This window comes from Dermacentor andersoni, chromosome 4, assembly GCF_023375885.2.
Source record: "Dermacentor andersoni chromosome 4, qqDerAnde1_hic_scaffold, whole genome shotgun sequence".
Lineage (NCBI taxonomy): Eukaryota > Metazoa > Arthropoda > Arachnida > Ixodida > Ixodidae > Dermacentor > Dermacentor andersoni.
The window spans coordinates 25,291,409-25,435,587 of NC_092817.1; the positions used below are offsets into that span (position 1 = coordinate 25,291,409).

A 144,179-nucleotide genomic window follows, 5' to 3' on the forward strand; every position below is an offset into this window, starting at 1 on the left:
TGTTCTACTAAACTTGGGCATAGGAACTGCTAGCCTACTGTTCTTGAGGGGGGAAACATAGATTAACCAGTAAAAAATAAAACGTTTATTCGTATGGATGAATGGAAACAACTTTATGGAAAATCCGGCGAAGTTTAACGACCCGGGCTCAGCTCTCCCACGCCAAAGTGGTAGGCAAGAAACTTTCTGGAATGAAAGTTTTCCCATGGCGCCTGGCTCTAAGTCTCTACCCCCTCTGTCTAGGTTGGAAGTTGATCCCAGTGGCGTCAGCTTGCCTGATATACCGGAACCAGCGCTGCCTGCGCGGATGTGATAACTGATACTCCAAGCGAGGCAGTGAGAGTGGTGGGGCAATATCACCCACAGCAGCAGCACCAAAAGAAAAAAAAAAGAAAAGAAAAAGAAAGATAAGAATGGCCAGCTCGTGCTACTTCGCGGATTCGCAACCTAATTTTCAGCGAAGCTGTCTTTTTTTCTTTGTGCGGTTGCAATCATAATTTAAGTTGGCTGGAATTAAATCACATAGGCTACTTTAAAACATTGTCAGTATATGACTGTCCCGATTGAAACCTTGCCCACATTAAACGTTTTCAAGCACTCGTTAAGAATTCAATCACCCTTAAAAGAGTCGATATGCGCACACCTCTGGAAATGTTTCCCAAGGCAGTAATGTATCCACACATTTTACTTTGGCAGAATATTGGCCATATTGTCCTTCAATACCTCCCCCCTCCCATCGCCGCCCCGTTTAGGAGAAAGGTGAACGTGGCTCAATAAGACTTGATGTTGGGCGAGTTGATTCATACTACTCGCAGTGTGAGCTTGGTTGCATTCATATGTTCTCACAGGGCAAGTGTATAAATTCAACATTGTTGGTAAAAAAACCCTGAATTGCTTGCATACATAATTTACTGCAAAGACCTTAACCAGTGCACAGACTTAGAACTTCTGCTTTTTACCCATACTCTCCTTAACTTTAAACAAGTGTAAACAAGGTACCCCTTTAGGTCACAGTGGACGCAGGAAAATCAACTACAACTGCGTATAAAGACTAAAAAGGAAAGATGCGAGTGTTTAATCAATTATTCGCAATGCTTTTAATTAGGCTAAGAACATTCAAGGTTCGCCAGACATTGCACTTGGCATGACCCCCATTTTCGCCGAATTCGCATTTGCTGTGTTGTCCAGTTGTTTTAGGACTGTGGGCAACATTGCGGATAAGTGAAATATGACGCTTTGCAATGTTTGCAAAAGTTACAAAGACTGTAAATGTAATACACTGATTTAACATTTATCGTTTGTCATTCACAACACGATTCGCACTTCAACTAAATATAAAGAGCGTGCCTTGCATAGTTCACCGAGGAAACGGGGGAAACCAACTACACGCGTCGTGTACTCCTCCAAAATTGCGAGAAGAGTATTCAGTAATTATATTCAAAGCACATAATTAAATACACACTTGAAGTTTTAAAACTGGGACCATAGGTTGGTCCCTGTTTTACCTAACTAGGAAATTTCTCCAGTTTTTCGCCCTCCCAGAGAAACAAAAAACGTTTTTTAGCTTTCATATAACGGGCCTCTAAACGGGTCGAAAACGACGGCTTAGAAATTGTCATTTAACCAATAAATAACACACACACTTCAAAGCTTCCCTGTTTGTTGTCCCTTGCATTGGCCATATTTTCGCAAAATATAAACTTGCTGAGTGATCTACTTCTTTCGAAAACTTGTGAAAACAGGCATTTAACGTTTTTGAGCGCTTCTAGTCCCATTAACAGCTTCGCTGTAAAAAAAAAAAAAAAGAACGCAGTGGCAGCAGCAGCATACCAACACCACCGGCACCAGCACGGTGACGGCGGCAGCAGCAGCAGAAATCGCGTCATGAATCGCTGGCTTACTTGCTGGCCCGTATTGCGAACTGGTACGACAGAGCGATAGCAACTGGCGATACTCGTACCCGGTCTGGTCTTAAGCAAGAAAATAAAGCAATGGAAGGCGGAAAATTTTTTATTCTTAATGTTCTATCTCGGTCATTTTTTGTTCACGCCGTCAACAAATCAACGTGCAACGCAGGAACTTTAGAATCAGCGTGTTTTGCTCCGAGGAGGCATGAGTTTTCACCCAGCAATAACAAGCAGAGAAAGTTGAAATTGATGAAATCTGTATTTTGTTGTTTGAGTTGGGGTAGAAACTTGTGACTCCCTCTCATTCTCATTCTAAACCTATGTGTTTGATTTTACCTTCCACAGCGAGCAAAGGAGAAAACAGATGTGGCAGGTGTAGGAGCAATGTTGCTTTAGCGCAGAATACGTTTTCAGGCGCCTTTTCGTGATGTCGAATTGTCGAATGATGGATGATGACAGAAAATATATTTAATGCCTGATTGCGCTTCATTATACCAGGGTCACGGAACTACTGCAGTTTTAGCTATCCATTTAGAACGCGTTCCTAGCTCTTACTTTTCTTCCTACCAATTCCTCTCACCCTCTCAACCTCCAATTAGCCTAGTGACGTCTGTATTTACAGGAGCTCCACTTTGAAAACTTCAATTCAAATTTCTCCACTGAAAAAAAAAAAGAATTATTCGATTTCTGAACCAAAGTAGAGAGAGAGACAGTAGAAACAGGAAACACAGGGAAGTTAACCAGAAGGGAAAATCGGGTTTGCTACTCTACACTGGGAAGAGTGGGGAAGGAGAGATAAAGAGATAGGAAAGTGCAGATCACACAATCACAGCCGGGCACTATCAGCGCATACTTAGGCTACACAGCGCAGTAGTGCTTCTAGCACTATGAACATCAGTTCAGGCTACAGCTACTTGTACAGGCCTATTGACCTTAACAACTACAACACTGCACCCATCGACCTTCTGTCATGTAGGCCTTCTAAAATGATTACTCCGGTTGAAGGTCTTAGATAATTAGTGCTGTCGCGATGGCGAGCGAAGTAGGTAACCACAGAAGCTGCGAGCTCCCCATTGAACTCTTCGTCGTCTATGGAGCTCTCGCTCCTGACGGAGGCATGCAGGGTTCTCACGCAGGTCACTTAAGCATAAAGTGAGGTTCAGCCACGATATGCTTGCGCTTGCAGGACTCACTAAGAAGGTATGAAATATTTATAAATCCAATTGACACCTCTGACCTTTGATGCACGAGCGAAGAGAGTAGAAATGCAGGCGTATGCGATCTGTAGCAATGCCAAATCCGAGGCAATGGCAAGAGCGTGTCAGCAAAATAGGGCACTTATTCTGCCACAGAATGATGGCACCATTAGTTACCGCACTGAGTATTCTGTCGTAACTTGCGGTAGCGGTGACAGATAGCACCGCAGTTCCTTTCCACTGACATCGCAGCCTCCTTGTCTCTGTATTCGCAAAACGTTTGTTTTAAAATCTCACATTCCAATGCCTTCATCCCTCGCTATCAAGAATCAATCCCAAGAACACCACGGAGATAACGACCGAACTTTTCTGTCGAGGTGAGATAAAGCGTAGCAAAAATGTGCAACAGAATTTCCTTGCCGTGAAGGGACCAACGAGTTAGAGGTCGATTCCCATTTCTCCTGAAGCGGACAGGCCTTGGCAGGCTAGGTGCCGCCATGTCATGCGCTGATGTAAGTTTTGTTGCATACGTAAGTCTATTGGGAACTTCGCGAGAAACCACTCCTGCGGTAAACGACAAAAGACTGCGTGGCATGTTTAGGCTCACAGTAAGCCGACATTGAACGGTTCTTGACTTGAGTGAGCCCCTCTTTGCCCACGGAAGGGCGACGGTAAAGTTCACATAACTTTTTTGTTGCAATGATCGCCTAGCATAAAGCAATGCTGACAAATAAGGGCGCAAATGTGTGGGATGTTTCTTTAGCCGTATTCGTGTTTCGTGTACGAGTAGGAGGGCTCGCTACATCAGTTTGATGAGAGAGCGACAGCTTACTGTGGACCACAAGCTACTGAAAGCATAAAGCAAATGAGACGGGAAAACGGCAATATAGATTTGAGGGCAGACGTGGTAGGTGATGCTCTATGACATTCAAAGGAACTGGAGTTGGGATAGTCATTTAAGATGTAGAGTAGACAACCGGGGGTCTTTTATAGCAACAAAATGAGCTCAAGGAGGCGCACTCGAGAGTGATAGAGAACATAGGTGAGATAAAGAGATTATGAAATTTTCAGGCGGGAAGATGCCAACGGCTTGTGCAAGACAAGTGGAACCATAAATGATGATGATTGTAATTATGATCATAATAATGATTAGAGGAATGTTCATGACAGATTGAACCACGTTAACTTACTGAAAAAGAACAAAAGAACATAGCAACAGGGCCCCAGTTTGGACTATTGTAGTGTAATGCTTTAATGTTCCCGGCACTCGAAAGTAATGTGTAACAGTTCTCCGACGTGCCCGAAAGGTATGCTGGGAATACAGCGTACAATAATTCAATGAAGCGCCATAATATGGAGCCTTATGAAACAGCTTGAAGTATTACTTAGGGCTGTACTACAAGAAACTGGGAGTAATAAGGTTGAAAGCAGATTGATTACAGAATAAACAGGCGAATATTGAAGGATTTCTGAGGCCTCCGGCCTGACAAATTGCATAAGTGTCTTCCTCATTTGCCGAAAGCTTGCTTGCAGTAAAAAATTCTATATTCTCTGCTGATGCTGGCTATTCGTTTCTTGTAACTTCATTATATCGTGCATCAGCGCACTTGCACTGTGATCCTCTAAATAGTGGTTACATGCCGTGGCCGACATTACTTCCATTTTCGTGAAGACGAGATTTGCTACGGTGGAACTGCGAAACTCTCAAGAACGTGCGACGTCTGCGTCATGCTGAGGATCACTCATGTCAATAGTGAAAGCCCTGGCCGGCGTTCGACTTCAGGGAGTCAAGCTTGCAGTTTTAATAGTTCGATATGATCAGTGCTTTACCCATACAGGACCGCTCTTCACCGTAGACGCGCTGTGCGACGTTTACCGGCTTATCACGGGAAACTGTAATGTCGGTGCACATTATCCATGGAAGACCGGAGTGGCTCAGGCCAGTAGCACAAGGTTTCATATGCGACTGTGCCAAATTTGTAACAGAACCGAACAGAAGTGGGAACAGGTGGCCGAACAATGCACGACACTTCCTTGTGCACTTTCATCGGTCTTTCCGGAAAACTACTTTTTTTAGACGTTAGTGAAAAAAACAACACTTTTTTATGCTGTCCAGAAGCCTCCTCATTTTCGGATAGATGTGCTTCTAGTACCAGATCAAGTGCTTTATTTCGCTCACTTATTTAGATTAAACTACACTTAGTGAAATCCCGAAGTGTGAACGGGGAACTAAGGAGAGAGATAAAGAAAAGATAAAGAACGCAGGGAGTCTAACCGAGAAGGTGTTCGATTGGCTACTCTAAACACGAAGAGGGAAGACGGAAAAAAGTTCTGCCCTGCAGTTAGCGTCGAGGCCTGAGCTTTTTTTTTTTTTTCTTTTTATTATATGTCACTGAGAATTGACTTTACAAGAGGCTGTAGCAATCGAATACATATAAAATCTGAATTTACGTAGTACTAGATGCATTGCGTGCTAAAATACACGATTATTCCAAACAACTTCGTGCTGTTGTGCCGTCAAAAAAGGAAGCCTTGGGGCCTTTATGATATCGTCTTTGAATATGACTTGGGCAGTTTGCTGATAAAAGAAAAGATAAAGGTTGCGCAGTTTTACTCAGGAAAATATTGCACTGACTTCATGAGTGCACTGTAATTTACTTCGTATTAGGCCCGGTGGTCTAATTTTTACTTTTTTTTTTGTTCGATAAGTTGTACGAGAAAGAAAAATGTGGCCAACATAGAGGAGCCAAGCTCGACCGCCTAGCGTTCTCAACTCTCGCAAGGTTCTATACAGTTAAGAAATAATTTGCATGCGTTCGTAGATAAATTTAACCTAGTCGTATTCAGAGACCTCTCCATGCGTGAAGCTGTACAAAGAAAAGAAATGAAAACCTGCTCCACGGGAGCGCGGAAGAAAAACATTAATGTGCCGCCCTTTATCTACGCATCAGTGCGATCTTACTGCCACACCAGTGAACTATGACCTGCGCTCGCTAATTCTCAATTATTCAAATGAGGCTTCTTGGAGCCTTGCGCTATACATCTTGGCAGCACGTATATTTCACCCGTAGGGGTCCTTTCTCTCCTGAAAAGAAGGCTCTTAGTGAACAAGGTTATTATTACAGCGAAGATTTCTTCGACAACGCTCCCAAGTTGGGAATGCCTGCCGGTAGCTGGGTCAGTCAGTATCTTGGCTGATATATTTGTGGATATACAGGTATATACGAAGGTTATATGTGCGCGGATGGAACGTACTCGCGAAGAGGCCTCTGTAATAACTGTATTCTGACCGACAAAGCAATGCTAGTAAGTGCAACTGTGTTCTGCATAAAAAATTCCTGCATAAAATGCGAACAAATACTGTCGCCTCACGTGTATCTATAAAGCACACCAACCTGTTAATGGAATAATAGATTATATTTATCGAATTATCTTGTTTATTTTCTTTAATTTAGCCATTCGGTAGGCCGCCACTGGATGTCTGCCTGTCCTTGACGAATGCTCTAGAGTGGTTGTGCGCCATTGTAAAACCAAGAGTAGCGGATTCTTTCTTTTCTGTGCGTACACCTGTCATCACCATTCTCCCTACCACAAGCATCATACATCGTCTTCGTGTTTGTGAGATCGGTGCTTAGGCGTCTCGCTCTTTGCATCCGCCTGATTTGGAGTCTTCATTTCGGCATTGCTTGTGTGTGGTGTAGCGCATAAACATAAAGATTGCATGAGAATGAAGTTCTGACCTTTCTGGTGGATTTCATGAGACTAGACGTTGCACAGCTTGAAAAGTCAAAAACATTCTACGCATCACCATCAGTTGTGGATCATTGTAATGATCGCTTCACTAAAGCCTCGCTTTAGATAGATTCCAACGTGTGCATGGGATCTGCATACTCTTATTTGCAACATTCTGTAGTAGCGTGACACTCAGTGACCGGCCCTAGCGTGTGTGATCAGTACTGTGCCCTAACGCTTTTTCCTTCGAACATGTGAGGTGGCGTGTTCAAACACCTTGTAGTGCATATTGTGATCCGACTACCGGTGAAACGGTGATTGCGTGCAGCTGTACTTGGCGTCTCATCGTGGAGAGCACAAGTAGCTGCATAGCGAACTAGCCATGGATGTGGTTGATAATTGTGGAGGCTGTTCGACGCCGCGTCACTTTAATTCCGGCTGCAGAGTCGAAACTTGGCAGAACAACGTGCGTAGTGTACTGTGTTCTACTTTAGCCGTTAGATTTGTCTTGTTGCTCTTTCTTTCCTCTTTCCTCCCCTCCTTCCTATCTTCCATTTCTGTGTTGCTGTCACCTGACTTCAGAAGAGTAGGCAGGCGTTGTGCCCCTTCTGATGGCAGTTGCCAGCCTGCTCCTCGCTTTCCCTTTCCTGTTAACTGTGTATATGTGTCCAAAACAAATAATAATAATAATAATAATAATAATAATAATAATAATAATAATAATAATAATAATAATAACAATAATAATAATAATAATAATAATTTATTTCGTTTGAAAACATATACAGGGCGGCTGCTAAGTATGTGGACAAGTTTAAGGCTGCTTTATTCAAAAGGAAAAGTCTTTCTTTTGAAATGGTTACTTCATTAAAAAAAACGTGATCAATGTAACTACTAGGCAAGGAATTGCTCGGAATGTACTGATTTAGCCTTCACGCATGCTTGAATACGATTCTTTACAGAGTCGACGGAGGCGTGCAGGTAGCCCTTGCCAAGTTCATTCAAGACCTCGGTCAAGGGAGACTTCAAGGAATTCAAACTTTGTCGAACCATAGCTGATACCTACCGCTTTGATACGTTCCAAACTGAAAAATTTAATGTTCTGAGGTCAGGCGAGTTCAAGGGCCAGAAGCCTTTGGGCCGGTGGTCCGCGAACAGCCGTTCACACAGCCTCATCGCTGTTTTCGCTTCACGGGCACAGGCCCAGTGCTGTTAAAAGATCAGTCCGCCGTTGGGAATGCTCTGGAAACTCCAGAGGCGCACTACACCTTTTCGAATATCTTGTGGGTGGTAGAACACGTTTATATTCTCACCTCTGTTGATTAATGCGAGCAGCATATTGTCCCCAGTCGAGACACCATTCCAAACCATGATTAACTTGTGAAAAGAGTCTGAGTACGACTGTCGCTTTCCTATGATGAACTACAGCTACACGGCTAATTTGAAAGCTTCGACCTTAATCTCCGCATGAGATAAACTGTACGCAATGTACGTCACTTTTCTAAGCTTTACTATACGTGTACTTTACATACTTTACATCCATAAAGTAAGTACTTATTTTACCACGAGTGTATGTCAGCCCGCAAGAATTAGTAACACAACACCGAGACATTTTAATCTTCTTTCTTCAATGACTAGGGCGCCGAAGACCTCAGAGAACTCATCCTCTACCATTTTTCTAGCAGAAAGCGCACGCACGTTTCAAAACTGCGCCGCCAGCTTGAGCAGAGACGATTCAAAAATGGCTGAAATCATGCACACCGGATGGAAGGAATCAAGAGCAGTAATAGAACGGAGCACGAAGCATTCTGATACCTTTCGAAATACTGAAATGAAGTCGGATACCGTGCTATCGGATAGCATAGTTGAGTTATGGGAGCAGCATGAATAGAAAATTCCTGGAAACTTCCCTGGAATGGAGCAAGGCAGTCATTTCAGTTTGCTCTCGCATCTGTGTGCGTCACGCAGCAGGCTCAAGCGGATTTTCCGTTTTCTGTGCTTGAGTAGCGATGATCTTGAGATAGACGGAACGAGGCTCCGGAATTTTGCCTCCATCTCTTGGTTATACGAGATTGAAGAGAGAGATCCAGACACAACACAGATTTAGAACAGGAAGATTTTTTTGCTTCCGTTCTCTCTACTTAAGAACAGACATTTCAGGCTCGGTTCAGTTCCATGATGAGGAATACGGGGTGAGCACGGCTCCGCATTTGCGCATTCAGGTGAAATAACTGGTTGTTATGATAATACGTAAGCTTACTTTTGGAACAAATGATTAAACAGGAGAGCTGGATGCTAACTTGAGCTGAATAAAGAAACTACAGTGAAATATGCTATATTTATAGAAGTGGCAGAAGAAATAATCGCAATCTATCAGCCTTTCCGAGAAGTGGTACGCCGCCCCGCGAGAATATATGTTCAAGTATACGCTACCGTTCCATTGTAAAGAAGGGTGCAGCTGTACGTCAACGTCTGCGACCTGCGCACCACGATAAATTTGCACGGCGCGCATTTCATCAGCCCTCATTTCTCCCGATTGTAGGGCAACGTTACTGCTCCCGAAATAATTCGCCCAGGCGTGCTGGGCACAGCGATATGGCTGGCCGCTTATTATGCTGGGCGCCGATTTTCAACAGTGCTGTCACCGTCGTTGTGTTTCTAGCGGTCACACTTCAGAGCTCCCGCCTGGTAGCAGATAAATTGGCATTTTTAATTTTATGCTTGTGGAATAGCGGGCGAGAAAATAGTTGCGAGAATTTTCAATCACCTCCAAATCAATCAATCAGTCAATCAATGACATCTCCAGATTTCGCAAAATGTCAAGTCGTGAAGCAGAGCCACTGTGGGTGTTCTTTCGTGACGGGAGCAGATGTTCCACTGATGCGAACCCACCGCTTTCTCCTTTGATCCTTAACACCCCTTAAAAAAAAGAAAGAAAAGAAAACGCGCAGAATAAAAAAAATTAACCTTTGGTGATTCGGGCAAAAGCTCGAACATGCAATCTCGAATAATAGTAAAAAAGGTTCACCTCTCATTTGTGAGCACGAACGCGTTCTTATAGAACAGCTATTGACAAAATGTCATTTGAAGTTAAAGTCAGGACAAGTTGACGTCATTCCGGTTTATATTAGACATTGGCCTGAAAGAAGAAAAAAACTTGCGTCTTTTGTTTTTTCCGGGAACAGATGGTGTCGAATGTGCTCAGAGGAGACTGCGGCTTCTTCAGAACTTGTTTCCTGTCTCGGCTAATGAAAAAAAAATTACCTGAATTACTCCTGCGGAAGTGCTAAAGGTTAAGGACCATCCACATGATCCATACGGGGAAGAAAAGTCAGTATGTGCTTACAACTATAACAGCTTTTGCATTGTGGGTATATTATCCTTCGCCGTTAATAATCCTAAAAGCAGCGTTGTGTTATTGGTAGTAAAATATATAAAGAAGCAGCTCACAAGAAGACTCCGTCGACAAAACTTTGTTCATATCTATAACGCAGTGGCGCATAATAGCGTTCGTGCCCTTTTTTTATTTGCCATAACTACTCGCGCAGAAATGTCGTTACTGAATATATAGTAAAAATGAACGTATATTCAGGGGCTAAAGAATTCATCATGAACGCAGAACTGTTTTATTCCCAAACATTATGGCCGCAGGAGCGCGCTAGGTGGAGCCACAATTCGAAGCACATTGTTAGCATGGACTCTGGCACCCAAAACGCATCGGAGCACTTTCTAATTTTCTTATATCTTTTTTAACAAGCCTGGACACGAAGTTCGTTTGGAACATTCTTCTGTAAATTGCATTTCGCAGAGGCGCATCTTTTGGAACAAGAGCTTCGTGCGTTGATTGTCACTGAGTCGCAGAATTTTGTGTATCTATAGTGCTCCTGTTCTTTGCCTTTTCCGAAGAAACGAATCATGCCGCAAGTGCCGCCTACGGTAAGCAGTAATCGGCGTGGAACATTATTATTCCTCTGGTCTCTGGACAGGTGCTTGGTTTCTGTAGACCAGGAAGATAGGAGCACCACAGCAAAAGATCTGTCTCGTTCTCGCACGCCCTTACTCCTTGCTGGCGGCGTTGTCCGAGAATTGGGTATGGCGACAGCTTGTTCAAAACAGTGTCGGCGACATCGTATTTAGAGCTTGCAGACTTTTCTGCGCCTGCATTATTATGTGCTTCGGAGAACTCCCATATAGCGCGGAACAACCAAAGGCACGAAAGCGGAAATACTGCAAGGAGTATAGGAGGTAAAGAAACTTTTTCTGTCTTGCCACACACAATGTAATTACGCATTTATTTACGTATTATTTACGTATTACGTATTCTGAGCGAATGGTATGGTCTCATCCTGTGTTTTGAAATTAGGAACCGTTAGGGCGCTTTCTGCAACATGACATCTTGTTTTCTCAGAGACGTAGCTTTTCAGTTAATATACACGTATACGTCACCATATAATAAAAATTTCCCCATTAAAAGTGGCTCGTAAATGTTGTTGTCGTCCTTATTGTTGTTCCTTGACTTCATTTATAACCACCGTGGTTCCTTATTAGCTATGGTGTTGGGCTGCTAAGCATGAGGTCGCGGGATAGGATCCCGGCCACGGCGGCCGCATTTCGATGGGGAAGAAATGCGAAAACACCCGTGTACTCGATTTCGCCGCACGCGAAAACACCCGATTTAGGTGTACGTTAAAGAACCCCAGGTGGTCCAAATTTCTGGAACACCCCGCTTCCGCGTGCCTCATAGTCAGATCGTAGTTTTGGCATGTCAAACCCCATACGTTTTTTTTTTTACTTCCTTTGACGGTTAACAAACGGTAGAGGAACTATGTGTGATGGATGAACATGTCCCAGGTACTGGACTATGCTGCAGGTGCTAACAACAGTATATAGTTACAATATTTGAGTACTTGTGTCTTGTGATTGCTATCTTCTGCAATTCATTCACTCATTTATGAGTGATCGTAAAATTCAAGTGCGGTTAGGAAGCACCGCAAGCACCGAAAGGGCGGTATCGCGAGGTGTACCTCAGGGAAGTGTTCTTTCCCCAACGCTCCTTAATGCTGTAATGGCCGGTCTTCCCGCTGAAGTGCAAAAACATTGCAGGCATGTCCATATGTCGATATATGCGGACGACATTTATCTTTGGTTCACCGGATATCAACACAAGCGTTTAGCTCTGATAGCTCGACAGGCATTACTTTCAGTTCAAAATTACCTTCAAGGTGTTGGGTTGACTCTCTCGGTGGAAAAATCTGGCTTCATCATGTCTCCAGGTAGAGGAGGACGGTATGCGCGGCTGAAGATAGACCTTAATCAATCTTGCCTTCGTCAATTGACACACAAGCGCTTTTTGGGCGTCATTATTGACTACCGTCTACAGTGGCGACGAGCTGTGGACTCGGTTGTGACATCGCTATCTTCGCGTCTCAATGTGATCCGTAGAGTTGCAAGTGAGCAATGGGGAAATCACCCTTCTTCAATGATCAGGTTGCACGATGCACTAGTGAATAATGTACCAGTCGAATAATGTACCAACTCCCTAATGTAATGTACTAGTCAAATAATGTACCAGCTCCCTTTAATTTCCCCATCGATATCACAGCTGGAAGGACTTGAGGTATTGCACAGAAAGGGCCTAAGGAGGGCTCTTGGCGTTCCGCAGACTGCTCCTAACAATGCAGTACTTTATGAGTCTACCTCTTAGCCTAGTCGCTTCACAAGTGTTCTTGATGCAAATTGGCCGCCTCAAACGGACGGTAGCCGGGTGAGCCCTTCTACAGCGCCTTCGAAAGAGATCTGAGTCCCGAGCGTACTTGGCACTAAATACTCTTGGTTATCTGGGTCTTGACGCTAGAGGTCGAACTAAGAGGTTGAAACCACCTTTGTCTTTCGCGAGCCTCGATTGTCCGTTGACAATTCCTCACGTTAGCGCTAAGCGGAGTTCTCCTTTGGTGGCAACGCGTTCGCTCGTATTGGAACATCTTGAGACTGAATGCGCACGTCATCTTCAAATTTTTACTGATGGCTCTGTGGACAAGGTCAGAGGATCTAGCGCAGCTGCTTTTCACGTTCCCTCTTTGAAGTATGATTGGTCTGTTCGCTTCACTGCAGTCGTGTCCTCCACAACGGCCGAAAGCGTTGCCATTGAGGCCGCTCTAAAGAAACTACGGTTTTGTACGCCTCAACCTGTTGCCATTCTTACAGATTCAAATCTGCCCTTCAAAGGTTACAGCACGGGTTCCCTACTGATGCCTTATGCCTTAGCTCCCTACGGTCGGTGCACAATCTCCATATCAAAGGCTTCTCCATACGTTTCCAATGAGTGCCCTCGCACATAGGTATCATAGACATCGAGATGGCGGACAGCCTCGCCCATAGAGCGCTGTCTGGGAATCCATTGAGAAAAGTGCCTCAAGAGGACAAGAGATTCTTCAGAGAAGCGGTTTTGTGCCACTTCAGTTCTTTGTGGAGCTCACTTCACAAGCCATGTGTGATCAAGGGTCACAAAAGAAACCAAGACACTTTACTGCTCCGCATTCGCACGGGCTCTGCTCGTACCCCTGCGTGGATGTATAAGACTGGCCTGGCGTTGTCTCCATTATGTTCAACGTGTGGTGTGTGCGGTGACATAGAACATTACCTTATGTGCTGTACTCTGCATAACGCGGAAAGGAGTGTGTTATTCGGGTCCCTCAAGAAGACAGGAGTTCCTCACAGTTCTCGTCAGGACATTGTTTTCCTGCGCGAGAAGCAGTTGTGTAGTAAGGAGGTCTCTCGCCTTCTTTTAAGTTACCTACAGGACACGGATTTGGCATCCACATGGTGAAATTGGGAGTGACCATTTGTAATGATGAGGTCTGTGTCGGATTTATGTGATTTATTTATTTTAAGTGTCGCTACGGTGGAGCAATTGCCGGCAGCCACTGCAAGGCTAATCCCACCAGTAGCCTACAACCACTCAACTCAACTCAACTCAACTCTTGTGATTGTGTACCTAGTGCGTGCTGAGATTTTTTTTCTTTGGTATACCAGCTTTAGTAGTGTACTTGAGCTTTCGGGATGGCCTGCTTTAAAGAAGCCTACCTTTCCTGTTTCTATGACATCGAACGAAAGTAGCTATACAGTTGTGCAAGTAAGGGGAACAGCCAAAGCATAGATACCTGGGCAAGTCTTTAGCAAAATTGCGGTGCGTAACACCGAGGAGAACGGTAGTTAAAGCTGATGGCCATGCCTTGCAATACTAATATACAGGGCCAGGTAATGTAATGAATACGACAACGAAGAAGACGTTCTCCTTTCTCCATATACATTGCGAGTTACTCTGGCCGTATTCCCAACAAATTTGTATACGCGAGAGTGGTTTGTTAAACAAGTGTCGTGAAAACTGAAATCAATATAATCAGATATGGCGACACGATTATCTTATATTTCTTTACATACACTAGTACAATAGCAGTAGACACACGGTCAGACAGGTTCCTCACAGAAATATTATATGAGCCTCCCCGTAGTTCACCATCTAAGTTACTCGAAAGTTCAACAATAAATAGATAGGAAAGACAATTATTTAAAATTAAGCATAAATGGCTTGAGAACAAAATGGCAGTGTGGCGACGCAATAGATTGCAGTCATACTTATTTGTGGAGATCATACGAGGAAGAAAAGCAAGTAAAATCTGCGAACCTTTACGAGGTAGCCAACAGGCAAAGGTACCACATCCGTTATGATGAAGCCTGGATTGCTGCGCATCAATCTGCCCAGAAGCACCTACATTGTGCTGTCAGCATCATCAGCTATGTCTTCAAGAATGTGTGCTGCATTAGGCTAAACGTACCTCACGCATACGAAGTTACGCCATTTGAGTAGCATTTATTAGGACACGTTTCTGCAGAAAATTGACCGGCTCTTTTAACTGTAATGTCGGGTTCCGGGAAGTGCGTGTGTTTGTATGCTTATTCCTCGTCTACAATAAAATTCAAACTTGAACTTAAGTGAATATGCGCACGGAAATGTTGATGAAACCACCGGCGGCATGTCCGTCTACTTTCTGTTTAAATTCCAAGTTATTTCCGCTCCACGCATCGTGTAGAATCTAATATGACAGGAGAAATAAATTTAATGAGTCTGCCTTACTCGCTGTTGAAGAGAAAACTCTTTTTGCATTTGGCATGTCACGCAGAGCAACCCATTCAGAAAAACCCGCAAACGGAGAATCAGCATCCCGTTCGAACAGTAGGAACGCCAGACCGCTGCGTCCCCATTCCTCTCTCACGGACCGACGCCGCGAGACAACTTCGCATTCTAGCACGCACGATCTCCTTAGCAGATTGGAATACCGCATTCACAAGGCGCACAAAATTGCACAGACGAAACCCGTCAGTGCAACTCAGACCTCCAGCCGGTCTGCACCGACGCGATGCGTCTTTTCTGTGTCGGTTGTGACTTGGAGTTGCCTTCACGAATGGCTATACTCTGCACTAATTGGAATGCCTGGCAGTCCTGCAGCTTCGAGCCGCTCGTAATGGGAAAGTTGGAGCGCGATAAGGTGACTGCTTCTGAAATCTAACAATTTCTAATTAACAGCTTGTTGGAGGGAATACTCGTTGAGCTGCAGATCACTAGCGCCGTTTAGGTGCGATACAAGCTTTTGTACTTCAACAGTAACGCATGCTATTCTTAGGTCGTAAGAAGTAAATAAATGTGCTACAATCTCAGCACCAGTGTTTGTCCTGTAAACTCCGTTGTCTGCAGCCTGGACTTGCTTTCACCTCTACTATACAGGGTGTCCCACATAGCTTGAGCCAAATTTAAAAAAATGAAAGGCGAGTTGGAAGTGAATTGAGCAGAACACATACTATTCGCAATAGCCTATAGTAACAGAGACAATTTTTTGTTTTCCCCATAACTCACTAATTCATTTAGTTTAATTATCCAACTTCTTAAATATTGGCTCAGGACCCAAGTATGATGTGCAGATTAGTAGAGCGCCTTCAGAAACCACCGATCGAGTTGTTTCCTTTACGATACGTCCCACGTAGTCCTTTTTTTTTCGGGTTGCAAAGAAAGCCCGCGAAATGTGAAAAAAAGCCAGGTGACGGAGCGTTTGCGCACTGGTATCGTGCTGCTCTTAAGCGTGCGTTCGGCGGACAAGGTCGGCTCCCGTCAGATGCCGGCGAAAATGCATGCTGCTGGCAGAGCGCTGCCGATGAGATAAAGAACGCCCTGCCGCTTCCTCGTCGCCAGTCACGATGCAGCCGACCTTGTTCACCGAACGCTCGCTTGAGAGCAGCACAATACCACTGTGCAAACGCTCGGTCACGTGGCTTTTTTCATATTTCGCAGGCTTTCTTCGCAACCCGTAAAAAATTACTCTGTGAGACGTATCGTAAAGGAAACAACTCGATAGGTGATTTCTGGAGGTCCTCTACAAATCTGCGTATCATACTTGGGGTCCTCAGCGAATAATTAAAAATTCGGCAATGAAACTTAATTAATTAGTGAACTTCGAGGAAAAAATGTCTGAGCTACTATATGCTATTGCGAATAGTATACGTTCGGTGCAATTTGCTTCTGACGCGCCTTTCATTTTTAAATTCTTGGCCCAAGTTATGTCAAATTATTGGCTCAAGCGTGACAGCAATGGGTCCTGAATGGAGTTGTGTGATGCTGCTGATTATCGCCGCTGCGAGAATGGAAATTCTTTTAATAAGCCGACAAACCGATCACAATTAATTCTGCGGGATATCTTAGTAAAGTGTGTTAATTTTTCTCGTCTATTATAAACTGCATTATTGTACATAAATTAAGTATTTCCCAATAGCCATATGTAATGCTCGTAGATGATCCAAATGTATGCGAAATCATCTCCGATATGAGTAAACTGCAGGAAAGATTACCATATTACCAGGCAAGTATACCATATTTCGATAAACAAGCTCCATCTTTTCCCTCAATATGAAGCAGTGAGTGCCGGTGAGTTAGCGAAGAAGGGGGGGCTGTACAGATTATGCATCCGAGGCCCCATGTATATTACCGAGCACTCGCCCGGATAAGCTCCGCGCTGTTCTCTTAGCTGTAGTAATAAAACAATGCATGAGTATTCCAAAGGTGCTCAGGCAATCATCGGCGACGGCTTCCATCAGGAAATTACCTGCTTTCTGGTATAAGAGTGCGAAGCAGAAAGGAAGTAGCTTAACGGCCTGTTCCGGCCGCGGTGGTCGGTACCTTGGAGGAGGCTAATGGTCTTTTGTTGTTGTTGTTGTTGTCGTCGTCGTTACTCGGGCTTCAATCTCCTTGAGGCCCATTTGCTGAAGGAGCGGGCGCTAGCAGCACTGCTTTTACTGCCACCTAGTGCGCTGTTCACTTCGTTCCGCCACCGCGGCAGCCAGGTGTCGATGTGATCATTAAACCTGCTTTACCCAAAGATGAGAAAAGCGCAGCACTGCGCGCGCTCGCGCCAGTGCCTGTCGATATCTTGGAAACTTGTGCTTCGTGCACTCGTTGACCTTTAACGGTGCTCACGGGAGGTTTGTTCGGTGGTGTCTTCAGGCAAAATACTTTTCGCGAATAGAAAACGACATTGTCGAAACCATGTTGGCTCTCAACGCGAATAAATTTCTAAAGACATTCTTTGTGCTGGGAAATCACTTTTGCGGCGTCGGTTAACGGCGGGGAGGTCGCAATCCGCCTGGCATTTTCCCACTGTCAAAAATGAAAGAGGAAAAAGTGCGGTACATTCATCACTGTCGTGGAAGAGTTCGTGATTAAATTCCATTTCCTGCAAAGGCTACCTTTCCCACTTGTGCGCCCATCGCAGCAGTAAGATGCAGATACGAGTTGCTGTTATTGAGCTCATGGAGCCGGCGGCGTTCAGTCGGCGGGATTTCCACAAATTATGTATCGTGTTTATTCACAGTACTGTGTTATCGACTGCGCGCTCCCGGTCGAATATGTTGATCGATAGAATTAAAATAAATAAATAAACGAGACACTTGTTCACTGCCGTGATTGTCAATGAATAACCTTCCAAAACGTTATTCATAAACACACATCGATTTTCACTCCCATCTGATAAGTATAAGATGGAGTAAAATACAAAAATACAAATAGAAGCATCAGATTTCGGGCCAAGCCAAGAGGTGCCACTTTCTGGCCACTCAGAAGGGCTTATAAAGAATGACTGCTATAAGGGAAATATTCCCTGTCCTGCTCTGTTTGATCGTTCCCAAGTACTAACGAAGAAACGCCGTCATGCCAGCTGGTGAGTGGCATTATATGAAGGATTGCTACTAAAGTCTCGCAAGGTACTTTCCTTTTCAGTCGGCCCTCATCTCTGTTACTTTTGTCCTATATAATACACCAGCTGCCGCCTACGCCTGTTTATTTTTCCGTCGTTGAAAAAAAAAAAAACAGTTAAAGTAGACCAGCAAACTCTGCACCTCAGCAGGTATAAATTGATCAGCAATCTGTATAATATATATATATATATATATATATATATATATATATATATGTATATATATATATATTGTAAATAAAACAAACAAAACAGATATAAGCACACCACTGTGACGTATACTAATAATTTGGGGAAGGTTACTTTCGCGAAACTGACTTAAGCGATTAATCGTTTTCACATAAGCTCTATAAAGTGCATTATACTTTACCACTTAATATGATGTAATATATGCAGCTTACAGAATTGCTACGTCTGTTTTTTGGTCTAAGGTTACGGAGCTGCAAACATTGTCCTCGAATATTTTTAGGAATTTAACGATATAACGAAAATTTCTATCAGGGATCTGAGGCCCTGAATTAACGAAAATGCGGTAGCGCTTTGCCTAAAGGCAAGATATTTCACTCGTATCGGTTTAGCGGTTGTTTAATTGAAAAATTTCTGCTTTTCACGGGCATTTGACCGGAAAGAGAAGGCAGGAATGTTAACCAGGAATGCATCAGATCGGCTAAACTATGCTTAGGGAAAAAAGGGAACACGGAGATTAAAAGGAGGGGATGGAAAGACGCGGTCAACGCGTGTACGGACGCCCACATTACGCAGACAAAGGCACTGGCACAGACCACATTCTTAAGCAGCACACAAGTGCCTTCCCTGCCTGTATTTGCAAAGAGGAAGGAAGTTAGCCATAAACGTCCTCCTAATTCAATGCTGTGATTTCTTTAAGTAGAGATGTTGCTTGTCATGCTACTTAGTTGTGGGAGATTGGTTTCACTTTCCACGTACAAGAAGGTTACGTGCTTCCTGAACGACTGCGAAAAATACCTGGCAGCTGTGTGCTCAAGTTATTCTTTGCACAACCCTTTTATAGCTTTATTGCAGATAGTTCGAGCTAGTGTTTGATAAAAATGGCATTTTAAGGCCAAGCATCACTTTATTTGCTATTTCTTTTCTCTTGCGCCAACTGCGTCAACGAAGGTGTCGATTTACTGCATTGCTCATTTTTATTGTAATTGTGCTGATTTGCATGCGTCTTTTGATCTGGCAACAAAACGAAACATTGCCACAATGAATCTTGTATTATATTCTAATTATGCATCGCAAGAATGCTTTTGCTTCGTAGTATGGTACAAGAACCAAGCATTAAGAATCTGCTACATAATTTGGGGCAGCTCCACTGCCGGTGATTTTCAGCAGGGCGAAAGTAAAGATCGACGCAAAGTTCTGTTAAAGGTAACTTTCTGGTGCCCGTAAAGAGTGTTTGCTCCGTGTAATTTGCAGCACGTGAAAGGAGGGGCGCGCAGTGCTTGTTTGTTGTTTTCCACGTGCAGCGAAGCGAAAGGAAGCAGATGGCCGCTATGTTCGCATCGCGCTTTGTGGTCACCCAGATTCTCGAGCTCTCCCGTATGCCGTAGTTTGGCGGTGGTAGGTTCGGATAGTCGAAGCGATCGCAACAAATTGCCGCGGGCATTATTGGGCTATCGGGAAAGTCGTAGCACGCGTATAGGTTTGACGGTGCCCCTTGAACAGATGGTGCATATTGATTTGTTCCCTAGCCAGCTGTCCACCCATTCGGACAACGAGAATATAAATATGCAAGCATCTGTAGCCTCGAGGGAATCTGGCAAACGTGAAATGCTTATGTTCCACATTCTTCTGCGTGAAATTGGCCACGCCGTACGGGGCTGTGTTAGGCCTAATCACATTCTCGGAATGGTTTTAACACCACATAGCGCTGCTCGCAAGCAAGAGTGGCCCTTAATTAGGCAGTGTGGCTTTTTTCGCATGTGGTCATTTTCTACGTGAGCGACTGGAGCTGCAAAGCTTTAACAGGATTCAGATTGAAAAATGTATATGGAAGATTGGTGCAAAAGATTCGTTAACTGAAAAACCGGTGGGGACTTAACTTTCACGTTCAACGTGTGCAGATGACGTCATTTCTTAGTTGCTTAAATGTATTCATTGCAAATTCTGAGAGTCAATGTATTGGACATGACGAGTTCATGACAGATTAGAGACTTTTAGCGCGTCTGATATTCCGGCAAACAGGGGCCGATCGCCGGATTAGCGGGGACGTAAACGTGAGCGGCCGGAGCGGTGCAGCCGCCTGGTGGCGTAAAGTTCGACCAGACAAACACAGAGCTAAAATTGCAGTAACCCACTCTATCCTTCTTGCCTGCTGGTGCAAATTTTCGGCAGTGGCGTAATGGTGAACACGATTTCGCCGCTGTCGAAAATATACACCAACAGCTAAGAAGAATATAGTTATTGGCTCTGTGGTTTATGTGGTTGAGCTTTGCACCACCAGTTGGCGCCACCTATCTGGCGGCTCACGTTTACGCCCCCGCTCAACTGGCAAACCGCCAGGGCTTGCCGGAATACCGGACGCACTAAAATTCTCTATTGTGCTACATTACCCGCAATGTAGAAAAGGTTGTGGATGTTCTGCCTAACTCATAGTCGGCGTCATGTCTCAGCCTTTAAGTGCGATTACATTTACCGAACTATTTGCCTCGGGAGATTAGTGGCTTTGGCGCTGCGCTGCTAAGCTTCAGGTCACGCGTACTATAGAGAGGTTTAGCTCGTCTGGTATTTTCGTAAACGCCGGTTGACGGAGCGTTGGAGTGGAGGTGTAAACGAGAGCGTCCTGCATGGTACAGCCACCTGGTGGCACAGAGCTCAAACATACAAAAACGGCTAATATTGCCTTAACCAAGTGTATTGTACTTCGCTGCTGGTGTAAATTTTCGGCACTGGCGTAATCGTGTTGCTACCAAAAATTTACACCTGCAGCAAAATAAAATACACTTGGTTACTGCTAAGTGCCTGCGTTTACCCGAATACCGGACAAGCTAAACCTCTCTAATACCGGCCCCAGTGGCTGTACTTTAGATGGGGGTGCACTGCGGAACAGCTCGTGTATTTAGGTTTAGGTGCACGTTATATAACCGCAGGTTGTCAAAATTAATCTGGAGGCCACTACTATGGCGTGCCTCATAAGCACATTGTTTTCTGGAACGTAATAATTCCAGAATTTTAAATTAAGTTTAGCGGATTACTGACCATCTATAAACGCCGCTCGTCGCATGGTTGCATCCGGCGTGGCACTGGATATATTGCATGCAATTCAATGCAAATGTGCTCGCAACACTTTGGTATTCTATTTCTGGCTGGAACATCGTATCTGAAGAACAAGAAACGAAGGAAATCTCCTTCGCAGCTGTTTGTGTTGATGCTCGCCATAAATTTTGTAAGAATAAACTGTCTTTCAGCCGCTGTCTCGTGTTTGTCACGTTCCTTCACCACGAAAGGACGTCATTACGTCCGGTAATACATACACGCCGTCACTGAGCAGAGACGGACGATGAAAACGAGGCAGAGGATAAAGAACGCAACGATGAAAAAATAAGTTGCTATTACATTGAAACACTAATTAATCAGACCTTCGCATATGTACACTCGAACAAAGTGCTAATAGCAGTTGAAGTACAATGGGTTATAGCCAAAGAACCTCTGCAGTCTTTTTTTCCATGTCACTGCCGCCAGACACTCATCCATGCCGTGAGTGTCGTCAACACCGCCGTGCTGTCCCGTTATCGACATCGAATACGCGACACGCGCACGGAAAGTCAGAATGCCTTCACATATGCGGACTTCGTTTGGCAGCAAAAAAATTGGAAGACGCTTGAGCTTCGCCTTCAAGAGTAGAACGCGACAGCGTTATCGCACTCCGTTCGCACCGCCTACTCAAACGCGCTACGCCAGCCAAACGTCGCGATCGGCACAGATAGCCGGGCCCCGACGCGCCATGAAGGCGGACGCGATCATGGGGCGAGTGGCGCGCCACGTGTCGGGGCAGCGCCGTACATTGCGAGGCGGAAGTCTTCTGTGTTTGCCGCAAGATGGCTCTGCGTGTGTTAAGAGCGCAGAAGAAATGTAGCGGAAACGTACTTCGCTACTCGTGAAACTGCGACTTCTGTAAGTTACATGGTCATAATTACCGATATACACCGCAGTATAACTTTCTACGGCACGTTTCTAAGGCAACACCGCATTCACTAGACGCCATTTTGTGCCGTTTTGAAGAAACGAACTCGTGGCTGAGTGGTAGCGTCTCCGGCTCACACTCCGGAGACCCTGGTTCGGTTCCCACCAGCCCATCTTGCAATATGTTTTTTTTATTTATGAAGTGCCTTCTGGGATTTATCGCTCACGGCCACCGCCGCTGACGCCGACGCCGACACCGACGCCGACGACACCGGCTTTTCTGCGACACGAGCTTCTTAACGCTGTCGCGTTAAAACGGCGAAGCGAAGGGGTGGCATCGTCACTCTCCGCTCAATCGACCCTGTGGTTCAGTCAAGGAAACGGTCTGCTTCACGCTGCTGGCATGTATGTTGTGCGCATGCGCATTATAGTTACTGTTGAAGTGTGCATGCCTGATTTGAGTGGAACGAAGAGTAAACGGCAAGCCGACGTAATCAAATATTTCACTGGGCGCCGACCAGCGCCTACGATTTCACCTGGTCTCATCTCGTGCGCCATTGAGGTTCAACGCCAGCAACGCCGCTGGCGACGCTCGTTATGACGCCAGCGTTGTGAGACGCTTGGTTTTTTTCCAGGGTGCTGTTCGTTCTACTTAGCAGCGCTTGCTTCGCTTGCTGCGTCTCGCCAACATGTAGCATACGCGTGCAGTTGGAACACCGTTTAAGAAGTCCAGGCGCTCCGTTCGCCGTTATGCGTAGGATGCATTTTTTTGAAGTGAGCAAATAGTGTGCCGAAAACGAGCTATTGCATGTGTCTACATTTTTCAGCGCGGAAATTCGAGGTGAGATGCAAGAAGAAAGCCCGAATGAAGTGGAATTATTCTAACGTGTAAACCATGGTAGGCCATGGTATGTCGGTTGTCGATGTCGATTATAAAAGAAAGGGTGAGATAGAGAGAGGATGGAAGAAATACTTAGGCACCTATCGTTCCTTTCTAAAATTGAAGAAAAGCTCGTCCGGTAAAAATTGTACGACGGCAGCGTGTGCTCTATTCTCTGCATGTGCCTTGTGAAGTCCAACAGGCAGGCAAGTACCGTATTTGCACGATTCTAACGCCCACCTTTTATGGATAAAAAGTGCATTAATATATGCATGAGCGTTACAATCGTAACTATTTCTACTCAAAATCAAAGCCAAAAGCGATACTTATTTAAAAAGAAGCTAATTGCAACATAGCTAGCCACACTGCCATCGAACGGACGTTGTCCTTTAACGGCTTGGTTTGTGGTTGCCATTTTCCAGTTTGATGGAAAATGGCAGTTGGCAGTGCTCCTGCTCAACCGCTTTTTTTTTAAGGTATTCCAGCGGCCGGCTGGAAAGAAAGACGCATTTCATTAGGGGGCATCCTCCAAGCGCAAGGTGATCCTTCCGACTGAAAACAGGGTAACCGGGCATGGTCGCGTGTGTTAGGCGTTCCCGAGACACGCGCCTGCAACTGGCGGCGAGAAAGGAATTTTTACTGCGTTATATATCATAAGAAGCTAACAAGCAAAGACACCAAGGACGACATAGGGGAAGTTACTTGTACTTACTAATTGAGTTAAATAAATGATAAATTACTGGAAATGAAAGTGTATGAAAAATGGGCAGTGGCTTAGCTCGGCTATGCCAGGATATGCGCAGCGAACGCTAAGTCATAGCATGGTTAGCCTTGGTTAATCTTGATTGCAACTCCAGGTTAGTCTGGTTGTCTAGCTATGTTGCGGCGTTTAGCCAGTCGTTCGGCGCGCTATTCGTCTGTTTCCTGGGCGATTCGTTTCCTCTTCATCTCGTTCCGATGTCGATTCCAGGCCTCCTCCTGCTTATCAGAATTGTCGCCGTCCATACTGCCGCCTCAAATGTGGTTGCGTCGTACGCGAGCTTTCCTTTATAATCCTCCGACATGTTATTAGGCATGCGACGCAGCTGGCGAAGCGCGCGGAGGCGAACGCAGCGACGAGGAACACAACGACGAGGAACGCGGTGTGACGTCATGTGCCTCCTCGGAGCACGGCCACGACGAAATCGCAAGTTCGCGGCCAGCAAAGCTTTCACTTTAAAAAACAACTGGCCGCAGGTGGGATACGAGCTCACGTCTTCGCGTTACGCGTGCGACGCTCTTACCAATTGAGCTACCATGGCGCCGTTTTCCCATACACTTTCTGGACCGTTTATGTTTTACTACTAGAACTAATTCTGGAAGTGAGAGCCAGCGCTGGCTCACGCTCCCAGGGTTAGTTCTAGTAGTAAAACATAAATGCGCCAGAAAATGGAAGGGAAAACGGCGCCGTGGTAGCTCATTTGGTAAGAGCATCGCACGCGTAATGCGAAGACGTGAGCTCGTATCCCACCTGTGGCCAGTTGTTTTTTCATAGTAATTTATCATTTATTTAACTCAATTAGTAAGCACGAGTAATTGCGCTATGTTGTCCCGGGTGTTCTTGTTGGTTTTTATGATATGAATAATAAAAATTGGGCCCCGTGGCTCCCTTTCTTGTCGTTTAATGCATAAGGTGTAACTGAAGATGGCCTCTGTGGTCGGTAGACAGCGAAAAGGCGGTGCCGTCGGACTTCGACAGCGACCAGCCCCTAAGATTCAGCTGTGTGGGGGTATGTGTATCTTTGTATGTTTCATGATCATTTCCACACAGTACGCGTTCACTGAGGTTTCGTTAGTTTATGTGCGCGGTAGAATCGGCATCAAACAATTTTTTTTTTCTGCAGTAAAAAACTCCGTGTTAGGATCGGGGGCGTGGTAGCATCACGTAAAAACGGTATTACATAAGAGTCATCAGCGATAATTCACTTCTGTGCGATGGACGTTCGACACGTGGTGGACGTTAATGCTCGTGAAACAAATCATTCATTAAGGAAAACTAAATGGGTGGGGCTTAAGATGAAGGTTGCGGATACATTACAAGTTATTTCGAGCGCAACTTGGTTATTCAGTGTCTAAACGTACCGCAGTGCCTGATCGACATCGTCTTTCGTAAACTTTTGACAAATCCTTTCGGAGGTCAGCGTCAGCGCAGTGCTGCTGATGCTGACGTACGTCTGCAGGAGAAACAGGACAAAAAGCGAATCAAAATATAAGGAGGTAATCGTAGCAGACGCGCACTCGGTTTGCTAACTGCAGATGATGGGGGTTAAGGAATGAAAATTTAAAAAAGGTGCAGAAAGCGCCGCCGGTGATCACCAACGTAAGCGAATAGCCGAACGCTTAAGAAAGCCATTAACTTTCTTAAAGTTATGGTGAGCCTGACGGCTTTATATTAACGCGACCGCTTTAAGGGCCCCGTGTCGCAGAAAATCCGTTGTCGGTGTCGGCGAAGTTGGCTGTGAGCGAGAATTTCCGCATACATTAAGGTATATGTATGCTATATGCCACGCCTTGCTAAATGACATGCGGTATATGCGTATTCTATTGCCGCACCGTCTTATCACTAAAGTTGTTCATGCCTTTTCTTACAATCTTGACAGAGTTATTCCTTGAAATTTTGAGAATGACAGCCCACAAACAAATGTCATGAAGAAAAACCTCGACAGCGCATGCCTTTTATGTTAAATATTCTCAGACTTAAATCTCAAAAGTGGGACACAATAACAAAAACTTGAAAATAACGTCAACTTTTTTGGCTCGGCTACGCACTATCTCCCGGATCTTCCCACGCGAGAGGCCGCGTCTCTACCATGATGCTCGCCTTCGTGCACAGCGGTAGCTCCAGCGTTTCCCGGTAAACATTAGGGTTGAATAAGCTGTAGTTCCCAGGAAGCATGAGAAGCAGTCAGGCATCTCTTAAAGTTATAGTGTTCCACTCCCAAAGGTGAAGTTTTATAAGCATCGTCCAATTTATTCTTGCATTGACAATGCTTAAGTAGCATTTGTTGTTTCAATGAGTACTTACGTTGAAAACAGAGCCGTCCACCAGCGTATCTGTCGTGGTAGTATCGGTTAGCAGCATACGAGTCTCACAAGGCCAATAATGTTAGCGTTCGGAATAGAACGCCGCCCACAACTGGGCTGCGTGAGTGCGCGCACCTTTCGTGCAGGCATAAATCGAGCGAAATGGCGAAAGAAAGTCGACTGGGGCACTGGCATTCCGCTTTCAGAAGGCCTCGTCCGGTCCTCTATAAACGGCAGAGCCTGCTGAATTGAAACACAAATTCCTGTGTTTTCACCCTTGTTAGAATACTCTACGGCGGTCATAGAGGACGAGCTTTGCTTACAGCTGGCTTGATGTCATAATACACAAGTCCTTTCATCCGCCTTTACGTCAGTTGCGTCGACGCGAAGTGCAGAGGACGGTGCATGACGAAGGTCGTTTGCCAGCTCGTTGCCAATCGCTGCTGCGCCGCTTGATGTGCCTATATTCTTGTCTTGGTAGAGACCTCGTTATTTTCTGTCGCGGTGTCCCAAGCGGGGAAGGCATTGACACAACACCAAAGTGCGAAAAGTACGCCTTTGAGCCAATCGACCTCAAACGAACAGCAGAAGCAAGAGATACATCTGCCGGCGACGAACACCCTTAGCAAGGCTCGGCCTGCGTATAAGGGTGCAGTTGAGTTAAAGCCCTTTTATGCTACTATTGTTGTTCAACCTTATTGTCCTCCCCTTTCAAGGTTTTTTGTAGACACAAGAATACCTGTGACTGGAAACAAGATAGAAATGAAGACAGGAAATGTGCTTGCCACTCTGGTTTTTGTGCCTGCAAATTGCATACCTCTTTCTGTTGGCATCCACCTATTCTCAGTAATTTATCGTAATGAGTCTTCTCCAACTGTAAGAAATTGTTGTCGGGTGGCATGAGAGTAAATATCCCGGAACACGTGGTCGTCCGGTTCATTAGTGCGCTTTTCGCCATTTTTTCTCTATTTTAATCTAATCATCGATGAAGAAACTTCCCGACTTTACTGTGTGCAAGTATTCTTTAGTTATACGAGAGTTAACAAAGTCGATGATAAAGAAGGCAAATGCATTCACAGAGTGATTGTTGTAATCGATTCATTACACATGGCTCCATAGCTTTAGCGGAATCCTTTAAAATCTCTCTTTTTTTAGTATACATATGGCCTTACGCAACATCGCCGAAGTATCAGTAATAAAAAAAAGACAACTTATGAACTGTTAAAACGGACGCGAAGCTGGAGTAATTTCAAAACTTACAAAGAGGACTTACATTCGTAGGAAGCACTGGTTCCTTCCCACAGGTATACTCAGAAGCTTCACACACATTTTCACAGGTGTCTGTCTCAACAACTGATACGGAATAAAATATGCAGAAGCTGTAAGCTATGCCAATATTCTGCGCTATTTCTTTTACCTTTCATCTGATTTATTTCTGTAAAAGCGGTCTCAAGGAACATTCTGCCTCTGTTTACAGTCTCTCGTGGCCAAGAATGGTTCTGCCTGAACTTCCATTCAGCCGGAAGTTCCAAATACGAATAACGAAAAGAAGGCGGCGAGGGTAATGTGAGCATAGAGTTATGATTAATAAATGTATACAAACCAACAGAAAACGTTCTCAAACCACCACTTCCTCTCTAGCTTAAGGTTTTATCCGCGATGCGCCGCAAAACCAAATAGCATGTTTCATTAAAGGAGGCAAATAAAAAATACACACGCCTCAAAAAATTTCATACCGACGTACAAAATGTATGCGATGAAAGGAAACAGAATTTTTTTTTCTCTCTACGCTTATTCAACCCGTTTTTTGAAGGCAATTCATGAAAGAAACAGACCTAACGACTGTCGGTGGTTCCGAGTTCTTCTAACGAGTTCCCACAGGCTGCCTTAATTAATGATTTAAGAAACAGAGGTCATTAGGGCATGTACCGAGCACTTTCGGCGTACTCATGTGTGCTCTTACACTGAATTACTTGTAGTAGTTGCACACGTGTCCATCTCGTATCTCTTGAATGCCACGCTTCAAGGTTCTAACTTAGTTGAAAATTGGAGTACCAGCGGGTCACGTCAAAACTACGTTGTATAATTGCAGTGTAAGAAGGCGTATGGTAATGCTGCAGATATAAACGACGTGTATGAGACACACTCTTAGCACGCTGACCTTTAAGTTTACCTATATATGGTTGCAAGTAACCTATAACATAAAGGTTAATCGTTAACTAAAACAACGTATCTTTGTGTTTCTTGTTAATTTCTGTCGCGGCTAGAGGTTACATGTGTCAAAGCCTCCATGTTAAAGGGGACCTGAACCACTCCACGGGGTTGGTGAAATAACATTGTCCGCGGGTATACCATACGCTGCTGTGAGCATCTCAGCCATCTCGGCGCAGTGGCGCCGTGCCTGGTCCGGGCTTGCAGCCTACACCAGTGGACATTAAAGTTTCGTCTCTCTCTCTCTCGACCATGTTGTACTGTCGTACGCTGTGCGTGGAGCTTGCAAGCGTAGCGCGAAGTCAACCTTTCTCTCAAACGCTCTCTTTTCAACCGAAGCCTGCTCTTCAATCTCTTTGGACGATTTATTTCGTAATAAAGCGTAGAGACGTAGCGTAGATACTGCTACGTAGCGCAGGTGCTGCTATGTAGCGTAGATACTGCGGTTGCCGCGGGGTGCCGCCACGAGTCCACTGCCTAAGCGCACTGCTGTTGCCCGACAACAACTGCGTTTGGCTTACGTTGAGAGCGTCGTAGGCACTAAAATCGGAAGTCGTGGCGCCTACGTTAACGTTCAAAATAAAATTTGAACTGTGTGCCACGGTGACATCTAGAAGGCGGAGCGTTGTGGGCACGCCCAACCCTGCCGTAACCTTCGCAGTACGAGGCATTGAAGAAAGAACGGGGGCACAGCGGAGGCCGTGTTGATTGTCACTAAATGCCGCTTCTGCTGAACGCATCGAAGTACATATTGCGGGAAAGTATTTCGGAAGTAGCCTATTTTCATTTCAAATGCCTTTCTTCCCTTCGATAACAAGTGGTTCAGGGCCCGTTTAGAGCCCCGAAGTTAAGACCAACAAAGTATGAAGTGGGATCCTGGATAATTATTAATCCGTAGAAACATCCATTCTCGTTCGTTAGATGCAACAAGGAGGAAACATAAAGAAATTGAAGCTCGTCGGCGAGCGGTCAGACGAAGTGCGGGAAAGGTCCTCAGCACCTATGCTGCATCTGAAGCTTTTTTAGACGGCCAGCTACACGTTTTGTATAACAGTGCTTCGTACTGGTCGAAATGCAGTGTACTTCCCGGAAGAACACGAGCTTTCGTGGCCATATTACCTCGACATGTAGCTCAGAACTTCCACGCTGGTGCTCACATCTTTTGAGTCCGCTTTCAACCAGAGTGAGCAGAACTCTTTTACGTTGTGCGACGAATGTAGGGTGCTTCTTCTTCGTCGTAGATTCTTTAGACATTGGTTATTCCTTATAAAGCTGTTTTGTCTTGTTTCCGAAGAACGAAGAACGAGCACTGATTCTAGTATAGTCGGTCACCAATTGGTTTAAACCAAAACAGAAAACAAGATCAAGAAGCTCATTGCAATTCAAAATTTCCGTATCTCCAGGAGAGTAAGCATTCCAGTTTATTCCAGGTAGGTTGAAATCACCCAAAAGTATAATATTGTCTTCTTGTTGCATATTCACTCCATAAAGTGCCGCAGAGAAGAAAGAACCTGTACTGGTGAATTTGGTGGCCTATATATACCGCCTATGTGGACTGAACGATTCTGTCCACTGCAGGAGAAAATTGATTGCCCCGCTGCCCTTACTTGTCCCTGTCCTCAGCTCTCAGTATCCATTGCTGCGGATTTCCTTAATCTTATCACACCACTAAATCCCCTGCCGTCCTCGACTGTATTTCCATTCCCTTTGCAAGCTTTCGGTTAATATAATATACTACCCTTTGTCTGCTGTGGTGAACTTAATGCTACCGCGTAATCGGCGGCGTCCTTTCTCCTCTGCCCAGATCACACCGTTAATGATTAAGCAGTACAAAAAGAAAAAAAAAAGAAGCTCCGTCCATAGTCGCATATTCCAACTAAGTTTAATAGACATTTTGATACTGCGGAAACCGCTGCAGGAAACAAAAGAACAGAGCATGTGAACGGGTTGGTGGAAGGTTCTCGCGTCTGACCCCGAAAGATGGAAGGACAAGCGGTGCCCTTGGCGGGGAAATTGCGGAGAATGGCGCTGTGAGCTTATCGGTATGACGCTTGTTGATTTGCTGTTTGCACAAGAGCTTTCCCAAAGAGGATAAGAGGGAATTAACGGATTGAGTAAAAGATTACAGCCCAGCAATAGTAATGGCTTGATTTCCGTCCATAAGTTGGGCGCACCATCGGATATAACGAAAAGAAAAGAAATTGAAATGAAAAATAAATGCAATGTAAATAAACTTTGTGCACTGTTATTTGGAGTGTAAATAATAAGCCGACAATGAAGGTGAAGAACTGGAAGCTGTTTTTCAGACCTACGCGTCGACGCGGTGGAAGCGATTCATGGCAGCCATTTTAAGGATTGTTAGCTTTGCTGTTCGTTCTCAACAGATTGTTCTTTCAGGTAAAAAAAGTTTCACACCCTTGTGGTTAATGAACGACATTTCGATAATATAGAACAAGTGGTGACTAAATGACAGAGAGAGAGAAATAAGCTTAGTGATGCGTAACGTCGAACGATTAGTCTGAGGTATACTTTCCTCTACAGTATGAAAATGGGCGGTTTGGTAGGTACATGTGGCACAAAAACGATTAACAGCGCCAGACACGGGACATAAGATGGAGACAGATGAAGCGCTTTGGTGACTTTGAAGTTGTCAGTAATGGCAGCGTCCGACTTCTCGTTGTAAACGGCAGTGGGCGCAAGAGCAAAGTGACCTTCCTTACCCGCCTGGAGCGACTTGAGGTCCACACCACGTCACGAAGTGATGCCAGAGGTCTCGGGAGACACAGTTCTTTCCAGAAAACTGCTTTGTCGAATTGCATATTTTAATAAACGGTGCCAAACTTTCTTGGGCGAGTTTACTGAAGCTCATTCGTGAACAGAAGAGCCGCATTTGCATTCACTTCCGCTAGGAGCCGCACATTGGAAAGGCGGGATGAACGAGATTATGGCGGAATAGGCCTAGCTGGTTAACTTGGTCCGACAAAGACGTGTGGGTTAAAGTATCTCATATGGTCTAAGATCCAGACAATAAAGCCTGAACGCCGACTTGAACGTTTAATATTATATCTCTTTTCAGTAAGCTGCGGCGATGCGAAATCAGGAAGTCTGAAATGCTTTCTAAGAATCCGCTTGGTGCAAAAGTAATTGCACTAGCAAGTGACGAAATCGTTGGGAAAAAGTACCTTTCAGAGCGATCGCCCTCTGATCGATTGGAAAGATGCAAATTGCTCTGCACTATCCTTTCTCTCTCGCAGTCTCCGCAACGTATTCAGTCTGGTAGTGTATGATGGTACACTGTAAACGGAAATAACTCCGAGGTGGGAGTATAATGCTTGTCCTATAGCGACCCCCCGGTTCGGAGTTTATTATGCTCCGTATGATCGGAGTAGAATTTTTACTCCGTGCGTGCGGAATTTTTGCGTGGAATTATGGGAGTTTATTTTTCTGTCTTTTCTTTATTTTTTGCTTTGCAATGGAGGGAGTTTTTTCGAGGTGCAACGGGAGTATAAAAAGAGGCATCGCGTGAGCTTGCGCGAACATCTTTACATGCAGAGGCTGCTGGTCAAATTTCGAAATACGCACACTAGACCGCGTCAAATCGACGAAACAAGTCAATGAAAGCACATATATCATGACATACATAAACATTTCAGAAATACCCAATGCAGAAATTTGAAAGACATCCTACGTACACGCGATACTCAAGAAGCAACGGTGCCAGTATATATAGCCACGATACTGTGTGCCTCGAAACCGCCTAGGGAGCAGCTGTGCTGTTTTCAGAATTACGACTCACATGCTCGTTCATACGAGATCTGCCTCGCTGAAATTAACAGAATACCTTAATCAACACAAAACTGTAAATTCAGAATAGTGAGAGAAAATAAGTTAATGGCGTAATTTTTCTAAATTATCATGCCATTCTGTGAGTGCTGAAGCGACTTCGCACACTGCCGGCGTTCGCGGCCGAAAAGTAGTGCGTTAGTTACAGTAAGCAAGTAAAATGTAAGTGCGTGTGCTTCATAGCAAAATTAAATTTTTGCGATATAGTGGTAGCGTAGCAAGAAATTATTACGTGTGAGCATGACCCGCAGCAGTCGACGTAACACCAAAAATGCGCAGTCATACATTTTATACACCGCACTACTTGCTCTGCGTCCAAGCAATCTCTCTCGGTTGTGAAAAGGAGCAACACTGCTGATCTGTCGAGTGAATCCTTAAACTCGGAGCCAGCAGGCATGCGTCTAAATCAGTGTCTCCGATAGAGCGTAATGTTAATGCAATATCGGGAAGCAACGACGTGACCAAAACCTATATGCGCGTTAACAATTCGATTCACATCGCTCAATAAGAAGCTTTATTTACAGTACGCATACTTATGTCCTACCGTTTTTCTTCGGGCAAGGATATCCATTCACAGATACATAAATACAGTTGCTTGCACTCCGGTCTTTCTCACTGGCAACACAGCACCGCAACGAACTTGGGGTACGCCATTCGTGCGCGACTAGCATGGATGTCGTCGCTCGAACAGTGGCTGCTCTTGCCACTGCTACGCGGTCCTTTCAAACATTACACCGGACGTTGTCAGCATGTATTCACAAGGACATACAAGTCGTATTTCACGTACTGAAGAACACAAGCCAGGGTCACGCAACACGAAAACACAGTCAGAACCTGAGCCAACATCCCGAGCCAGTGAGCTGCTTCGAGGTATGCCTAAGCCTTTTTCCGCACTTGAAAACGTTGCTCTTGCATTCATCGTTGTCAGCAAAGTGATCAGAGCTAACGTTCTTGAAGCTGAGATACAGTGAGCTTAAGGCATGCCTATAACACTTTCTGGAAGGAAATACTGGAAACAAGATGACGAAACGCTGTCACGGAACGACACTTCACAGATGTAAACAAACCGTCAGCCATGAGCACTGCCGGCTCCGCCGAACGCGCCCGGTCGCTGGCAAGGCGCACAGCCTCATGGGAAGCGCCACGTGACCAACCAGTTTCGGCGGAGGGGAGTTTTTTAAAGCTCCCTGCCGGAGTTTCACGGGAGAACAAGATTTTGAAACGGAGTAAAATCGCGTCATGTCGCCGTAATACTCCCGCAGCTAGCCAGCGGAGTGAAACGAGGGAATGGCGCTGTTTTGCTCCCATACAGCAGAGTAAACATTTCAGGAGGGGAGGTTTTAGGGCACATCACCTGTTAAAAACTCCCAGGTGGGTTTATTTTCGTTTACAGTGATAGGTACATGTTCAGTGCAATATTTGCTTTTGATAGGCTGACGAAAGTCTAGAGCATGAAAGGGTAGACGTGCACATGGCTCTCGTCACAGCTAAGCATAAGCCCTTGTCGGAGCACGCCAAACTGGCCAACGGTATGATGGACGATATGATGGAGTCAATGCTGTCCGTTGTGTTCAACTTCCTGTAGTGGATTCCATTCGGGAAACAGTAAACGAGCTCGCTTCTCAAGTCGCCGACTTGCGTCAGGAATTACTCAACACTCGCAGCTTCAATGGCCGACCCTATTCAACTCATCAGCCTGTCCCGCCGCCTTCCTTCTGTGCACCGGCCGTTTCAACATCCTGAGCGCAGTTTATCATCGCAGGGCCTGTGCTACTACCACCGACGTTTCCACGCAGCGGCTCGTCGATGTACGTCCCTTCACTTGATCTGCTCCATAGCTTCTAACTCCTCTTTCTCCCCTTAATCCGTGCCCCACTACTCGGTCGTGTCCAAAACCAGTGATGCGCCAGAAGAAGAAAAGTTTGCAACAGATGCAACGAATTTGTTAAATGTGCGTGATGACCATTCATGCGTTTTGCCCAGTTGCTTGAACTTGGAGGTGTTTTTGCAGATGGTGCTATTTTCGTCACTATACACAGTCGTACGTAATTTTATGCGAATTTATCAAATCAAACGTAAGCATGGCTGGATGCTGTAACTTTTCCTCAGAGGTTCCGGTTTCCGATACACAAAATACGTTTCAGACACTTTAAAGGCTATAGCTATGAAACTAGCCGTAAGAATAATATGGCGCAGAAATAATGCAATGCTGAGGTGCTCTCATAATGTTTTCGTTAAATGGACGCTTGGCAAGTAACCCTCTTAATAAATATCATATGCCTTTCCTTTTTTTGTCTAGTTTTTCAAGGGCAGCAATACCTATATGGTGCATTGAACAAAGCTGCAACAGGTCTCTTCAAGCCATAAAAATTCTCTCCCCCTCCCCCCCCCCCCCCACTGATATCGCGCCAATTTGTTGAGAAAATCACATTTCTGCATTTCTGATATTTCGTATGAATGGCAAACAAGCAAAGTTTGACTTTGAGTTCGATATCCGGAATTCGATCATGCAAAATGACAGAATGGCCTGTGCTGTTCTACCCTTCTGGAAGAAAGATCTGGAAACTATTAGTTCGCGTGATTTCTAAAATGTTGAGTGCTTGTATAAATGGCAATGCCACTGCACTCTTCAAACGTGCACGGAAGAGTCTCACAGAGTTTACGCACTCCGTACGTGGCAGTTAAAAGCATAGGACCATCCGGTAAGCATCCGTATAAAATGCGAAACAAAGAAAAACACCCCGCGGCAGCTCCGTGGCTATGGCTTTGCGCTGCTGAGCTCGAGGTCATGGGTTTGATCTCAGCCATGGCGGTCGCATACCGATGGGTGCCCAATGCAAAAAGAAAAAAAAAAGGAAAGAAAAACTTCTGTATCGTGCATTGGGTGCACTTTAAAGAACCCCGGGTAATAAAAACTAAACCGGCGTACAGAACTACGGCTCGCCTCCTATCAGACTGTGCTTTTGGTGCGTGAAACCGCGGGATACTATTTAATAATGAAGAGAAATGACTCCATAAGACGGAATGTCTGCGCAGGGACAAAGTGACTGATTCAGCGAAGCGTTGTTGGCGCAAATAATAATATGGATCATTGCTTGACCTTATTCCTAATACGTATTTTTTTGTGTTGCCGATTACAGAGAGGGAAAGAACGCTCTAAAACTAAATTGTAATCTAGCACAGTGGACTAATTTAGTGTGAAATATGGCCAAGATATGGCGTTGTTCCTTATACACCTGCGTGGCTATGATACAGGAGCGCCTTGCGAAACAACCTGTAATTTAACTCGTAATCGGTATGTTGCAATGTTTAAAATGTCCGCAGCGGCTGAGGCAAATGGAGAGGGAGTTCTAACGTGCAAGTAACGATCATAATTCGACGTGGTGACATGCACAAACTCGATCGAGACCTTTGGGCAATGGTGCTTCACGGTTTCGCCTGTCAGCGCAAATATTTGTAGGAAGGCTGTTATGCTAAGGCCGCGTTCATGATACCATTCTTGTCAACAAACGGGAAGAAAGGGGGTTAACCGAGGGGCCCGATTTTTAGTAATCATATCACAAGAAGCCAACAGACACTGACACCAAGGACAACATAGGGAAATTACTTGTGCTTAATAAATGAAATAAAGAAACGATAAATTAATGGAAATTAAAGTGGATGATAAAACAACTTGCCGCAGCTGGGAACCGAACCCACAACCTTCGCATTTGGCGTACGATGCTCTACCAATTGAGCTATCGCGGCGCCGTTTTCCCATCCAATTTCTTGGGTATTTATGTGTCCTAGTAGAACCCTGGGAGCGTTAGCCAGCGCCACCACTCACAGACCTTGGCGGCGGACGTGGAACGTCCTTTTTGTGGGCAAGTTGTTTTTTCATCCACTTTAATTTCCATTAATTTATCGTTTTGTTATTTCATTTATTAAGCACAAGTAATTTCCCCTATGTTGTCCTTGGTGTCAGTGTCAGTTGGCTTCTTATGACAATCTTGTCAACATATTATAGACATTATTAACAGTCACTCAAGCGCAAAATTAAAAAAGCGGATAACTCTGTGTTTCTGGAAGGAGTGTTATCGAGCAACTACAGCGACGTCAACTGCAACGTGTCAATTCCCTGCGATCATTATTTTCTCCTTGAAAAAAAGAAAGAACGTTACGCTGCACTTGTTTTGCGTTTGTTAGAGAATGACGAAAAATACAATAATAAATTACACTTGCAGTTGCGTTAACAATAAAATACTTTGCACCCAACGGTTCGGTTGCTGTCTATTCTCTTTTTTTCCCATAATGAAAAAAAGGAGGCGCACAAGCTTGTTATCTGCGCAAGGTCGTTGTGCTGTGCTAACATCTTTCTTTATTGTAGCGGATATATCACATCTTTAATATACATACCTACGACTATAGCAGCGGCAGTTTCCATCAAATCTCAAACGTACTTTAGTAAAGCGCCTATAAGTATGTGTACTAGGTGAGGAATGTCATAGTGCGGGATAAGCAGTCGAGACAGTAAGCTCTTCACAAAATGGAAGAAAACGAAATCCTTAAGTCGCTGTAATGTCTTATAAGACATTACTTTTCAGCGTTACAGCTACGCTTTTTTCGGTATAACTTTCTAAACATGAATTCGTGCATGTTTGGCATGCGTGAAGCACATGCAGGTTTACTTAGCAAAGCATGAGAGTGCAAGAAATAAAGGAATAACCTTACGACGGTTTCTGAGCTTTTCTTGTATGTTTCTCGTAAAGAAGCGATAGAAAATGCGACTGACGTTATAGTCTGTCTTGTGAGTAAATGTTCATTTGTGAGCTTTCAGTAATCGGCACCCAGCAGTTGCTGCTTGAGGGTCAGGCAAACAAGAAAGTTATTGTAATTATTTTGTGCTTCTCACAACATTAGCCACCATTATTCTTTGATGCGAAAACACCAATTGGTTCAGTGGGCAAAATATCCGACGTCTGTAGCAGAGAAAGGGCGTCTAAATTCCCGTTGGCAGCGATGCCACGTCACGTGCGAGCCTCCACGGAGCCGACCGGGTGAAAGGGCACATCTGCTGCTTCGGTGTCGCGGCAGGTGTTGCGAGGGGTGAGAGGGCATTGCCGCGATGCCACCTCACTCTCGCTCTCGCTTTCAGAAGCCTGTGTTATCCGCACGTTCCTAGTCCGCGAAAGCTCTCGCCTGCATTCTAACTTGGCTTGGGTAATCGCTATAAAGAAATTAATGTGTAAAATAACAGATTAAATTCGAAAGAAAAAATGTCAAGGGCACTTAGGTATCCCTGCGTGGATGAATGCGGAAACATTGCGATGTCTTCCCGGCAACGACTGGTCTCGCGAAACGTATTGGTGTTGCTTTCACGTTGCCTTGTATAATTTCTCGCATCACGTGCCTCGGCCTCGTTCGCGTACTTGCGTGGACGTCCAGAAGAGCCGGGCGCAGCTGCAGACTGAGAATTCGAATTTTCGTCTATCGGGGCACAAGACAGAACTCACCGAGATCACTGAACCGACTGGCAGAACCACGACGCGTGGTACTGCGAGTCGGTGCTACGATATGTAGAGCGGTCACCTGCGCGGTCTGTCTCTGTGACCACGTGACTTTTTGTACGATCTCCGTCGAAAGATTTGTCCATCGGAGCGCATGACAGAACTCACCAAAATCACCACACCGACTGGCAGTGGGCCAGTCCTGTCAGCGCCTTCGCAGAGGGAGGGGCGGTATGGGAACGCTGGAATGATGAACCCCATCGGAGCCAGCAGTGGAAGAAGACGACGACGAACGCTCTAACAGTGGCACGAATGCGTTTCTGTGACCACGGGACTTCTGGTACTATCTTCGGCCACGCCGCCTGATTTTCCGCTTGATGAGCCATGTTATCATTTCGCATTAAAGACAATGGCGGTAGTCAGTTTCGAACCTAAGACATCACGCTCACAATCCAAGTGTTTTGCCCAATGGACTAAACTAGCGCCTCCTAGATAGCAGGCCTGTAGTCTCTGCATTATGACATCACGCTACTTGGATCAAAAGTTCCATTGCCAAGCCCGGCGTGACGAAAGCGGTGACGTCAAAATCACCACGGCTTACTCGAGAGCATCCCCATTAGATTCTATGGCAGTCGGGAATGGTAGTATGACATCACAGACGGAAGTTCACCGGCACTGGCGAAGCGTCTCAGCGCGCTCGCTTGCGCGCCAGGAGTTCATAACTCGATGGACCACGAAACGACGTTCAATTGCACATTGATGCTTTCGGATTCACAACTCATAAGAAATGCCTGGATGTCCTCAGATATCTTTTTTCCGTTGTGTAATTCAATTTAGAACTGCACACGCATAGACTAAGCATTCACGTTTTGAAAGTTCCTGGCGGAGCTGGCACGCTTGCGTTAAATGAATGAAGTAAGCCCCACTTTCTTTTTTAACTCGATAGTGTTATACTTGTTCTGTAGTCTCCTGGCCATATCTCTGTCAACCCAGGGTACGGCTAAAAATTAAGGTCCGAGAAGCGGAAGAGTTCGCCGAGCATTCCCGCGCGACGGTTTCTTGTAATTGAATCGTAATACAGAGATGTCATCATTTGCGGCCTTCTTGATACTTCTTCCGTGGATTCGTAATTGAGTTTTGTGCATCTCAAGATAAATACTCATAAGAAAGAGGAAAAAGTTAATTGCTTCGTACCACTCAGGGCACACGCAGGTAATCTAGGTGTTAGCGCGCTCCAGTTACGCGTCGCCGTTGTATCTCCCGGACGCAGTGCGGTTTTGTTCGTTACGTCTGAATATCTGCCAAGCAGCAACTCTGAGAAATTGAAAACGACTTATTCCGTGAAAGCACGTGTGCAAGATATAATTTCTAGAATTACTATGATGATAACTCAAAGTTCAAGTGAGGGGTTGGAGAAACTGCACACGAACATTTTAGCTCGGGCATAAACGTCATACCCGATATCAGCTGGAGGAATCAACTCCACGTAGAAATTTGTGAGCTGGTTACATAGCCTTGCGAAAAGTGACTGTAATAAAGAAAGCTTCCGCTAGTTAGTTGAAAGAAAATTTTGCTAGCTAACTAATTACTCGTGCAGAAAATATTTAGTTCAATAGTGTTGGTGCTAAGTAAATTCGTTACCTATGACAAGTTATTCTAGGAGGATTTCCTCGACAGGGAATAACCAGAAATTATGCTGGGTAATTCTTTCCTTTAGGGCGATTGATCGAGCTCACACAATTTCTAGCTACTTTAAGCTAGCGTAATTTTGTTTTTGAGTAAGCTAGCTAAACCTTTTTTAGTCAGTTCACCGCAACATCGCCCAGTTGCTGCCGCCAAGTGTCGTTCAAAATTCTCGCAGAGACGCTGCACAAGCAATGTCGCTGGTTTAGATCACCCACCCGCTCCCACCTTTAGGTGCACTGTTGTACTACTGTGCTACTGCGCAGCCGTCGCGGCTTTCGTAGAGTACCGTGCCGCAGTACGCCTCTGCATCTACCAAGTCGTTCGACAGGGGGAAAAAAAAGAAAGAAAGAACCCGGTGAACAGCCAACGTTTTTTGTCGACGCACTTTGCAAAGTAGAGAGAGAGAGAGAATGGTGAGGAAATTCAAAGGGGAAGGTCAACCATAATTTGCGTGGTTCGCTACCCTACGCACGCGAAATGGTTGAAGGGCCATGAGAGGAACATAGCGCAGACAATGTCGATCATTTGGGGGCACATATTCATGTTAGTATGTTTGCACCATTTTCAGTCCCCATCGATGAGGACACCCCATAGAAGTTGTCCCTGTCTAGTTCCGGAAATAAAATCCTCGAAGATAGAAAATAAGTAAACTTCGGCCGCATGTCTTCCACCTTCCCCACGGGAGTAATGCGAATGGGAAAGATGTGAAGCGTTGCTTAGTCGTTGTGTCAGGCCGAGGTGTTACTTGTCTAAACCAAGGCGTTTTGTTTTATTTTCGTTTTGCTCTATGTAAGGACAAGAAATATATCGCAGAGCCTGCTTATAGTATGCGGCACGCAATTGGTCAAGAGTATTACCGCTTGGCCTGTGGACCTCTTGCCTCTTATCAAGCGGACGCAAGGAATGAAGAGCCATAGTCTTTTCCTTGCGGGAAAAGAATGTTTCCCGTTTTCGTTTCAGTCTACTTCCTTTAGCAGGTTTTATTCGCTGTTATTGGTGCACTCAACCACAATAAATTATAACAACCATGAGGATAAAACTGTGATATCCGTTTTGGTTAGGACTTAGTTCAATGCTTTTCTCATATCTACTATGACTCTTTTTTGTTTTAACCTTAACGGTGGGGCATTTTATTTAAAGGGGCGGAGATGCTTTCTTTAGGAATGTAGTGGGAAACACAACTTAGAACTATTCGTTTCCTATTTTTTAGTGTACGCAAATTCACGAGCATTCTTCATTTATTACTGCTAAATATTTTACACGTGCAACCTGCGCATTGTTAAAAAGCTATTCTAAAAATCCCGGGAAACTAGTGCAATCTTGGAGACTGATGGCCCAATTTCCAGCGTATAGTTGTTTATTTCGTGCAGTTGTATTAGAAATTTTAATTGTCTGTAATTAAACCATACACCTTCAAATGTCAGCTACATGCATCTCATGACAAATTTAAATATGGTGTCACTTTTCGTTTTCGCGTGACATGGGGTAAACATACGTATGCGTGTAAGGTTTGTGTGACTTGTAATTAACCAACATGTATGCAATCAACGTCGCATGAACTTAACACGTGAGGGGCTATCTCTCTCTTTCGTTCCCCCTTCCTCCATTTATTTTCGCCAAACCTAAAGCCGGCGCCATGCTCAGTTCTCCAACAACCGCCTGAAAACGTTCTACGCACTACGTGTAAGACCTCAAAACAGAAAAAAAATTAGTTTTAGTAATTAGTGTTGAAGCGTATAATTAGGAAATAATCGTTAAACGCTCGTAACACAATACCCGTAAAATGCTCATAATTTCCATCGAGTCAAGTGCACTTCCTTATTGGGCACTGAGAAACATTGCGGATAACGGCAGTATAACACTTTCCAGCACTTGGCTAATCATGTTTTAGGGCAACTTTCGTAGTTGACGGATGCTCTCGAAACTTTCCCTGAACATCAATCATGAGAGTCAGCCTATTCCCTCGAAAGTTCGTTCAACTATGTGACACGTCGACTTTTTTCAGGAAAATCGGTCAACTTCCTACGTGGTGCGCACTATACGCTTCTAATTCTCGGGAACATTTGCATAAGTAGTTTTCTGCGGAGTCTTCAATTAGCCTACACAGTTTAAACTTTGGTCGTTCAACACCCACAGCATGCTCCATATGTCAACCAAATTTAAACAAGGTATCTAGTGTCGTTCAGCGAGGTGACAGGAACAACGTACTAGTAACGTTGTATAACCAAAGAAATAAATAAGAAAAATGGCGTTTAGTAATCATTCCTAAAGCTCATAAATAAACTATACATACTTTAATATTGTGTTCCAAATCATCCATAACATAGCCCCATTCTTTTTAATTATAAGTTTGCAGCACCGTTGGTTATCTTATAGAATCATTTCATAACAACGCCTCTTTAAACAGGTAGAAAAGAAGGGTTTTGCTGTTTTCATTTAGTGTCTAATTAACCCACATAGTTCAATTTGGCAAAATAGATGCCCCTCTTTCCTCTAAATCTAAGCTCGTTGAATGACCTACCCGTCCCAGGCCACCGTGAAAACATGGATATATTGTTTTCGAGCCCTTCTACAGTCGCATTCATTGCTTCGCTATAAAATGAGCCTTCGCTGTAACATAGTTGAACCAGCGAGGCGGCACCGTCTGTGAAAACGCTAGCGGGAGTCCGGGTGCCGCTTCCCCGTCACTGGATAAAGTGAATATTGTTAGTCGCAAGGACGTACTTCTGTCGTTTTGCCCGCCGGTATTGACGAATATTCGTGGACCTTTGACGGCTGTTCAATAACACTAATATTATTTATCGTACGCTGTGAGCTCTCTCGGTTTTGGTTAGGTGCAGAACGACATAGAGTTTTTCCCCCATCAGGAGCCATCCGTCAGCTTATGTATTGAACGTAATTTGTTTGGCAGTCCACATGTACGCAGCACCGCGGTCAGAAGGTGCAGCTCTTCCAAGTTTAGTAAATGATAGACAACAACATCTGCAATGTTAGTTGGCTACTACGCTCACGGTATATTATGTTAACATTTCGTTTCCAAATATCACAATGTCGCAAGGACTTTATTAATAACATCCATCTGTGTTACAGTTAAAGACTATGAGCTTGGTATTTCTTAAAGCTTTGTTCTTTATACGAAGCAGATGAATAACATTGCTGCAACGACGGGGACTGCAGACTAGTGCGATGTTTACATGGTTGTCCGACCAATATTGTAGAAATGAGTATACGCTAGCCTCCAATATTTTAGTTGTAAATCGGCAATATATCAGCAGAAAAGTGTTCTGTGTCACTCCTGATAACCTAATTTTCAAATAAATATATATGTTTGACACGCAGAAGAAAAGAATGCTATAAGTGTCTGCGTTGTTTTTCGGAAATTATAAATGGAAGCACGGAGCACCAGAATAGTTTGTTCTATCAGCCGCGTAATTGAAACGGAAAGCCGTGACAGAATGATGGCGCCTTCTATGAGCTCGCAGTTAGGATGAAAGAAAATGTTGTTGCACGAAGTGATTACGAGATGAGAGCGCCTTTGCGAACTCAACGAGAACTGTTGTAACACTTAAAGGAAAGTATGAGATATAATAACGCAATATGGAACATGAAAACGTTTCACTTGCCGTATTCTCAACGGAAATTGGCTCCCTGTTTGAATAAGTCATTGGCAAAGCCGGCTAAGCAATCTGAAATTTGTCCTTCGATTCCTCAATATCTTATTTTTTACAGAAGGATGGTGATATTGAAGTAGACGCTTCATCAAAAATGACCGGAGTTCAGTTAATTAGAGAGGCGACGAATATTTATTAAATGGCTAAAAAAATTCTTGTCCTTCCAAGAGGCGTTTTCCTCAGAGGAGTGTTCCTCCCAAACGCGGCGCTCGAGCTGCTTATTGCAGATGAGTCGTTTTATCGGGAACGGGTCGTAGTTGATGGATTGCGATACATGTCAGCTGTGTAAATAGTTCATTTACACTAGAAGCTGTTTTCGATAAAAGCACTAAAAGAACAATCAGAAAGTTCGAGAAAGATTTGAAGGTGCGCAAGCAGGCTGAACTTCATCCCGCCAGTGCAATCTTTGAGTTTTTGCACTAACTTATTTATTTTTACCAGTATGGTTTGTCAAAAAAAAAGAAAGAAAGGAACCGGTGCGTCGTTCACCGAACAGGGCTAGAAGAGGAACCAGTAGGCCATAAGGAAACCGAAACAGATTCCTGTTTACAAACTAATGTGTAGTGTCGTGTTCGTATGCTCGGACATATTTACGAAGCAGGACTAACGTTATGTTTACGGTAGTATTGGGGTTGCGATAATAACACGTCTTTAGGCACCATATTTACTCGGGAAGAACTGTGACTTTGTTACATGCCTCTGGTATTCTCTCATTCCCGTTTTCCCAATTTCCCTGCTCTCTATGGGTGACGCAGTATTCAAGGAAACATGTATATCTCGCAAGTCACAAATTCATAAAACCAACAGACAATGACAACAAGGAAAGCATAAGCCAACTTACTTGCTTACTTAACTGAAATGTGGAAACTATAAATAAATGAAAATGAAGGTTGACCAAAAAACAACTTGCCGCAGGTGGGTTACGAACCCACGTCCTCGCATTACACGTAAAATGGCCTTACTAATTCATCTGCTGCGGCGTCATTTTACCATCCCCTTTATTCACTATTCATGTGTGTGTGCTAGAATTGAATCTGGGAGTGTAAGCCATCGCTACCACTCACGGCCTTTGCAGAGGGCGTAGAACATCCTTTTTTTGGAGGATACACATTGTACGGGAACTTCGGAGAAGGCAACATGCCAATAAACGCTCGCGTGACATCTGAAGGCATCAACACTGCCGGAAACGAGACCCTCTTTGTGTAATGAACAATAAGAGAGGGAACCGAAGGGTCTTGTTTTCGTAAGTCGCAAAAATAGTTGGTGAGGTCATCGTACGCGTAATGCGAACACGTAGGTTCGTATCCCACCTGCGGCCACTTGTGTTTTAGCCAGCTTTCCTTTTCATTTATTTATTGCTGCTGCATTTCAGTCGAGCAAAGAAGTCCGTCTAGGTTATTCTTGTTCTCATTGTCTGTTGGCGTCATATGCTTGTGGCTTACGAAAACCGGGCCATTCGGCTCCCTTTCTTTTTGCTCATGTATATGCCGCATCATTTGCGAACGCTACAGAGCCGTGACATAAACGCACGCATGCCTAGTTTCACTTTTATCTTAGAATGAAAAGTACATATAAATAATTTCATCCGGCTTCATGTAAGGCAATGCCAGTGGAAGTTTAGGCACTAGGGCAGGACAGATAACACCACATCGCTCGTAGTACGCTACCACAGAATCATAATAAAGGCGGAAAACAAACAGTATCTACACCAAAAAAGCTAAAATGGATTTCGTATTTACGTCGCCATTATGGGGGCCCTCGTCGTCTTCTTAGGGGTCTTGGAAATTGTTCCTGCAGCGATATCACACGTTGGACGCAAAATAATGCAGGGGTTAGTGTCCACCACTTTAGTGCCTGCGCAGGACCCATGCAAGGAACACACTAAACAAAGTTTAAAGTGCTCGGCGGTGCATCTGTCAGGGTAACTCGCATGCAGAACTTTGCCTAGAAACTTGTGTGCCTATTAAAGACAAACACAGACGAGAATAACCTTCCTCCGTGAGGCTTCCGCACATTCGTGGTTGGGAAAGCGTAAAATGTGCTCGTTTTGCGTCATATCCCCGCGGCGAACTGCTGTTAATTAAGCTGCGGTTTTCTTCCTTTCTCATCGTAGTCGGAGTAATTCCTCTTTGCTTTCGCAATGTTTGGTGAAGAAACATGCTCGTGAAGTTACCAGCGCACACCTTAATTTTAACAAGGAGTACTTGACGCAAAAGTTGGCCGCGTTATTAACGCAGCATGCGTCTTTCTGCCTTTCTTAACTCGAAATGTTGCTGGTTCCGTCGACCGCTTCCAGCTGCCATGTGCACCAGCCCCGTTTCCAGATAATTTTTCTAAACGGTGCCTGCGCGGGCTGTCCAGGTATAGTGTATAAGCTTAAATATTAGTTATTAGTTTTTTTTTTTTTTCATTTTTGTCCGGTGTCGACTTTCGACATTTCGGACACCGGTGTCTCGCAAAGTTCTTACTGCGAGCATGTTTATCGAAAAGCAGAGTATTTTCTGCGTCGAATGACAACGTGAGAGGTCTGCAGCAAACACTACAGATCAGAACTGAAAATTACTGATTAGAAAATCATATGAACAGTTGTGTGATATTCTTTAACGTCGATTTCGTTGTAGAGATGCTTAAAGGTGACTGATTCAAGATGCTGACGACGACCATTAATACTGTGTCCATAAGCCCCGCTTCGAAAGCTTATGCAGTTTGTGGCTTAGTATGATTAGTAAAGTGCGTTATTTGCATTATCTGTAGGACTTTATAATTATGATCGCATTTCATAATTATGCTTAATCGCGACTCCGTATGTTCATGTGTAGGTGGGTGTCCGTGTGTATGTCTGCGTGTGCATGTGTGTGATGTTCAGTAGCACGTAACATGGGACCTAAAAAGCTAAAAGGAAAACATACAGAATACCTTAAATAGTCTGCAATTATAACTGTTGAAACAAACCGTGACTGCTAGGCCGAGCCCTTAGGGTAATGTTTTTACGAATCCATCCATCCATCCATCCATCCATCCGTCCGTCCATCCATCCGTCCGTCCGTCCGTCCGTCCGTCCGTCCGTCCGTCCGTCCGTCCATTCATCCATCCATCCGTCCATCCATCCATCCATCCATCCATCCATCCATCCATCCATCCATCCATCCATCCATCCATCCATCCGTCCGTCCGTCCGTCCGTCCGTCCGTCCGTCATACATTCATCCATCTGGTGTCATAGAAATCGAAGATGAAAGTAACTGTAAATATAAATTGACCTCAGTGTAAATACAGAGCAGATGCGCAGGAAAATCTGCACGCCAGTCTCGCTTTCCGTGACTTTGTTCACGTAGTACAAACGTGCGACTTAAGAACCATTCGGATCAGTGCCGACTCGTATTTTAAAGCCCCCGTGGAGTATCTCTGCATACCCGCAATGGGCTTGCTTATTATTAAATACCAGAATGGACTCCTCCAAAACCATCATCTGTGTCTCCTGTCTGATAGCATACAGTCAAGATGATGAATATAGAATAAGCCGCTCTGCATTGCTCTGCAAAACGCTAATTTCCAAAGTAGTTCATTGGAATGTCGTTCTAGCTACCAAAATATTAAAAAAAATTGTGTGCGCCTTAATTGCAAACCACGATAGGGAAAAATCCAAATACACCTAAGCACTTCTTATGAGTTGTGAATGCGAAAGCATTATTCTCCAGTTGAAGACCGCCGAGCGGTCCTTCGAGTTATAAACTCCTCGCGTGCAAGAGAGCGCGTTGATACTCTTAGCCAGCACCGCAATCTATTTCGTGCCAATAGTTTGATAGTTTTATCTGATAAAAGGTTTATAGTTTGCGCTCTGTGTCCTGTGTTTGTGTACTCGCTCCACACAGATAATTTCGTTATTCTTGCGTAAACTCTCTAGTATGTATACGACATGTTTACTTATAAAAAAGGCTTGTTCCATACCATGCGGACAAGTAGTGTGATGATGATGAAAGCAAGCTTGCACTAATCTCCTTGCATTCATTTCCGGAATTGGATGTTTCCTTGAGCGCCTTGCAACTTTCTTATCATAAGTTTTACCCTAAAGTTAATGCTTGCGAAGTTAATAAAAAATTTTGAATAATTATGCAATTAAGAAGAATACAATGAATCGAGACTTTCTCCATTCAATAGCCAACGTCATCCATTTAGTTATGTCGGGATAGGTTGCCTCGGCATATTTTTAAACATTGGCTAAAGTTTTATTGGGCACCTTGCATGTATAGACAGACGGAAAAGACCCAGAAAAATTGAGGGTAAGACAATCCAGGAAACAAAATTTACATAATAAAGAATTATCGAGTAATGCTATTCGCCCTTTTGTTAAGGGCATTGTCATGTAGTAACAAACCTGACCGAGGATTAGCGATGTGTTCTTCAGACTTTTTAGGGATGTGCCCAACTCACTACCAAAGGACATGCTTCAGCTCTGGTCCTATCAGAGCGTGCTAGTCATCGTTTTAGAGCGCAGCTCTTTGGTGGTAGTACCTGAGTCGGCGTGCCTCGTCCTCCCTCAGCGTAACCGAGCGAACGAGGACAGCGAATGATGAAAGAGTGAACGCGGAGCGCAGCGGCAAAAGAAAGATGGCCAGAGCAAAGAGAGCGCGAGGAGGAAAGCGGAGGAGAGGTGTGCAGCGGAAACGGGAGTAGGAAAGCGGAGGAAGCATTCTTAAAGCAACACCAGATGGCGCTCATATCCGCGCATGCAACCGTTATATGTGGCCTTTTTAGACATTACAGAAGCGTATGACAATGTAGACCCCAACATTTTGTGGAATATTCTGGAAACTGAAGGCTTAGGCGACGATTGTCTACAGCTTTTGAGAGAGATTAACCTAGAAATGGCGTTTGCGTTGAATGGGAAAGGATGAGGAGCGAGGAGAAAGTTGATATCAAGGGACTGAGGCAGGGGTGCCCTTTATACCCACTGCTGTTTATGATGTACATGGTGAGGATGGAAAAGGCGCTAGAAGGAAGTAATATCGGGTTTAATCTCTCATACAAAAAGGCGGGTACAGTAGTTGAGCAGCAGCTTCCAGGTTTATTATATGCGGACTACACTGAGTTGCTAGCTAACAAGCAAAGTGACATGCAACATCTGGCTGATATCTGTGGCCAGGAAGGCAACAATTTAGGTCTGAAATTTCATGATAAAAAATCAGGTGTTATGGTATTCAATGAAAACAGCGAACAGACAGTGACAATACAGGGCCAGGAAATACCTTGCGTAAAAGAATATAAATACCTTGTTGTAAAGATAAACGAAGGCAATAGATATGTGGTAACACAGGAAAAACAATAACTGTAAAGGGGTAAAGAAATGCCGCCATAATAAAACACAGAGCGCTATGGGGATACCATATGTACGAGGTGCTCCAGGGAATGTGGAAAGATGAATGGTTCAAGGACTTACATTTGGAAATGCGGTTGTTTGCTTGAAATCAGGGGTACAATCAGGACTCGATGGCAACCAAAGGTCAGTGGGACGCCTCGCATTGGGCGCTCATGGGAAAACTACAGATGAAGCTGTGCAGGGTAATATGGGCTGGACAAGTTTTAACTTTAGGGAAGCTCACAGTAAAATTATGAAGAACGACTGAGGAATATGGAAGAAAGCAAATGGGCTGGGAGAGTGTTCAGGTACAGGAATAACATTCATTCACAGTGGAGGACAAGAACTATTGTAGCTTACCAGCAAGTATGTGGCCTGTAACGTCAGCAACACAGCAACAAAGATCGCCAAGTGGAAAGTCATAGAGGCTGATATAACCTCATGGGTGGCAGCAACGGAAAAGAAACCTGTTATGAGTAACTACTTCAGAGGAAAAAAACCAAATCGAGAAAGGAACAATTCATAACTCATAGGGAAGCTCATTAATTTTCGAAGCGAGATCAGGATGCCTTAGAACGCGAACTTATAAAGCCAGATATAAAAAGGAAGAAGCATGTGCTTGTTGCAGTAAAGCTAGGGAAACGATGGAGCACGTTGTATTAGAATGTGAATATATCTGCCCAGCGGTCGATTTAGGAATCACTGGTCACCTTGAAGCCATTAGGTTCAGTGAGAGCAAGGGGAAACTAAAGATGTCCCCAATAGAGATTAGTAAGAGGCATTTTGGAAGACTGGTGGAAGAAAAGTAGGGAAACTACAAACAACGGAGGCGTACAAAAAGAAAGTTCACAATAGAGGTTCAGAAACTTTGGTTATGAGAATTCATCGGGGGCTTTTTCTTTCCTTTCTTTTGTTTTTCTTTTTTAACGTAGGACATTGGGCAATAAAATAACGAGAGCTTGGTGGTGCAACCCACCACCCCGTTCCAAAGGGGACGCTCATAACATCCATCCAAGGCACCGGCCATGCGGCAAAAACAAACGAACAGAAAGCCCGCCTTCGCGCATAGCGTACGCCGCAAGCGTTTCCCCGTAAATATTACGGTTGCATAAGCTACAATTGCCGGGAAGCGGTAACTGTGTGGGCGGTTTATATATGGAGCCACGCGTCGGGGCACGGCCAGTCGGCGCGATGCCTCAGTATTTCCCGAAATGAAGACACGTATAAAGCTGCGCTCAAATGCCCCATTAGGGAGTATCGTAATTGTTGGTGAACGTTTTCCTTATCTCTTTTATTTTTGCTTGTGCGTTTGTGTATATGCCTCTTGTGTCCACAAGAGCGGAGTTCCTGTCGAATCGTAGGTGAATGGGAGAAGCGTAAAGCCCCGCTAACATGTCTCCAACTACACATCACCGAAGCAGCGAACAGTAACATAGGCAGGATGCATCATGTTTGAGTTTATCGCGGCTATTGGTATGGCACCAGTTTTTACCATTTAGGAGCTCTGTGTTTTACGTAGCACAAAAATATCTCTAATATATTTAATGCTTTATCGTCGGATGTTCTGCATTCACGGTCAAAACTCGCGGTGAACCGGCCGTTAATGAAATGGTGCAGTAGCCCATCGTCACGCTGCATAATAAACCGCGGGCGAGGCAGCTGCCGTTCAGCGCTGGAGACACCAATAAACGGCATTGTGAGAGCAGGAGGCCCCAGCAAAACATTTCAAACCTTACTGAAGGTAATATTGGAGTCGCTATGCAGCTGCTGCTGCTGCTTAATGTTTAGGCGAACCTGAAAGTTGTTTCATTTGCTATAGCTATGACGGCGCTGAGCTGAAGTTTTAAAGCTTGCTGTAAATGCGACAATATATATTCTGCCCATGCCATTCATCATCTCCGGAAAGAATCTCCAGGCTTTAGTGTGGATGAAATATTTACGGAAACAGAAAAAATAACGTAAATTCAGCCTGCCTGCGCTACCAACGTTCGCAGCTTACCATGAAGATAATTTTACATTCTTTTTCACCGCAAGGGTGGGCTTTCCGCTTGAATTGGGAAACGCCTCTTTCATGAAAGATTAGCTCTGCCGCTGCTCACCTTTACGTTTGAAACCTAGCACGAGCTCCTTTAAAATTCTGAGAAGAGTGGCGTATTAAATATTGCAAAAAATCTTGTCCTGCAGGAGAGTAAGACGCCGAAAGTTAAATCTCAAGAGCCGTTATATGCTTCGTGAGTTTTAAACCAAACTAAACCTTAAGATTCGATGATAACTATAATGAGGGCATTTTTCTTGTCCTAACACGACATATCGAATGCAGAGACTGGGCTTTTCCATATTTAAACAAGTGACGAGCCAGAATTTCTCGAGGTTTTGTATAGAATTGCTGGGCGTTCTCGTTTTTCTATGCAGGTGGAAATACATGTACCGGTAAGTTATATTAAAAAGTATAATTAAATCGTGTTACGTTTGCATTCAGTTTGAAATATCTGCTACATTGTTCACTAAACAATCAGCAAGTGATAACACAATATTAAAAAATGGCAGACTAATGGCAATACTGAGTCGGGTACTGCACCTATGAATTCACAGCTTCGACACGATGCCTGAAGCAGATGTGTTCAATGAATCTTCCATGCTTTACGTAGTACCTACAAAGTCGTATCGTTAAAACTACCTATTTATATCTTACTAGCACGCCACCAACCCCAAACTATCGCTAGACGGTTCGCTTGGGCAAGCTTCCCCAACGCTCTAATCCAGTCCCTCGCCGCAGCCCGATTATCAAACGTATTCTGCGTACATCAGCATCATCAGCATCATTCTCATCATCATCATTATTCTCGTAATGACTTTAATGTGTATATATATATATATATATATATATATATATATATATATGCGTGTGCGTGCGCGTGTGCGTGTGTGTGTGTGTGTGTGTGTGTGTGTGCGTGTGCGTGCGTGCGTGCGTGTGCGTGCGCGCGTGTGTGTGTGTGTGTGTGCGCGCGTGTGTGCGCGTGTGTGTGTGTGTGTGTTTGTGCGCGCGTGTGTGCGCGTGTGTGCGTGTGTGTGTGTGTTTGCGTGTGTGTGCGCGTGCGCGCGTGTGAATGTGTGGTGAAAATCAATAAAAATGAAAAGTAATGCAATGCTGTGTGATGGCAGGTGTTGCAGCAATGAGATAGCGCATTTATTGTTCAATATGCGACGGGTATAGTCCTAATACAATGAACGCGCAATTTAACGCTTTATAACACCACTCCAAAAGCGTGCTTTAGCGTTCACCTCCACCAAAATGGTTGCTCGGAAAACAAGTTGGAGGTGAAGACGACAAGAAAGAAAGAAAGAAAAGGGAACCCGCTGCGATAGCCAAGTGGCTATGGCGTTGCACTTTTGAGCGTGAGGTCGCGGTCTCGATCCCAGCCGAGGTGGCAGCATTCCAATGGGGGCTAATGCGATATTGCTCGTGCACCGTGCATCAATCCGGAGTCCCCACTACAACGTGCCTCATAATAAGATCGTGAATGTGGCTGGTAAACTGCTGAATCTAATAAAATAATATAAAAGAAAAAGTCACCTTATAAGTATTGGGCTGATGGCATAACACCCTGTCAATTGTTATGATGGAAAGGGTAATCGCTAACGCCAAGCCATATTTCTTGCGCTTGCTACTCGTCAAGGTCGCATTCCATCGTAGCGAGGCAAAGGGCTAGTAGAGCAACGACCACTAAACAAAACATACACGTTACCTGGCGTTATTATTCAAACAACATGGTGGATTAGAAAGCTATCCATACGCCAGTACGCTGTCCGTCGGTCATCCGAAAAAAAAAGAACAGACTGTGTGTACCGCAATTAGCTTGAAGCTCTAGCACTGCCCGAGTATGGCACTATGATCATTGGAAAGCCGAAACGTTAGTTCAGTGGCCGACGCTATTCAATTAGATCGCCTACCAGAATTATGAAAAGCTTGTCATTGAGGAAGCCACTGGTTTATCTTTACTGCCTGATATTTTATTGCTCTGCAACTATATAGGGACACTCCAGGCGCACTTCTGCCGTCGCGTCGATTTCACCGTGATGCTCAGTGTAAAACCTAAGGGCGATAACATCGTTGCCGCGCGCCGCATGCTGTATGGGCGAGTGAAAACGTGCGAGGCTGAGCCGGCGATGGCGGCTCAATCCTCATGTTTTCTGATGCTGTTTCCTGATGTCTACAACGTTCGGAGTCGGCTGTAAATGTGGTACTAGAGATGGCTTTTATTCCGCCATCAGAAAATATTTCAACAAAGCCTTCATAGAAACTGCTTCCTTTGACATTTATTTTTTACCGCCGGTACAACACATTCATATAGTTCAGATATGTTCACCATCTGCAAGCATAGGTGTTTAGCCCAGTGGGTGAGACACTAAGCTTCTCAGCATAGAGTAGTAGGTTTGAAATTGACCAGCGTCAACTGTTTTCCTTTCGATTTTATTTTGTTTTATACATTAATTTCTTAATAGCGATTCGTTTTACGTGACAGACGGACGGACGGACGGATGGAATGGTTTCCTCCTTGGCTAGGCATAGAAATGCTTAAGCATTTAGAGATTTGGCCTTACCGAGGCTCAGTTAGTATACAGGCGAAAGCTTGCGCGGTCAAGGAACGCGCGGGAAAAAAAAATCACGAAAGAGACTATTATGTTTTCGCTTTCCCACACGTAAAAAATTTGAAGTCTCTCTACCGAATCTTTTATTTTCTTCTAGAAAGCAATCAAACAAAATGCAGTTTCTTATTTGGGGAAAAGTTGTAATGAACACGATATTGTTTTAGCACACAATTCATCTTGAACAACAGCCATGTGGATTAAACTGCCCATCCAATTCCGCGCGTTCTCCTAAATCAACTTGGGGAAAACCAGAAGAAACGCACTATGAACCACAGAAGACATGTCGCTTCACCCTGAGTTGATGCTAATTGTCTCGTCTTAATCTGCGGGGGCAGACTACGATGTTAGAAAGATCATTCTGTTTATCAAAACGAGGCAAGGAACGGTGACCTTTATAAATTTAGGGAGTTATTGTCGGAGTGGTTATATTACCTCATCCCAGAAAAATATTCATTTACACTTATATAAAAATACATGCTGAGCTGCTTCTGCTTCTAACCGTTTGTGATTTAAGAGCACGATTTCAAGCACCACCACCAACCAAAAAAGTACTTGCACGTTTATTTTAACATGTCAGTAATCGGTACGCAACGTAGATTAATGCAGCTTAGCGCCTTTCCTGTCCCTTTTATACTTCAGCAGTACCCACCACTCCACGCTAATTTATCGGCTGGAGCGCCTAGGAATATCTAGCGCTGGACGGGTCATTCTTCTTTCGAGCGCTGGGCGTTCTACCGGAAGCGTATGCAAATGCGGCCATCGTATGTAGGAACGAGCCTGATTAGATTCGCTTGCGAAAGCTTAACGCTTTATAGTTGTAGATACTGTCCCGCAAAATGTACTTCCGGGATATATGCATATGTATTTTTTGTAATGTCCTCCTCGATGGACACGCCGAAGTATTTTCTTTGGCTCATCAAAGTAAAAGCAAATTAGGACAACGTGTCATGCATGCTTGCACGGACAGCACTGTCCTTTTATTACAGCCTGCGCGAGTTAAGTCGCGATAACTTAGTACCACTGCAAAGTGGGAAGCGCCTAGACACGTTTTTAGCGTAGTTTTTGAAACATGGCTGCAGTTATTTGCCCATAATGGCTGGTGCTACATTATCAGACCTTATCGTGCGCTTCTCATGTCGCAATATTTGCTGAAAGATCACGTACAATTATGTAATCGAGATTAACAATGCAGTGCATTGTGGCGAGTCGCCACAGCTCGATCAAATTAAAAAAAAAGAAATTGACTTTTAGTATACCAGAAGTGCCATCTGATTGTGAGATACATCATAAAGGGAGACACGGGTTTAATTTTCGCCACCTGGGGCTCCTTAACAGGCATCTAAATTTAAATACACGAGTGTTTTCGCATATCGAAATACAACCATCGAGATGCGGCCACCGCTGCCGAGATCACGCCAACGACCTCGAGCTCGGCATGTCAGTGCCATTTAGCTACGGTGGCAAGTCGCGTCTCGACGGTGTTCACTGCGTATGGTGAGCAGTTGCTAAATGTTGCGCGGATATTTTCGATTTCTCTCTCTCTCTCTCTCCCGTCTATCTCTCTCTCTTTTTAGAGGAATACATTCGGCCTTAATCTTGAAGCACTGACAAAGTATTATTCTTCCTTGTGCAACTTTCAATTGCCTTATGCTGGCAAAGCACAAGAAAATATTTGCACAAGCACACAACAAATAGAAAATATTCTTGTATGTGTTCTGACAATGACGCCACGGAATTAATGCGGCAAACAGTAATTATGGGGGATTGATCAGGAATAGACACACAACCAGTTGCACATACTGAATGTGTAAAGAAAGTCAAGCGTATAAAAGGAAAACTTCCCTATAAATACGCAATTTCATTAAGAGGTCGGTATGCTTTTGAGATAGCTATGAACCGATATAGCATGTTAAGGTTTCAAGTAGGAATTATTTACTCTTCATTATGCAGAATAGAAGTGCGTTTACTAGCACTACTTTGTCAGTCAGCATATACTGGTTAGATAGGCCCTGTTCGCTGGTACTTGCATCCTTCGTATACCTCCGTATAGTATAAACCTACCAATAAATCTGCCAACACAAGGATCTGGAATTTGGCGGCCGCTCTCACTTCTCTCTTCTCCGCGTAACTGGGTCCACAAAGAGCTGGTGCGAAGAAAGTAGAGAAAGAGTTTCCGTATCTTTGCCGAACGCTATCCATCTTGCTGAGTACTAATGCGCTGGTTGATTATTCACGATCTATTAAAAGCAGCGCACTTTTTCTTAATGCGAGGGTTCATGCCTCAGGGCATACAGGGGTATGGGGTGCGGGCGAATAAGGATGATTGAATAAATGAAAAGAGATTTGCGGATCTAATGAAGTCCAGGAGGAATTGATGATGTGGTCCCTGCGTCCAAGCAGTGTAATGGCTAGGATTATGCGGCGAAAGTTCCCCTGCTGCGAGGTGCCGGAGCCTCGTCGGTTTCAACGCAGGGAAAACCATTGCAAACAAAAAGCAGGTGAAGGATGTCAGCTGCATCATTGCGTGTCTTGCAGACTGGACACATAGGGTGGGGATACAACTGGCGAAAGTTAGGCTATTTCCGAGTCACGGCAGGAGTGAGGGCAACCCCGACCCGGATCCACCGAAGCGCAACCTCCTCTGCACGTGTAAGACCGCGGGGGAGGGTTACCGCACACGGAGGTATGAGAACACGTGTGCGGCTCCGGAGGTGCTCCTTTCTTGTTAAGAGGAGGGTGTCATCATCTAGGTGAAGGAGCTGAGGCAGTGACGATTGAGAGGTCGCCAGACAAGTTGCAGAATCCGCATGGCTTTGGAAGCTCAGAAGGTCGAGTGGGATCCACTCGATAGATATTTGCTGCGGGATGCATGCCTGCTGCCAGAAGACGGGTCTGCTGACATATTTCAGGGCTGAGCCTGACGCGTCGTAGGACTCGCGCCAACTGGATTGCATCAGTGCGGATTACGATGGGGGCCATGGGGACCATGGGAAAGGCGGCCACAGAGCACAGCGCTTCTGGATCAGCAAGAAACTCAGCACAAAAGGAGGAAGGAGACGCTTGGATTTGAAACCGGGACGTCTTATTCAGGGCAGGTGCGCAAGGGCAATGAAGCGCAGTGGTCGTTTCACAGCCCTGGATGTTTTCATCAACGTAAATCACGATGGAACCAAGCGCCAGGTGGGCGTCTTGAGCTATAATTCTGTCACGAAGCGACGCCGCAGCGTTAGTTGATGTCGGGTGACGTATATCTGTTGGCTTGGTGTCGCTCAGCTGTACAAAACTCCAGGGAGGAAGAACTCGCGATGGCGGTGGTAGAAGGGAGTGCGAGAAAGCGTAAGCCCTCAGAGCACACGTTGCGTGCGAAAGGCTGGCCTTAAGCCTGCGAGCGTCACGTCGCTGCTGCACCAGCTCCTCTAGTGTGTTCAGCTGTGGATTATCTTGGGGAGCCACGATCGGTGTGATGCGGGGAAGACAAGTGATGACCCTCATTGCCTCTCGATTCACAGATTCAAGGCGATACCATTGTGCCCTCGTCAAATGCTGGAATTGGGCTTTATTAACAAGGCATGGTTGCACTAACGCCTTCACCAACTATCGCGCAACATATGAGCGGGGGCCGCCACTTTTAGGAGCAATGCGCCTAATCAGACCCAACGTCTGAATCGCCTGCTTTTTAGCGCTGGAGAGCCAAGCAGTCCCAGTTCCCCACTCGTGCAGTGTCAAACCCATAATTTTTACAGTTGAACATTGTTGAAGTGAGGTTCCAGATATATGAAGACGAATGGGTGTTGCAGAGAGTTTGCGCCGGCCGCAGCGGTTTGCGACTGACAACTAAGCAGATTTGCTGACGGAAAGCTTAAGGCAGTCCGAAGAAGCGTAAGTCGACGTAATATGTAAAGCTGATTGAAGGGCAGTGGATTGAGTCTGCATGTCACGATGAGTGCTCCAAACCGTGATGCCATCAGCGTACAACATGAACTTTATGTTAGGCACATTGTGTAAGCGCGATGCAAGCGGGATGAAAGCAATATTGAATATTGTTGGTGACAATACCGATAGCTGGGGTACTCCGCGAAGAGGGACAAATGAGTCGACGGCGTCACCATTGAGGTGGGCTGCATAGTATCGGTCTGCAAGGGAGGATTTGACAAAATTCCGTACTCTAGGGGGAAAATGCAGCATGTCAGTTGAAGCCAAGATGGCAGCATGACTGATGTTATCGTACGCCTTTCCGACGTCTATAGCGAGGACAGCGCACTTTGTGTACAACATGGCTACACATAAAACAAGGCCACCCAGAAGGCACTTTGTGTGCAATCCTTTTGTGAGTGTGTGATAATAAAATAAATGCTTGGGTTTTACGTGCCAAAGCCACGATATGATTCTTTGTCGAGCCGGAGTGAGGGACTCAAGATTACTTTTGATCTCGTGGGCTTCTGTAACGTGCACTGAAATCTGAATACGCGAGTGTTTTTAAAATTTGCACCCATCAAAGTTCTACCGCCGCCGCGAGATTGAACCAACGATATCGCGTGCGTTCGTGTGCTTATGCGTGTGTGCATGCGTGTGTGTGTGTGTGTGTGCGTGCGTGCGTGCGTGTCCACTTCTATGGGAAAGCTTGCTATACTGTCCAAAGAAGTCGCGATGTGGCGCAGCGTCGTTTAGAAAAGACTTGCATCATCCGAGATAGCCTGAAATGAACGTGTATTCTAGAGAGCCGCCTAACGTTTCTTACTTCAGTGCTGCAGTAAAACTAAGAAGAGTGGTTCATTCAGCTAAATTCTACTAGCCGTACAATTCTCTAAATAAACTACTGAAATCACGCTTAATGCGGAGATTTCAGTCCAATAACTAATCACAGTTACCAAACATATGCTCTGTGTGACTCGCGCTTTAACAAAGGCAGTTATCACGGACAGTCAAAGTTCTGTAATAGCGATGCAATAGTCGATAACTAAATCAGTAAAACATAAGCATTTGTCCTCCTTTAAAGAGTTGTTAACTTCACGGACTGTGCGGGAGGTGGAATTCAGATAACTGCACCACTTTTTTGCATTCCCCTTTAAGACGGCAATAGGAAACGTTAGAAGGATCGCTGGAATAAGCTCCCTAGTTTGGCTCCCCTGGCAGGTTAAGCCATGTGCTGATAAGCCATCTGCACTCGAAACGATGGCTGCTTGGGCGACATGTCATGCTTTATGATTGAATTTTCATGATAAGAAGAAAAACTTAACTAATGCAACTCAGATGTTTTATGATAAGAGCTAGAAAGATTGTATGCAAGACTCGTGATACACTACACAGCAGGATAAAACCCACGCTCTTATTCCCCCTCGACGCCTTGGCCAAGGCTGCTGGGCGTTCGCACTGCAAATAATGCTAAAAAGTAGCTGCAGATGGTGAAAAATATATACTGCACACTTACAAATTATGCAAACATATTTCCCTGCTCTCTATAACTCTGAAATCTACAAAGACATCAAGTTTCCGGCATCACTATCGTGAGATGCACGCTTTCTTATTTTGCAGAAAACTTATGTCGCCTCATCATTATTGGCTTTTGGGCAAGATAATTCTATTATGCTCGATGTGGTATTTGTATTGCTATGTTTATCAGCCTGACTGCTTCTGTCTCAAAGTTCTGAATACACGAATTCCTTTTCGACTGAGAAGAATCTCGGTGCGATGCTTGTCGTCCATTTAACTTGCTTTGTCCCTTGCTTCGGCTCTTTGCCGTTGGCGTTCATTGGAAAGATGCCGAATGTCGCCGCTTAAAAGCTTCCGAGTTCCCGTGCATACTGAAAAATAAAGCGCAGACACACGTTCGCCGCTGGCATTTCTTCGAAGAATGCTCGTGAGCGCAACAAAGCACCAACGGTGGCGCTCCGGCGAAAGGAAATCTGATTCGAAACGCACAGACGGCGTTTTTTTTTTTTCATTTCATTCTTTGAACAATTGTAAAGCGACAGGAATGCATGGCTTCCGGACTGACTACGTAGCTGGAGTTCTGAGTTTGCGAGCAAGAGCACGAATCACGTGACACTCAAGCTTCGCGGCCGCTTCTCACTCATCAAAGAGCTAAACAGTGCATGGGTGCATGCGTGTCCGAAAGTAAAATAACGAAGGTGCATATAAGCAAGACGAAACGCAGGAGCGTAATGCCGCGCTCGCAGCGGCGACAAAGTTTCGTGAAAAATGAGGGAGAGTGCTTTATTCAGGAAAAAAAAATTATTAGAGAGGTTGCCACGCCGAAAAATAATAGAAAGAGATGATGCCATTGGACGGGGAGGGGTGGGGGATAAGGTGAGGGGCATGGGTAAGGCACTGTGAAGGGAGGGTAGGCAATAAATTTTAAGAAATCAAAGGAGGACGAACAGGGCAAGCATTGCACAGTGTAACAAGAATGATAGGAAAATAAACCTTCGTGTAGCCATCGCTTGACTATGCTGAAATGGTGGTGCCGCTCGCGTGGCTTCGATTGTGCGACCTGCTCAACGAGCCTGACGGTGTGTGACACAATTGGAAAGGCGCTATGTAAGCCTTGGCAAACTAAGGGAGAACCATCCCTGCGTATCCGACGCGTAGTCAATTCTGATTCTATCAGACAAAATCTTGTAACAAAGCGCATATTCCTGCACAGTTCCCCGACCCACCAATTCCAGCAGCTGCTAAGGTACTGGTAAAAGTGATATGTGAGCCACGCATCTATTTTACGAGATGCCGTATGTGAGCGCTGGGTCTTTGCTTCAAGTATGTTTTTCATGTTCGCCTACATCTTACTTTAATTTAGCCCCGTGCTGACAAACCATCAGGTTTCACGTGTCGCAAGAGGTGTTCAACAACACTTGTAAGAGAGGTCATGCATTATATGTAATCTATAACTTTAGGTATTTCGCTGAACCTCGTTATTTCATACGTATATTGAGCAGTGTGCTAAGCGTATGACCAGAAAACATCTCGAGCATCAAATAAAGAAGGTTTCTCGTTTCATATCTGCAGAATATGCGCCGAGATGCTGGAGAAATGGCCGCAGTGACTCGCGACATACTCTACAACAAACGTCAGATTCGCTCTCAAAATCTTCAAGAAAAGTAGATGAAAAGAATTCACCACATCACGATGCATCAACAGCACCCCCCTCCCCCCCTCCCCTCCCGTTGCCGTCCAAGACCCACTGCGCTATTGGGTTTGCTATAGGAACGCTGCTGCCGGTCCAGTTTGCTCGCAGAAAACGTCGCCAATTATTGCCACGTGCTTGTAGACAGGAGTAAATCTCATTTAATGTCATATAATCTTCCCGCAATGTTAGTTCTAAATTTTGTACATTAAGAATCCTTCGTGCTGCCATGTATGTCTCACTTACGTTGATTATGTACGGGCAGGGTCAAAAGTTTGCGGGAGGCAGGCTCGGCTAAAATACCAAATGACAGTCCACATTTAGCTTGCAGCCATTAAGACAGCAAAAGACTGTGTTAGTAGCGTGCGCTAAACGGGATGGAGGTTCGGCTGAAATGTTAAATGACACTCCAGATTTAGCCTGCAGCGATTAAAACAGTACAAGACTATGTAAGTCGCCCACACTACATAGTACACGTAGTACATTTCAAGTTTAGGCGGCATGCATAGGCTCAGATATTATTCGGCTTTTTCTGAGATACCTCATCCCATGAACTTTTGAATCGGCCTGTAAATCACTGTTTACTATAGGAAACAGTGCAAAAATGCGACAGTCCATAAAGAACACGAGGCGTAGCCTTGTATACCAACGGACCATTTGTCGCCAACGACTGCAATATCGCGAACAAAAGCCAAGGACATCGACACCACGAATATTTACATCAATGTGCAAGTCAGGCAGCGAGAGAACTAGGAAAAAAAACGTAACCATCCATGAAACGCATACATATTCTGTGAATAAGAATATAAAGTCTTCCCCCCTCCACTTTTTTTCTTTTTTCTTAAAGAACGAGTGACGTTGTGCTTAGAAATCAGAACCTTCTCTGGTTTATTTTTGATGCCTCTATGACTTCGTGTGATTGCTCATCTCAGTAGCTAGCTATATATGCAGGTCAAGTTCAAGAAAGCGATGGCGTGCGTACCTTACAGTGAATTGAAAAGCGGAATTAAACTGATCAATTCTAAGGTTTACGCGATGAAATCATGATTCGATAATGAGACACGCCATATTCGAGAACTCCGGATTGCTTTTGACCATTTTGGATTTCTTTTCACTGTACACAATCCTTTGCATTCCGCCCCCATTGGTATGCGGCGTACTGTAATATTGCTGCCTGTTCTATATGTTTACAAATTCTCATGTTCACATAAGCGATCACTGATGCGACGACCTATTTGTTATACGTCATATCAACCTGGGAGAAGCCATTGTAGCGGAAATAAAACATAAAGAACACAAAACGAAACACACCCGGTAACCTGGTACACTACTCTCGTAACTTATTTATTTCAGCCCCACAGAACAATGGAAAAACAACGGACCAAAATAATGCGCATACGTACAGATTCTTCACGGCTAAGAACGGTGTTCCGTACGTTATTTTCTGGCCTTCCATGGGAGAGAAATAAATCAGTTTAGTGTAGCACCTTTGGTGCTTTGCGTTCTTATCATTGTGCTAGTTTTATTTGCACTATAATGCACTTCCACGTGTCATCCGCTTGCGGAACGACCTTCCGGATATTCTAGTAGCTGAAGCTAACAAAGAAAAATTCCGTCATGACATAAACATTCATTTCCAACTTAAAAAAAAAAAAAAGAAAAGCTTCTTGTCTGCGTTGCTTCATGTATGCCATTTTTTTCTCTTCTTGATCTGAGAATCTTATAGTTTGCGTAAACTTGACTCTTCGTTGTATTATTATTAACAAAGCGCTTTATGTTCTGTATGATTGTACGCTCCTTATACTATGTAAAATTTTTGAAGCTTCGGGCCTGTAAGGTATGTTGAATAAATAAATAAATAAATAAATAAATAAATAAATAAATAAATAAATAAATAAATAAATAAATAAATAATCGCTTCAGCAAGCATCACCCAACTTGAAAATAAAGTTATTTTGTATTACTAACCTCAAGATATATTATAAGAAGCCAACAAACACTGACACCAAGGACAACATAGGGGAAATTACTTGTGCTTAATGAATGAAATAAAGAAACGATAAATAATGGAAGTTGTTAAAGTGCATGAAAAAACAACTTGCCGCAGGTGGGAGAAGAACCCACAACCTTCGCATTTCGCGAGATAAGCACAACCGCAAGATAAGCACATCTGGTGCATCAAGCATATCTTGCGTTCTTGCGTGAAATGAAGTATCGCAAGTACTTCTCGCAGATTTTGCTTGAGGATAGCTTTATTAGAGGGCTTTAAATTGTTAAAGGAAAGTTCGTTTAAATGGCTAGTCTTTTGTTGCATACGTTTACCACGTTGCTTTCGCTGGTGTTACCTGAAACATTCTTACAAGTTTGCAGGAACACGTGGTCAGAACTCCAGTAGTGACTATTGCAAAAAAATAGTTCTTCAAAGAGAAAGACAGGGTCGAGAGTACATAGTGCTGACAGGCCTAAGGCTCACAGTACACTCCTTAATGATCTCTCACCGTTTAAGCACCACAGCGAAACACGCGTTCTCGGAGGTAACGTGCGTTTCGGGCGTTCTTTCTGCGCTGAAGACTTCATTAGAATGAAAATGCATTTTATTACGGAAAGCCGCTGACGAGGCCCAGGCAGCCCCCGCCATCGGTGTAATGCAGTGGAGAAAAAACAGGAACAGCGCCACACAGGACGGGCGAGTAAAGAGCGCAGGACAGAGCGCAGAAAGAGCGCCCGAGATACGGTAAAGAAAGTAAAGAGCACAGGCAGCGCTCTGTTCTGTGCTCTTTACTCGCTCGTCCTCTGTTGTGCTGTTCCTGTTTTTATTCTAAAGAGGAACCAACCAGTCCCATTTAAGACACTGCTAAAGTGGAGAAAGCCCGTTCACGAAAGAAAAAATAGCAATAGAAAACAAGAAAAAGAAATTCACGTTGTCTTGCTGAACTGTGCGGGCATGCACCATACGGTATAAAGTGATGGTGCTCATAGAATATTACCTTATGTGCTGTAGTCTGTATAACGCGGAAAGGAATGTGTTATTCGGGTCTCTCAAGAAGGCAGGAGTTCCTCACACTTATCTTCAGGACGTTGTTTTCCTGAGGGGGAACCAGTTGTGTAGAAGGTTTCTCACTTTCTTTTAATTTACCTGCAGGACACGGATTTGGCCTCCACATGGTCACCTTAGGAGTAACTAGTTATAATTGTCCAAAATTAGGAAAGGGGCTGACAGATGGTATAGCACACTGTGGTATAAAGCTTGTAAACAGGGATAAGGTACTTTAGAAAGGCTGGCCAACGTTTCGATAGGAGGACCTATCTTCGTCAAAGGCGGCCTCGTCATCCTCGGCACGTTAGTTCTAACGGGTTACAGCAGTGACGTCAAGTGCGTTTGTCGTCGGTGGCGGTTGGTTATAAAGGTTAGTTATAAAGTTAGTTATAAAGGTTGGTTATAACCAACCGCCACCGACGACAAACGCACGTGACGTCACTGCACTAAGTTTTTAAAACTAACATTCCGAGGATAACGAGGCCACCTTCGACGAAGATAGGTCGTCCTATCGAAACGTTGGCCAGCCTTCCTGAGGCACCTTATCCCTGTTTAGAAACTTCATACCTATTCGTAATTGTGAGGTCTGTGTCTGAGTTACGCGAGTTACTTATTTTAAGTGTCGCTATGGCGGAGCAATGGCCGGCAGCAACTGCAAGGCTAATCCCACCAGTAGCCTACAACCACTCAATTCAACTCAACTCGACAACGGTGCTCGCATAACAAGGGAAGTAAAGAAATAAAACAACAACAACAACAAGGAAATGGGCTGTAAAAAACCATGAACCTCATAGCTAATATTTCTTTCATTGGTGGTTTCTGTGTACTTTAAATTCTTACTCTTGATTTGACAGTGCTCGTGTTCGTATATCTGTACTTTATTGAGCAGCACAAATCTGGAGTTGGTGATTTTCCTCGCACTTTCCGGCTTTTTTCATTAGGTATTCCATTACGTTGTTATTTCGGGCATAATTTTGTTACATGCCTTAAGGGCACTAATCAACACTTTATTCGTGAACATGTCGTGTGGCACACACGCGGAGGCGAATATTCGTGGGCAGCTGTTGAGAATAATACAGAACCCCTGACATTAAGGGAAGCTGATCGCCTATATGTCTCAGCATGGATGATCAGGTCGAGATGCACGCAAACGCCATGGACGGCAGCATCACCGTAAAGAAGCTGGGGCGCTCTGCCGGCTCGCCTGCTGGCCTTTACAATTTTATAGCGAAGTTGACATGCATACAAGTCGCAGAAATAACACTTACTGCTTTGCGAAAGCTATACACAACATATGTCAGCCCTTTAGATATCGAGCATATGCGTTCGTATTCAATGTGAGACAAGGCTCATTAATATTATTTATTATTTTTACTATTACACTATGTGAGAATGAGTAGCCCTTACCCCTATAGGGTGACTATATCTCTTTCTTTTATTTTCATTTCAATAAAAGAATGGCTGAAATAGGATCAATAGCAAATCTGAAGCAGGAATTAATGTTTCTTGTTGAGCTTATGGCTCCTTTGCTCCCGTTATTACTACCAGTTGACAGGAAGACAACAGTGCACGAAAATAGAAAAACAAGAGGACGAGATATAGAGCACCTTGTCATGTCAGCGGCATTTGTCACTTTTCTGTACTCAAACATCGCTTGCATCTTTTTCTTGAGAGCGAATTTTATTAATTCCTAAAAGGGGGTGCAGAGCAGGCTGATAATGTAACTGCATTGTGCTGTCGGCACGTGTTCATACCTTCACTACGTCCTTCTTCTCTTTCCAATCTTTCCGTTCTATTCTTCCTCTCCCGCAGCGTAGGGTAGCCAACTAGACGCTTTTCTGGTTAACATGTTTCCCATGTCTCTTTTTTTCTCTTTGCTTCTCTCTGAAAACATGGCTGATAGTTGCCGTCATAGTTTCCTTCTTTTCTTTCTTTGGTGCCTTTACGTCAATGGATGTTTTCGTCAATGAATAGCTTGTTTTCTTTTTTCTTCTTTCTGCATGGTGTTCAGCGACACAGCAATTAAGCGCCCAATAAAGATAGGCAGAGGTATCGACGCAAGCCGCGCCGCAGACGAAGAGGAAACCAGTCAGGCGAAAGGCCTTCGATGATAGACGCTTGTCTGAGCTGGCCGCAGCCGCTGCTGTTGCGCGCATCCACGCGTGTTCTTAATGAGTGTGGCTGTGGTTGCCTTTAGGACCACCTCCACATTTAGGGTGACTCAGACGTGATGAAGTCGTTGCACTCGACCGCGTCATGCCCGTGTTGACATTGAACAGTGTGACGTCGGCATACCTACCTTACACTTCAGCATCTCCCAAAATTGCGGCGCTATAGGACCATCCCTTAGAAAGCGCGTTACCTAGTCACCCCTTCAGTGTCCCAGCTGGTAGACATGTGTTTGTACTGCCTTAATGTTTTCGAGTGGAAGCCCCCTAGTGGCGCTCTTGCCTTCCTGCTCCTCCAGCTCCACTTTGACGTGCTTCCGCGCTACAACTGACCCCCTAGCGCCGAGCGCTAGGGGCGAATAAAGCATGGTTTATTCGCGACAAGAATACTTTGCAGAGGCTTCTTGTTGCTGGCCCGATGGGCTACCTATGTGTCTGCTTATCCACGTTCTTTTTATCTGTAGAATCGCACTTCGGTTTCTATAGAAACATTGCACGCATCGCTCCAAGAGGGAACCCACCGATAAAGGTGCATTGCAGCTTAAGGCGTCATTAGTTAAGGCTTTCGAACAAGGGTGCTTCGAACTGATTTGCTGGATATTTGGTTAACAGCCCAGTCACTGTGCAAGATGTACTCGGGCTAATGAATTGCCTGCCTCAATCCCTTGACTAAACTCGCCTGTAGCTATAATACAACAGCACCGCCATAACCGTTGGCAAGCCATTATGTTAACTAAGTCGCATTCGGAGGACCGTTTGGGTTTCGTGCAATATAAACTTTTGATTCAGGTAAAGACTCGGTAAGCATATTGCGAATAACATTATGATCTCTTCGTACTTTGATTTAATCAAAAGAATCGGGCAGACCGGCATTAATGCTGGTTTACAGAACATGCAACCCGGGAAGCAGTCTTTTAGGGAAACTAAATCATAATTTTGGGGGGAAATAGCTTCAAACTTGAAGGCTAAAAATAAACGACGAAATACTTTGCTCCGTATAACGTTGTTCTAGTCACGTCCCCCTTTCGTGTTGTGGAATTGTCTATAAACATCTTTTTTTTTTCGGCTTTCACTTGACTGTTCCTCCAATAATCTTTAAATTGCGCGAGCATTCTGTTTACGTTTCATTTTTCCACTTTTACTTAAACATAGAGGGGGTTCTTTCATTCTCAAACGCAAACACGAGCGTAAATTTCCACTCACTGACAGAGAAAAGAAAGGTGCTGAACTTGGCTTTTACACAGCAGCGCAGCTTGCTCGCAATTGTCTCAGCCAGACTGAATCACTTAAACGAGCGACCGGAAACTTGACCGTTATGAGAACGTACTTTCATCAGCCGATGTACACAGTTGACAGCAGCGGAAAGCAATGCCTGCACAACTCACTCGTGTCTGACAGCGGTACTTTTTTCACAGGTCCCCATCTCGCACGCTGTCATATAATTTAACAAAAGCAGACTAAGAACCAAAAACTGCCATGAGATCCCTCCTTTCGTATGCAGTAAGCGGAAAGATAAGCGGTAGAAATAAGGGCGCAAAGCCCTGACACTGAGTGGAACGTGAAGAGTGGGTGCATTCAGGGGGCAAGAACAGAAAGCGCTAAGAACGATAGTACGCTGTTTAGACTTAAGATTGTCATGACTCAAAGCTCGGCGATGAAGGTATACATACTGTCAGGCACTGAGTGAGGCGGCCGATTTGTAGTGTGAGCACGCGCGTGCCTCTTATTTTATGAACGCTCGGGAATGCAGCAGCCGTGACGATGGCTTTTCTAGTACGATATGATGCTGTGCTGTCTAACATAGCATGAGTTTGTTTTTAACTACGTTCTTCGCGGTCACTCCGTGCGGAAGCTGCGCATTGAGGTGGAAAATATGTGATCAACCATTGCTTGAAAACTATGGGTCGGCTTTCTACGGAAGGTGGTTTCAAGCATTCGAGGACCACTACGCTAGTAAACGCTCTGCAGTAAATGTGTCCGACTACGCTAAAACTCAGTGGCGAACCCAATAATTTAATAATTATGAATAATTAATACTTATTTCGTTCCACGATGGATATGTTCACGTTCAGTATGCTGAGAGGCCCCTTTTTTATCTCTGTGGTCACTTGCAGTTATTTAACACAGCCAGGAATCTCGGCACACGAACTTTATTACATTCGATACCATTTGGACCTGCTGTGGTGGCGCTATGTCTGTGACGTCATGCTGCAAAGCACGAGGTCGCGTGCAAAATTTGGAACCGAAACTTTTTTTGTTTCGGTGTTCATTTCGGTTCAGCGCAACCTGTTAAGTTCCGGTTCATGTTCCGAGGGAATAACGGTTGAAGCCGAAGTTGAAGCGGTTCATGTTCGTCCGCACCGCCAACAAATAATTACAGGAATGCGTGCCAAGCCTATTTTTTATAAACAATAACCCGGCGGTGTTCCAAACCTGCGCAAAAAGGACTAGATAAAATACAGCAGACTTAACATAGCGATTCCTTTTGGTCGTAAGTCATTCGCTGCGACAGCAGCATTGTTTCACGCTGAAGACCGCCAACCTAATTTTGTATCCCTGCTAGTTCTTCAGACAGCGTGCACCCACAATGGGGCACTGGATAAGAACCCAGCGATTATAGGGCGGTTTGTTAGGGGGAATGCTGTGGTCGTATAAAAGCGTAGTTGCCTTAAGTAAAAATCTAAAGAATATATATTTATTACATTATTTAAAAGGCAATTGCAATTGTGTTCACAAAAATTAAATAAATAATTGCTGACCTTTTCTTCTTTGTGATGTACGCAACGTCCTTTTTGTACGACACAGTATTGCATGCTGTGGAATTTAAACTACGTACGCGGACAGACTTTAGCACTTTCAGACTCCCCACGTATAAGTAGGATAGAATTATTTAGTTCTGATGTATGGCCTTTTGGAACCTTTTCTTCGCAGTGGTTCGGCGAGGGCGTATGCTAATCCTTTATTTTTATTTTTTTCGTTCGAAATTGCTAAATGCTTCACTATATGAATATGAAGGGTGTCCCAGCTAACATTATACAAGCTGTTCCCAGAAACTCAGATTTAAAAAAAATATGGCGCAATTATAGATAAGATTTTGAGACCTACGGGGTTCACGCATTAGACCTCTGACGACCAAACACCGTACGTCGTTTTATTGTAGCTCGCACCGCGTTTTTTAAATATATTTTTCTTTGAACAACATCGATAACGTTAGCCGGGACACATGGTATTTAAGATAATCTTGGCGTATCATATCTATTTTCATTCTATTGTGTGTCATCAAGATGAGTTGGCGTTGTGGTCAGTGTAGTTTAGAGAACGTTTATAAAACAGTCACAATTATTGAATTTCAACTGTTCAGTAGGACAACGTCGAAGCACTTATCGGCCCAACGTAACTGCAACGCGACACTTGAAATGACCTTCAAGTTTGAAGGCTCCTTACACAATACGAAAATTAAGTTCCAGTGTAAATCAATATTTAGTCCACATGTGAGGAGGCAGTTGCTGGTTTAAAGGCTTCTTGTTTTTCAGGCTCTATGACTCGTTTCGAAGGTCCTGCCTGTGGATTAACAAACTCGACGCCAAAACTTCTACTGCAACTGATGTTACGAGCAAAGGGACACAGTGCCACCTGCAAGATTTGTGCGCTTTCACTTTTCTTGTACATTTGTAGTTCTGTTATATAGAACGCCTGGGGTGTTGTGCATACTGTGAGCTAATGTGTAAACTACGTCGCCTTTTAGCTGCGACATTGCAGCTGGCACTGACGTTTCTGATGCTTTTGACGTTATTTTCCAATAACCACCTTATTCTCGGCACCTTCTCTATTGTGTGTATAAGCTGTGTTTCAAGATTATCATCATTATCATGTACGTCTGTATTGTGCCGCTGATGCTGTTTTCACGAGCATGACCACGAGAAATAGAACTCAAACAGGCGTCGAGAACAATTGTTACGCGATGCAGATAATGTAATCTTTGCTCACTGCATTATTCCTCGTTATGGCCTTCGAAATACATGCACCGACCCCACCGTTCTCAGAGTCTCTGCCGAGCGGAAAGCCTTGGACCAATCGCCTAGCACTTTGTTGCACGATATATCTGCACAGACTTTGTTGCAGTAGAATGTGCGACAGACATGTTGAACAACCGCCAGGGCTGGATTAAGAAAAATGGGGGCCCTGGGCAAACGCGCATGCAGGCCCCCTTTCTCTATACTGCCCCCCCCCCCCCCTTGTCGCCTGCTACGCTACTGGAAATATTCCATGTTTCATTTTAATTCCACCAAATTAAAAAGAACGAAGTGCGATCAACGGGATTATTATTATTGTTATTATTATAAGGAAAACAACAAAACTTGCTTGAAACGCGTACTGTTGTAAACACCAACACATATGTTCCCTTTGTGATTAATCTGCATTCAGTTTTCAGCAAAAGCTAGGCTTTAAGGAAAGGTTTATTGCACTTAAGACGAACAAGAACGTAGAAAAGACAACTCAGCCAAAGACAGCTCAGATGTCGATCCTTCTGAAGCTGGGCTTTGTTTGCATCACTAAGTTTAATCCCGTGAGGAGACGCATGGTTTTATCCAAAACATTCTTTAATAAAATTCAAGCATCAGACTGCAGTAATCTTTATACACGTTACTCTACAAATATGCAATAGATATACACAATACTTAAGGCACAACGAACACCATAAAAATGCACTAGAATACAGGTGAAAAACCCACTGTAATTACAAAAGATTATTTGAAAATATTTTCGTTAAAGGTAAGATAGGCAAGGACGACACCAAATAAACGTGGCCCTATAAAAAACAAGAATACAGTTCTTTATAAGCACGCTAAATATCACAAGAAGATTTGCATATCTTGAATTACACTGCTCAGCGTTTCATTGGCAAGGCGGAGGCTGGGAGACGACATAACGAACTTATTGGAACTATTCATGTATAACGCAAACAGTCCTCTTTTAAAATGGCATCTTTCGCACCTTCGCTTTGGCGAAATCAGATATAGTCTGTTAGAAGGATAGATCGCGGAGGAGGTCACTTTCAATGGACATGATAGCAAGCGAGTTCACCTTGTCGTCAAGCAGGCTCGAGCGAAGGCGATTTTTTATCAGCGACAAGTTGGAAAACGATCGTTCGGTCTCACAGTTTGCCACGGGTATGCTTAAGTACATTCGCAAAGCAATAGAAAGGTTCAGAAACACATCAATAAGCTGTCTTTCGTGCAGCAACTTCATTATTCCCAAGGGACTTGTGTCCTGGCACACTGAGTTGTGCAGAAAGTTCGCAAACTGGACGATTTCAGCGAAAAATGCTGGCTCCAAATCATTTTTGTAGGTTTTCACCAACTTCTCAGCCTGCTGTGCCAGAGAGGCCTCGCTCCAAGTTTCTGTCAGCAATTTTAAGAATCCGAACCTTTCGCAGAGTTGAGTGTAGGCAGCCTTTCGCACGCGCAAAGCAGAGCCTAGACTGTCAAGTACAACATTTTAGGTCTCTACGATAAACTTTTTTTCTACCTTCTAGCGCATTATCGCTTTTTCCGTCCGGGTGCTTACTCAAAACGATGCGTTTGCCCTCATCCTGATAACACTGATTGGTACTTAGCGTGCGAGCTCTCTCTTCGAAGGTATCAAAGAGAGGTCGCAAAGAATTAAGAAAGCCTTCTAGAGAGCTCCAAGAAATCCAAGAAAGCGTTCGTACACTTTCCCATTTAAATAGTATCGTAAAACAACTGACAGCTGATCAATGTGAGTAAGGTCTGGACTCGAATCAACAATTAAAGAGAAGTATTTTGCGTGTTTCACTTCGTCAACGAGACGTTCCTTGACAGCCTTTGCCATATGCTCGATAAATTCATCACAAATGGTTTTTGACAGATACGATGGGTGACCTTTTCCTTTGTTCCCGAAGCGTTTCATGTGCTCCTCTAGAAAGGGATCAAACTTGGCAATGGCCTCAAGCACTCCCATATAGTTGCCATTTCTCGGTGAACCAAAAATCTCCTCACTGCCCCTAAATGCTAGGTAGCGCTCAGCTAGAAGCTTAACTACAACGACTACGCGCTTCAACACCTCGGTCCAGTAAGCGGTCTCAGTGACAAGATGCTTAACCAGCTCCTTGTCAATTGTGCTGCTCGAGTTAGAGCGGGCGAGCCATGCTGCCGCGTAGTTCCGGTGCTCGACGCTATTTTCATGTGCGGAGGCCCGCCGGGGTGGCAGGGGATTTCTGTTTTTGCAGCTCGACAAGCTCTCCCCAAATGATCAGGCTAAACGCAAGCCGTTACATTAGGCGGGGGGCCCCGTCTGCTCACTCTGGTTTGCTCGCTTCATACATGTCGCTCGAACCTCCGTTGCCCATGGTTCCATATACTAAGCAGGTTAGAATAAATGGGCCCCCTTCTCCTACTGTCCGACGTGAGGCCCTGGGCTGCAGCCCCCTTGGCTCCCCCCCCCCCCCCCCCTTAATCCAGCGCTGACAACCGCGATGCAATAGGTAATTTTTTCCCGGGAATATGCTGCTTACTCTCCCAGTGTGTACGCAGCACAAAAAAAAAAAGAAAACCTCCGCATTAGATGTCCTTATTGGGCTCTTGCATGTGCTTGCCGGCTATTTGAATGTGCAGTCAATCACCTTAAACTTCCAGTGCTATTGCTTTTCTGAAAAGTTTGTTCGAATACAATAAAGAAAAGGAAGAAAAAGTTGCGCGATATTTCAGTGGTTAGCGCGCTCACTCCCAAATGCGCATTGCTTCGCTGACATGGGCTCAAATGCCACTGGGAGCAGCAGTGGATACATTTTCTTTTTCTACACGCTGTGCCACTGGTGACGCTGGTGATGACAAAGTGGCCTGACATCGATAAAAATCCTCGTTGTGTCGTCGATGATGACGATGGTCGTCGTCACGCACGCGCTGATGCACGCACGCGCGCGTGTGTGTGCGTGCGTGCGTGTGTGGACGCGGGTGCTTAACTTTCTTTCTCCCTCCTTTTCCCTCATGCCTAATCATCCCTCCTACAATAGCATGTCAAGCCTGTCGCTAGGCCGACATCTCCAGATAGCATAAACTTGTTCCTTCTGTCTGTAATGCGTATAACTCGCACTAGTGTTGCTTGTATCCTGTATGTCACAGCAAGCAGGATTCAAATGCGCAGGCGTCCACTAGAGTCATGGAAAGACAATATTGTGTGGGCCTACTTCGCAACTGTATGTCACAATCTTCTGATGTTTGTGAGATCTCACACCAGCGCAGACGTTAGTGTCATTTACCACGACCGGGGAGTAGGTTGCATTATATGCAAAGAAGGGAGATATCGTCGGGTGATTAGAGGCAATGACAGGAACTCTTCATAATTTGCGTTACCAAGAAGTTCAGGTCATCCGTGATCAAATGATTGAGATTCAAGTAATTATTTCATCGTCTTCGCAAGCCTATTTATGCCCACAGTGGCACGGAGGCCTCTCCCAGCAATAGTAAATCAACTTTGCTTTGTACCAGCTTGCACAGTCTTATGCCGGCAAATTTTGTAATTTAATCACACGAATATTCGTGAAAAGCCTTATAGCAAGTACTCTTTCATGCGTGCTATTTAGGGTGAATCCGAGCATTAGCATCCATCCCATTCATTTTTATCATGCCATACGAGAACTACTACGGCAATAACTCACAATGCACTTACGAGTGTAATACATATCAATCATGTAGATCATAAGCAGTTAAAAAACGCTATCAATGTCATTTCCAGATTACAGTAATATACTTCCGTTTTTTTTTCTAAAAAGGATGACTACAAAACTTGACGGTTTGTTAATGACTATGTCTAACCTAATGCACTCGTTAGCGGCTGTGCGCAAACGATTACCGATAGTGACAACAAAGAAGAAACCAAGTTATCAAACTTCTCCGTGGCTGGGGCATTTCTTCTCACCCTTGATCGATGAGATGGGACACAGCGCCTTAATTGACCGCACCATAGTCCTGCCTACAAACGATTCGCTTTCGTCATGCTGCGACCGCTCCTCTAATGACATGCCGTAAATAACGACCTCGGACAATGGGCTGTTTTCCACAACCGATTTGTTCCCAGTCGGCCCGTTTACGGCTTGTCGTTAATCACCCGACGTGATGAATTTAGCACGCACGGTGCTTCCATGTCTGCCCATAATCTTGGCCACACGCGTGGAGGTCATGGCTTTATTGAAGGACACTTTGCCTCTTGGAACATATTGCCAGGTTGACAGTTCTGCTTTTTTTTCTTTGGAAGCACTAATTGTCAACTTGTGGCTTCTGCTATTACAGGCGTTAGTTAGAGCGCTAAGCCGTTAACAGCGATTGGCCGCAAAAAGGCCTAACTATGGTCGTTGGCTTGACATGATATGAGGGTGCCCGAATAAATTGACCTTCAATACTTAATTGTATTTAAGAAGCATTTTATTAGCACCTAAATGCTTGATTTCCTTCAAACTACGTACTTACATATTGCAAGCATGCTCAAGGGTCGTTTTAACAACGTTATACGTTGGTAGTGAGAGCTAACGATCATCAATGTCCATACGTTAAACAATACCATCATAACAACTTTAAATCTCCGGGTAGTTTGCTTTTTTTTTATGGTCCGCTACTACCAACTTCTTCTATGCTTAGACAGCATTTTTCAGTCTGCTGATACTTTTTTTGATGCTTATAGGCACTATTTGTCGGCAGCAGGCGCACCAGAGAAAGTGGTGCATATTTATATTTTCACCCCTCATGCCTCGAAAAATTATTTCGAGTTTGCGGACAGCATATGTAGTTTGGCACTCTGACCACACGCAAAACCTAAGCTTTATAACAAACGCTGCTGTGAAAGATCATGTAAGCTTAGCGAGAAGATCAGAACTTCCCCTAACATTTAAAACCATTCTGTTAAAAATGACGGAAGTGGGCGCCGATATACGAAGTCATCAAGGCTTTTATCGTCTCTGTTGGCACTAGAGCTCTGTATATTCCATCCATCATATAAAACTCCCAATGATAGGATGAGATTTGGTCTATTGCTCACGGAAGATTCATGGAGATTCTTACTGATATGTCGATCATTAACTGCAGCGTTGTGCACCTACATATGATCTTCCTCAAGCTGTGGACTACTTCGCGGATTACTATTGCCGGCTGTAAATAAAGCAATGCGTAGAGCAGCAAGCTATGTCGTCGATGATTTCGTCCTATAGGACAGTTTGAATTTGAATTTGATAAGTATAGCAGGTATGCCAAATGAGTCATATACATACTACTCTCAGGCGGTATTTCAGAATGTGCAATTTGTCCTACATAACGGGATTCAGACAAAGTAGGAGAAAGAGATAAGAAAGGAGTTCCCATCGAGCTCCCATATAGTGGCATGATATCATATCCGAATGGCTGCCAGGACACTCAGCATTGCTACTAATAACTTCGCCGCCGAGGCTGCAGGTCTGCCCACAATGGTGCCCGAACTGTTCCGATTTCCCTATCTAGAACCAACGTTCAAAGGTCAAAGGTCAGGTCAAAGTGCATTCTGCTTTAATGCACAAGAAATGATGCTAGTGTGTGAAATGCTTCTATTTCTGCAATATCCAAACCTCTATACCAATGTATCAAAGGGCTCTAAAAACGAATTTAAATCCATTTTTTTAGTTCTCTCTTTCACTAGCACTGCTTTTAAAGCGAAAGCCTTAAGTGACTCGTTGCAATGACTCGTACCCGAAAAAAGCGGCGTCTAGTCGACCGGTTAATAAATATCATTAGCCAGTCGAGTAGTTTAAAAAAGTTGAGTGGTGCAAAAAAATATCATCAGCAGCAATGGCTCATAGCCGAAAAAAACGGCGTCTAGTCGAGGGCTTTTTAAAAATCATCAGCCAGTCGAGTGGTTTAAAAAAAGTTGAGTGGTGCAAAAAATATCATCAGCAGCAATGTCTCACCCGAAAAAAGCGGCGTCTAGTCGACGGGGTAATAATATCATCAGCAAGTCAAGTGGTTTAAAAAAAGTTGAGCGCTAAAAAAGATATCATCATCAGCAACAAAAAAACATAATCTCGAATGGCTCACACCCGCGTCAGCAAGCAAAGATGCAATGACTGAATGTGAATGAAGACATGAAAGAAAAAAGAGCGAAGGAAAGAAAGAAAACATCAACATCAGAAAGGGCTCATACCCGCGTAAGCATGCAAAGATGCAATGGCTGAATATAAAAGAAGAAACGAAAAAAAAGAACGAAAGAAGGAACGAAATAAAGAACGAATGTAAGAAAACAAACGAAAGAACAAAGAAAGAGATTACAAAGAAAGAAAGACAGAAAAAGGTGGAAAGAAAGAAAGAACCTTTAGTTAGTGCATTAGATGCTCCCATGTGTCGTTGAAGAAATCGACCTACAGCGCAACACGTTTACTTCACACTGCAGCTCGTTATGTCTAGCAAGAAGTCTCACCCCTTCGATCGGATAACTTCAGGCACTACAACGTGTGCAGCAGGCTTTCCCGCTCGCGTGTTACAGGAGTGTACCATGCTGCTGATTTCTTTCATTTTCTTCTAAATAATTCTTAGTCACGTCTACATGTAGATGCGCGTGCACGATGGTCCGGGAGCCGTATTTTCTGAACGTGCATATGTGTCTGCTCAGGCTTGGATGTTTCCAAAAACACAGTGTTTAAGCTTGTGTTGGAAATCAGTATATGTATATATATATGTATATTGTATGGATGAAGATGAAGTCCACACAAATGCTTACACTACATATATATATATATATATATATATAGCAAGAGAACGCAAACGCACGCTAGCAAGCGCAAGCAAGCGACCGCGAAATGTTCACGAAGTGTTTCGCAGCAAACACTTGCATCGAGCTTCGCACAGATTAAAAACATGTAACAGCGCAAACTACTCTTACGACTGTGAAAAATGGTCGTTTCCTGGCGGGCGTTTTCAACCGAATGCGCTTCTTCTATGCCCGCGGGAATTCACGTCAGCGGTACTTACACGTGGCAGAAGCACGTGCTCTTAATGCTCGTGGATTCAATAAAAAATTTAAAGAAGCGTACGCGTAAGCAGGGCCCGCCTAAGTCATTTATCCTAGGTCGTGAAAGCTCTGCAATGAATATCTCAAGGTGAAAACTCGCGTCTAGACACGCAACCGTTCCGTCCACGTCGAGGCGGTACGGCAAATGTCTTACACCGGGCCTCTTTATCAACTGCGAAAGCGAGTGGATGCGTTGGGCAGATTATTGCCTAATCTGAGGATGGCCATTTGAGAAACGATGAATTGGAACTTTGAATGGAAGTGTCACAAAAGCAGGCGAAAAAATATGTACTGCCTATGAGGCACCACGTACTGCGCTTAATGGCACGCATATACGAAGGTTGTCGGGGCACGTTTATGGAGCTCGTAAATACTTCATCACGGGCTGACGCTACCCTTAATGACACGAAGTACTGGCAACGACGTATTGTTGTTGCTTCGTAAATTGAGATTTCATATTTTCGGCTTGGTGCGCATTCATCGATTCGTTTATTGTGCGCACATTACAAACAATGTATACGCTTGCAAAGCACCATTTATGCAAGACCATGTGCCAAATATAGCGCTGCATACAGCATTATAAATAGTTCTCACGTGACATCAGGGATTCGGCTTTTCACCGCGCTAGTACCCAAACATGTGGCCACAAGGAGACCAGTGCACCACTTTGTGACACATGCTTTGTTTGGCTTTTTGGCGGTGACTGTTTTTCACCCGTTTATCGCTGTTATCTTGTCGCTTCGCGCAAAAGGCGCTTGTTGCGCGGTCACGTTTCTTTTCGACGTGCTAGTACCCCAACATGGCTGCCACGATAACGTCGATGCAAGATATATATACTCTGACCGGCTTGAACGGTAGGCTAAAAGGCCAAAGGGCAAAACCAGTATTTGCACTCCATGGTGAGCAATGAGCTTATGACATTCTTGTTTCTAGATAAATGGGCTGAAAGTGTGGAGCTCGTGACAGAAAGATTAGAAAGGTTATTACCTGATTCGACACGAGCTATGCTTTCCTGTTCGCTGTCTTTACGAGGTGTGTATCTAATCTGCACGCATACTTAATTTGTTATTTTATGTAGGAGGATGAAAGATAACAGAATAAAAGGCGGGAAGAATAAATTTTGTAGCTAGCGTAACGTAACCACTATGACAGATAGAATGCACGTAAGAGGTCACACAAGTGGAGGAGCGACATTTCACGCTGCATAGAAAACTACATGATGACGGGAAAATAGTGAAAAACGACGATGCAGACATGCGCGAACATGATAAAGTTCTTACGCTAGAATTGTTCGTCAAAGTAAGTTCTAGTCAATCCTAATGTTCGATCAATTATTAGCCAAGGCAGCCGGCGAATTGCAAAGAGCACTTATAAATAACAAGCGTTTTAATTCGGCTCTAGTTTCTTTGCCGCTTTCAATGCTTCATTTTGCGGCTGTAGGTACTGGTTTTCATTGAGATCAACGCTGAATTCTGCGGTTTCCCTGCCAAACACGTTATTATGAGGCACGGTGTAATGAGGGGCTCCGGATGAATTTTGACCACCAGGGAGGGATAAACGTTGATCAGCATATAAAGAAAGAAGTTTGGGGCTCCAATGCGCACAGACGTTGAATGACCTCGCAAGACATGGTGAGAAGATAATCCAGTTGCTTGGGTCACGCTGCTAACGTAGGTCCTTAGTACTTATCGCAGCAAGGATTGCTGAAGGAGAGAAAGGGAAGGGGGAAGTGGCAGCGAAGTCAGACGAAGCGGGTAAGGCCAGGAATTTGTTTCTCTCGCGTGGCTTTCCTCGCAAGGTCGCAAAAGAAAACTACAAATGTCTGCAGCGGCTCCCACCAGAATGAGCAATACATGACGTCGGCTGGGAGCGACCCTGAGCAGCAAAAGCGTTATCACTGCCATTACGAGCGGCCCAACTGGAAAGTTGTCGTAGATCCGAGCTGCGAAGCAAAAATGCCAGCTTGCAGAGAGAGGCAGAAAGCTGAGACGGCATCACGCTAACGGCGGATAAGGGCACTCCATTTCTTTTCGTTTTCTTTTCAGCCCATCTGAACTCGGCTGCCAAAACAGTTTGTCCGCCAACACATTGGGGTATACTTTTAAACGCGGTACATTTTGTTGGACACTTCATTGCTAGCTGCGTCTGTAGTTATTGCAAAAAAGCCGATGTCGGCCACTTCAGTTGCAGCAACAGCCAAAACATAATTTATTCGCTATTCAGCTATTCGCGCGAACAGCTCATACAGGAATGACAACCTCGCCTGTGAAATAAAAGTGACTGATGATGAAATACTAAATTCTACTGATATTGGAAGTGTAAGAAAATCGTGAATCAACCGAGAGCGAAACAGCGCTTTCTCTCTTTCTACACCTCCCTTATTACCTTAATTCAGTGTGCCCTCTGAATGAACACGATTAGCATGAACCACTGCGCACTCTCCTAATATTCCACATTTCAACTGGTAGTTGTGCCCTGACGCGAACATCATTACTAAGGAATAATACTTGCCTGGTGCACAGAATAAGCAGACCCGCCGCCGTTTATTCTTAATCCCTTTGCTTCCCTGCTGAATACGCAGATACCGGACCCATCCAGGTACACACGCTACATTTTCGCACAGGGAAATTATTCTCATATATGCGCTATAAGTGTCATCTCATTCCTTTTATTCTTTTCAACGACTTTTCTCGGCAGATACGGGAAATATTAGTGGATGTGCATGATCTCGAAACAAAACAGATTTTCATTAAATGAGCAGAATGAAATCCCAAATGTTCAAACTCAAGAAAAAAATAAGGTGGAGCAGGAAGAAAGGCAAAGACAGGGATGTTAGCCAGATTATAAACAGGATGGCTACCATGTGCGTGCTGGGGTAAGGGCGTAAAGGGCATTGAAGACAATACAAAGAGCGAGACACGCTTTTTTAAGTGGGTTCGGCTCCCATCTGCGGAAAGTTATCTTTTTTGTCTATTTTCATCTTCCTTCCCCTTGTTATTTGCCCACGTCAAGTGAACATAATAAGTTTTCCCTGTGCATCAAGTCGTGCCCCTCGGTTCCATTTATTCGCTCTAAGGATGAGAAGAGAGACTTGAAACAAGTAAAAACCATTAGAAGACGCCAGTGTGAGACACATTTTTTATGCCCAAATATATTGCTTTTAATTGAGTAACTAACAAACAGACAGACAGACAGACAGACAGACACAGACAGACAGACAGACAGACAGACAGACAGACACAGACAGACACAGACAGACAGACAGACAGACAGACAGACAGACAGACAGACAGACAGACAGACAGACAGACAGACAGACAGACAGGCAGGCAGGCGGCAGGCGGGCAGGCGGGCAGGCGGGCAGGCGGGCGGGCGGGCGGGCGGGCGGGCAGATAGATAGATAGATAGATAGATAGATAGATAGATAGATAGATAGTCTTCTTGCGAGAATGGAGCAAGTTCAGCTTCGCAAAGGAACAGCTTGACTAAAGGTGTCATGACCTAAAAGGTAGCCTAAGTTTAATTTTGATCATTAGAAGTTCTTTAAAAGCACACGTGCGCTTTTGCATTTTTCCGTTCCAACTAGAAATGAAACCCGCCAAAGGTCTCCTTAGGAGCAGAACAGAGCTGTTACCGTGAAATTGACTTTAAATTGCAACGTAGTGGCTATCATGTGTTCACTGTTGCTCTCTAACAAGAAGCAAGGCACACGCGTACCGCTGTAGGAGTGGCTATGGCGTTCTGCTGCTAAGCCCGAGATCCTGTGTTCGATTCTTGGCCGCGGTGGCCACATTTCGATGGGGTCGAAATGCGAAAACGCTCTTGTAATACGTACTTCAATTTAGGTGTACGCTAAAGAACCCTGCTAGAGAGAGAGAGAGAACAACTTTAGTGAAAATGCCTGCAGAGTCGGTTAGGCTCCCTACACGCAGGGAGGACAAGCTTTTACCGCGACGCGGCCACTACGTCAGTCTCGTGCATTGTGCTCCTCGAGGAGCCTGCTAGTCAAATATTTCTGGAGTGTTTTAATATGTTCTTTTCTCAAAGGCCCCGTGTTTCTTTGGGATACTAAACCCAATTAATCAATCAAAATCAGATCAAGCAAGGCAGTAAATGTATTGCGGTTTCGGTTTGTGACTCTGGCTCTTGTGGTAGCTTGAGATGTCTGTGCACCGGTAGCAGTGTTTATGCAAGCCAGTTAGTACTGTAGACAAGAAACACATATTTGCCCTATACCTCAAGTGCGAAATGCTGGCAAGATATCTGCATTTGGGCGTCTGCTGTAACACGACTGCAGGTACGAGCACGGCTACAAAAGGCAGCGACGCTAACATCACTGTACTTGCGAAAACAGAACTTAGAGCTGTCTTCAGAGAAATGCTGCCTTGTTACATTCACTCGGAAGGAAATGAAGCGTTACACTGTAAAGGTCAATGGGCAAGCAGTAGCAAATGCACGGAAACACCGCTTGTTAGGAGTAATTATTGACCGCGACCTATCATGGAGCCCGCATGTTTCATACCTGAAGAAGAGATTATTGACAATAATACATCTCCTCAAATTTCTCGGTGGAAAGTCATGGGGCACTTCGGTGCAGTCAATGCTGCAGCTTTATAACGCCTTGTTCCTCGGTTTCGCAAGATACAGCCTCTATGTGCTTGGGAACATCTGCAAAACAAACCTGCGTGTACTCCAGGGACTACAAGCTCAAGCCCTAAGGACGTGTCTCGGTCTTCCGAGGTGTGCGTCTACAGCTGCAACGATTGTCATAGCTCGAGATCATCCAATATCAACGTACTTAGCAACCGACGTTCTCAGGGCGCATATTCGGCACGTTGCCCGATTACCTTCTCACCATCTTGCCGCTCTGCCCGCAGAAAGACCCCACACAACTTTCAGTCGTATAATTGATGCCAATCGTACCTCACTGCCATCGAACTACATGCCTGCAGCAAGACCATCCTCACCTTTATGGTGCCTGCACAGACCTGACATACGCGAACGAGAAAACCAGTCAAAAACACAAAGGACAAGATGAGATGTTCACACCACAACGACTGGACTATCAACTGAGGTTTATTAGAACCGGTGTAGTCCCAGCAAGGCCAGCAGAGCATGCGCAACCACATCATCGCTAATCACATAGCATGAAAAGACAAGAAACGTTTCTATCGGGAACGACTAAGAAATTCAAATTCTTTTTCATGTAAGCGCACCGAGGTTGTACTAACGCAGTCATCACCTAATAAACTGATGTAGTACGCTTCCAAGATTTCTCGCTCTTCTTTGCCCTTGCCCCTACCAAGAATCGTCACAAGTCGTTGTGGTGTGAACATCTCATCTTGTCCTTTGTGTTTTTGACTGGTTTTCTCGTTCAAGTATGTACCAACTGGCCCAGATTTCAACCCTTCTGACATACGCCTCACCATCCCAGGAATCATGAAGAAAGCCAACATGCCGTCGTTTGCCCTTAAGCAGGCCACATTAGAACTTTTGCATGAGGGGCACAGTGGCCGCGTACACGTTTACATCGATGGTTCAGTCACATCTGCAAGCTCAGCTGCCGCTGTAGTGATACCAAGAAGATCCGTCAAAATACAACTAAAGACGTCACATGCATCATCGACGACAGCTGCTGAACTGGTAGCCCTGCGTGCGGCTCTTGATTTCATTAAGGAGGAACCATCCCACGCATGGTCAGTCTTCTGTGATTCCAAGGCAGCCCTACAGAGTGTACTCTCAGCACTGCGCCATGGATCACATGAGCAGCTTGTCGCAGAGATCAGAGAAGTCCACCATCGACTAGTTGACGAAGGACACGATATAATATATCAGTGGTTGCCTAGTCACTGTGGCATACATGACAATGATCGAGCAGACGCAGCTGCCCGATCTGCCCATGACGGCGTCAACTGCGTTGCCATTCCTCTTTCGAGAGCCGACGCAGCGAAAAAACTTTCCGCACTTGCGCGTGACCTGACATTAGCCCAATGGAATTCATCCGATTTCACAAGTGCATGCCTCCATACCCTGGACCCTAATTTACAGCTCCATGTTCCGCCCGATCTTCCACGACGTGACTGCACTCTTCTTGTCCGTCTATGGCTTGGAGTAGCATTTTCAAATGCCTACTCTTTCCTTATTGGAATGGCCAACAGCCCACTGTGTGACTTCTGCGGGTGCAGCGAAACGATCGAGCATCTTCTTTGTCAGTGCTCTCGTTTTAAACCACTAAGAGCAGTCCTCTCAGCCACCTTCGACAAACTGGACAAGCGCCCAATGACAGAAAATAAGATCCTTGTAACCTGGCCCTACGCGAACATCAGCGCGATCCGCTATGAAGGCGCTGCTGCGATACTTGAAAGACACGGGACTTTGTGACAAATTGTGACTATACACTGTGTGACGTAGGACTCTACGGTGACACTGCGTAAGACTAGGAACGCTTTTGCGGGCTGCGTGACAGTACCCACAGAAATAGTTCGTGTCTACGTGCGTGTGTGTGCTTAGGTATTTTTTTCCTTTTTTTATCCTTCTTTCTTTCTCACCTATTACATCCCCTTGCCCCTCCCCCAGTACAGGGTAGCCAACCGGACATAATCTCTGGTTAACCTCGCTGTCTTTCCTTTGCCTTTCTCTCTCTCTCTGGCAAGATCGAAATATTGTGGTTTAATATACACACTTGAACGTCAGCCCATAGGCATCTGCGCGCATAATCGTTACAAATGCTCCCATCCCGTTTCTACAGATCAGCATTAAATAATAATAACAACTGAATAAGATACCTATACCATGGTTACAGTTTTTAGTGTCATTCATGCAGTGTCCGTAAGCGTAACGACGAAACTGACGGTGAAAGCGAGCCACAACTGATATATGTAATATTTTTTTTTTTTGGCCTTAGGTACTACAGTTGTCATGCAACGAGGAATGAAGACCAAAGCAGGAAGCTGCGTCTGACTCACCGACATCCATCGGTGATTGCAGGTAACGAAAGAAGCGATTCCTCGTCATATAATATTTTAAGAACTTGTTTTATTCTTTTATTTATTTATTTATTTATTTATTTATTTATTTATTTATTTATTTATTTTACTGTGATTGCCTCTTGGCTATACAGAGATGACTGGGTGTATTCCGTAATACAATACTACAAATTGGCGGCTTTGAAAGTTTCGTGGTCTATTATTGACGATGGAGGCGGGAAGCTGGCTCCATTCGGCGGCTGTCATCGGCAGGAAGAAATCAAAATGGGTGCTAGTACAGAAGTTCGGTACGTGCGCATTAAACCTGTGATCCATACGTGAGGAGATGTAAGAAGCCGAGATGAAGAGGTTTTGTTTTGTGAAATTAGGTTTTGTGAAATATGTCTTGTGGAAAATGCATAGGCGAGCACTTCAACTTCTAACTGACAATTCTTTTTGGTTACTGCTTAGTCGTTGCAGCAACTGCCGTGACGAGATGTCTGCTGCGCTTGAGCTAGCTATGCTGCGCCATACTTGCGCAGAAAGCATCCCTGCGTTGAAAGCATCCCAAAGCTTAAATGGTACGATATAATCATTTCTGTGGCTTAAAGCTTCCCTGATGCAACACTTACATTTCACACTCATCCCTACTGTAGAGAATGCGCTTGCTCCGTATTGAGTTCAAAACAAGCCAAGATCCCGCTTGCGTTAACCCCACCTTCGTAACTCTGAGCTCGACCAAAAGTGTGCACGTATGATGGAGCACAAACATTCAACGTAGTGGTAATATTACAGTCACGCTTGGAACAACAGTAACAGCTAAGAACTCTACCCAGAATCATGGAACGGAGCAGGCAAGTTACGCTGTTCACGGGTATCCTTGAAGGGTGTTTTTATTTAATTTGAGAGACTTGGTGGAAGAGCGCGCAGTTCTCGTTCCCCCATGCTCGAACTTGATCGATGATTGTAATACAAAGCAAGAGCGCATCCTCTGGTAGGCCATGCACACATGCGTAGCTCACCTCCCTCTTTCTCTTTATTTAGCACAAAAATAACTGTACTCACGTATTGTACTTCCAAAACGGACAGTTCCAGTGCCACGTCAAAGAAAGGAATAAAAAAAACACGGAAAAACAAACAAACACGAAGCTTGCGGAAGTGCCTCGCCGTTTTTCTTGGCACTCCGATGCCCGTTATGAATAAAGAATGAAACAAGAATTGAGGATGACGTTGCGTAAAGCACTCCATGGTGGCGCACCGTTTATCAAGTTGCGAATAGCTCGGGTACGTAGACGCCACCTTGCACGGTCATTTACATAGGAACTGGGTTCGTCCTCCACGTAAAAAAAAATGGACGCGAGCTCAAAGGCAAAAAGCACCCAGCTAGCCAAAAATAAAATGTAAAAAGGCGCTCACTATGCTAAGTAAATGTTTCACGATGCGCATTATGAGCGAAATGTATAGGACGCTGCTTCGGTCACTGCACCGTGAACCCTTTTTTGTCAGCACAGAAAGAGATGCGAGCCCAAACTTCAAGCTCGCTTATCTATCTTGCTTTTCGCGACCCGTGTATTGCACTTATCGCTGTCCGAGTTTTTTTAGCATCGCGACACACACACACACACACACACACACACACACACACACACACACACACACACACACACACACACACACACACACACACACACACACACACACACACACACACACACACACACACACACACACACACACACACACACACACACACACACACACACACACACACACACACACACACACACACACACACACACACACACACACACACACACACACACACACACACACACACACACACACACACACACACACACACACACACACACACACACACACACACACACACACACACACACACACACACACACACACACACACACACACACACACACACACACACACACACACACACACACACACACACACACACACACACACACACACACACACACACACACACACACACACACACACACACACACACACACACACACACACACACACACACACACACACACACACACACACACACACACACACACACACACACACACACACACACACACACACACACACACACACACACACACACACACACACACACACACACACACACACACACACACACACACACACACACACACACACACACACACACACACACACACACACACACACACACACACACACACACACACACACACACACACACACACACACACACACACACACACACACACACACACACACACACACACACACACACACACACACACACACACACACACACACACACACACACACACACACACACACACACACACACACACACACACACACACACACACACACACACACACACACACACACACACACACACACACGCACGCACGCACGCACGCACACGCACACGCACACGCACACGCACACGCACACGCACACGCACGCACGCACAGAGAGAGAGAGGGAGAGAGAGAGAAAGAGCGTGCCGCGGGCAGCGGTAGCAATTGAGGTCGGCAGCGGTAGCAATTGAGGTCAGTAACATGCTGAAAATATCCAAGAACCAACATGTGTTAATGAATATTGTTTACATTTCTCCAGGATCTACAGAGTACTTGCTGACGTAAGCCAGCTCAATTATCTTGAATAATCAGCAGCTCTAAGCAAGGCTGGATGTTCTTTCACAGCCACCGTTCTTGTAAGCACCTTCCAGCTATTTAGCCGGCGTTTCAGTTGCCGTTGCTATAGCTATGTTACTTGAACAGAAATGATGATCATCATCATATGTCATCAATTCACTTTTAGATAAGTAGATGACATATAACGCGGAGTCAATCACTCAGAAAAGCAACAATTGAGGGCATCGTTCTCGTAGAATATTTATATTTTTATTGCGTAAAATTATCTCAACTACGTGTGGTATCGGTAGAGTGCGAAAGCTGAGATAAGGAATTTCTCCCGAGGTATGGCTCACGCTGCACAGGACAGGAGTGACTGGGTGGCTAGGTCGAATAAAGGTTTCAGTTGTTTATTGCTAGTGTAAAGATATACATTAGTACGGTTAGGGGCACTATGGTAAGGACATGGAAAGAAAAGCAAGCTACAGAAAACGATCACAAGACATTTACCCTTTCGATATGATTCAATGTACAGAATAAGGCGCACGAAAATGCAAATGCAGTGTTGCAGCAAGAACTGCATAACGGTGGCTCCTGTAGCGCAGGCTTGAAATGGCGCGCAGGACGCGAAAGAGCAAAAACTAAAAGGGACGAGAAGGGACACACACACACACAAAAAAAATATGAATAAACGACGCTGGTATTTTTTATGTATATGTACTTTATTGATTCGTTTAACGTCTTCCAAAGACTGGAATGGTCAAACTATGTCACAGCTTCAGCTTCAGTAACAGTGACAGCACAACAGCTTTCGAGAAGTGCATAACCGCTCTCCGCTTTGAGAGAGAGAATAAAAAAGGACAGCACTCAGACCAAGGGGGTGTTCCTTGGAGTCCACCTAATGGACTATTCATTTCGGCCGCTGCTCATTGGATGCAGCTGTACGAAAGAGGAGGAGACGACCCCCCCTAACCAATCAGCAGCGGCCGTAATTGACAGCCCACTTGGTGGACTCTTACAGAATACCCCCCTCCCCCCCCCCCTCTAGTTATATCTTCTGCTAACATGCACGTCAAAAATGGCCATTCTGTTTAAAGTGTGTGGCGTTGTCTGAATAAAAACTTGCTAAACAAATGCGCGATTTCTTCATTACTATGGTAGTTGAGTCCTCCCAAAATTCGTTCATAACATTGAAGGCCCCAAAGTGACGTAGATGTTTTATGAGCAATCCGTTGTCGTGGGCGGGGGATCAATTTGCACCACCTGGAGTTTTCTAACGTGCTCTTAATGCTCGATACAGAAGCGGCTTTAGATTTGGTTCTATCGGAACGAAATCTCAGTGAATGGAAATTCAATCCGCGACCTTCGTGATCAGTTGCACGATGCCATATCAATTCAACAAGAGTGGCGGGTACCGAATACATGTTCTCAGCTTTTGACGATGAAGCCAAATACACCAGCTTAATATTTTATCTAGAGGATTTGTTCTCACAGGCACCTCTTTAGAACAAAAACATTTTAAGGGATGTTCCTGACGAACTTACAAAGACATTAAAATAATATAACCGAAAGCTTTTTTTTACGCCGTAGATGATTCGTTGTCTTTTTCTCGAAGGAGAAAAATGCGATGTAATACCTTCCGGCATAATTCCTCTTGACAGATAACATGTGTAGAAGTGCCGGTCCCGGAAGGAAGAGGCCAACTTTACTTTATGAGCTAGCCACTCAAGCAATATTTCCTTCTTCTTGGTACGCACTAATTTACTTTTTTCTTTATCGCCACTAGCAAAATATTTGAAATGCACGCGTGCACGAGACAGCTGGTGCTTGGGCAAGACCATACGACCAACGTTTCCTGGCGGCGCTGCCTCTTAGAGACAGGAAAAAAGAAATGATGACAAGCATGCGAGAAAATGAACATCCTTGAATATTTTCTTTTTCTCTTTACCTTCTTATTAAAGGAATTCATTTTTCATTTTTCTTCTTCTTACTACGCCTAGTGTGTTCGCCGACGAGAACTCGTCGAAATACCTCCGGATCTTGGAATGTCGCGTACCGAGATTGCAGGACGTGTAATTCCTGTGAATGGCGCCACGGGCTTTTCTAATAAGAGCAACATGCGCCACAAAGCGCGCAGGGACTCAGAGTACTCGCGCGTCCTGAAAAGCACTGCATGCGGCTAAGTTCGCGACCAGCCTCGTTTTCCATACTGTCTCCAACAAGGATTTATGTGGAAGTCCACGACACGAGCGTCAAAACTTTTCTCTTATTTGCCTTCGCAGCCATCTTAGGTTCTCTCGCTAGCTAGGTGGGGCGAAACTTTGAACACAACTTCCGCAGCGTGGCGCTACCTCACTCTCGTGTGTACCACCTACTGCGCTGCTTTCTTCTTTTACTTTTTAAAATTTTCTCTGGCCGACATTGGGAGCTTGCGGGACTACTTGACATTCATTCAGAAAGTTTCGTACCAACATGAAAATTACGTATGCAACTCGGGAAAGTGCGAGATACAATTTCTGCGGGAAGAAACGTACAGGAACCCAACGATGACAAAGAAGAGGCGTCACAAAGTATAGTATGAGGCTACTGGCCTAATGCAAACGAAACACTTCTGCATAAGGTGTGTCCCAGGAAAATGTATTTAGGTATCGTATTCCGTAGGGATACATTCACGATTCCATTCATTTTTCATAATCCCTCTGCAATATGGCCGATACCGGCGATATTAGGGGCGTAGCTTACTGCAAACCAGCGGCGTGGAATAGTTGAAAGAACGGTTACAAAATACTGCTACTAGATAAATCACTGAAACTTAATTATGTGTTCCTCTTGGATTTTTTATCACATGTTATGATAAATTTACTATTTTGCCTCGTATATTCTAAATTTATTCTCGAATTTGGACGAGGTGAGGGGGTAAAGAGAAGATGGGGGAAGGGGCAGGAGCTTCACAATAACGCACGCGAAAACGCATATTTCTAAAGATGAAATTGCCTGATGTCATCAAAGTGTCTAATCACAGGTTATGTACTTTGCCACCTGATGGGGTACTTTATTAGACCGCAAGTTATCTGATCTACACGATTCACGATGTTTCCACCCACCTACCTCTCTCTCTTGATCTCAACTCAGATATCATCTACAGTCTTCTTCTATCATCCATTCTTTGGTCGTCCTAACTGCACTGTTACAAGAACTATATTGAGTTCCATCGCTCGATGCGCGGTGATTTTTACGCCCTATTTTAAGGTAATCGTAAGCCCTTATTCCAACCTTCCACATGAATAAGGTACATATAGATGCACTGACAGCTTTTTTCCCCTGAAATAACGTAAGAAGTGTTTTGAAATTGCTCCCAGGCGGATTCCACTTTTTCTTTCCTTCTGAAGCAATGAGATTGCCGAGCACTCAAGCGACCGTGACCCCAAGAAGTGTGATCTTCTCGAATATGTCTGGCGGAAGAAGGAATGCTTGGTTGGTGTGAATAAACTATAAAAGTGAAGCAAACTCTTCCCCAGTCCTGCCTACCTCATCTGTGTTTGTTCATCTCTGCGGCTCATAAATAGAGTTCTAGTTTCGTGGACGATCTTTGTACAGTAAAGATTTTAGAAAAAGAAAACCAATGGGAGAACACAGTGCTACACATGCAATAGTAGAACTATTGGAGGAATCACGAATTTCAAAAAAGGTAATAAATATCAATTTCGTGCCTCTAAACATGTATTTATTTATGTTCTTGTCCGTCTTGTTCTTGTGGAGTCGTACATACGTTTGTTTCCGAGTTTTCTTGTGTCTTATTTCTCAGCTCTTGTGTCCGTGTTTGCGATTGTTGCGCTTATATTGTGGCACACGATAGGGATATGATTGAAAGCTGAACAAGAAAATTTATCTTTTGTGCACACACAGGAACATTTGCTTTGTACGTGAACTTAAGAAAAGATGACACTTCATTTCTTCTAATGGTTCTTTCTATTATGACCATCGTTTTGAGCACAATGACCACGGCAGAGAAAAGAAGTAGCCATGCGCTGCTTTCGTTCCATAGATATAGTAATCTTGTTTTCATTTTACTTTCGGATGAATTTTTTCCTCTTGTCATATAATGGAAAGCTGTTTATCAAAAGGACGCACGTGCAGTCCGTGCAGGTACTGCATGATATTCTTGGGGAATTTACCATGCGCAAGGCAGCGTTCATGATTGCCGGCTCGATCCAATCGTAATATGGCAGCCGTAAGTGCCTTTTCATGTAGTGATCTTGCGTTAGTGCTTGTAAACATTAATTAGCGCCCGTGTGCTATGTACGCAAGGGAGGAATACTTCAGACATTATCCATAATCCCCGGATCACGAACTAGACGTGCAAGTGACAATAAATGTAAGGGCAGTCTTGACAGATAGGGTCTGAAAAGGTACTCCTCCCTACCAAAAGGGACTATGTGACAGTTCAGTTTAACACGGAAGTTAGATGGCTGGGAGAAATTACATTAACTCGTCGCTTCTGCATCTCATTAAACCATAGGTACGGCAAAATAAACCGTATTCGATCAGACTCACTCACAGGTATATTTTTGCTTTGGTTTCGCTAGCGCTCAGAATCACCAGAATCCAACACAGCCGTGCATTACTCGGACCCAGACAGACCGAAATTCTGCTCAGCTAATCTGCCTCGGACTCTGACTAACCGAAACTCTATTCGACTGGGTTAGCACGGGCTCAAACTCACGGGTCGTTCTGAATCTGAGTGAGGAGACTCATGCGTGAAGCCGACGTAGTGGCGTAGTGGTTTTGACGTTGCGCTTCGAAGCCCGAGGGCGCGAAATCAAATCCCGGCCGCGGCGACCGCATTTCTATGAGTACAAAAAGCAAAAACGTCCGGGGTGCATTAGGTTCACAATGTCAGGTGGCCAAAATAATCTGGAGCACCCCACTACTGCATCATGGTTTTGGCACGTAAAACCCCAGAAATACATTTTTTAATATTAACTCATGTTTGAGTTTCCCGACCTATGCATTAAACCTACTTCAATAAAAGTGTTGTCGGCCGGCGAATGATGCATATGTTAGTTCAGCACATTCTTCTGTTTCTGAACCTGAAATGTGCGGTTATTGGAAGACGAAAACACAAAGTAGTGTATTCTTGTCCCTTCTAAGCCTTATTGAAAAAAAAAATAGAGAGTAGGTTTAAGACTTCCAACACCAGAATTCAATACAGCGCTGAAGTGGAGAAATTTAATTTAGAGCACTCTGGTTAAATGCAAAGCTCGAACTATGCAACGAAACCCATCGATCCTGCGTAATGTTTCCGGCATGACATCGGGAAAAAACGCCCTGTGCCTTCGTCGTTTCTGTAAACAAATCCGCGCACCTACATTGTTCTTGCTCCGACATTTTTTGCTTATGTCCTGTGCTACTGGTTTTCATTTACTTTCGCTTTTTTAATGAATAAGCGTTTCAAGTCAGATTATGTACCCACCCGATTCGTGAGCCGAATGTAACTACGGATCAAGAGAGTTCACGATACAAAGAGACTAAGTAGGCTTCATCTTGGATTCTTTGTTCTGTGTCACCAGTGTAGCGTCTCATTCACACCATTCTGAATGATTCAACCAACAGAAGATATCGCATATGAAAGGATGTGGTTCGCGAGTAAAGATTACCTGAAGATACCCTATGTTGATAAATTATTCTTTCCCATGCTTATCCTGAACATGCCGCGCATGCTATCTAGAAGTACAATGTTTATCTAATTAAAGGGGAGCCTCTGCAGAGATAAGCCAATCCGCTTTTATGCCTATTTGATCAATAAACTAAACATCGAGCAGCGTTTGCGCCTCATAGCCTTCGCAGTCACGGTATTTATGCACACCACCACCGAAGGGAACAAGCAAGGCATGTACACAGACCGTGAAGAACATGCTGCAAAAGTCCGCAGATAAGGAGCACGCAACTGGAATACAAACACCGCAGCACGGTGCGAGTTCGTCCCATGTAAAACATTTGCAAATTACGTGGCTTAAAATTCAGCATGGAAGTTAGAAGCTCTGGGCATTCGTGGCCCAGCTCTTACGCTCATCCGCAGTTATTTGACTAACAGAACTCAAGTTGTAAATTTCGGAGATTCACATTCACGTACTAAACCAGTCACTAAGGGTGTCCCACAAGGCTCACTTTTAGGCCCTTTACTTTTCCTGGTGTACATTAATGATCTTCCTCACTGTTTAACCAGTACTTCATCTATTCTATATGCTGATGACACGACTATATTTACTAATAGCAAATGCATAAATACTGTAATAAAACGACTAAATTCTGACCTAAGCAACTCATCTGCGTGGTGCACAAGTAAAAAACTTCACATCAACCCTTCGAAAACTCAGTTTATGCTTTTTCATACACATAAACGCGTCATCGCGCCCGCGCCACCGCTCGTCTTACAAACTCATGTTCTCTCACCTGCACATAAAGTTGTCTTCCTTGGCGTCAAACTTGACCCCCAACTTAAATTTAACTTGCATGCTGACATGGTCTCAAAAAAATTGCCTTTGAAATAAGAGTACTAATCCTAACGCGCTCGTATTTTCCACAAAACGTTAGAACTTCACTTTATTACGCATTTATTCACTGTCACTTACAATACTGCATCTCAGTTTGGGAAAACACATATTGCTCGCACATAATACATCTACAACATTTCCAATATCAAGCCTTGAGGATCATTAATTTCTCTAGTTACATGTCACATGCAGTACCAATTTTCAGTTCCTTAAAAATACTACCATTACGTTACACGCTCCAGCTCAAATTGGTTTTACTAATATACCGCACACTAAATCATGAAATAATTTTAGATGCATTTAATAACTCTGCTCTTACCAACACTAACAATACGAGATTTTCCTCTAACAACAATTTTTTACTTCCTCGAATAAACACTAATTATGGAATGTTTACTTTCCTTTTTACGGCCATTAAATACTGGAACAAACTACCACCCCATATTGAAGCCTGCTGCACAACATTAACATTCAGGAGAGAGACGAAGAAATATTTACTAACGACACTACTGGCTACTGATTCATTACTATAAGTATATATTGTGTACAAATCTATTTCCCAGTTTTCAATGGTTCTGTACTTACCTATTGTATCGACAGGCTTTATTTATTGGTTATTCTATATCTTCCTTTGTCTTCTTTTTTCTCCTTTCTTAGGCATTTCAAATTTTTTGTCGCATAGTCTATATAACATTTGTACTTTGCGTATTGTAAGCATATATTTATTTCTAATTATCTGTTACATTAACCCCGTGTTCTTTGACATGTGTCATTCCTATGTTCCATAACGTGTCAATTACTACATATTTATTTATTCATACGCTGTATCGGTTTCATTTGCTTGTGTTTTGAACTTCAATTATTGTAAGCAACTTTTTGTATTTGTTTATTTTTTCATTAACTTCACGTTTTCTGATGTCTGTCGCTGCTATGTTGCCAAAATGTATTAATTCATGCAATGTTAAATTACTAATAGGAGGTCCCCCTGACAGTTCTTGTAACTCCGGGACCTCCTTCTGTACTAATGATGAATGACGAAATAAATAAAAAAAATACTAGAGCAAGTGCTTGGGTTTATCCCACCGGAAAGACCAAATGTGTATTATGTATCGGTGTTACAATGAATAGCACCTTACGTTAAGACTGGAGCCACTATAGCGTGCGTTATAATCAAGTCGTGCGTTTACAAAGTTAGATTGCAGAACTTACTTTTTATTTTTATTAAAAATCACGTGTCTTGCAGAAAACATAATTGAAAAAAAATTGTCATTCACTTTACTTAATCTTATGTGCGTCGAACAATAAGGTCAGGCTCATTTAGGCGTAATTCTGTTGTCATTGAATTATCCGTAGGGAAATTTGACTCCGTCGTTCAGGAGTGTCTGCTCTTCGTCTTCACTAACGGGTTTCGCAAGGTGAAGCGAGACAGTATTTGACTGCCACTGGAGGCTCATGTTTTACACCAGTGTTACTTTGTGCGGTGGGAAATGCAGAAAAATAACTGCAAAGTGTACATCTCACGCAGGAACAGTATTCCGTAGTTAAGGAATTACGCACGAGCCATCGGCTACGAATTCACTAGTGCGCACTGTTGCGTCCTCATGCCGCAGTCTGTTGAAATACTTAGGAGTAACTCATATTGTTTCCTTCGCAGTCATGGCGGCCATAATGAACCAGTTTCTGCCCAATGCCCTCTCGTAGTCAGCAGCCTCTGCAGAAATACGCCTCGATGACCGCTGTGCTGAAGTTCTGAAGAGTGAAACATACAAGCGACAAAGCAAAGGAAACTCGAAGAAAAGACTGTTCTTGCATTAACGCCGTGCGTCATGGCCACCAGAGTTAGGCAGTGGTTGTATGCTCTCCGTTGCGAACTATTATTACTCGATTGAGGAGACCATGTACGTGAAGTGAACCGTGAGAGGGGGTGTCGTAGCTTACGAAGCCCCATTCCCCAATACGAAGCCTTCCCTAGGAGTGAGTGCTATTTTATTTTCTGCGGTTTCACGTACCAAAACTATGATCTCATAACGACGTACGCCACAGTACGTTCCAGAAGAAGGTTCCAGTAGAAGGTTGCAGATTAATTTTGATCACCTGGTGTACTTCAACGTGCACCCAGTGCACGGTACGTGAGCACGGTACGCGAGCACGGTACGCGGTACCCTGTGTACGGTACGCATTCCACCCCCAACGGAATGTGGCTCATGCGGAAGGAACGGAGCCCGCGACCTCGTGCTCAGCCCCACAACTCCAGGGCTACTGAGGCGAGCTTATCGGCTGCAATGAAGAGCGCGGTGGTGCTAAATAGTATACAAGGACTTGTTCGTGGTCTAGTTGGAGTTGGCTGAAGGACAGACATATTTTCTGCTACACAGAAGAACAGCAAGAAAAATGAACGATGTCACTGGTGGTAACTATCAACTAATTCGTACAGTACACAACGTTGCACATATTACCAAAAGAGATGGGTGGAGATAGGAGAAGGCAACAATACAGCCAATCAACCTTAGTATTGATTAATTTTACAACGTAATAAATTTCACAACTGTAGATATATGGATAGAAAATATATTAGGCATTTTCTGAGAATGGCTAGTACTACGCCTTTTTTCGACGGATGGTACTTTAGAAAGCATCAGCATGCTCACCAAGAGCTCTCGGTCATTCCAATGTTGTCGTTAACCAGCAAAAAGCAGCCCTGTCCTGCACACAAGACCATTTGGATAGGGAAGCAAAATTTTTGCACGCTAACCTACACGAACATCAACATGAGCCACTATAATGGTACTGCTGCGTTACCTAAGTGTACCGGATCGAGCGACAAATTGTGAGTGCGTGACACTGTGCACTGTGCGACTTTGTATGCCTCAGTCGAACACATACTGTACGACACTGCCACACAGACAGTTTTGTATTGTTAACTCTTCCTTTTTTTCTCTCGCATATTTCGTATTCCTTTTCTCGTGCCCCAGTACAAATTAGCCTAGCATATTGACAGTGTACTTATCTTTGTCGGGCGACCACGTTTCGCCGCCTAAGAAATGTTATCGCACAGCGCGGGACGCGCCTGCATGTATCCGAAGTTTCTGGAAAGTTATCGATGCTTCTATCCGCTGTCTGTTGTCACCGAACCTTGTGTTATCTGATTTCATCGCCTGACGCGAATGGTGTATAACTTTGTGGAAGGCACGCGGGTTCCCAACGATTAGTCGACGACTTCTGTATAAAATCCGACGCGCTTGACCCGCTGATCAGATTTTCGACGATCGCCGAGTGCGTTCGCCGCTACCGTTGTTCTTTGAGTGTAGCCTGTTTTTGAGGGCAGAAGTTCACCCAATAAAACGCTCGTTTCGTTAATCACAGTTTCGATGCTTTCTTAACTGTCACTACCACGTGACAATGTGCTCTAGCGAACCTCTGTGTCATTTTATTGCTTTTATCCCTCTCTCTAGCGAGTGCCGTGCTTCGTCAAACAGCGTCTCATCATATTGATTTTCACAAACTGCAGCTTCTGATAACAAGAGTACTGCTTTATTTTTCCGAAACAATATTTCAGTGCTGTGACTCAAAATCCCGCAGTAATGATGCAGCGGGGCAAGCGGAACGTCCAGACTGGCTCTAGTTTAGTTGAGCTTTCGGGGATATCGCGTCTGCTTCAAGCACGAAATCCAGGCTTTGGTTTGAGTACACGCAAAGGAAGAGGAGACACAGGATTGGAGGGGCCATTTGTGGCCTCGCGGCGAGCCTCATTTGTCTCCTCTGTGGCCAACGACGATTCTCGTGCTTCCTCAGCACTTTCTGGCAGGGCAGCTTTCTACCCCCTCAGATGCTCCGACAACGTCCTTATCAAATTTACGTTCTCCGCTTTGAAACGGCCAATCGAGCGATCGACATTTTTCCGCGCCATTTCGCCGACCCTCGTGGGAGCTGTCTGTTGGTCAGGCATTCTTTTATTTTAGCGTGCGCGACTGTTTACGCTTGAGTTGGAATTCGTACGCTAGCCCGCTAGGACCGTGCAGTGCTGTGGAAGCCAGTAACTCGAGTCAGAAAAGCAAGACAGTCTACCAAAGCTGTGGGTTCGGCTCTACATCGTAAGCAACGGCTGACGCATCGGTTGCTCGGAAAGCGAGCAGATGACGCTGGAAATGTGTTGTATGGAATGTGTAGTCTCTAGGTGGGGTGGGGGGGGGGGATGAGTGACTGCTTCGAATAGCGAACAATGCGCAACATTGGTACAATACTTTCTGCAGCTCACTGGTTTTACGAGAGCGCGCATAGGAGACTGATGCGTCTTGCTCCACGGTGGTGCCAAGTCAGCACCGGTTTCTTCCAGGTTCTCTCTTTCACTAACCTCTAGAATATCGCGTGTCTACCTCCGTACTCAAGTAAAATTGGCGAGAAAGGAATAGCTTGGTGATTTGATAATATTTGAAGATAGTCTCGTCACTCCTTGACCAATGTTTCAAATTTGGAGCCTGGAAAGAGCCGGTCATTATACGAGACGCCAACTGCCACACATATTTGCTGCTTCTACGTTCGAGGTCGTCAGAATGAAAGCCCCAGGCTTAGTCGTGACAAATTACCAGAGATATGAGCTCATTCACTCGCAGGCTGTCCTGTTGGTCCATTTTGTGTGCTGACCTCTGAAGCATTCAACCGTGATTCGAGTTGAGGTCTATCTTTGAGGCATTCTTTCTAGCAACAAGCTTTGATAGTTAAGACAGAGCAGACATGCTAGGGACATTAACTAAGATCCCAACATTTGGGAATCGGGCAAGGTGCTCCTGCCCAAACATGTATTTGTGGAGCCGGTATATGAAACGCTTACTAGAGCAAGCACTGGCACCTTCAACTCCTCGTACGCGTGCCATATCAGTACTGACTCTTTGAGCCTGCTTTATATAGCGCTAATTAGTTCGATACAAAATGTACAAAACAAAGAACAATACAAAATGTGATCAAAAAGGATCGAGACCAATGGTTAGCAAAGAAAGAGACTCATTTCTCACATGCTACCCCACTGGAAGTCTTTCATTATTCTCCCCATGTACCACAGTGTCTTTGAGGTTTTTCAGTGCTGGCGACTCTTGGTACCCAACGATATGATAGTCAAGGAATCACGCAGCCAGGCCCAAACTGTTTTTACTGGTAATAAGATTGCCGAATTTGCACCCATGGTGGTTCCTCACCATTATGGCTTCCAGTACTACTCAAAGTACCGGATACCACGTTTTCGATACGTGACCGGGACATGTGTTTGCTGGGATTCATGCGCATGTCACTATAACCCCTCGTCCTCAATTCGCCTAAAGCAACAAAAGCTGAAGACGAGTAAAATTGCGACAGTATAAGGGCTGCTTGCTAAACACACAGTAAATGTTCCTGTTTTTTAAAGCGTGAGCTTTATTTGGCAATCTCCCCAGCCCTGTCACGGGAGAAATGCAATGCTTTTAATCTGCACATAAATGCGTAATTTTCAAAGTCGTTTATTCCTTATGATAGCGTAAATGTAGGTGATTGCTAGCTTTTAAGCGATAAGGAACAATTTAAAGCAAAAGAAAATAAACTAAAGGAGAATAACTATAGAGATACATAGGACTCCTTAGAGTATGCATGGGGAAGCTTATTATAGTAGGGGTGGGCCAACTGAAATTTTGGGATGAGTCGACTTGAAATTTGTGGTTGGGTCAACTACAAATTTGCTAGGGGGCAAACTTAAAATTTTTAGGTGGGCAAAATTGAAATGTGGGGTGGGCGAAATTAAATTAGGGGTTGAGCCAAGTTGAAATTTGGACATGGGCCAAAATAAATTTGGTGCGGCCCAACTTGAAGTTTGAACGTGGGCCAATTGATATTTGGGGGTGGGCCAAGTTGAAATCTGGTATTGGGCCAACCTATATTAAGGGGTGGTCCATCTTAAATTATAGGTGAGCCAACTTGAAATTTGAGGGTGGCCCAACTTAAATTTGGGAGTGGGCCAAATGAAACATGGGGCCAGGCCAACTTGAAATTTCGGCGTGGTAAACTTAAATTTTGAGGTGGTCCAACTTGAAATCTAGGGGTGGGCCAAATGAAATTTGAGGTTGGGCCAAATTTAGATAATGGGGTGGCCCAATGTCTCATTGAACGCTGCTGAGCGTGCTTCGAGTCATGAACACCTCGCGAGCTAGCGAAGGCGTTGAAACGCTTGGCGCGTTTTTTATCGAGGCACAGTCGGAACGCTGACGAGAGCTTGCGTGGACAAGGAATTCGCGCATATTACAGGCTTACGAGAGCGACAGCGATGGTGACAGGACATGGCGGCGATGTCATGTCACCAACGCCTCACGTGCAACTACGGCAGCTGGTGTTCTACCACGACGGGCACCAGCTGCCGCACTGCAACAGGCTGCAGCCTGAAAACTCCACGAGCAGCTGGAGGGAAGGCTGCTGGTCTTCACAGATGGATGAGTCCTGGCGAACAGATCGGGCGCTGCAGCCTGCACCATCCCGGCTAGGGTGGTCAACAAATGATGCCGAATCCCCTTCGCTGCGAGCTCCACTGCGGCAGAACTGGCGGGGCTCCATCTACCCGCCGATGTCCTGGCTAAGGACGCTCCTGCGCAACCAGTGGCAGGGCTCTGCGATTCGAAGCCAGTGCTCCCGGGCCTCATCAACCACCGCTGATCAGGGCTTCCAAGGGGCCTTGTTCATTTTCAGATTATCGGCATTGACTGTCGCAGGGGTCACCATCTCGTTTCGCTGGTTGCCTTCTCATGTGGGAATAGCTGGTAAGTAGCCGTTAAGGAAGAAGTGGACACCCTCGCCAAAACTGCCCACCATCCTGAAGTGCCACTCATACGAGCAGTCGTTTCCTCTGATTTTTCGAGCCAGCGCCCGAAAAAACTGGTATCCACCTCTGGCACTCTGGCATCCACTCTGGCACATCCACTCTGGCATTCAGGTGGATGCCAGACTGGCTAACGGCAAGGACATCCCAGACCACTTCCAGAGGGTGGCTTTACCCCGAGGGAACGCTCAACGCTGCCTCAACTCCACACAGGCTGCGTCTGGATAGCGGCGCGACTGCACACCGTCGCTCCACCTCAGCGGCCTGCGGACGTTGCCGCGAACCCGAGACCCTTGAGCTCGTTCTCTGTGCTTGTTCAGCGCTGGCACAGGAACCACCAAGGGTCATCGCTGTCTACAGGCAACAGGGCCTACCTACTGCAACACTCAGCGACCTCCTGTTCCCGTCGGCCCCCCACTTCCTAGCTCTCCACAGCCTCTTGGAGTTTGTAGAGGCGAACTGGATTACCGCCTACCGACAAGTGCCCGCCCCCGTCGGGCACTGCCCTCATCATCGGCCTCCTCCATGAACGGACGAGGCTCCTGCTGCTTCTCCTTCTCTTCTCTTCCCCTCATCTTTATTTTCCACTTACCCTTCCCCTGTCACTACGCCATGATCTCTATAGGACTGCGGAAATAAGCGCTAGTACTTACCACTACTACTTTTGACCACTCTGCTCCATCATGGCGCGCTAATGCCCGGCGTTCCGGCTCAATTGGCACCGTTGCATTGAAGGGGCCGGATGTAGCGAGATAATCTGACAATTGTCTAATAAAGCCTAAACATAATTTGCCAATGAAAAGGACATGGGCAGACGCGCATAAGCTAGGAAAGGCAAGTAAGCAAACTAGGCAAAAACGAAGTCACAGCCCAGCCAAACAATGCTTATGCTCTAGTAGATAATTCTCCGAATTTCTGTAGCTTCGTTATTGTGATAGCAATTATATGGGCACTCCAGGTGTATTTGTGTCATCGGCGTTGCTGTCGCTGTGACGTTCCGTATAAAGTCCAAGGCCGACAACAGCGTCGCCGCGCGCCCTACGCTGTATGTGCGAGTAAAAGCTTGCGAGGGGAGCCTACTGTAGCGGCTCAATCTCGCCCGGGCAAAAGCGAAGATACCGTGGAGGAAGCGCGCCGTCTTCCGTCGCGCGCGAGGCACCCAACGTTTCGAGGCACCGGGGGGGAGGGGAGGGAGGGGCTGCAACTGCGTACGCCGGCTGCAACTGCGTACGTGCTGGCCGTGCGCGTTCGCGCGGCCATATCTTGAGGGCGATCTGCGCGGGGGGCAGAGTCTAGGTGCGTCGACGGCTCGTAGCTTCGTGGCTGCTGTGTGTTCGCGGCTCTGAGTTTGCGTTGAAGCCATAGACAGCGCGAATGTCACTTCGCTCGCCTCTGCTGCTGTGCTTGCTCACGCCAGCGCTTCGACAGCATGTGTCCACGGTCATCGAGTGTGATGTGTTCATGTTTGCTGTCAGCCCTGACACCATGTTTGTTAATTTAGCTAGCGCGCGAACGGTTACAACTTGACACGGCCAATAAAAGTGCTATCCTTATTTCGTATGGCTGTCTGCTAGTTAGCTATCGCAATCGATGCTTCCCCTTTCTATCGAAACTGGGACTGTTTTCAGTAAAGGCTCAAACATAAGGCACACACATGTACTGGAGCTGCTGCGCACTGCGACACTAGCCCCGTGCCCTAATGATCTGCCAGTCACGGGTCATTAATTCCAGAGGCATCCGGGAACTCATTAAAGTTACTTCGAAATGCCTACCGACGGATACATTACCCGCATTGTCACTTTGTGTGTCGACAAGGGGATGTTATGACAGAATAGGCGAAGTATTATGCTGTCGATGTTTGCACCTTAAACGTCTTTCTAATAGTACACTGCGCTTCTTTAGCTTCAAAAACCGGGACGTACCTTTATTTCGTTTTTCATTTGCCGGGGCGCGTTCGCGAAGAAGGAAACGACTAACGGAAAGTAAGCGGAATTGTTTCACTTGTTTCCGCTTAGACATTTTTATTTGCACCATTTACGCTCTTGCGGTCCAACTAGTACTTCGCATGCTATGTCATGTTTCAGACCTGCAATTTACAGGGACGCAGAGGCCCCGTCATCTGAACTGGCCCAGATCCCCAAATAAAAGAAAACAGTAGAAAGAGAAGAGCGTGCTTCTAGCCCGTTTCAAGACCGACCACCCAAAGAAAGAAAAGGAAAGAAAGGGAATCTAAACAATTTTTTTTTTTGTATTACGCGTTCTGGAATACAGGTGCTTCTTTTTAGCATTTTTGTGTAGGCGCTTGTTGTGGCATTACACGTTTTCCTAAGCCTGCCCGCGTTCGTACGAGACTGTAGGAGAGCAGTTTCAATTCTTAGCTTCGAATAGCATTTGCAACGCAAGGTATGAAATCTGGGTGCTTGCCTTCTTGAAACGTAAGTTTCGTTGTAAATCCAGCGAAACTTATTAAAAAATACAACATCACTTAGTAGTAAAGCCTATGTTCTAGTTATTGACAAATCTTGCCAAATGTTAGCAAAGTGAATCTAATTAGGAAGAAGAAGCACACTAACATACAGAGAGAGGGGGGGGGAGATAAAAGCAAGGACAGGGAGGTTCACCAGAGGACATCTGGGGTAGCCTACCCACTACTGGGGAAAAAGAAAGGAGGTGCGAAAGATGCTAGAAAAGGATGGGAAGAACGAACCACATAACACAGCCTATATGGGTACTGTTACACAGTCTGCGAACGACCCACATAGTTATATAGTTATACACTTTGTCGATGTCTGATGACGTGCCAGCGCGTGAAGTGCTTTCGCTGAGTGAGCTCTCGAAAGCGGGATGGTGACAAAACTGACGCCATAGAGGTTAGATCGGGCGGTAACGTCCGTTTCATGATGATTTTCATGAGTGTAGCAGGTACTGGGCAACCATCAAAATATTATTTTATGTACTTATTGAATTGCGGGATGATGGAATTGTTGATTTCTGGAACGAGCTGCTCGTGAGATCTGTAACCTGATGCGGAGAGTAAATTCCTGAGAGTTGCCTTGGAGTAACAGAAGACTGACGCGTGATGGACTTGCTCCTAATCAATCAAATGAATAGCCGCCAGCAGGGCTATGAATTCAGAAGCTGTCACTGATGTTACATACGATGTTTAAGTTGTAGCTTAACAGATCTTGCTTGAAGTATCACTGCGGCAGCTGAACTTGTAGGCGTGACTGAGCATCAATGTAAGCATGTATGCGGTCATTGTGCATCCCATGTAATAGTAGTAATGTGGCCTCTTTGAGGAGGACCGACATCTTAGCTTCATTCGTGAAACCTGGAATGGGCATGTAGTTGCAGGCACCATTAACCCATTAAAGACCAGCGTGACCATATGGTCACGTTAATCTACACAGTGGATTTCAATTAATTAAGATTAACAAAACGGCACCAAAATCGCCTTTGACGTGCCGTTTGACAGATTAGGGTTCCCGTTAGGGATACCAAGTGGCAGCAGCTGTCAGTCGTTTTGTGGGAGCCCCTCGCAGAGGCGGGAATAAGTTGCTCTGTGAGTAGCGTTGCCATGCATTGCTCCAAGGGGTGATTGTGTCTTTTTTTTCACTACTTGTTTAAGCAATACTCAGATATCTTTACCTCCGTATTGCTCTTCGAATATGTGACCTTCGATGAGCCTTTGTGAAAGATTAATGTTTGATTTATCCATGAACGAACGTGTTATCTTGCGCGTTGCCATATGGTCACGCTGGGCCTTTAGGCTACCCAACTTTTTATTTGTTTAACTGCATTTTCATCTCTTGCGCGTCTGCTGGCGCATTCTCGCAATGGTTATTCCTTATTTTATTGTCTGAATAGGTTGATGTTGGATGAAATAGCGAACACAGTCCTTGTGGAACATGACGACGTGTCAGTGATTTATATCGAGCCACCAGAAGCTAGCACCTATTCGGATGAAGACTCGGCCGAAGAAGACTCAGGTGGGCTGATTGACAATCTAAGCAGGCGGCAGCTATGAGCCGGCGCTGAAATGCGGAAAGCCTATCCGCTTCGGGTATAAAGTATGGTGCCTAAATGCCAAGAACGGATACCTTGTAAACTTCAAAGTGTAGTAAGGCAAGCAGGAGATCCTGGAACATCTGAAAAATATGAAAAGTGCTTCGGAAAAGCAGCGGCATCACTTCTTCAAATGGTGGAAGAACTCGCAGCAAAGACGCGCGACCTTCCTTTCTTTTTCTATTTTGTTAATTTATTCACAAGCATGCAGCTACTCAGGCATCTCAAGGCACAGGGCTACGAAGGCACGGGCACAGTGAAGCAGAACCGTGTTCCCAAAGAGTGCCCTATCGCTTGACCAGAATTCGTCAAGCGCCAACCTCGCGGGCACGAAGATACCGTGCTGAGTGACAATGGGATAATTCCTGTCCGCTGGATGGACAATTCTGTAGTAACGATTGTAAGCACCATTCACGGCGTAGAGCCAATGTCATCTGCAGACAGGTACTCTTGTGTTGAGAAGAAGCGAATCAAGGTGACCCGTCCAAACACTGTTGCTCAGTACAAGTTTTATAGGAGGTACGGACCAGATGGATGCAAATGTAGGCGCCTATAGGATTGCAATCCGCGGCAAAAAGTGTTGGTGGCCGATTTTCACTTGACTTTGTAATGTATCTATCAGCAACGCTTGGGCGCTAATTCGTAGCACAGGGTTCAACGTCACGCAGGTGGAATTTCGCAGGCAAATTGCACTAAGCTACCTGATGCGATGGGACAATAAGCCTAGAGGGCCTGATCTACGCAGAATCCCAGAGACTGGTGATGTCCTGAATGGTACACATTATGACCAAGTGGGCCACTTTGTTGCGCCAATACCTAATGGCAAGAGGTGTAGGTGCGCACGAGATAATTGCAACAGCGCGGTGCACACACAATGCACAAAGTATGACGTCGGCATGTGTATTCCACGATTTAAACGATATCACACTAAATAAGTGCTCGAATATTCGCTATGTATGTTTTTTGTGGTGTTTCATGACTTGAAATAATTGTTTTTAACTTCGCGTATTTTGCTGTAGCGTAAGGGCCCAGTGTGACCATATGGTCACGGGCTATATTTCAAGAACTAATTAGGCAAGAGTAATAAGTTCTTGCATGTGAATTATTAGCATAGAGGTAAGCTAGTATATTTGATTTTTTTCAAGATAGCAAGAAAAACAAGAAACCGGTCCCTAATGGGTTAAAGTGAGGACCGTGGTGCTGCAGGCATGCGCAATGGCGATGAGGTCCGATTGTCAGCAATTATGCCATCTAGTGGGCTCTTTCTGCAGCTAAAAAGAAATATGGTGAACGTTATCCGCGGAACTTGTCAATAATACGGCTACGTACATTGAAATTGAGTGATCTCCCGCTGTGACGAGCGTTGTTCATGTGGATGCGCACTTCGGAAGACAGAGACAGGCGCTCAGAGATGCAGCTTGTATTTTCGGAAGTGCGCGTAGGTTTATTTTGCAGGTGTTGTTCCACACCGGGAGGCTGTATCTCACCTGATAAACGCAGCAACAGAGCACAATACAGCTCCAGCTTTCACCGTACTGTGGCTTTTCTTCGCGAAATTTGAAGAGGATCTTTATTGTAGTTGGCCTTCATCTTAGGTTTGAAGCATGCGAGCTGCATATTGGGCGACGGTCAACAATTACCATTAAAAATTGGTGTGGGCGTTCTTTGGAATGGCTTGCCCAAAGACATTTGCACGGTAAGGTATCATTGCCTTGCGTGTGCAAGAACTAAGCATTTTCGTGGCTATGTTAACATTGTTGTATTTGCGAAAACAGAATTTAGAGCGTTATTAAAAACAATAATTGGCAGGCAAGAAATCACTACAGCAACCTAAGAGCGTTAATTTAACATTAAAGCGTAGGTGTAGAGTTATCTTGTTCTTTTGAAGTAAGCCGCTATACTGACCTTATCACATCCGTTTGATATTTTGTAGCCTAAATTTTAGTACATCATTGTGCCTATATTCTTCTGCTTTTATATGTCATTTCATGGTGTCTAGAATTTTGTCGAAGCTTGTTCATAAATTTATTAAGGTCATTTCATGGGTAATTAACTTTTTATTTTAAAGGGCGGTGGGGGAGGCCAGCAAGCGCTGTTCATGGCCGCATTGCCTTGCGGGCTTGCCGCGGTTTATTATCATGCCCCAAAATTTTGTGAGGTGCCCCTTCAAGCTACCCTTCACAGAAATAATTTGAGGACAAATTATGCACGTTTTCTTATGTATAGGGAGACGAAATAAACAATAGACGTATTGTTTGTCGTTTTCAGCAAAGCCTGCTCACTTTGGCTTGTTGCACAGCTTAATATTGTACAATTTAATAATAACAATATCCCTACGAAAGGGAAGAAGGGTTATAAAGTGCAATTTCTGCAGGTTACAAAGGCTTGGATATGTTTCCCAGAGACACGTTCAGTCAGACTCAGCCAGTCACTATTCTGCTATCATTTATTCGTTACCGTTTCAAAAAGAATATCTGTCTGTTGATAAATCTCTATTGATGCAACCTCAAGCGGGATTTCTCCTGGCGAGGTTGGTTCCAACGGAGCTTGCGCTAAGAAACATTGTGGGTGCTGTATTAACACCGGCTGCAACAATTTTACACTTCCAAGCTGTCGCAAGTCATCAGTACGTGCAACATGCCCCTAATGCTCTTTCCCAGCTGCTCTCGCAGACCCACCTTACTTTTTGTGATGTCTACCCCGACTGTGGTCACCAAGGTGCCACTACTTGGTGGAAGTGGGGCTTCACTGATCTTTGTTGAGTAAAATCATCTGTATATATAGCGCATGTAAGACACTACACCTGATTTTCGACGCAGGCAAAGCAAGATACGAGTCAGTACTGGGTTCTGAAATATGTAGGTTTGGCTTTAGATGTCCATGCTCAGAAGCCACTTAGTTAGCCCAAGAAAGTCCATATGTAGCACGCCGTTACGCTGAGGGCTTTCGCAAATTAAAGGAATTGTTTATGGCTAGGAGTCTGAACAAATGAAAAGAAATAGAAAATATTATATAGCATTAGGCGGGTACAGGATCCACGTTATTTATTTCATATTTATAAAACTCATTACTTCCGAGAAGAACGAAGTATTGATGTGGAGCGCGCCAATGAACCATAACTGCTTTCGTCCACTGAGAGAAACTCGGCTAGCTACAACAAAGCACCTTAACAAGAATAGGTGTAGGTCTACATCGAGCTCGAGGTATGAACTCGAGGGAAGATTGCGACCCTTTTACTAGACCGCAAATGCAGGAAGAACACTGATTTTATCGCGCTTATTTTTTCTTCCTTCATCTCTTGCTGTCTTTGTTTTGCCAATCACCGGTACCTCTGAGTCCTCCGACAAACGACCCGCAAATAAGGAACCAGCCGAGGATACAGGCGCGGCAGCAGAGCCAGCGAAAGTTCTTAACTCAATTGCGCCCCCAATCCGCAGACGGTGGCTCCCCTTGGCCGTCACGCTACTGGCAGGTGTTCGCCTCTCTATTCTTCTCTTGGGGTCGATCGGCACAAACGAGCTGTTTCCACAGTTTAGGAATGTCAGTGTTTCTGTGAACTTCTTTGTTCCTTCTCCTCTTTCAGTCCCCTTTCCTCCATCACTAGCGCAGGTACGCGTAGCCTATCGGAATCAGCCTGGTTAACTTCCCTGCCTTTCTCTCATGAGTTCTCTCTCTCTCACCGCCTCAGACACAGGAGTCCAAATCAGGCGGAGTTCTCCCCCGAGACACACGCATTCGCACGCATGATTCGCACGCATGCCCTCGGCGTTCGCAGAGCGGCAAGCACTTTTTCCTCCTCTGGCTACTTAATCTGAAACCATTTGTAAGGTGAAGCGCCGCACTGTTTTTCTATGTTCGGTGAGATTGGCGAGAGGAAGTTCACAGTTACCTTGATAGTGCCACCCTGTGCTTCTCACACTTATTCTTCTTAACTAGTTATCATAAAGGTACTGCGGGCTTGCATCAGGTCTAATGAACATAGATACAGGACAAGCTTTGTTCAGTCAACTCATACGGATTGGCGAGTCCTTCGCCGGCAAGGCGCTTCTCCAGCGGAGGCTCGCACAAAGTAATTCCCATTCTACTGTGGTGCTGCACCCTTTCGAAATGTTGGCTTTAAATGGCCCTAACAAAATCGCCCAATCTCGCCATCACTGATTTAGGAAGTTACCTGCAACGTCACTGTAACCAAACTGCACGCTAAACGCACCATTCGAACTGCCGTAGTAAATGTTCATGTGGTCGACTGCGTAGTACAGCTTATGAAAACCACCTGCAGACTACGCAGACTAGTGAGTAGGCGTACTATATACACAGGGCTGAACCACGGCATTCAGTATACATTCCCTTGAAGTGCCATAATTTTGCGACTGGATCACTTAGTTTCTTTTATAGCTGTTTAAAGTATACTGCCCAGATTGCCGCTCTGCGAAAACTGAGGACCTTTTCTGCAGTCGTGGCCCATTGTGTAGGACGCTCGGCTCGGCCGCGGAAGGTAGGTCATTTGATTCCAACCACCGGACCCCGACCGGTTTATAAGAAGGGGTACAATCAGCGACCGGCCAGGCGTCCGGCTTTGCAGGGTTGCTTTGCTTCGGAAAGGTTGATTCGGCCCGCTATGCTTGTTGCGCAAGAACAAACACAAACACAAAACCAAATTAAGAAAAAGGAGTCCGGCGGTCTCACGCCGCCAACCTCCCGATGCGATGGGTGTCCTTTCAACATCTGGAACTCCCGTAATTGCGAGCATCAGACCGGGAGCGTGCTTGTGCCTATTTTATTGACAGGTACGCAGTAAAATAGGTGCAGTAAAATTTTACTGCTTTACTATCGCACCGCAATTACACATAACTGCTCAGTGTACAAGCTTTTCATGTTGATTACAGCGATAAAGTGTCGGTGCAGTAAACGTGAAGTCCCGGCAGCAGAAGGAATTTCGGAAATGTATGAAAGGGGAGTGTAAGACTCTAGGAGTTAAATATAAGAGTGAAGAATAAGGAACTTGCTTGTGCTATGACTGTCTAATTAAAATATGTAGCTGCCATCTTAAAGGCAGCATTTATTTGGTTTCCTGGCTGTGGTGGAGGTGCACCGTTTCCACCTGTTCGTTCAGTTGTACGTGCTTAACAATCTAGCTAACTGTAGGGTGCCCGCTGCATTGGTTACACAGGGAATTGTCGCTGTCGTTTTGTAGCACAATTTGTTTCTTGATTTCTTGCCAAAGCGGCATGTGCACTCCGTTGTGCTAAATAAAGCTTTTATTATTTGTTTCCAAAAAGGAAGGTAGATAATCAGAACCACTTTCACTTCTGGTATTTCCCAGCTAACATTGGAGCCCTCAAAAGCGGGGACATCTACGGCCGCAGAGGCTGTCCATTGGTTACAGCCAGTTTCAGTAGGATAAATACATAAATTTAACCAACATGAACTGATACACAATACATGATGTAGTTGAATATATCAGACATATTTATACGACCATGAATTATAAAGCCCCCATTTCGAATAGTATTTTCAATCCATCGCCTTTGATATAAGCTAACGTCCAACAACACGCCAATGACCACACAAACCAAATCGCTCCTTAAGATTCGATATGGTATGAGCCAATCTGCCCACGGGAAAGAGGACCCGAACCCATGATAACTCTGCTGCGTTCGAAGCACCATGAAAGGGCTTGTCAGCCTAGACCGACATCGCAAATCGGTGGCAGCCGAGCCTCTAACTCCTCACGCGAAGCAGATGCAGTCGACACAGAGTCAGCAAGACCGGCCATCCATGTATTCGTAAGTAGCGGCTTGGAAATGGGGAGCCGGGTCTGCACAGAGCATGCTTTGATACTGCGCCGCTCACTTTCCGCTCTCGTGCCTTGATTTTCTAGAAGCCGAGCGATGGAGATCCCCAGAATCGGTGCGGCGCTGCTGCATTATGAATGAGATTGCTCTGCAAGACACGCTCTTGGTCTCTATACTGATGGGGCGTTAAATAGAAACGCCAGAGACTTTCGCGGGTTGCGGCTGCGGGATTTCAAAGACGTCGCCTGGTGGAGCGTCTGGTGAGATTTCGGACTTAGCTCATAATTCTCTTGAATTATTTTACATTAAACGCAATAGGGTCTCAAAAACATTTTTATTTGAGTCATAAATGCCTGAGAAGAAAGCATTTTGGACGAAAAACGAATAAAACACAACTGCAGTAAATTGCTGGGACAGCACCGCAGTATTTAAAAGCAATGAAGACAAAATAAAGATGTGGTGGCTTTATCAAACAGTGATGATTATGGCTTTTTGCTTATATTATTGTCCACAGTGTGAAGAATGTACAGAAAGAAAGCTATATTTAAAGGGGGAAAAATGAATGCCAGTGCTAGCACGATAATGAGAGCCGGATAAATATAACATTAATGGAATTGAATGCTCAGAACGTCTTTGAAACATGATATTAACAATGAACTGAAAAGGTATTCGTAACGAAGTTAGGGCCCAAAGTAATTCGTTCAGGAGGCTCGGGCAATGATAGAGCCTTAGAAGGTAAAGTGCTCCCAGGATCACTGGAATGGCTGCTACAGTAAGTGCTTACAACTGGGAAGATATAGGCTAGTACTCTAGGAGGAAGATGACAAGGCTGCGGAAAAAAAATACAAAGAAGAAAAAACTGAGTTAAAAAGTGTGGCTATGGATGAAGGTGAAAAAATGCGATTGCAGAATTGAAGCTATCTATTTAAATTAATAGTGGTGTTAAAGAACATATATGTTTAGCCTGTACATCGTATGAGGGCGCGCGTCTGGTGTAATGCTTTAGGCAAGGGTTGAAACACCCCACAATGGCATGACTCACAGGCAATGGCGTTGTGCTGTTGAACACAAGTTTTCGAGCCCGATGACTCGTCATAGTGACCGCACTGCAATAAGAACGGGCTTCAATAACGCTCATGTACCACCCACTGGGAGAGATAGAGCAATAAAAAGAAAGGCAGGGAGGATTGGCAGATGCGAATGTACGGTTTGCTATCCTGAACTGCTGAAGAAGAAAGAAAGGGATGAAGGGATAAAGAAAGTGCACCGTAAAACTGAGTGCGACATAGGCGCGAAAAAACCCTCACGCTGGAGTGTTCTAGTCGTTCGCACATTCGCAACTGTCGAATCACGCGCACCATCTTTTATGTTAGTTCGTTTTGTGAGGCCTAGCTTCTGTCCTTGTAAGGATGTTAACTTGAGAAGCGTTCCTTTACTCGACGTATGTCAACACTGCACTCAGTGTATCGAGTACGTGCATAGCGTTTTTAGCCGACGTAGAGCGCTAGTTGCCTAAAAGAACACGGATAACATCCACGCATAAGAGCCCGTTAGAGGACATTAGGCAGTTAAACTTATTCTCGGCTCATATTCACAAAAGCTTCTTGCACTAGAAGCGTTTGTAAGAGCCAATTTGAGCCAATCGTGATGATTTGCCGGCGCATGTGGAACATCCTTTCTGCTTCAGCCGTCACGAGAACGTGATCTTTTTGGGTGAAGGCAACCGGTCAATAAACCAACACATGCTACCTGAAGTCATCAGTGTTGCCGGATACGAGACCCTCGTTATGTAATAAACGAAAAGAAAGGGGGTTAACCGAGGGGCCCGATTTTTATTAGTCATATCATAAGAAGTCGACAAACACTGACACCAAGGACAACATAGAGGAAATTACTTGTGCTTAATAAATGAAATAAAAGAAACGATGAAGTAATGGAAATGAATGTGGATGAAAAAACAACTTGCCGCAGGTGGTAATGATTTCCACTTCCGTAAATACTTAGGCAACCATCTAGTTGAGAGTCCTGACCGGAGCCCAAAACTGCTGGGGTTCCTTATATGCACACCTTATCGTACAATTTGAAGAAGGTTTCTAAGCGTTTAATGTACGTGTTGTATTTTCGACACCTGAAAAACTGTAAAAATGTGTAAATTCACTAATTGGAACCGCAAAAAAGTGGCATAATGCTCTACTAAGCAGAAAAATGGGTTTGTCCGGTGTATGGTCAATGTTGTGTACCGCATGCCGTTATCCTGTGGAAAAGTGTATATCGGTCAAACCACGCGTTGTTTGAACTCTAGAATATCAGAGCAGACGTACAATGCAGAAAAATACAAGCAAGGTAATCTTTCCCATCACTGTGCTCGTGCGGCTGTGCTCCAGTGTTTGATAAAAGTTGTGTTATTAAAAAAGCAAGAGAACGGATGACTAGAGAAATTATTGAAGCAGATCTGATTGGCAAACTTGGTGAGCAATGTGTGAGCACCCCTTCTATCGTGCCTCCTGAAAAAATAAAAGCAGTTTGTGAGCAAGGTGTACGCTGTCCTCCCCCCACCCCTTTTTTTTTTCTTTTTTTGAAGGGAAGCTTTCTTTGCCTCTTCTTTCGACTTTTCCACTGTTGCTGCTGCTGCTGTCTTCCACGACGCGTCGGTGGGTGGTTTAGAGTGTGCATACGGACGGTTTCGCCCGCGCGATAATATCAGCTAGGCTGAGACCCCAAGAAACTTCAGGTCACGTGCCTTATTAGTCTACTATGCCGAGACAAAAAGCGTGCTTTTAAGTTGTTTCGACATACGGAAAGTCTCTTTTTATTTTTCAGACTAAAAGAAAAGCGTGTAATGCATCAGTACTTACTTTTAGTGTATCTTACGGCAAACTTATAGAACCGTAACTATGCAGAGTGGAGATGTGCAGAAAATTTGCGGGCTTTTGATCTAATGTTGTTGTTCACCTCTGAGATCGTGGCCCCCACCGACTAATTAATTCTTGCTACTTATCTATGTCTCTTTCGCTAGCTAATTTTAGTGATCTATGTCAATGTGCAAAACCGGAAACCTTCAAGGGCCTGTGTTTCTAAGCAGCGACAGGGTCTAGATATACCAGGAGCGTGGCAGAGAGGAAAGGCGACGCGAGAACTCCTTTTGGATGTTTCCATCACGTCGCATGTGCACAATGCCCTCTGGAGCTCCCTAGAGCTCCCTTTTTTGTTTTGTTATGTCGACTGTAAATGTGCGCCCTCAATGAAATAAAGAGCAGTTGGAAGTCAGCGATTGTATGTCTCTTCTATGTCCATCCCTCGTATTTTAGGCGCTGGTATTTGACGATCTTGTTGTCACTAGTTCTCCAAGAAATACTATGGTCTCCTATCGCTATGGCGGTCACAGAGAGAGAAGCGTATCATTCATTTCTTTCCGGCGACGGTGGACACGGTGCCTCGCATCAGGCCGCAAATAAGGCTCGGTGATTCGAGACTGCTGCAATGATGCGACGACAAAGAGCATGTCGGCGACGACGCCCGGTTTAGTGGTTGCGAGTCATCAATTTTGGCAGCCTCGTGGGACATGTCCGGCGTCCTTGGTGCTCGCGCACAGGTTCCGCGCTCCCCGTTCGCACTATACCAGGTGGCGGAAAAATACCGTATTTTACGGAGTATAAGTTAATATTTTTCCCCTTTTGACTTCTTTCTTGCTAGTCCACATGACCCCTATGTCACTGTGAGCTCAAAGAAAAGAGAGTTATCTTGCTCTGGCCTTCGCTACCCTGCCCCCGGGTGCTCTTTTCTCCTCGCTGCGCACTGCTCTTGAAGACACGTGGGCACTGCATCGTTATACCGACCGTCACATTGCCGGTCTTTCCTGTTTGTAAGCGAGATCAACTTCCGCTTCTCAGGATTCCGCGTATCTGGACTACACGCCGTTGCTGCTGCACGCGCAGAGCTCAACATGTTTTACGAAGCGAAATCAACAACTTGATTGCTCACGAGAGGTAAGCGAGACGACGAGGAAGCGTGGGCATGTGACTCCATGGCAAAGGCGTGCTATCCGACGTATCTAAACTGATGTCTCTCGTACACATGAACCAACCGACATTTACCTTATACTGACATTACATGCACGACTCTGGTAGCTTCACGACAGGTAAAGAATGAACGGGGAAAACCGTGAGGGGAGCACGCCGCTGCTCTTTTTATTTTTCAGAGGGTTCTGAAGGCCCTTCAGCGCTATTTAAAGCACCCTTGCGCGACCGGCATGCCATTTTTCTATGAGATAGCTGTTTTACACACGCTAGTCAGTTTAAGAGACGTGGCGATAATAACTATGTATTTTAATTTCGGAACAAATAAACAAAAATCATGCTTTGTATGAATGAATGAATTGTTAAACGGACAGACAACCGCTCAGAACATGAATCGATATAACTCCGCTGATGGAAAGATTACCTATGACGCTGGCTAAAATGAGCAATTTTTTTATCCTGGAACGTGGATTTATGCTTGGATTTACATATTTAGTTCTTCACTAAAAGTCCCGAAAGACAGTCTTTGTAGTTCCGCGCGGCAAAAGCATCAAGATGCTTAAGTGACCTATCATGTGACCATCTATAAACGTCCGCGGTTCCTAGTCTTTTATTGCTATCGAAATGCAGTGCAGGTCTTTCAATTACATTTTTTTCTAAGTTACAACGTTCAGATATGCCTTCGTTTCTAGTGATTAGAAAAGATGTGCTGCCTTCACCTTCGTTTTTGATAAATTGGCTTGGCTCGTCTGTCGACAGAATAACCACAACGGGGGCCAGCCAGCCATGACGTAGGCGTGTACTCGGGGGAAAAACGCGGCGCATATGCGAGAAAGGTCTATATAAGAACGCAAACTTATTGTACCAACTTCTTATTTTCAACAGCGGTTGAAAAGTTGAAAATGTAGGAAGGGTTGTGCCTCACGGTTCCTCTTGACCAAGGATACTTCATCGCCAAACCTGCAGCTTTGGAACGCTGTTGAGACATCTCCCCTCAGGAAGTCACGCTCCTAACACCGACGTCGGTCGGTGGTAGATGCTAGCATGAAATGGCAACCGGCATAGAAGATTGGTCGGAGATGATACTAGCCACAATCTTAAAATGGGTGTAGTGCGTGTGCGCAACCGCGCACCGCACCGCACTACGCCATACTGTGCACTGGTTCATATGTACACGGCCCAGTTAGAAGAATAAAACCGGCTCCAGGCCGCACGACAAACAGCGATAGACACCAGGGAAACAAAGCGCGCTGCCCAGCTAGAAGATGGATGAATTGAATTTTGGGGTTTTGCATACCAAAACCACGATTTGATTATGAGGCACGCCGTAGTGGGGGACTGCGAATTAATTTTGACCACCCGGTCATGTTTAGCGTGCTCCGAATGCACGGGACACGGGCGTTTTTACATTTCGCCTCCGTTTAAATACGGCCGCTGCGGCCGGGATTTGATCCCGCGACCTCGTGCTTAGCAGCTCAACACCATAACCGCTAAGCCACCGCGGCTACTAGAAGGGCCTGAAGGAGGCACCACGCAGCATGGCGCCATCTCTCGAGGCAACAGAAATCTCGCGCCGCAGAACTCACGGACCACTGGCGTTCAGCGCGCAGCACCACAAGATGACAGTGAAGTGTATTATGCCCTGTATCTTCCTTTTGAATGTCGCCTATAGGAAATGACAATTAAAAGTTCAATGTACTACAAGTTACAGTTGAGTGGTATTGTGAACAGAGATGAGGAATAACACGGAAGCTATATTTTTGGCAACTTGTTTGGGCAGTAACTAGCATAGACAACATGGTCCTGTACAAAGGGTTGTGGACCAGAAACTTTTTATTTTTAAGTTTTGTTTGGTTGCCCGGGTGATCTTGTTTTGTATCGTCCCTTGTTTAAGTAAACTATTTCGAAACATGGCAACTTGGCCGAATATTCTAGTTGGAGTGCCCGGATAACTGCTCTGACTTTCGGCTCAAGTTCACTTCAAGGTCACCGAAAACGGGATCTGAAAGCATTTCGTGCTTAAAAACTGCAGGTGTACACCAAGAACAGATATCGCAGTTATGCAAGCGGCATCCGTTAGAGCATTCAAAGTGGACAAACTTGATTCATCAAATTATACCTTGCGTGAATTTGTTCGAATGTATACAGGGGTTTTGCAGAAGTCGTACGAACTTATTAGGGGTATATTTGAGAGTCATGTATTCTTTATTTATTCAATATTGTAAGCCTATTCAGGCCTATACGGGAAAGGGCATACGAGGTACAAGGACTCCATGTTAACGAAGAACAAACAAAAAAGCCTGATACATTGTAAGCGTAGACGACAACATCAATAAAGTAATAAATGGACTATACATCTGAATATTTCAGCCGGCATATCAGTTTATTAATACACCCCTTTAACCTTGATATACATAGCTTTATATGTACTATTAAATGAAATTGACAGAATTCATTGTGATAACATATTTCATTGCTGAGTCTGCAGAATTCCAAGCTTGATACTTCCGTTTTTCAGGAATTGGCAATTTTCAACAATTTTGATTAAAATGTTTATGGCCTCTATTGAAGATTCACTAGTAAACGTGACTAGATTTTAACATTTTTTTATATGCAATAAACCTCGTCAAATTTAAGGCAGTGGTTACCGAGACGAACGATTTCTCCTTTCTCATGCCTTTAGATCGGAGCCCCGGGCCCGGCCTGAAGGGTTCTCTTAAGAGGTCGCAAAGGGGCTGGAAAAGCGGCCGGGGACCGGCGGGGGGCTGGCAGAAGCTTCTTACACAAGGAAACATGTAAGTACATTTACCACAACATTTAAGCAGCCATGTAATTATTATACCAGCATAAACGTTTGTTCCTTACTTCAAACTTTCAAAGCAAAGAATGCCTACACTGAGGTTTTGGAAGCCACTTTAGAAGCATTTCGTTCTGCTCTCTCGCCCACATACGAGTGAACGGAGCAGCTACAGTTCCTTGTTTTGCTGATACTTTCCTTTCATTTTCTCTAAGCGGAACAGAAACAGTGGCGTGGCAGCAAGCACGTGCCTTTAAATAAAAGACGCAAAGGGGCTTTGTTAAAGAAGACTCGCGGACAGAAATAATGAAACGGCGAAATTTGAAAAACGCTGACAGGGTAAAGACTCGCGCCGAGTATCCTAATGAGCACTATTGGTTTTCTATCGTGAACAAACGAGAGCTCTCTGATACATGGAGTGCGCAGCGTCCTTAGAGCATAACTTAATTATACTGTCAGGTTATTTAATTGCTGGAGACTCTTTACGTAACCTAGACGGTCGCCTGCAGTGAAAGGAGCGCCTAAACATTAAATGCGGAGATTTTTGAAAGCGGTAAATGTAGTAGAAGGGGAAGAGCTGACACTAAATTATAAATACCGATCAATGACACTAAAAGTAACGGTAAAGAAAACAAAAAACAAAAAGAATGCAAGGAACGTTTTGTGAGCGGTTCTGCATCATCAGCCACATTTTATTTCTCAGAATTATTGCTTAAGCAATGTTGTTATGTTTACAAAATAAACTATCGTCATTGTTAGAACTTTATTCGTCTTGTCTTTTTTTTTTTGTGTGTGTGTGCCTAAATGAGCAGAAAACTGTGAATTCGGGCAGAATGTACGTGCGGCAAATTTGTTTGCCGACACTGATTATTCTTGAAGGACCAGGTATACTGGCACGAACCAACTGAACTGTGCAGAACGAGGCTTTTTAAAACTAACAGGTTTCAAGATGCCGTCCAGCTCCTTCCAAGGTACTAAACTAGGTAGTAAGTACTCGAGGAAGTTAACGAGGCGCGATGCGACGCAGCTGCTTCTCTAGACAAACTATCAAAGGTAGCGAAGATCGGCTACACAGAAAGGCATGTGATCTAAATGCCAGTCACCCTTTTCCTCTACATTAGGCGGTAGGAAAAAGCAAGGCAACAAATCAGGGAAAAAGGCAATACACGATGGCGGGGTTAAAAGCTAGGAGGAGTTACACGGAAGTCTAGGCCTGTAAGGCAGGAAAAGGTATCAATCAACGTCAACCTTTAGACCAGGAGCGCACAAAACCGGAAGAGAATAAAAATAGACAATTTTTTACTCCCTCTGAAGCTCCATGTTCCCATTAATTAGGAGCGGCCTCCAGTCCACCCAGTATCCTTAGTTCCGTTCAGTCCTTCGTTATTTACAGATTTGGCTGTAGTTCTAAACCAAGGGACGAGATATTTGAGTACGGGGGTATACTCTACGTCTTTGATCGCACGATTGCGGCCACCTACTTGCCACTTTCTGGGGATCAAAATTTGAATATTAATCTTTCCCTCCACTTTTCCATTTCCCCAGTGTAGGGTAGCCAACCGGGCTCAGTGCTGGTTAACCTCTGTGCCTTTCATTTATCATTTGCTCTCTCTCTGAATGTCAATTCATGCCAATCGCAGGTTGTACGGTTAATGTGGGCTATACCAGCGAGGGTGATGGTTATGTTGGCTCTTATATAGTTAGATGATTTCCATGCTTGCCCAAACGGCATCAGCTTGACCCCCCGCTTTCAAGAACATACAGAATACGTGAGGAAAAACATGGAGTCAGTGCTAGCAGCGCGCTTTGCGTCCGGCACATGTCTTTATCGCTACCTCGTTGCACACCTTGGAAACTCTTAATGGAGTGCAAAAGGCTCAGTGATGTAGTAAACATAGATTGTCGTGATGCTGAGAATGGCTGAAAAAATAACATATTTCTTCAAAGAACACACCGTACATGACATGCGACAGCCTCTTAAGGACCTGCGATTGATTCCTGAAGAACGGTATACCACTAACAGTTTGTTTGTTTGGTATCAGTTATTCTTGCCATTAAACTTACTTTGAAGCCAAACTGGTTCACCACGCTGTCCGTATTCTTTCTACTTAGCCTCGTTACTACAGCCATAGCTTTCTACTCGTGCCTCTGGGTCGTTTACAACCTGCAAACCCCAGACGATTCTTGATTTCCGGAAAGCATCCTGCGCAGATTGCTCTGAACACATGGTTGCCGTCTCTGTGTGACAGGCCGTCACACCAAGAGACAAAGGTCATATGCCGACGATCTCACGTCGTGCGTTATCCAACTTTTATTGTTTAATTTGATGCCTTTTATATCCATGACTACTGCTGCCGGCTAAGAATCTATGTATGTTGCTTGAATTTTAATGCCGAAGTTCCTTGTTTCCCTTACAACTCATGCTACATTTTAGCATTTAATTTGATTCTCACCGCTTTGCTAAGAGCTCAAGCTAGTAAACCAGTTTTTTTTAATCACCATCTATAGATAGGCGTCGCCGCGATAATGATGGCCGTCAGCGCAAGGCGTTTGAGAGAAATTAGTGGTTGTGTTAAAGTGAGTCGAGTTTTGCGGCACTTTCGCGGCTCATTTTTTGTCAATAGCGTGAATTTATAATGCGCCATGTGACAGTGACAAGAACTTTATTCCGTTCCATATCAAGGTCTTATGGGTTTATTTTTATTATAGCTGTCGTAATACAATCATTGGTTAATTAAGGGTAGGTAGTACATCAAGATAGCTTAGAATAAAGCCGGTCTTAAGGACAAATAAACGTGTAATAGGTTCAACCAGTAAATGTTATGTCATAAGTACAAATTCTGCTTCTCATTGCAGTGTATTCTATAAGTAAATGATTAAACTAGTGTGGCGTTATTGACACAATCTATTGTAAGACCATTTGCGCATGGCTATATATATATATATATATATATAGAAAACTGTCAGTCATAGCCCTCGTAGTATAGCCCTCTGGGCCGTTTCCTTTTTTTTCCTTTCGAAAGTAGTCCTATTAGGGTTATTATAATTACACGAAGGTATTTCGCCCTCGTCAGCAGCAGTCCTTGAGATAGTTATTCTGGCGGCTAGCTTCCCACGCTATGCGTGCCGCCATCGCACCTGGTTAAGCTTTTCCTAGACGCTAGAGTTATACTATGTCCGCGCAACCTTGAGCGATCGAAAAGCGCGTTTTCCCCCTCTTGGCCGGCGGGGACGGGAGGCTTTGTTCCGGCCGCAAAGCCCTCCACGTCTCAGTAAGGTGCCTGGTGGTGGTCTCGTACGGACGATGCCCTCTCGGTGAGCGCAAATTTCCCCTCATCTTTTAAGAGGTTCAATACTTACAAGCATTTGTCTCGCAAACCATATTTATTTCAAGGAAATTTTCCACGTCTCAATAATTTCTCTGGTCGTATTCGAGTGCTGATTGCCGTGTTATAGTTTGTTAACGAAGGTTTCCCTCAAGTCTAAATATTTTAAGGCAGTTTTCCTATTCTCTAAAGCCGCTCGAGTTCGCTCTTCTCCTCGGGCAGCCATTTTTCCAAGAAAGTATGCCTTCCAACCACTCGGACCGACTATCGCGGGCAACATGAGTCCCTTTCCACGTAAGTGTGAGGCTCGAAGCAGGAGCTGTGGTGCTTGAAAGTAGCCTGGGGCCTGACGAACCAACCGACTGAGCTATCTTTCCGGGCAACATCGAAGGGTCACGAGTTCAAATCACCTGTTATGTCCCTTCCCCCCCCTTTTTCTTTCTTTTTTTCTTTCTTTTTAATGTCCTTTCCTTTATTTTATCACTGTACGGGAACCCTCCTAAAATAAAAATATATATATATATATCTTCAATTATGTATGGCCTCACATGTGCAGGTCATAAATACCAGGTTCTCTAGCCGAGTGCCATCCGTGCGGTAAAACCGAGCTCAGATTGGTCCACCTTGACTCATCAAATAGGGCACCACTGTATATTAATTGAGGCGTACAACTCCTTCGGGACCCGCCGTGGTTACTCAGTGGCTATGGTGTTAGACTGCTGAGCACGAGGTCGCGGGATCGGATCCCGGCCACGGCGGCCGCATTTCGATGGGGGCGAAATGCGAAAACACCCGTGTACTTAGATTTAGGTGCACGTTAAAGAACCCCAGGTGGTCGAAATTTCCGGAGTCCTCCACTACGGCGTGCCTCATCATCAGAAAGTGGTTTTGTCACGTAAAATCCCACAATTTCATTTTTAAATTTAACTCCTGCGGGGACGGTAGAGTATCCGCCTCCCGTGCAAGAGGACCGTGATTCAAATCCCGGGCCGACAATTCTCCACCGGAAAATACCAGAAAAAAAACAACAACAACCGTGCGTTGAGAAAATTGCACAAACAGGCCTGGAGTGCGGCCTGATCCCGGTGACCAGAACCGGTAACGCACTCTCTCACCAGAGCAGGATTGGCCACCCTGGTGCAGTACTTGGCCGCAACCTCCTATATCAACACAACAATAAAACCCCGGCCCTCAGTCCCCAGCAGCTGCGAAGCAACTGACCCCGGCGGCGGTCAGACCTGCGACGCTGCAGAGGGTGCTAAGAATCCCTGGCTCCGGACAGGCCGCCATTGGAATATGAACCTGGCAACGTTTAACGCTAGAACGTTATCTAGTGAGGCGAGTCTAGCAGTGCTATTGGAGGAATTAGAGGGCAGTAAATGGGATATAATAGGGCTCAGTGAAGTTAGGAGGCCAAAAGAAGCATATACAGTGCTAAAAAGCGGGCACGTCCTGTGCTACCGGGGCTTAGCAGAGAGACGAGAACTAGGAGTCGGATTCCTGATTAATAAGAACACAGCTGGTAACGTACAGGACTTCTATAGCATTAACGAGAGGGTGGCATGTCTTGTTGTGAAACTTAATAAGAGGTACAAAATGAAGGTTGTACAGGTCTACGCCCCTACATCCAGTCATGATGACCAGGAAGTCGAAAGCTTCTATGAAGACGTAGAATCGGCGTTGGGTAAAGCCAAAACAAAATACAGTATACTGATGCGCGACTTCAATGCCAAGGTAGGCTAGAAGCAGGCTGGAGACAAGGCAGTGGGGGAATATGGCATAGGCTCTAGGAATAGCAGAGGAGAGTTATTAGTAGAGTTTGCAGAACAGAATAATAGGCGGATAATGAATACCTTTTTCCGCAAGCGGGTTAGCCGAAAGTGGACGTGGAGGAGCCCGAATGGTGAGACTAGAAATGAAATCGACTTTATACTCTGCGCGAACCCTGGCATCATACAATATGTAGACGTGCTCGGCAAGGTGCGCTGCAGTGACCATAGGATGGTAAGAACTCGAATTAGCCTTGACTTGAGGAGGGAACGGAAGAAACTGGTACATAAGAAACCAATCAATGAGTTAGCGGTAAGAGGGAAACTAGAGGAATTCCGGATCAAGCTAGAGAACAGGTATTCGGCTTTAAACCAGGAAGAAGGCCATAGTGTTGAAGCAATGAACGACGATCATATGGGCATCGTTAAGGAGTGTGCAATAGAAGTCGGTGGTAACTCCGTTAGACAGGATACCAGTAAGCTATCGCAGGAGACTAAATATCTCATCAAGAAACGCCAATGTATGAAAGCATCTACCCCTACAGCTAGAATAGAACTGGCAGAACTTTCTAAGTTAATCAACAAGCGTAAGACAGCTGACATAAGGAAATATAACATTGATAGAATTGAACATGCTCTCAGGAACGGAGGAAGCCTAAAAGCAGTGAAGAAGAAGCTAGGAATAGGCAAGAATCAGATGTGTGCGTTAAGAGACAAAGCCGGCAATATCGTTACTAATATGGATGAGATAGTTCAAGTGGCTGAAGAGTTTTATAGAGATCTATACAGTACCAGTAACACCCACGACGATAAGGTGAGAGAGAATAGTCTAGAGGAACTTGAAATCCCACAAGTAACACCGGAAAAGGTAAAGAACGCCTTGGGAGCTATGCAAAGGGGGAAGGCAGCTGGGGAGGATCAGGTAACAGCAGATTTGTTGAAGGATGGTGGGAACACTGTCCTAGAAAGGTTGGCGGCCCTATATACACAATACCTCATGACCTCGAACTTACCGGAATCTTGGAAGAACGCTAACATAATCCTAATCCATAAGAAAGGGGACGCCAAAGACTTGAAAAATTATAGACCGATCAGCTTACTGTCCGTTGCCTACAAAGTATTTACTAAGGTAATCGCAAATAGAATCAGGAATACCTTAGACTTCTGTCAACCAAAGGACCAGGCAGGACTCCGTAAAGGCTACTAAACAATAGACCATATTCACACTATCAATCAGGTGACAGAGAAATGTGCGGAATATAACCAACCCTTATATATAGCCTTCATTGATTACGAAAAAGCATTTGATTCAGTCGAAACATCAGCAGTCATGAAGGCACTACGGAATCAGGGTGTAGATGAGCCATATGTAAAGATACTGGAAGCTATCTGTAGCGGTTCCACAGCCACCGTAATCCTCCACAAAGAAAGCAACAAAATCCCAATAAAGAAAGGCGTCAGACAGGGAGATACGATATCTCCAATGCTATTCACAGCATGTTTACAGGAGGTATTCAGAGACCTGGAGTGGGAAGAATTGGGGATAAAAGTTGATGGAGAATACCTTAGCAACTTGCGATTCGCTGATGATATTGCCTTGCTTAGTAACTCAGGAGACCAATTGCAATGCATGCTCACTGAGCTGGAGAGGCAAAGCAGAAGTGTGGGTCTGAAAATTAATCTACAGAAAACTAAAGTAATGTTTAACAGTCTCGGAAGAAAACAGCAGTTTACGATAGGCAGCGAGGCACTGGAAGTGGTAAGCGAATACATCTACTTAGGGCAGGTAGTGACCACGGATCCGGATCATGAGACTGAAATAACCAGAAGAATAAGAATGGGCTGGGGTGCGTTTGGCAGGCATTCTCAAATCATGAACAGCAGGTTGCCACTATCTCTCAAGAGGAAAGTGTATAACAGCTGTGTCTTACCAGTACTCACCTACGGGGCAGAAACCTGGAGGCTTACGAAAAGGGTTCTGCTGAAATTGAGGACGACGCAACGAGCCATGGAAAGAAGAATGATAGGTGTAACGTTAAGGGATAAGAAAAGAGCAGATTGGGTGAGGGAACAAACGCGGGTAAATGACATCTTAGTTGAAATCAAGAAAAAGAAATGGGCATGGGCCGGACATGTAATGAGGAGGGAAGATAACCGATGGTCATTAAGGGTTACGGACTGGATTCCAAGGGAAGGGAAGCGTAGTAGGGGGCGGCAGAAAGTTAGGTGGGCGGATGACATTAAGACGTTTGCAGGGACAACATGGCCACAATTAGTACATGACCGGGGTATTTGGAGAAGTATGGGAGAGGCCTTTGCCCTGCAGTGGGTGTAACTAGGCTGATGATGATGATGATGATGATGATGATGATGATGATGATGATGATGATGATGATGATGATGATCCGTAATAGATATCCATAATTGGAAGCATGTCATGTTTAGAGTGTTGTGCTAGTTGGGATAAAGCTCTCTGGTCACCACTGCATAATCAGACCACTTGTGATGTGATCTCACGTCGGCTCCACAGGCCTGTCAGATTTCACCTGTGCACTGTTTTCTCCCTCAACTCGTCCTTGCCCCCTTTATTAATATAAAGTAGCAAACCGAAAGCGTGTCTTGCACCTTCCTGCCATTGCTTCCTTATTTTCGGGTCTCTAAGACATCAGAGTGACATGCCTTAAAAACGAACATTTGAATCAACATAACAGGCGTAAACTACAGTTTTAATTAGGCAACGTAATTGCGCGTGCGACCAGGTAGACTGAGGCCAGCGCCCTTGACAAATTCACGTAGTCTTTTCGCTGTGCGTGAAGAGCCGAGAAATCTTATTTTTTTTTTTTGCATAAACTATTTCCGCTTCTCCAAACAACGTGCTCGAACGTGATGTCCAGAAAGCAGAGGAAACGCTTACTTTTACCCCCTAGGCGCCAAGATGAGGGAAACAACGTCATCATCCTTTTATCTCAAGGAGGCTATAATGGTGCGCCCAGGAAATGAAGCCGTTCTGCTTGGACGCCCGCTCAATCAGCGAGAGACGAGCGTTTACGCTGCGAGACGCCGAGAGCAAACATTAGTGCGTTAGCGTCTGAGACGCGGCGCCGCTTATTCTGGCACGGGAATACGGGAAGTGGGTTTCGCTGCCGAGCCCTCAACCGGTAACAGAGGCTTCGAAGACGTCCCTGTGAATACTTACCTAGCCTTTTTTTATGTGTCTGCCTGTGGGATAGCTACAGTGTTCATTGTATAGTGAGTTCTTGTTTATCTTGCCCCAAGAAATTTCTTCTTCAGCCTATGGCCTTCGTGTGCTCGTAAAATCGTTGTGTATCCTATATTGACCACTATAACAGCGGCAACGTTAAAACGTAGCAAGTAAAGTAACACCAGGATAGTGCAATGCAAAATGCTTTCAATATTTTCAAATCGAACAAAATTGTTTTAGCTATAAACTAAAAAAATCAAGTGGACCTTCGTTTGCCTCCCCCATAGACGCCGTAAATGTGAGAAGGGTCTGGCTATCCAAAATCCAAAATATAGCAGTAGAACGAAATCTCCCAGATTACAAATTTCTGCTAATAATCAAGGGACAAAGTAAAACAGTGAGTGGGTCACAATGATGCACCGCTTAAAAGAGCAATAGTGCCTTTTCGGTGCGACAATTCACGTAGAAACCTTGAGCTTCAAGCAGTTAGCGTAGTTTCGCTCATAGTGAGTTTAATCTGACTGCAGCAACGCAAGAACGCTTGCCAACTGAACACTCCAAGTTGTCTGTGCCCGTAGCTTGCCTGAACTGTCTAATCCCCTCCGATTTTCTCCTCGGTCTTTTCGCCTTCTTCATCGTAGGGTAGGCGAGCGGGCTCAGTCTTGATGGTAATTTGGACGCTGTCAAACTCCGCCATATTGCCGCATTCGCCATCTTGTCGGTTTTAGCAGCCCTCTTAGCAAAGCGCTGCTAAGACGTCTCTTATTATAGCTCTAAATGCGATGATTGCAAAATTCTACAATAGTTCGCGTTCAAATCGACGCCGTATATAGCAACGGTTCCCCCCCCCCCCCTTTTCCCCCGAGTAGCAGAAACAGATGTCGAAGCTTATGCGTTTGCGGGCTGCATGCGCCAGAAGGTATTGCGGAGCCGGTAACACACTGGTCCGCCTTCTTTCGGGCATCCGTGTATGGAAAAATTTCCTTTCTATATCTTTGTCCAACACTGTCCACGATGTTTGATGGTGATCACCGGTGCTATAGTACGAGATCACCGACCGGGGGATGCAAAAACCATACGCGCCTCCGTGTACGTCTTCGAACCGCATTCTTTTTGTGAAGGACGAGCTGTGGCTATATCGTAACAGTTACTTATTATGTGCCATGGGGATACACCAACGATGGAGCACTTGCGAGCGGCTTTGAGATGCGTCATGGGTGTGTGTTCGCGACTGGGGATCAAATCGCTGCACATGGGTCGCATGTGCCACGCCAAAACCATGAATCATATCGATCATGACGAAGACCCTGTCTTGAGAAGCGCGCAGCACTTGCAGCTCACAATTGTGCCCTCTCTGATAGCGTTTTGTGCAGAAGGTGCTGACACCACTGAGACCCACGTTCTCACGTGGGGGATAGAAGATGGGCGATATCACTTTAGTGCGTAAGCATTCTAGAGCTGCTTCTCGAGGAAATTTGTCCGTCAGTCCTTCCGTCTGTCCGTTCGTCAGTCTGTAGCGCGAGACACGATGCCCTCCTTATTCAGGGTGGTTCTACGAAGATTTTATGCAATATTTGAAAATAGCCGTTTTGAAATAAAAGGATGATTCCTTCGGAGACATGCCGTCAGTGGTGGCGACCTCGACTGACGGGTGATACGGTGCAGTTAGTCGCTAATTAAGAAAAGTGTATTCAATAACCTTTCAACCTTTATTTTGCGCAGGCTCTTCGTAATGGGTAAATTCAAGCGAGCTCTCCGTGCAAGCCATATCAACTTTCGGATCTGGAAAAATGCGATTACCTGCGGAACTCTAGCACGACGAATTTTCGCTGTCAGAGCGCAAGAAACCGAAACTGCGAGGCCGCACGGAGCGCAAAGCCGCGCCCCTCGAGGTGACGTTCTGCTTACGTCACCCAGTAGCAGGCAGCCAGCGTGCTTCGGCTCCAGGCGCCAAGCTGTTGCAAAATTTCTCTCAGACACGATGACACGATGACAATATGATGCAGCTCTACAGGGTACACTTTCTCAGACTCCTACGTTACAGTCTACCAGTGTTGTCAAATGCATACAAGACGAACTTTCGCGCCTTGGAGAGCATACAAGGTCAAGCCCTACGCACGTGTTTAGTGCTGCCTCGGTGCACGTCATCAACAGCAACAATTGCCATCGCTGGGGACCATATGATCCAGACACATGTAGCTGTCGACTCTCTCAGAGCGCACATTCGCCATCCGTCAAGGATCCCCGACCATCATTTGGCCTCCCTACCAGCCGAGAGACCTCAAGCGACCTTTTCAAGAGTGATTAACACTCATAAAGAGTGCACACCGTCATATTTTACACCGGCGACGAAGCCTTCATCTCCCCTGTGGTGCCTACGACAGCCTCAAGTGAATTTTGCTATTCCTGGAATTACAAAAAGGTCCGATCATCCATCGCCCGCTCTGAAGCAACTTACGCTCCTACTATTGCACCAGACGTATCATGACCACATTCATATATATACCGATGGTTCGACCTCCCTTGCCAGCTCAACTGCCGCATTCGCCGTTCCAGCAAAGAAAGTTACAGTTAAATTGAAATTGTCGCATACGGCTACATCAACATCGGCAGAGCTTGCAGCTCTCCATGCCGCTATGATGTACGTCAGCGAAGAGCCAACAGAGAAATGGGTCGAATTTTGTGACTCTAAGGCAGGCCTTCACAGCATCAAGTCTGCATTACGTCACATAACTTGCGAGCAAATGACATCTGACATCAGGGAAGTGCACCACCATGCTCTGGAAAGAGGGCACAACATCATATTTCAATGGATTCCTGCTCACTGTGGCATCGTCGGCAACAACCTAGCTGACAAGGCAGCCCGGTCTGCCCACGAAGATACCCAGACGCGTTCAATACCCTTGGCGAGGTCGGACGCTGCCAGGGAACTTCGCCTACATGCACAGAAAAAGTCGCAAGATCTCTGGAGTTCAAGTGCCTTCATGTGTGTGTGTAGTGATTATAAGGGTGAAGGGAAGAGAGAAGTGCAGTGCCGTAACTGTCTCTCAAAGGAGGACACCTCAACAGCACTGCACAGGGTAGGGGAAGTGGGAAGGAAAAGATTAAGAGAGAATGAAAGAGAGCGGAGAAAAAAAAAGAAAAAAAAAGGCAAGAGGGTTGAAAAAGAAGAAGCAATGCGGGGCTTATAGCCGCGCTCTCAGTTGAGTTTCGACAAAAAAGTCGAGAAGGGCAGCAAACGCTCTCTTGGCGATGGAGGCGTGGGCTGCGGGAAATAGTAGTTCTGTCTCCGTGTTGCAGGGTAGACCCACACGACGATAGGATGTACAGAGCGCGGTGCGCTCAGCGTCGAACGATGGGCATCGCAGCAGGAGATGTGCGAGAGTCTCATCCTCGCCGCATTCCGCACATGCGGGGCTGCCAGTTCCGCGCAGTCTGTGCGCTCGGGCGGCGGTGTTGTAGCAGCCGACGCGGAGACGGAGAAGAAAGGAGCGGTCCCAGCGGGAGAGGCCGGCGCGGGGGAGGAGGCGAGGGGGTGTCCCCGCCGCAACACGTGGGTCAGGGTGATGCGCGCGGAGGGTGCGCGTGATAGTCGTCCTGGCCACGTCGAAGCGGGAGACAGAGGTGGCGAGGGGGAAGCGAGCTGCGAGAGCTTCCTTCGCGAGGGCGTCAGCTGCTTCATTTCCGGGCAGGCCAATGTGCGCGGGGACCCACTGCAAAACCAAGTCGCAGCCCTGATTAACGACATGGCGCAGTTTCGATCCCACGCGCTGCACAAGTGGGAGACCGCCATAGTCTTTCCGCAGCTTGTACAGAGCCGCGCGCGAGTCCGTGAGGATCGCAGCAGACGAAGCACCGCACTCGTAAAGAAGGTCAGCCGCGAGGTCAATGGCCGCGAGTTCGGCGACTGTTGATGAGGCAGGGAAAGGGAGGCGGCACTGACGCGACGCAGGGATGTCCGGTGCCGTGCACGCGGCAGCAGCGGAACCATCACTGGAGACAGAGCCGTCAGTGAAGACCAGGAGGCGATCACGTAGGTGTTCGTGAAGCAATGCATCCGTCTCCTGTTGCATGGCACACAGTGCTGTTCGGCGCTTGCTCGTGACGCCCGGGACACTGGTGTTAACGTCAAGTCAAGTGCCTTCAATTGCCGATTATATACACTGGACCCCACGCTACGGCTACAACTGCCATCTAGCCTTACCCGTGGCGAAGCAACCTTGCTGTACCGCTTGTGGCTGGGAGTAGCGTTCACGAACTCATACTCCTATCGTTTGGGAATGGCCGAGAGCCCGATGCGAGGAGACCATCGAGCACCTATTGTGTACCTGCCCCCGCTACGATGTTCAACGCCTCTCTCCTCGGGAAACTTTACACCGACTGGACTTAAGACCATTCACCGAGTCAAAGATACTCGGACCATGGCCACACCCGTCACTGGCACGAAAAACGAATCGCGCATTAGTGCAATACTTGAAGTGCACCGGCTTAAGAGACCGTTTATAGTGTCCCTGTGCATAGTGTCCCGCCCACACGCACTCAGTGCTCACTCTCTCCCTTTTTCCTCTTTCTATTCTCCCCCCCCCCAGTGTAGGGTAGCAAACCGGATGCTCTTCTGGTTGACCTCCCTGCCTTTCCTGTCCTTGCTTTCTCTCTCTCTCTCTCTCTCTCTCTCTCTCAGACACGTTCGACCTTCCATTCGATATTCGCGCTCTCATGCCGATCGCTATCACAAGTGTCAGGCATCCGAAGGCTAGCCAAGTAGGAAGTGAACGCCTGCCAGCGGCATCACCAGCGCTCTAAAATAACTCTTCGCCGTATGAGACCCGACTTAATTTTATGTTTGTGCAGAGCAGAGTGACATGATGGATTTGCACAGGCATTACCAGCGATATATGTATATTGTGTGCTTATTACTCGTTTCGACGAGCTAGTAAGGTCTCAGACAAGTATGGTCACATGTGAAAAGAAAAAAAAGAAAACTTCATCAGTAGATGGCCGGTGCCACTCTTGTTTGTACAACACAAACGATGTTCCATTTCCCAGCGGCGAACGGGCGGAGTGAAGATCAAGAAAGCCTCAACACGCTAGCAGAAGAAATGTCAGTTGCTTAACATTAAAAGAATATTCAAGGATGGAACTATAACAAGTGCTTATTGTCTGTGTTGCAGATTTATACACAATGCAAGCACAAAACCGGAGGTAATAAGGCAAGAGTCTTATTTCACACAAAGGCTGCTCGTATGAAAATATTTTTGCTTGTATTATTTATTTACGGAAAGATAGAAATAAATTGCAGAGAAAGAATTACATAACCTGAAACTAATGAGCCCCGACAACGGAAATGACGCTACAAAATATCGTACATGCAATGTTCTCAAACTATCAGTAAGTTTAGTAAGAAGGTTTTGCCAGCTATGCAAATGCTGCTTGCACAGGTGGCTCATCTGCTTTGGCGAGTACGATTTTTGCGAATGCATGGAGCCGAGAAATCAACATTAAACAACAAAATTTCAATAATATCTTATTTATGCGAATAGGGTATATTTTTGTAGTATAAACTTGGACACAATTGTACTCGGAGTGATTTTCTTTTATATTATTCTTCTAAAATGTTTGTGCTCCAAAATATTGATCATCAAATGTAAACTTGTATTGCTACTTTCGCAATCAGAGCGGGAGCTTCGAGGAGACTGACTTACCCGTACAGGGGAGAAGTCAGTCTTCCTTTCCCGACTGAGAGTATACGCTGCTTTTATGAGCTCCGCCTGGCTACACAGCTTTAGTCTTTGTTGGATGTCATCGTGTTCTATCTTTCCTTTTTACTTAGCTTCTCTTCATCAACTGTTTGTTTTATCTGTCCCCTTCTTCCTAAAGATCTCGGTGGCAGATGGCAGCCTGCTCCCTCCCTATCTCCCTCTCTATCCTTTTTGTGGGTGTTTTCATATCTAATAATAATAATCCTAACGTCTAATTGGCGTGTCATATATAATCAGGTAGTAGAAAAGTGATGGGGTTGTCTCATTTTTGTGTTGTAACATTAGCCTCTGAATGCGAAATTAGTGCAATGAGCGTCGACGTTCATTAATAATATGTCGGAACACACACGCTCGCTTTTATTGTTCAGGTAAAGAGTAGTTATTCTCGTACTCCAAGTGCAGCAGTGCGAGAATATTTATTGACAAATCCTATTATCGAATAACTAAACTAGTTATTCTTGAACACGATTGTCTTCAAGTGTTCAATGGGAACACATACCATATTTGGAAATTTGAAAAGTTGGCAAATCTCCCGCAGTTATGAACGCGGTAAATCTGTAGCATAGCGAAAATTGTGTCTGTCAAAACGCATAAACCACCTAAAGAAGCAGCATTTGCATCGCTAGTCATCTTTATTAAAATCAGTGTTTGTTTGACTTGTATAATTTAGCAGCATAAGCCGATCGTAGTTGTCTCGACTAGTCCAGTGGAAACAAGAAAATGAATGTAATGTCATGGGAATGTTCTCGTCGGCGGCCAAATATAGACTGTAATGAAATGTCATTGAAACGTCACATCTGTAAAATGGACTGCAGCAACATCGGCGCGTACGTATGTATGCACATGCTTGAAACATAACCCTGCATTTTCATGACCCGAAGGTTGAAGACCGGCAACTTACAGCGTCGAAAGCGTCTGCGGATCGTTTCGCGCAGAATCAAATTGCTCTGTGCCTTTGTCTTTTCTTTCGGCCGAAGGAAGTGGTGAATTTCGTATCCCGAGGGCAGCCTAAGCGCTACTCGGGTGATCGCGACAGCAAAAATACACCACAATTCAGGTGGTGCGCACTCCCGAATGTGTTAGACCATTTGTCGCAAGCGCTATATAGATATGCAAAACAAGGCTGGAGTTGGAGAAGTCAGGAATGTGCCTTGAATTTTACCAGGCATGTGCCACGAATAAGGTCCGCGCCATGCTACGGGCGTCCAAGTGAGCTTTTTTTGCCCCCTTCTTTTGTATTCTTTCTTACCCGTTACGCCACTCCGAAACAATGCCTGAAACTTCGGTCAACGAGCCATGAATGTTGGCGCCTATGGATATTTTTTTTCTAACCTTCATCGCATCTTGTTCAGGCAGGTGCACCCTTCTGCGGAACGTGAAACGTTTCCGGAATTGGATTATGTGGCAGAGACAGCTTATGACTGCGTTTCCGTGCCCGGAGTGCTGCCTCTCTTACGGTTTTCGTCGAGGCAGCTCCTATGTTGAGGCACGTATAAACGAACCTAAATAAAACTGTTCCGTTTTCTTTATTTTTTTTTATTTTACCTGTACAAACATCCATAAAACAACAGAAGTTTCTGTCGCTTCTATCTCACAAGGTCTACTTGGAACTTGTCCAAACTTGTGACAAAACTTGCATGATCGTTGGCACGCACCTTAATGTGTGAGAAAAGTTCAAAAAAGTGAGCTCTACTGAAGATTGTTTCCTGTTCGCATACCAATTCATTTACAGTTCCTCGTGCGCAGTGAAGAAAATAGTCGCATAACTTACGCCCCTTTATTTTTTTTCACCGTGCTCACATTCGACAACGTTAGTTGTATTTTCTTCAGTTTTCATTGTAGTCAGTCCTTTTGCTAAATTTTCTGTCTAACGTATAACCCTAGTATAGATGAGTATGCCACGGACTTAAAGCTCAAGCATCAACAATGTATCCTACATGATTGGGGACAGGCATTGGGTTCATCGAATTGTTCTAGTTTGGTGCACTAGAATTTCCTACACGTCCTCTGGATATACAAATCGGTAGCATGTACCGCTTCTGTCACATCAGCAGTGCACACATTCGCATATAACGTCGAGAGCGAACTACCGGATACAGCGGCAACAAACATGGTTGCACACCAAATTTCCTGACTCTTCATGAACATAAATTTCAATGTAGCCCATAGGATCAGGCGTTTTTATTGTTTTAGTTTGTCCATTTAGTCAGTGTGGCTAAAATTATATTTAATGAGACCAATTGTTCTAAGGCTGCCTTGGTTTTCATTTTTGCATGCACTTCCAATTATTCTTTGTATACGCCAACAGCATTTACTAAAGAAAGATTCGCAGCTCACTGCCATCACACTTACTCGCAACGTCAGAGCCTGATTTTCTATTTTTATACATATCTGCCATCCATTTTCGGAATTGACTTACGCAGCCACGAAACAAATTAAGCCGCAACTACACGCACGCTGTCATGTACAAATTAAAGCGTGCAGAAGAGTATGCTGAAGAACAGAATACAATCTCCGTTCTTCAGTATTACAAGTCTACGAAAAATACCTAACAAAGATGCGGAATGATGTAAGATGTTTACAACAAAATAATGCAAAACCACGTCAATTTAGCGCTCCACATTACCGGTTAGCACAACCAAAGCACTGCTAGGTGGCATTGATTAAATTATGGGGTTTTACGTCTCAAAACCACGATCTGGTCAAGAGGCACGCTGTAGTGGGGGACTCCGGAAATTTGGACCACCTGCGGTTCTTTATTATGCGCCAAAATCTAAGTACACAGGTGTTTTAGATTTTGCCCCCATCGAAATGCGGCCGCCGTGGCCGGGATTCGATCCCGTGACGTCGTGCTTGGCAGCCCAACACCATAGCCACTAAGCAACCATGGCGGGTAAACTAGGTGGCATTAAACCACATAGCAGCGTCTTAAATTTCTGGGATCCATACGTGCCGGATAAAATAAATAAAATGTCCAGTCGTACTTTTCTTATTTCTTTAACTATAGTCACAAACACCGAAAAAGCGAAACTGAATTTGGAGATCTTGCAAAATAAAAAAAAGTCTTTTGTTAATATTATTGCAAAATATGCTTTTATCAGACTATCTTCTATTGGCACGAAGTGTGTTTCAGCAACGTAAAGCACTTAGCAGTACTTAACGTAAACTTAGCAGTATCGTTGCAGATTCAAACAAACCATAAGTTCTTGCTCCTACAGACGTACTTGCATTTGTATTAAGGCGGAAGCCTTTAATGGCTCATTGTCAAAGTCATCTGCCGTTAGCAGAAACTGTCGCAGCTTTCCGGCCTTCTGATTTGTCTCCTCTGTGTCGTGACGTCACTGTCGTCAAGCGCTTGAGGTGGCCTCCCGATTGGGCGCTGTGTGGCCTGACGTCACTGTCCCGAGGCGCGCGTGGCGACCGTCTGCTTGGGTGTGGTGCGGTGGCGGCGGTGGCGGCAGTGTAGGAAGGATGCCTCGTCTCGCCAAACCAGTGTATCCCAATACGCGACGTGCGGCAGCAGCTGAACGCAAGCGGCGCTCAAGAGAGGCTGAGCGTATACGTCGCATGCATCAGTGCGGCGAGGCGCGTCCGACACCACAGTGTCCAGGGACGCGACGGGTCAACGCAAGAGAGGCAATGCGTTTGAAGTGACTCACTGCATCTCCGGGTACCAAGGCAAATGAAGCTCGGAAGCGCCGTGACCGCCATCTTGCCGTGGCAAGCCGAGCAAGTACAAGTCAATCGAGTGAAGTGGATGATGAGGATGGCCAACTACACCCCGACACCGCCATGGAAGACGTGTCTCCTCCGGATCCACAAACGGCGCTGCAACTGTTGGGCGCTGAAAAATAGCCATCCTGGATGTGGACCCACTAAAGCACAAGGAGTTCACCGGCCATGAGTTGCAAGCCGACATCCACCCAGATGACAGCTTTGAAATGATGGACTCAGAAGACATCGAAACGATAGACATTGGCGTAAACAACGTTGCAGGCATTTATTAAACAAACAAACATTCACATAACAGTGTACGATTTGTGTGCCTCCGTGGTGTTTCCGACGCAACAAATCGACATTGGCAATGGTGTCAGGCTTCCGCCGTTTCACGTAGTTACGACAAAGTGTCTTCCGTTTTTTCTCTTTCTGTGTCATTTTAACAACTAAATAAATTTCCAGCATTGTCATTTCTGCGACCTCCGTAATCGGTATCGTCCCTATTTTTGCGCTGCTAACGTCTTCTTTTTCACTACATATAGAAAGTAATAGTGGTGCTTATATTACATTTTTCTCGCGACCTGCACAAAGGGCGCGAATAGTTTGTCGAGGCATGCAATATCCCATCGTTCCTGGCTTTATTGCCGAGTACGGTGAGAGCGTTGCGCGAACGATGCCGGCCTACCAAGAAAATAAAAGGCAAAAAGAGGGAAAGGTAAATCGGTGTTTTTCGCAGTGCGAGCCCGACGATGGCAGGCGTTTCGTAGTGCCCGGATGATTGAGTTGAGTGCCACGTGTACAGAAGTACATACCCCCTCTCCACCCTCCCTGGTAGAGTAGCGATCCCACATGAGCGCCATCGACAAGCTCACGAGGTTTCATTGCCTCCTTAATAGATGGCCACGCGCGAGTAGTGCAACAGGGCCCATGCTTCACTGCATTAGCAATTATTTACGAGCTCAGCAGAGCGAGCGGCCGGAAGTGGCACTTCATAGCTTGTCTGACGTACAAAGCTCACTTGAGTCCCTCATCATTCCGGCTATTTATCCCTACTATAGAATGGCAATAAAACCAATCACCTCAAAAAGGTGTTGCTTGGTTTTTTTCTCTGGGCCTGTCGTTGAAAGCTGCCAACGACAGGATGCCCTCTGATTCACGTAGGCGCTACTCGGACGCTCTCCCCATCGCTCCACAATCAAGGCACGTTTCTGCATCTTGAGCACAAATGAGCTTTGTGATCTCCTTTGGCTGCGCGGTGTTGTCCGCGCGTCTGCACGGACTAACCACGTCTATCCCTCCTCTCTCTCTCTTTATGCGCCTATAATGGTTTCGCATTCCCACACGTAATCAACCTTAAGTGTTTCTGTTGCATTTTCTTTGTGTGTCATTTTTTAGTGTAATCGACGCTATAACGCAAGTGAACCATCTTTAGTTAGCCACCACGTATATAGGCGACTATATACCTGACACGTATCTTTATAACATGAACATACATCATACACGTTAATGTAGGACAAGCTCAAGTACAAAAATCAAGTTGACTAATGGCTATTTGAAATACGTACGTCGTTTGAACAATAAGATTACTTTTCCCTTGCCTTAAGTTTTCGCGTCCGTTCTCTTCAGATAAAGACTGAATGAAAAAGTTGTCTGTTCACTGTATTTGTACCTTTGCCCTGGCTAAAGGAGTCAAGCTACCTGCTTAGTTGTTTTATCCACGTTTATGATTTATCCCTGCGACTGTGCTCTGCTTTATCTGACATTACTTTATGTTCTGGTTAGGTGCCAAGCGCTTTATTTGTGTGGGAAACCCAGCAACAGATTATGCCAACATTTCTGATATAACTGTAATGTATCAATAAATAAGCTTGCGCTATTAGTAGTGCTGAGAAAAAACACTGACACAGAACAATTATATTACTTTTACAAGCACGCGATGTTGTTTTTGTATAAGCAGCTGCGCATTATGAGGCTGTGTATAGCGAGCAATAAATAATTTAGAAAAGTTCAATCCTTTTTATTGTTGCTGAATACGCGGTAGCTTAGAATATTATTTGCAACGTTTTTTTTTTGTTTTTTCTCCGGAGAATAACGCATTTTTGTTGGTAAAAAAGGCAATGATTCACCGGGTAGAAAATCTTGTTACTTCGGCCTCAAAAGATGTAAGTGACCAGCAGTGACTTCGCAATGCGTTGAGGCTGGTCCTAGTAAAAGCAGTTGACCTGATGCTAGGTTTATGCGCGCAAGAAGTCGCGAAAGAAAATGAAATTGGCAGGCGAACAAGGTGAACGTTCTGTAAGCACGTAGTCCAGAGCTTTATTTGACCATAGTGGTTACATGTGCGCAGTTTTGTTGTGCAATTGCATGCAGCGCTTTCAACACGGTAGTCTGTTCCAGCATTTCTCGAGGAAAAACGGCGCATCGCTGCTACTGTAAGCGCAACCAGCTTGTGATACTGCTGTGGTAGAAGTTGGGCATGGTTTTTTCATGTTGTTTTACAAGCTTATCACCATTTATGTCAACGCATGGATAGCAGTTACTAGCACAATTGAACAGATTGTATGACAGGAACACGCAGCCGTTTAATAAATGACTCTCAGGTACGTGTTAAGGCGAACTCGTGGCAGGCAGAGAAGTCTACACAAGTGCGCCGTCTACGAAATTTCTCGCCATTTCTATCTGAAAAGGCAAAACTTGTGAAAGCTTCAAACATTCTGCCGAGTACTGATATGCAGGAATCATGAAAATGGAATGAAAACTTATTCATATGTGATCCATGCAAGCATTTCAATGTTGCCTTTTCTTTAGTTGCCTTACTCGCTCTGTGGAATAAACCAAGTATAGCATTTTACAATATCAGGGGACAAATGGCAGCTGTGTAACCGAACGATATGCTGACACTTCGTTTGTTCTTTCCCGAGTGACTTACGTTTGCTTGCGAAACCCAGACAACCAAATCCCAAGCATCCGTCCAAATAGGACTTCTGTTGCTTGTTTTTTTAACGTCGTTTTCAATGTGTGTTTTCTTCGTGCCCATCGGTGCCTTCTATAGTGCCTCAAAGCGACAGCTTCCTTCAAGCACGTTGAGATCAAGAGAAATCGATTTTACTATGTGGCGCTCTCGTCTGTTTCCAAGCGGCCTGACGCAAGAACAAGGTCCTTCTTGATTACACCCAGGCAGCACTGGTATGCTGATCCGTTGTCAAAGCCCCACTTTTGCTAGGATTCACTTTGATACAGGCGATGTATGTCGTCATAATAGCAGCGCGCAGTGAACAACATACACCGAAAAAAAGACGGGATAGCGTTTGCCCCATCTTTCTCATTTTCTGTGCGCTCCTTGCCGAATTCTGCTACAATAAATACGTTCCGATTCACTCTGTTGTAGATCCTATGCAGAAATAGGGCGCAAAGGGCCTACGTAAAAAAATTGATAAGAGAGAATTGTGCCGGTGACATTTTCACTAAGAGCGGGACTGGAGGCGCGGTGCGATGAACATACGCGTAGGCTGTCGTCACAAGAACGACTTCCTAGAGCCTTTTTTTGTTAAAAAAATGTCGCGTCAGTTACTAACCACAAGCTAGTGCCGCTTAGTCAAAAAGTTTGCTGAAAGATTAGAGACTGGAGGTAGTAATTACTCATGCTAAAAGTACCTATATGTTGGTTGAAAGCAAAATAAAGGAAGAACGGAATTATTATTCCCAACCACATTTCATGAGCAATGTTCTTTTGTGCTTCGTGTGTGTTAAATAAAATCAATCAATCAATCAATCAATCAATCAATCAATCAATCAATCAATCAATCAATCAATCAATCAATCAATTATACGTGGAACAGTCATTATTTTCCTGTCCTCAAAATAAGCTTCTAGGTCATGTTTGGATAACTGCGTTGTACGGAAACGAATAAACGATGAAACATAGACGACAGTACAATGACCTACGTGACATGTCCTTGAGAGAGAGAGAGAGAAGGGAAGACAGAAAGGCAGGGAGGTTAACTAGACTGAGTCCAGTTTGCTACCCTACACGTGGGGAGGGGAATGGGGAGTGAAAGAGCGAGAGAGAGAACTTAGATGTAGGATGTCTACAGTCTGGCACTCAAGTCTGTTGCCCTCAGGTAGCGAAAAAGCGCTCGAACTGCTTTCTGCGCCAATGAACTATGAGGCCAGGCCCCCAAGATCTTCGCTTCCGTAAATGGCCTGTCATCCGTTGATTATCGAAGCGAGAACAGTGGCACAGAAGGTGACTGATGGTCTCTTCACACTTGCACTTAGCGCACATTGGTGAATCCGCCATTCCAATACGATAGCTGTAGGAGTTGGTGAATGCTACTCCTACCCACAGCCGAAACAGCAGTGTTGCGTCACGTCGTGGAAGGTTCGCTGGTAATGTAAGATTTAGTGATGGGTCGAGGCTGTGTAAACGACACTTAGAGTTCTGAGGTGTATGCCAGCAACCTAACGTGATTGTACGAGCGAGACCTCGAAGCTCTCTTGCAGCGTCGACTCTGGATAAAGGTATAAGGAGTGTCGGTGAGCCAGCCTGGGCACGTCGGGCAGCGTCATCGGCGAGGTGATTACCAACGATGCCATGATGTCCCGGCAGCCACTGAAATATGATATTATGTCCTCTTTCAGAAGCGCAATGGCAGGTTTCGTGGATTTGTGAGACCAGCTGTTCATAATTGCCACGTCGTAAACTTCTCAAGCTCTGGAGGGCTGCTTTCGAGTCCCAAAATATTGTCCATTTGTTGGGCGGTTCTTTTTCAATGTATTCGACAGCAGCGCGAAGAGCGGCCAGTTCAGAGCCTGTAGATGTCGTTACGTGTGATGTCTTAAACTTGATGACGACCGATTGAGATGGTAGAACAACGGCGCCCGTAGAATTTTCCGAGACGGAACCATCCGTGTAAACATGAATTCGGTTAGAGTATGAACAATGCAGAAGTTCCAATGTGATCTGCTTGAGAGCTGCGGTGGTCAGGCTAGCTTTCTTCACTATTCCTGGAACAGCAAGGTACACAGGAGGCTTCTTCAAGCACCACATAGGGGATGGCGTTCTTGTTGCGGGTGAGTGCCTCAAAGACAAAGAGTGCCGGTTAGCCGCAATTGATCTGGAGAACGCTGCCCTGGGTCTTTTCTCAGGCAATCGAGCGAGATGGTGGTCAGGGACTCTGGATATATGGCGAACATGCACCCGGAGCGCGTCGATATCTATATAGGTCCTTATTGGGTGCTCTCTCGCGGTGGCAATTGTTGCCACGGTTGAAGCATTTCGAGGTAGCCCCAGACATGTTCGAAGGGCTTGGCCTTGAATGCTCTGTAGGACATGGATGTTAGTTTTGTTAGCATTGGACAGCACTGGTGGGCTGTATCGCAAGTATCCTAGGAAGAGCGTCCTGTATAGTTGAAGCATAGATGCCACGGATGTGCCCCACGTTTTACCGGCAAGAAACCTTAGTATATGGGAGATAGAAGTAAGCCTCTTCTTCAAATATGTGATGTGGGGGCTCCATGAAAGGTCTCTGACTATAATAACGCCTAGGAATCGGTGAGTTTTTGCGTAGGAAATTGGTTGGTGGTCAATAGAAATGGGGTACCAGGTCATGGGCTTGTGGGTAAAGGCGACTAAGGCGCACTTCTCGGTCGAAATGCTGAGGCCTTGCGCACGCAGGTACGATGATGTTAGGGTCACTGCTTTTTGGAGCCGTGCACGCACCTGGAGACGTGTAACTGTCGAGGCCCATATGCATATGTCGTCAGCATATATGGAAAGGTTTACTGTATGTGGTAGAACGTCGGCAAGGCCAAGGATTGCAAGGTTGAACAAAGTGGGGCTAAGAACCCCACCCTGAGGGACGCCACGATAAGTGTAATGTTCAGCAGTTCGGCCATCTGCACTGTGCACAAAGAAGGATCTTTTGAAGAGATAGCTCCAAATCCACCGAAACATGCGTCCACCTATTCCATTATTTTCCAGGGCATCAAGGATGGCTCCGAATCCACCGAAACATGCGTCCACCTATTCCATTATTTTCCAGGGCATCAAGGATGTCCTTGAGGATGATTTTGTGCATATACGGATGGCTGTTGTCTTGCGAACAAAGGTTTTACCTCTGAGCACCTGTGTGTATTGGCGTAAATTTGTATACCGTGCAGTCTGCATGTGCGGGTTTATTATAGGTTTTCCGGAATTTTAAAAATCGGCTGCTGCGGAAAACCTAATTCTAGCCCTTGAGCTGGAATATTTAGAGAAGCGGACATTACTTGAGCGAGAAGTCGAAACGCACAGTCAACTATTAAAAGAAATCGCTCATTAGCTTCTAAATAATTATATTGCGGCGCTATTGTAAATTACTAATTTCACCCGGAGAGATTGCAAGGCATGTCCACATGGAATGAATTTCCATAACGACACCAGTTGGAGATATGCACAACCAAACTCGCCGTAAGATGTACTGTTGTTCCACTCACCTTTTTTTTAATACTAAACGCGATTTTATGCATTGAAGCACAAAAGGAACTGGAACGTCCTCTATTTCGTGTCACACTTTGGGAAGTGATATTCCGAAACTGTTGTCATCCTGGAGATTCATTCAACTCGATGAGTCTTGCAAACTCACCGGTTACAATTCGTAAGTTATGTGCCCTAAAGTAATTAATGAAAAAGTTGATCAGCACATTTCGTCAATTAGTTGAATATGTGTTTCAATTTATCGCGCTAGTAATGTCCGCCTGTTCAGCTCCAGGACAAGAATTATGCCATCTGCCACAAGCGACTTAAAAAAAAAATTCCGGAATACTTATAAAGTATGACCCCGCATGTGCACCATGAGGTAACTCATACCTGATAATCCAGCATAACAAAAGAAACTGCAGCTCATCTGAATGCTGAACTAAGACCGCTACTATACACGCCATAATGCAGGATGGGCAAGACAAAGGTAGGAAGGAAGGAGGAAAGAGAATAGTAGAAGGCAGGGAGGTTAACCAGAATAACGTGCGGTTGGCTACCCTACACCGGGGGAATGGGAAAGGGGAAAACAAAGGTCACAGGGAGAGAGAGGAGGGAAAGAAAGAAGGAAATTGCGGCAAGTTCGCTGACGCGTGTGGTTTTACAGAAATTGCATTGATAGTCACAGATGGTCGCACAAACCCGTCGTCCTTAAGAAACACAAAAGCGCCTTCACCGCTTTATGGGCCGACGGGCGATGGGGGCGGTGTTCCAGCAGCACCTGCACAGAAAGCGGCCGATTGTCCAGTTTTTGGAAAGCTTTGGCAAGTTCTCGTTTCTCTAGGGCATATCTTGGACAGTGGCACAGCAGGTGGTCGATGTTTTCTTCGGTGCCACAGACCTCGCATGCTGCACTGTCAGTCACTCCAATAATTGTAGATTATGCCTTTGTGAAGGCAACTCCTAAACAAAGGCGACAGAGAAGCGTAGCTACACGTCGAGGAAGTCCGAGTGGAGGTCGGAGTTATCAAATTATCAACTCTGCAGCTGCTAAGTAGCTCCTACCTTACTTTGTACATTCTACCTTTGAATGTACAAAGTAAGGTAGGAGCTACTTAGCAGCTGCAGAAGCACTTACCAACGCAGAAATATTGAAGGTAGAAAACAGCTTTAAAAGGGTAGTAATGGCTGATAAATCTTCTGTTTCCACCAGTTACTACCCTCTTGCAAGCTGTTTTCTAAGAGCGTTGGGGCCCTAATATTGAGCCTGTCTTTACCCATGTTATTTTGTAGAATCAAACCATTCGCATGCCTTGGCTGTATCTGGTTGACATCACACAACTGTATTGTATTCGGTGGTTCGTTACACATATATGAGTGGCAGCGATATCTGGCAGTATATAAATTGTTGGCTTATAGCTTTGACAGCGCATGACGTTTTATTACTGTTTTAGTCACCCTATTTGTGTTGCCTCTTAGTGATATTATTCCACAAAATCGGCAGTTATGGAAGAAACATTCCTAAAGTATAAAAAATAACAGAATTACAGATGTTTATGCAATTAAATTCACCACGCTGGTGCCAGAAGGAAGTGAGTAATAGCGCTGAACAACGGGACGTGATTGAGGCAGACGTCACGTCTGAAACAGTCATGTCCCGTTGTTCAGCGCTGTTACTCGTTTTCTTCAGACACGTGCCAAGCACGTTATTCGGTGCCAGAAACATGCCTTCAAAGCTTTATTTTGGAAATCTCTAAGGCAAGAATTCAAGGAGATATATTTAGTAAAAGTAGCATGAGCAGCTTTGAGCAGCAGACTGTACGGCGTATGTTCCTGACAATTTCATTTTTTCACAGAATGAAAATCTCTACGTAAGCAGGGAAGGCACCATAAGACAATATTTTTCAACTGGCAAAGCTTTTTCATCTCAAAAAGTTTAGTGAAATATAATAGTTATATAAACTAGCAGCCTTACAAAAGTGCTGCGTGAGGTATGCGCTTCCGATAGTTCAATTTTACGATGATTGCGGAATAAATACCTTCCATATCCGTTTCAGTCCCTTTTTCACGTCGTTGCCCTTTTCGTCAGCTGTTCAGGGAAAATCACTGTAAGCCTCGTATATTTTTCTTACTTTCGCAAAAATTATATGCCTAAAATATCAGTTTTAGTTTTCTAACCTGATTCGCTATAGCCCATGTAATTAATGTATACGTTGTCATATCGTTATCGTTTGAGCGGTATCGCTTCAATGTTCGCACACTGATGCGTTCGTAAAGCGTTTTGCAATGAACAGCGAGATTACACAAGGCATGAGAGTGGGTTAGCTGACATTTCATTAGTAGTAGACTTGAAGCGTTCAAGCATTCGTCCCGCGAAACCGGGATGAATACATGGACATGGGTGAGGGCTATCCAAACACCTAGCAGTTGTCCTTGTCTATCCGTTAATCTTTGTTTTAAAGCTATGATAGGTTTGTCTGCGTCTTTCGCCTGTTTTCGTGGTTGGCAGCGGTCGGTGGTGGCTGGGCACGTCGGTCACCGAATGCCAAGTTTGATACGCACGTGCTATTGCGATGTGTCTGACGATTTAGATGCGGTAGTGGAGCGTTCGGCCAAAAACACGTTCGTTCGTCAACAATCGACAACCATCGTCGATGGTTTCTGCGCATTTTTTTTCCGTCGCGTTTCAGGTCTGCTAGTAATGGGACAGTGAGAGCTGATCACGCTTGTCACTGAAGAACACATCCAATTTAGCAATCGTCATATGTGAAATGATTACTCAAACAGAGACCTATCAGTGTTTTGCTTCACCTTCTGACACGATTCTTTTCGTGAAGAAAAATCATGAGCCGTTCCACTTTGTGAAGGTGCATGACCAGCAAAGCTGTGTAGTACATGACAAAGAGCTGACACAGAATTTGGAACAAAGGTACGAACACACTTATTGTCTTGATCAGTGGTCATCGTGATGAAAGGTACGCACACACATTTATTTTTATACATTCGTGTTCATCCACGTCATACATGCGTTATATACATTTGTGTTTTCACTTGGCGATATATTGAGGCAAAGAATTTGAGAGCGAAATGACCGCACCGACTGACAGTGGTCCAGTGCCATCAGCGCCTTCGCAGAGGGAGGGGCAGTATGGGAACGCTGGCATGATGAGCGGCAACGGAGCCAGCTGTGGTTGGAGACGAGGACGAACGCGCGAGCAGTGGCATGAGCCATTGCTGATGATGATAGTTTTTGCTAACAGATTTGTTGACGGACACGAAAAATACATGCAACCCTAGCCATAAACAGCGTCGCTGTAATACTCAAAGCAACTGGAATATATTATTTCCAAAACAACTAAGGGGGCGATTATAATATAAAAGAATAATAACATCACCAAGAATTATCGCGAGTATATTTGCAGTGACCATAACAAATCGGTATTTGCTCACTCAGCATAATAAGATAAGGATTCAGAAATAGGAGAGGACGAATAAACATACCCACTGTATGAATGGTTGAATGTATGAATACCTGCGCCCCGCCCCCGTTCACATTTATTTTCAATTTCTGGCATGAAGATTTGAGAGGTGAATTCACAGACCGTTTTGTTCGCGTTTGCAAGAACTGCTTCCACCTGGCCGGCCGCCTTATGTAATTATATGCTTGCTATATCGTTCACCATGGGTCTTTTTTTCCGAACCCCTGTTGCGTACAAACAGGTGTAGTTCAAATGGCTTTGTCAACTCCGCTTGCAGGGTAGACGTTCGCAA

General features: G+C 44.9%; 1 non-coding gene across 1 annotated transcript; it reads right to left on the bottom strand.

Moving 5' to 3' along the window:
* Window positions 1-35,949: 35,949 nt before the first annotated feature.
* TRNAW-CCA (transfer RNA tryptophan (anticodon CCA)) lies at window positions 35,950-36,022 on the bottom strand. The gene has a single exon. It is a non-coding gene; the product is annotated as a tRNA-Trp (tRNA).
* Window positions 36,023-144,179: the final 108,157 nt, after the last annotated feature.